This window comes from Saccoglossus kowalevskii, chromosome 7, assembly GCF_978046115.1.
Source record: "Saccoglossus kowalevskii chromosome 7, keSacKowa6.1, whole genome shotgun sequence".
NCBI classification, from domain to species: domain Eukaryota; kingdom Metazoa; phylum Hemichordata; class Enteropneusta; family Harrimaniidae; genus Saccoglossus; species Saccoglossus kowalevskii.
The window spans coordinates 15,700,538-15,844,716 of NC_140647.1; the positions used below are offsets into that span (position 1 = coordinate 15,700,538).

General features: G+C 34.9%; 7 protein-coding genes and 1 long non-coding RNA gene across 9 annotated transcripts; 2 read left to right on the forward strand and 6 right to left on the reverse strand.

The window, feature by feature from the left end:
- Window positions 1-13,555: 13,555 nt before the first annotated feature.
- LOC146740486 (uncharacterized) lies at window positions 13,556-16,432 on the forward strand. The gene is made up of 3 exons (XM_085501810.1): window positions 13,556-13,633; window positions 13,818-14,658; window positions 14,839-16,432. The coding sequence occupies exons 1-3, from the start codon at window positions 13,556-13,558 to the stop codon at window positions 15,888-15,890; spliced, it is 1,971 nt and encodes a 656-aa protein (XP_085357936.1). The 3' UTR covers window positions 15,891-16,432.
- A 5,248-nt stretch (window positions 16,433-21,680) lies between these two features.
- Window positions 21,681-27,100, reverse strand: LOC144350842 (uncharacterized). Its single transcript, XM_085501670.1, has 3 exons — window positions 27,013-27,100; window positions 23,643-23,753; window positions 21,681-22,478 (listed from the first exon to the last, which is right to left on the reverse strand). The coding sequence occupies exons 2-3, from the start codon at window positions 23,738-23,740 to the stop codon at window positions 21,785-21,787; spliced, it is 792 nt and encodes a 263-aa protein (XP_085357796.1). The 5' UTR covers window positions 23,741-23,753; window positions 27,013-27,100; the 3' UTR covers window positions 21,681-21,784.
- A 4,484-nt stretch (window positions 27,101-31,584) lies between these two features.
- Window positions 31,585-36,020, reverse strand: LOC146740487 (uncharacterized). Its single transcript, XM_085501671.1, has 5 exons — window positions 35,346-36,020; window positions 34,958-35,128; window positions 34,389-34,534; window positions 32,354-32,506; window positions 31,585-31,681 (listed from the first exon to the last, which is right to left on the reverse strand). Exons 1-4 carry the CDS (start codon window positions 35,449-35,451, stop codon window positions 32,492-32,494), a joined length of 438 nt encoding a protein of 145 aa, XP_085357797.1. The 5' UTR covers window positions 35,452-36,020; the 3' UTR covers window positions 31,585-31,681; window positions 32,354-32,491.
- A 33-nt stretch (window positions 36,021-36,053) lies between these two features.
- LOC144350845 (uncharacterized) lies at window positions 36,054-36,674 on the reverse strand. Its single transcript, XR_013420360.2, has 2 exons — window positions 36,197-36,674; window positions 36,054-36,105 (listed from the first exon to the last, which is right to left on the reverse strand). It is a non-coding gene; the product is annotated as an uncharacterized LOC144350845 (long non-coding RNA).
- A 7,677-nt stretch (window positions 36,675-44,351) lies between these two features.
- LOC100375913 (ciliogenesis-associated TTC17-interacting protein-like) lies at window positions 44,352-81,709 on the forward strand. 2 transcript variants are annotated; one of them, XM_085501163.1, is made up of 10 exons: window positions 44,352-44,588; window positions 49,814-49,890; window positions 54,781-54,963; window positions 63,176-63,231; window positions 64,973-65,059; window positions 67,539-67,599; window positions 70,588-70,691; window positions 76,479-76,603; window positions 80,191-80,356; window positions 81,094-81,709. In XM_085501163.1, exons 1-10 carry the CDS (start codon window positions 44,488-44,490, stop codon window positions 81,334-81,336), a joined length of 1,203 nt encoding a protein of 400 aa, XP_085357289.1. In that variant the 5' UTR covers window positions 44,352-44,487; the 3' UTR covers window positions 81,337-81,709. The 2 variants fall into 2 exon arrangements, with proteins under 2 accessions (XP_085357289.1, XP_002734427.1); XM_002734381.4 differs by having other exon boundaries at window positions 44,366-44,588; window positions 54,778-54,963.
- A 6,977-nt stretch (window positions 81,710-88,686) lies between these two features.
- Window positions 88,687-91,955, reverse strand: LOC102802778 (uncharacterized). Its single transcript, XM_078008910.2, has 4 exons — window positions 91,855-91,955; window positions 89,699-90,031; window positions 89,075-89,105; window positions 88,687-88,949 (listed from the first exon to the last, which is right to left on the reverse strand). The coding sequence occupies exons 1-4, from the start codon at window positions 91,873-91,875 to the stop codon at window positions 88,687-88,689; spliced, it is 648 nt and encodes a 215-aa protein (XP_077865036.1). The 5' UTR covers window positions 91,876-91,955.
- Window positions 91,956-96,859: 4,904 nt separating this feature from the next.
- Window positions 96,860-101,014, reverse strand: LOC100377269 (uncharacterized). The gene is made up of 4 exons (XM_002734390.4): window positions 100,827-101,014; window positions 98,326-98,514; window positions 97,639-97,687; window positions 96,860-97,508 (listed from the first exon to the last, which is right to left on the reverse strand). The coding sequence occupies exons 1-4, from the start codon at window positions 100,893-100,895 to the stop codon at window positions 97,027-97,029; spliced, it is 789 nt and encodes a 262-aa protein (XP_002734436.1). The 5' UTR covers window positions 100,896-101,014; the 3' UTR covers window positions 96,860-97,026.
- Window positions 101,015-135,745: 34,731 nt separating this feature from the next.
- On the reverse strand, window positions 135,746-136,780 carry LOC100377120 (adenosine receptor A2b-like). Its single transcript, XM_002734389.1, has one exon. It carries the CDS (start codon window positions 136,778-136,780, stop codon window positions 135,746-135,748), a length of 1,035 nt encoding a protein of 344 aa, XP_002734435.1.
- Window positions 136,781-144,179: the final 7,399 nt, after the last annotated feature.

Here is a 144,179-nt window from a genome sequence, read left to right on the forward strand (position 1 = left end):
TTTATAATTTTATAAATTGGCTTGGCAATTCCCATCCCAATTAGATATAATGTGTACTTATATTAATAAATAAAATTAAAGATACACTAACAAAAATGAAATATTAATTATTGGCGATCCGCTCCGCTAGGATTGCCCTTGTAATCACTTTTGTCATTCTGTGTGTGTGTGTGTGTTTTCACGTATTATTTCTTCTGTGTTTTTTTTGGCTTGGCCGATTTCGCTCAAACTTGGCAGGCAGGTCACAACTTCACCCTAGTTATTCTGAAAAATATAAAAAAAATTGGCTCACCGTTGCCATAGCAACAGCCAACAATTTTTTTTGGGATAGCTTCGCGCCAAATGTATCTCCTCCTACAAATTTGGGATAAAACACCTCAGACATAGCTCATTCTACTCAGCTTGAGTGTGTGCACACAGTTACTAATTGAATTCTTGATATCTTTTTTCATTACCGAGAAATTTGACCCCAAAGTTGGGGTAACTTTTCACCAGCAACGGCTTTTAACTCCTCTGTGATTTTTTTGGCTCGGCTGATTTTGTTCATACTTCAGAGGTAGGTCGTACCGTCACTAATTGGAAAAAATCCTTGCCCACCACTGCCATTGCAACAGTCAAAAACGGATTTTTGAATACTTTCGCCCCAAATGTATTACCTCCTACCAGTTTTGTAATAGCAGTGTTCAGATGATCATGCTTTTTATTTTGGCTACGTTGCGCATTGATAAGAGATCACGGACGCTGACGTTGATACACTGTATCAACGTAATCCCAACGCAACTTTGAAGTTTGAATGAACTGTAAATGCTGCTTTCATTACTATGAAAATACTATCGCAAAATGGTTGGAAATAATAAATGTAACAGCAGAATACGTCCTAGTAATAAACTTCTAAACTTCTAAAGACTGGATGGTTTTTGCGAACTTTGTATACGGGGCCCATTTAGTTATAAACCGATGTTAGCTTCACATTTATGTCACACCATGGAAACAGCCAAAAACATTTTGCTTGTTTTTGAGCGGAGCGGATCGCCAACCAGCCTACCGGCTTGTATTGACTATGTCCCGGACTATTTACTAGTAATTACTTACTTTTCAGTGTCTGACTGTTATATACAGCCTAGAACACGCCAGAATAATAAAGAAAAAAGTCAGGAAATTTCAGTTGTCCGTGCCTTGAGAGCCGTTGAACCAAAACAATCTGTCACCCTTCGCCGCCCACAGCATCGATATGATTTTATATTGCATAAAAAAGAAAACTAAATGCAGCTATCCCGGTCAGCAATCGAATCATCAATCTTCATGATATATGCAACTTGTATTTCCATCTATTTGCTTAATGGTCTGAACTTAAAATTGTCAAGTTCGAGAGTGTGTTTTTACGTACAGTGATGCGAACATTCAACAACGTGTTGAACAGGAAGTCCATCTTGGGCTCCTGGCATTGTCAAATTTTAGAGAGTACAGAAAATATTTCAGTAAAGAATTGTTATGCATATCAAAATCGTTTATTGGAACAGAACATGTTATATATTCACCAAAAACAACGTTGCCATGTTTCTAGGCGTACAACGATTCGGAATTGGAAACAAAAGAAATAGTCCGATCCAAACGACCTGCGTCCTTGAGAATCTAGTCTTATCGCCTTTGACTTTTGAGCGAAAAAGGTCGAAACTACTTACCGCGGCGATAGATACTTCAATTTTATTTTGATTTTAGTAATCGAGGGTAAAAACCGTGTTTTTTTTTTTTTTTTTTTTTTTTTTAATAAATACAATGCACAGATTTTAATTAATCGTATATTAAAGTGTGATGTAATAAATACAATGCACAGATTTTAATTAATCGTATATTAAAGTGTGATGTAATAAATACATTGCACAGATTTTAATTAATCGTATATTGAAGTGTGATTAATAAATACAATGCACAGATTTTAATTAATCTTATATTAAAGTGTGATGTAATAAATACATTGCACAGATTTTAATTAATCGTATATTGAAGTGTGATGTAATAAATACAATGCACAGATTTTAATTAATTGTATATTAAAGTGTGATGTAATAAATACAATGCACAGATTTTAATTAATCGTATATTAAAGTGTGATGTAATAAATACATTGCACAGATTTTAATTAATCGTATATTGAAGTGTGATTAATAAATACAATGCACAGATTTTAATTAATCGTATATTAAAGTGTGATGTAATAAATACAATGCACAGATTTTAATTAATCGTATATTAAAGTGTGATGTAATAAATACATTGCACAGATTTTAATTAATCGTATATTGAAGTGTGATTAATAAATACAATGCACAGATTTTAATTAATCTTATATTAAAGTGTGATGTAATAAATACATTGCACAGATTTTAATTAATCGTATATTGAAGTGTGATGTAATAAATACAATGCACAGATTTTAATTAATTGTATATTAAAGTGTGATGTAATAAATACAATGCACAGATTTTAATTAATCGTATATTAAAGTGTGATGTAATAAATACATTGCACAGATTTTAATTAATCGTATATTGAAGTGTGATTAATAAATACAATGCACAGATTTTAATTAATCGTATATTAAAGTGTGATGTAATAAATACAATGCACAGATTTTAATTAATCGTATATTAAAGTGTGATGTAATAAATACATTGCACAGATTTTAATTAATCGTATATTGAAGTGTGATTAATAAATACAATGCACAGATTTTAATTAATCTTATATTAAAGTGTGATGTAATAAATACATTGCACAGATTTTAATTAATCGTATATTGAAGTGTGATGTAATAAATACAATGCACAGATTTTAATTAATTGTATATTAAAGTGTGATGTAATAAATACAATGCACAGATTTTAATTAATCGTATATTAAAGTGTGATGTACAGAATACTGATTAACTGTTTTTAAATACAAATACAAAAAAAAGGAACAAATAAAGTTGAACAAAATACAAATACAAAAACACAAAAAAACAAGGTCAAAGTCGCTCATGTTATATATATATATTTTTACAGTATTTTTATTTTTCTAGGTATTTCATTATATTTTCCCATTTGTTAACAAATATTTCGTATTTGTTATATTGTTCTGCAATTGCTTTTTCTAGGTTAAAGGTTTGTTTTACTCTTTCAATGAATAAGTTTAAGTTTGGTTTAGAATTATTGAACCTCGCAATATATAATTCGTATTTCCCAAGTAAAATTAAGTGCTTCCACAGGGCTTGAAAGTTACTTTTACCACCAGAATTAAAGATTACCTCTTTTTTACAAATATTGATATTTTCGGCACATATATTTATCCAAAATATTTTAAATTTTTTCCAGAATTTCTGGCTTTCTTCACATTCCCACAGCAAGTGTTCTAAATCTTCTTTTAGGTCACAGTTTTTGCATTTGTCATCGTCAATTTTCTTATTTTTGTATAGAAAAACATTTGTCGCAAGAATTCGATGCAATATTTTATACTGAAATCCGCGCATTTTTTCGTTGATTGTTATCTGTTTAATTTGTTTCCAGGCTTCCTGCCAGTCTACATCATCTGTATATTGTTTACTAGCAAAGGTGCTTAATGCAGTGGCCTTCTCAAATTTTGAATTTCTTAAAACATTGTAGTAGTCATTACATTTGAATTTGCTATATCGCCTATAGTTTTCGCAAATAGGTCTCGTCTCCTTTGGCGACGTACGCTGTTTTAATGCTGATTTCCATTCTGTGGGGATTGCGGACGTTAAACCATAATATTTAATAAAATCTGACTTTATATTAAATTTAGCCTGGAACTGATTGAGTGACAAAACCTCCCCATTCTCATCAGTCAAATCACTTACGTACTTCACACCGTGATCAAACCAATTGCGGTAAAATATCGATTTTCCATCAATAAGTACGCACTTATTGTTCCATATTATATGCATCCCTGGCTTAGGTTCGGCAATATTTTGTGATTTTTGGAACTCTGCCCAGTGACTAAGAATTTCACGATAAAAAATAGGTATCTTGACTGAGAGCGAGTCAATCGAATAATTACAATTCATAAGCAATGCCAGCCCTCCCAATTTATTAAAATAATGGTTTGGAAAATTGGACCAGGATGACTGTGATTCTAATATTCTGTTTATCCACGTTAATTTTAATGCTTTATTCATTAGTTCAAGATCTAAACAGTTAACGCCACCTTGAGAAAAGTGGCCAATCATGGTATTGTTCTTAATATGATGTTTTTTTCCTTTCCACAGAAAATTAAATAGATATGCGCCTGCTTCTTTAATACCATTAACTGGTACGGGTATACTATTCATGATGTAAATTAACTGTGAGGCTCCGAAGCATTTGCCCAATAATGCTTTGCCTTGAAGGGTTAAATCTCTCGATTTCCAAATCTGAAGTTTATCTTTCATTTTTTTAATTTTTGTCCAAAAATTAAGTTTTTCATTTTCGTATTTATCGTGACCTACATACACCCCAAGTACCCTAACGGGACCCAAAGATGGCGATAAGCCCTGTGGAAGCACCCATCCCCCATTCTGGTCGCCTACTAGAATTAGTTCTGTCTTCTCTAAGTTTAAAGTCAAACCGGACTGATTACTAAAATCAGATAAGATGTTTAGGGAAATCTGAATGGATGAGCTGTCTTTAAGTATGAATGTCGTATCGTCTGCATAAGCAGATATTTTTCGCTGGTATCCAGAGGGTAATGTAATACCCCTAATACGTTCATTATTTCTAATATGAATTAAAAGTAGTTCTATCGAAACAACAAATAGAGCAGTGGACAAAGGACATCCTTGTCTGACCCCTCTGTGAACCTCAAACCACCCAGTACTGGCACCTTTGTTCAAAACGCAACTTTGAATGTTTGTATAGAATGTTTGTACCCATTTTATTAATGAAGGTCCGAAATTAAATGCGTCTAAGGCTTTATACATAAATGACCATTCTAATGAATCGAATGCTTTAGTATAGTCTAGAAATAATAGTGCACCTTGATTACCAGTTTCTTCGCACCATTCAATAATGTCACAAATTAGACGAATATTATCTGTAATACGTCTGCCTTTTATAAAGGCGGACTGATCTTCATGGATAATAATAGGTAATATTTTCTTTAGTCTTGCTGCTATACAGCGACTTGCAAGCCTATAATCTGTATTTAGTAGTGAGATTGGTCTCCAGTTATGTATATGAAGTGGGTCTTTTTCGGGCTTTGGCAATAACGTAATCACAGCTTGTCTTTGTGTTGCGGAGAGAGAGACATTGTTGTATGCATAATTTATGCACGCCAGAAGACAATCACTGATATTTTTCCAAAATCGCAAATAGAATTCGGGCGGAATTCCATCACAGCCAGGGGTTTTATTCTTAGGACTACTCTTAAGAGCTTCAAATAACTCGGCTTTAGTAATTTCTCCTTCGCAGATATTTGATTGCTCATGATTGAGACTTGGAATATGAGCAGTTTCAAGGAAGCTATAACTATTCTCATTAATTTCCAACTTTCGTTTTGAATATAAATTCTCGTAAAAATCTTGCAAGGTGTTCAATACTTCTTTGGAGTCTGTAATATAAGTGTCCCCATCCTTAAGTTTGTCAATGGACTTCTTTTTATAATTATTTTTTTCCAGGTTTAGGAAATATTTATTGCTCTTTTCTCCACATTGATACCAATTTACCCGTGACCGAATAATAGACCCCTGTATTTGTTGCGCAATCAACTTTTCCAGTTCATTTTTCACTTGCTCATATTGCAGCAAAATGTCTTGATCAAGGGTTTCATCAATACGCTCTTCCAATTGTTGTAATTTTCTATTTAAGTTGTTCTCTTTGTTACGCAAATTCCTTTGCTTGTTTTTACTATAAATAATGGTTTTCTCTCTGATTTTGAATTTTAAATATTCGAATGTTTGTTGAGCATTGTAACACAAACAGTTACACTCTCTCTGTACTTCAATGATCAAAGCATCAATTTGCGCGACATAAATTTCATCGTTTAAAAGGCTGTTATTAAACTTCCAAAATCCGGGACCTCTTCCACAATCAGGAATTTCAAAGGTCATAAGGATCATGCTATGGTCAGTACGAATGCTTGGCATAATATTACAACTTTTGACCGAGTTTTGTAACCGTTCGGGAACCAAAAAGTAATCCAATCGTGAACCAGAATTTCCACGCCTCCAAGTAAACCGATAATTTGATGGGTTAAATTTTCTATACAAATCAAGTAATTTCAAATCATTCATCAAGCTGTAAATTGTTCTTCTAGCAGGCCCTTTATTATCGATTCCGCTACCGTATTTATCTATAATCGGGTCGAGGGGGACAATAAAATCTCCTGCAATAATGCAGTTAGAGTGAGGAAAGTTAACTTTAATTTCGTGACTAAGCTTAGTAAAAAACTGTTTCTGGTCTGTAGTTGCATTTGGAGCATAAATATTTGCAATAACGAACGTGTAATCCCCCTTGGACAACTCTAAAAGGATGTATCTACCTTGTAAATCTTTGACATTTCTGCCAATATTCAGATCACTAGATTTGTTTATAAGAACGGCGGTGCCAGCCCTGTGGTTTGAACCATGACATAAAAACAACTCGCCTCCCCAATCAGATTTCCAAACCTTTTCGACACCTTGACTTGAATAAGTTTCCTGTAGTAAAACAATATGTGCTTTTTGTTTACGTAAAAATTGAAATATTTCTTTCCGTTTATACTTTTCCCTAATACCTCTAACATTTAAAGACACTATTTTGACCTTTATGCTATGAGAAAGTGCAGATCTTGAACGTACTGTTGTGCAAATACATTTTTGCCTATCACGGCGAACGCAATTTAATGCGAGTGAATTTCCTTAGTTGTATGCGGTGTCCAATATGGCGACCACGGGCAAAAACATTGTTATGCAAATTAGCTTTAGTTGAAAATTTGAGTTTTCTCGGCGATATCTACGTGATTTTGAACCAAAATGTTATCGGCAAGACTCAGAATACGACTGTGACAGCCACTGAAACGCAATTGAAGGCAAGTGAACACGTCAAGCAAAAAAAACTTATTTGAGTCGTAGCGTAAAATGGAGGCACATATCATTTTGACTCTTGAGGGGAATGGAAATCAGTTGATTTGAGGGTGTCACAATAAGCAAGGGAGTAAATCGTTTAAAATACGAAAAAATGCAGACCTTGAGCGTAATTTTTGAACTTTAGTACAACGTCATTTTTGTTTGATTACCTGACGTTTTTAGATTCATTTGCTGCAAGTTACAGAGCGCATACCTAAGCGGCCGTCCCTCGGCAAATAATGAAGCAAAGGCATTTTCGATGTCGAAATCGCGAAACTGGGAAGTTCGAATTACTAAACGAAGTACATGACGACGAAGATAAAATATCCAAGAATCAACACATACCAACAATTATATCTGAAAAGTGAATATTAGTAATTTGTGTAGTATTCAACAACTGTAATATAATTAAAAAAAACCTTTGACATAATATCGAACCATGATATGACACAGTAGGACGGCGATCCAGCACTCCAGTATCCTTCATATTATAGATATATTATAACAAATATGCTGGTACATTATTTGACATGTCTACTGGTCGGCATCACACAGTACTATAATAGCATCTGCGTACAAGTATCATGAGATATTTCCATTTTATTAATAACGCGGGAATTGTTTTTTCAACTCTATCTATCATAAAACCTCATTGCAATTTTTAAGACATGGCCTTTCGTAAATAATAAATGGATAAATAATAATCATTTTCTAAAAGCGCCGCGTGCGCCAACAAGCGTCAGAGTGAGTGTATATAGCGTCTATGTGAAATATTAAGTGTTTTTATCTTCAAATCACATTCTATTTATAAACTACTATAATAATATATAATTGTAACTATATATTATATATATATATATATATATATATATATATATATATATATATATATATATATATATATATATATATATATATATATATATATATATATATATATATATATATATATATATATATATATATATATATATATATATATATATATATATATATATATATATATATATATATATATATATAACTAATTATATTGTCAGATATTAATAGTATTTATCAAACCGCTATTGTGTTTTATTGATTGATTTATTGATTGGTAACAGTCCATGACCTGTATGTGATCCAATTCATGCTCGTATCGTGACAACAAATAATTCAACATCAACATCGGACACCAGCTGAGAATAAAAAAAATTACAAAAGAACTAGTAGTATTTGCAATATTGCTATCGAGATACGGACCTTTGGAGTAAAGCTATGGTAATGTATAAATTGAATGTTGATCATGTAAATTTTCAAAACAAAAAAATATTTGACATAACCGCATGTGTCAGTTGAGCTTTACAGACATAGGTTTACTATTTTACTATTTTAAATTTCGTTATGCCAAGAATATAAAGTCTCTAAACAATTCTGCACAGTATGTCTGGTTGTACGATGTCACTCAAGATTCACTCTTTTTGTAGATAAGGCCCAAATATTAAAAACTCACTATTTTAAGCAGTAAAAAGTGTTTCCTCTAAAATTTAACGATCCTGGACCGTTGTTTGATCCCCAGGATCCCGGGGGGGTAAGTGGCGACTTTGAACCTCGGGTTGATCTGTGTCTCTCTGACATGTTCCGAATACTATGAAGTCTGAAGAGCAAACACGTCTTTAGCATTTCAGGCCATTTTGACATTTGCGATTCGACGGATAGTTGGTGCACAATATTGAAAATATCGCCGCACCAAGTATTTCCTTAATTAAATAAAAACAATACTTTTAATACTTTTGTTGTACCGGATTCTGCCGTAAATTCGCCCTGAGATCTGAGATCGTACTACAACATCGGCAAATCTCTTCAGCGTTGCGTTCAATAACATTAACATATTTAAATGATCTATGGTAATTTGAACACGTTGGCATCATCCAGCATCTTAAGCAATAAACGGCAAGGTAAATTCTACGTCAAATATAGTAAACACGTACTGCGTGCGTGACTCGAACCGGCGCTCGCGTACGGCACCAAATCGCATAGCTTCACGCCACTACACGTCTTCCCATCGGCCACCGGGCGTCCCCTAAAAAGGATGCTTAATAAACGAGCTTATTACATGCAGAGAACATGAAACCCGTCCACGCGATCCGCCAGTGGCTAATCCAGGGGGGCCAAGGCCGCCTCCAAACGCATGACGATTCATATCATCTGGATTACGCATAGCTTCTCTGCGATTTACGCTCCGTGATTTTAAGCGTAGCTTGGCCCCCTCCAATACATTTTGCTGGATCCGCCACTGCGGCAAAGGCCTTCAGATCTGGCTGTACTAGGATGGTGAAAGTAGGGGTACAGCATTATAAAAGTGAATAAGTACTGAGAAATAATTTTAAACTCATAGTTGCTGTTGACATCGGAAGTAAAGTAAGCAAATAACACCTTTCCAGCAACTATGAGTTTAAAATTATATCCAGCATTTTGATTGGTTAATTAGCGATTGACCAAAAGATGGCGAATACCCTACAGCATCGAGCATTTATATGCGAATGGAATCATTTGCTTACGGTGAAATTAAGTTGCATTTCATAAAAATTCAACGAATTTATTTTTTGTGCGTTATTATAATCACTACTGAGTAATAATCAACAATTGTGAAACGCAGCATGACCGGATTGCGCAAATGTGATCGTTTGCTACTACGCAATGCAGTTGTGTTCGTTTTTATTTGAAATTTCGTTTAGAATATACTCGTTACCAATAAAATTAGAAAAAAATTATTTGAAAAATGACACTGGGTGACATTGGAATGATATTTCAGTCAGTCTACTTTTTAATTCAGCAATAGAAAAAATGTATCAACTTTTAGATTAGTTTCTGCAATACTTTCTTTTGTTATGGGTGGCCCAACTGACGGCGTTGAAAGTCTGCGTAGTTGGATTTTTCAATGAAAATAGAAGTCCCCAAAACATGATTGTCGAAATTTTGAACCCCAAATAAGCGCCCACCGGCGATTTTTCGGATGGGCAAATTTATGGCAGAGTTCGGTAGTAAATATAATTTTAACACATGAAATGTACAAAAACAAAAAATCCGACCGACCGACCCAATTTTTCAATTTTCCGACTTGTTTGTTTGGCCTATGTGATACAAAGCAGTTGTCAAAGTCAACTCTACCCATATACGTATTACAATACATTTCCAGGAGGTCTGCCACTTGAGACATATTGTCAATTCCCAATTCACAAACACGTGTCAACAGTGCACATACACCGTGACACGCTTAATTCCGATTCAATAAATACACACAATATTGAAACTATGCATTGGTTTACTGGTGACGTTGTAATTGTAGGAAACGCCTACCTGAATCTGGATCAACAGGGGATGTGTCTATTTGAATGGAACTAACCCAGCTATTATACAGTGATTAACGCTATAACGTGCCTTATTATTGTCCCACCACAGGAACGTTAAACAAAATTCAGATCATGTAGACCACTCTAATCCTTATCCTTGGTCATCTTTGTGTGTATTATGGAGGCCATAAGTGGAAATAATCTAGTATGTTCTGGTGACTCCTTATTGCAAAAAAAAAAAAAACTTTTTTTAGATCTCACCTAATTTGTGATGTTCGTAGAGTTCATCCGAGGATAAGCACACTTAAAATATTTTCACCTACCCTGAAACGGTCGACTGTTTCCGGATTTCCGACTCTCACCGAAGGTGCGCCACCAAATGACAAAAATGTGAGAGGAAGTCATACCCCCGAGCCGTAAGAACACTGGTCATTCAGTATAGTTTTAAACGATATACATTTTTCGGTCGGCGTTTTTTCTTCTTTTTTTTGTCTATTTTTTTTTTTTTTTTGAGAGAGAGAGTTTTTAGTTGTTGTGTTGTGTTGTGGGCAGTTGCGGTGAAATGTATAGTCATAGTGTATGTATTCACACGTTTCTAATCGATCCGAAGGTGCGACATCAGTGGACGAAAGCCACTTAACGTAAACCTGGCGCAACACTTTTGAAAGAAATAGATTCCGGACCCGTAGTACGGAAGCTTATTAGGGACATACATGGAAATAAAAAAATAATTTAAAACTCGTGGCCACGACTTACTATCTCGTGGCCACGACTTACTATCTCGTGGCCACGACTTACTATCTCGTGGCCACGACTTACTATCTCGTGGCCACGACTTACTATCTCGTGGCCACGACTTACTATCTCGTGGCCACGACTTACTATCTCGTGGCCACGACTTTGTATCTCGTGGCCACGACTTACTATCTCGTGGCCACGACTTACTATCTCGTGGCCACGACTTACTATCTCGTGGCCACGACTTACTATCTCGTGGCCACGACTTACTATCTCGTGGCCACGACTTACTATCTCGTGGCCACGACTTTGTATCTCGTGGCCACGACTTACTATCTCGTGGCCACGACTTACTATCTCGTGGCCACGACTTACTATTTCTATTAAATCACGATGACATTTGACTGTAGAGCGACCTCTAGCGATGACATTAGTAGACTTCCTGACTGACTCAACGAACCGTCATTGAAGTTTCCAGCTCCTAAAAAGCCGATTTGGTAAGTTATTGAAATAATGTATACAGTGCATTTGAATACCACAGGGAGGGGACGATTGATTCGTTTCATATGTAGTAAATCTGCAGTTTCGAACAGTAACTGAATTCGGCAGTAAGTATTTCAAATCGACAATTGATACCAATCAGCTGAATTGGAAAGTGCCGCCATTTCTGTCACTTCCCGGTTGATAGTATTAAGATGTCAGTGTTACCTTCTACATTATTCATGTTTTTAGATAATTATGTTGTATGATATTTGTACCTCTCCCTGTGAGATCCCAGGGTACTCCAATTGCTGAAGTATTCGGGTATGTGGCGCTGTGTTTACCCCATTTGTTCACGGTCGAGCCCCCTAGTTTTGTATATTAATTAACCACATTTAAGCATTTTAACTTGTTTCTCGTGTACTATTAAACAAATTTCAATAAAATTTGATATATAGATGCTCTGGGATAATGTGCAGACCTGTTTAGTTTTTGGTTGAATCTGTGCATAATAATGACCTAATTTGCATAATAATTAGCCAATATTAGGCATTTTCACTTGCTTCTCATGCACCATTAAACAGATTTCAATGAAACTTTGTAGAATGTACAGTACTGATTAGTTTTGATTGAAATTGTTTGCCTATTAGTTACCTTATTTGCATATAAATAAGCCAATTTTAACCATTAAACAGATTACAATAAAACTTAATAAATACACATGTAGGTGCTTAGGGATAAACCATATACATATTCAGTTTAGGGTTACATTTTACTGCTTACTAATTACCTAATTTGCATAAATTAACCAATTCATTGGTACTCCACATATATGAAACTAGGAACATAGGTGCTTTTAAATAATCCACAGATCTGATATTAATTTTATTACTCACCTCCTATAAGGTTCATATGTATTTCTTAATTTACTAAGTACTGCATATAGTGACATGCAATCGGTGCTATAATTGTGCTGTCTGACAAGATATATAACCAAAATATCAAGCCATTATTTATGATCATTTTTCATTAAATATTTGTAATTGTTAAACCATAGCTAATTGGGACCAATTATATTTTTAAATACTGTATTTGCTTTATTAGAAGCACATGTGCTTACTGTAAAAATATCAAGTCTATGGTCAAAGACGCATTTCAATGATTTTGCATGCAATAAGCACAGTTTTTGCTCTATGTGTATTGAAGCTGTGCTTGTAATACAGCAATTGTACTTCATGCCTCAAAATCCTTCAGCAATTGGGAGTTCTTTCTATTGTCTGTCAAGGACAATGATGTATTTTAACAAGTCCATCTATAACATACAACTGTATTGAAAGAAGAACTCAAATGATAAAATGTATTTTATGATCTGACTGAGTGACATTTTGAATCAAATCACAAACAATAATTACATTTTATACTGCTTTATAACTTCCGCTGCTACTGCTTTATAAAGCAATTTTCAAACACACTTTGCATTGTTTATGATCACAGTTAAACATGATTGGGGATTGTGTGAAGCTAAGTCTGTGTCATGTCATATACATATTCAGTTTACAACAGTTAAAAATGATTGGGGATTGTGTGAAGCTAAGTCTGTGTCATATCATATACATATTCAGTTTAGGGTTACATTTTACTGCTTACTAATTACCTAATTGCAATGACCACACTTAGCCAAGCATGATTTTGGCAGCTGTTATCATGAAACACTATTGGGCACTCTATTGAATCACTGGCATTCAATTCTAGCTTATCTGCAGTTACTCCTTAATGCCTTGAACATAGCTGGTATATTGTGAATAAATCTCAATTTAATTATTGAATAATAATTATTTAAAATTAGTATTGAGCAATGTCATCACAAAAATATAATATCACATTGACCACATAATATGTTTTACATTCCTACAGTACTAAAGTACCCATGGCAGACCAATTATATGACTTTTTGAGACGTCGTGGTGTATCAAGAGAAGTGATAGATAAGCTGAGAGATGATAAGGTACTTTTTTCTACAAATTGGCACCTGATGTGTATGCGTACTTGTGTGTGAGAGTGTGTGTAGTCTTCTGCCTGTCATATCATTAGTACAGCTATATATAATACTACATATATTGCATCAATGTTAATATATCAAAGTAAACATATATTTGAAGTAATTTTCATTTGTTTCAATTCATGTTTAGATTGATCCAGCTGTGGTTATTTTGATGGAGGAAGACATGTTGTCAAAATACATTCCTTCTTATGGTGATCGTTTAGCAGCTGTTAACTTTTGTAGGAAAATGGATCGTGTCGGTGCAAGTCATCATACTAGAGGGAAATCTGCTCTGTTAAATAGGCTGCGAAGCAAATTGGGTTTGGAGAGCAGAACGAAGAGCAAACAACAGTTACAATCATCTGATGAAGATGATGGTGATGAAGATTCATTTAAAAAACGTAACCCAGATCGTCAGAGATGTTTTGGTAATAAGAATGCCATGAAAAGAGACAGACGTATTGATTATGGTTGGCTGGACTATTGTTACTCAACCAACTCATTCAAACAAGTTCGCAGTAAAGAAGGTGGGGGTACAAGAAATATGTCTGTCAGAAAGAACAGTAAAAAAGCTGAACTTTTACAGTTAGGGTTAGGGACCTTCTTTCCAAATGGACTTTCAAAAAGAGGGAGGCTTGACGAATTTGAAGTTGACCTAAAGGATTTTGAGGTTAATACTATAGATGATGACAGCACAGTTCAAGATATTTATGACACATCTGGTTTCAAGCTCCTACGCTTTTATCTAGCAACAAAGAAGAAGTCCATGTCAGTTGAGACTGTTGATGAAGCGCAGTCTGTGAATCTGAAAAAGTCTCCTGATGAAACTGGTGTGGAAATGGCTGAGCCACTGTGTGAGGATTTTGAAACGTTGCAATCAGACACAGCCGTTGCATGTACTAGCACAGGTGTTACAAAGGAAGACCATCGAACACCTGTATTGGATAACCTAGAACACTACCAAGTAGACAGCGAACTACCTGGTCCAAGTACAGGTCCTACTAAAGTTGAAGAAGCTTTGTATGATGATGATGATGATGATGATGATGATGATGATGATGATGGTGATGATGATGATAGCATCAATTCAGGCATAGTCCGGTTTTGCTGTGATGATGTGCTATTACAAGGTAGTCTCAGCAATTTTAATGATACCATCTCAAATTTAGATAATACTGAAACCATGCATGAACTGGAAATTCCACATCCTGGGGGGATACGTATGATTGTGATACATAGAAGCAAAATTCTGGAAGACATGTTGAAAGAATTTTCTGACCCTGGTATTCTGGCAGAAGATATTGATATAAGATTGGTATTGCCAGACAGTTCAGCCATAGAACAGGCAGTTGGTAGTGGAGTCATTAGAGAGTGTTTCACCGCCTTTTGGATGGAGTTTTATGAACGTTGCACTATTGGAAACATATACAGAGTTCCATTCCTACGACATGACTTCACACGTAGTTCATGGGAAGCAGTGGGCAGAATTATTGTCAAAGGTTTCTATTTAGCCAAATACTTCCCAACTGCCTTAGCACAGCCATTTATCATGGAAGTTTTTCTAAAGGAAGTAAATATCCAGCGTGATTCCCAGCAGTTACTTGAAGCTTACTTTCTGTTTGTACCCGAAAGCGAGCGTGAGGTATTTAATCAGGCAATTTCTGATTTTAATGCAGTAGACGAGGAAGATCTTACTGATGCTCTAGATAACCATCAATGCCGGAAGTTGCCAAGTGCTGATAATATGCGTGAAATTATTTTGGAGATTGCTCACAAAGAGATTATACAGGAACCTATGTTTGTTGCAGACTGTTGGAGAAAAATACTTCTACCACTTTCCAGTACCATTTGTAGCGACAATATCAACAAGTTCTATGAGGACAAAAAGCCCAACCCAAAAAAAGTTATAAAGCAGTTACAGTTTCCAGACCAAATGAATACAGAAGAAAAGATAGTGGGGAACCATTTACAGAGGTATATACGTGAAATTGATGGATCATTGTTGAAGAGCTTTCTACGTTTCATTACTGGATCTGATCTGATGCCTGAGGATCCTCTAAACATATCATTTGTCAAGCTGTCTGGTATATGCCGTCGTCCAGTAGCACATACCTGCTCAAATTTACTGGAACTGCCTTCATCATATGACAACTATCCAGACTTTAGAGCCGAATTCAACACCATTTTGAATGCTGGTGTTTGGGTGATGGACATTATTTAGAAAGGGAAAATGTTCAGTTGCATTGCACAGAAAGTTTATTTTCACTTTCTGTTCTTGTGATGAAATTGCTTGTATTTGGCAGATTTCTTTGCCTGTTGTTTGTTTTACCCACATATATCTGATTGTTCAGTTCAAGAGGCAGTCATTAATGCCCTATTTTTGTCGTTTATCAGTAATCTCGGAGGCATGAGAATCATGCTATCAACACTAGAGCAGTTATAACAGTTACATTTCAAAATACTGTTGCGTTGTGTTACATAAATCGTTTATAAATCACCTACTTTGCTATCAGTGACCATTAGTATTAAAGGAAAGAAGCATGCCTTACCGTGTTTTCTATTATGAATCCTGTTTTATCTACTAATATTATGTTGTTTGTTTCTCTTCTTGTTATGGTATTGAATTTCAGTGACTATTACATATATTCACATGTCGTGGATCAGACGTTCAGTTTTAGCTGCATTGACCACATGTAGGGCGTTGGTATTTTTACTTGTTACTGTATACTCTGCTAAATGAATTAATAAATGTTGTTGTTTGAATATTCAAGTGTTATTTTATTTATTAATACAAATGAAATAATCATAATTCATGGTTTCCAATTGAGTTAGTCAGTGATGCAATCTCATATCTAAATTTGCTAAAATTCACCCGAAGGCTACTTTCAAATTAATTAAACTCTCAATCGACAATTGTCTGCAATTATTATCAAATTTTTACCCACGGTGTGGATGAATATTTGTTCAAATCACACAGTATACCATGATGATATCACGGGGGGATTCTTTTCCTCTGAGGTTCTCCACACGTGTCAGGGGGGAATATCGTCTCGTCTCTCTATCGCGCCCCCTTGAGGTACGGGATCGGGAAAGTCACTTAAGCCTTATAGTCAAATAGACGCACACAACAAAATACGTTTCATCTCTTGTCTTAGTCGGTCAATCGAGCACTCTATAAGACAGCGCCCTGGGAAAAAGTTCCCAAGACTATCGTAAGGCTGAACCAAGACTATGTCCCTAGACTGCCTCAAGACTTTCCAAGACTGCGTCTCTCCTCGTGTACTCGCCAAGACCAACTAAAACAACTTTATTCACTTTCAAAACCTTAACCAATTACAAAGAAGTATAAAAGCTCCAGGGCGTAACCTTCAATCATAAAGCCAATCACACTAAGTACTGAACACGTCATATCTTTTGATTAATCGTTCACAATATTAGTAACTGCGAATACCAACTGTCAGAAATAGTAGTCCGGATAGCGACGGTTATATCGTAATTAGTTTCAAATCACTGAGTCGAGTTGCGTCCAAGACCTCGCATGGGCCTAAACAATGACAGATATAACACAGCCATTCGATAGTAATCAGCTAAATAAGTCAGTCAACAGATACGAAAAAACAAATTCATCACAATGAATATAACAATTTATTCAAAGCAAATCAAACGTAAATATTTACTAACATCTTTGATTAATGGAGTTTTTTATGCAATTACATTAAATTAGGCTACGGATATTTGAAAACAACGTACATAAATGACCACAACAACTACTCCGTCATCTACTTTTGAACAAACGCCATGTTACCAAATTAATATATTCAGGGTCCCCATTTTTTTCCAAACGCAACATGATTACAGTATCGTCAAGCCAGCGCCTGTATGATAGCAGTGCGCAGGTCAATGTATAGTTCGGCAGCTTGATATGCATCTGTTGGGACATCTCTGTTGATTTCCATCATAATTATACAACACAATTCGAAAATATCTTTGTCACAAGGATATGCGCCTTTAAACGTACACTCCTCTTTACATGCCTCAATTTCGGTTTCCGACACAGACAAGGAGAAATCTTCTGCTCCAAATAGTTGTGGACAACTAAAAAGCATAATCGGCCGACCATTTGGAACAATTTGGTTGCGTGTTGGACGCATCCTATGTGCGTTCCATACTGAAACTACCTCGTCCAATTCTTCCTGGAAAATAGTTAAAGACGGTATAGTATAAGTAAAATCGTAACATTACAACTTCTGTTCACACTAGTAAATTGATTTGATATAAATTGATATATTCACGATTAGGGCAAATTGTCATGATTTTGTTATGGTGATTTACCACTGAAAATGCAGTAAAACACTAAATGTTTAAAGAACTTCAATTAATTTATTATTAGCTAACTCATAAAAATGAATTAACAAAGCACATTGGTTAAGAAAATCGACATAAAATGTGGAAGTTGGTGGTGAGTTTCAAAATCACATTACAATATATCCATGGCTACTGTAGTTATATTTTAATACCCTCAATGTTCATCCTTAATATTTAATTTTCGTACCTGAATCATTGCAGTAAAACAGAAACGTATCAATTTTTTATCCAATGCAGTACCATCAAAATAACCATCATCTTTAATTTTCTGAAAAATATTCATCCAGAATTGACTGTTTTCTCTTCTCAATATTCCCCACCAGGATTCAATTCTCTGATTAGTTGGACTTGTTCCATATAAAAAGGCGGGCACTGGAAGTGAATTATCATCTCTTCGTAGAAACTTCTGAAATTGTTCTACGTGGCCGTTCTCGGTCCCGAAATCTCCTCTCACGATCTTAGGGCATGCTTGATTATTTTCGACTGCTGTAATGTAGTAACTTGCTATGACTTTGGGGTCACTATTAGTTCGAAATGCTTCTAACCACATTATTTTACGAGAGTATCCATCGATTGCACCGTTTATGCAAATTCCGTATGGTTTTAGCTTGTCGTAGCCATCTATATGCCATACGAAATTTGGCCCAAATGAACGATATGCTCGTCTACGTAGTCGATGTCTTGAACGCAGTGCTACGCCTTCGGGGTCCAAGTCTTTAATGATGCGTCTTACAGTCTCTCGAGTTGTACTAATCCCATTTTGAATGCAGACTAGATGCATCCAACGGTATCCATGAAGTTGACCTGATCCATTTAACTGTTGTTCAATAAACAACCGTACAACATCATCGTCAGTTCTATTCTTGCGACGAAAAAGTCCTAACTTAGCTAAAATACGTTTTAAATGCCTCACACTAATACCATAGTTGTGATATGATGCTAGAATGACACATATCTCCATATAGTTTAAACCAAGGTTGAAATAACGGGCTATCAGCTGTTCCCTTTCCATGTCCATGTCAATAATGGCAGTCAATAGTGGCCACGAGATAGTAAGTCATGGCCACGAGATACAAAGTCGTGACCACGAAATAGTAAGTCGTGGCCACACGATAGTAAGTCGTGGCCACGAGATACAAAGTCGTGGCCACAAGATACAAAGTCGTGGCCACGAGATAGTAAGTCGTGGCCACGAGATAGTAAGTCGTGGCCACGAGATAGTAAGTCGTGGCCACGAGATAGTAAGTCGTGGCCACGATATAGTAAGTTGTGGCCACGAGATAGTAAGTCGTGGCCACGAGATACAAAGTCGTGGCCACGAGATAGTAAGTCGTGGCCACGAGATACAAAGTCGTGGCGACGAGATAGTAAGTCGTGGCCACGAGATACAAAGTCGTGGCCACGAGATAGTAAGTCGTGGCCACGAGTTACAAAGTCGTGGCCACGAGATAGTAAGTCGTGGCCACGAGATAGTAAGTCGTGGCCACGAGATACAAAGTCGTGGCCACGAGATAGTAAGTCGTGGCCACGAGATACAAAGTCGTGGCCACGAGATAGTAAGTCGTGGCCACGAGATACAAAGTCGTGGCCACGAGATAGTAAGTCGTGGCCACGAGTTACAAAGTCGTGGCCACGAGATAGTAAGTCGTGGCCACGAGATAGTAAGTCGTGGCCACGAGATAGTAAGTCGTGGCCACGAAATACAAAGTCGTGACCACGAGATAGTTAAGTCGTGGCCACGAGTTTTAAATTATTTTTTTATTTTCATGCATGTCCCTAATAAGCTTCCGTACGGACCAGCCCATGATCACCGAGGCGGATTTTAGAAGAGAGAAAGAGACGTCCGGCAAGTGTTTCAAATGAGTTAACTTTTTTGCGATCGTGATTATCGTTTAGTCCCTGTTAGGTAAAAGGTAGCAATAATTTTGACAGTGACACGAAAACGAAGCGTCGGACAAACAGGAAATTACACAGCCCTTACACACTTCTAATTGTTTTCATTTTCGAAGGCTAAAAGTTTCTGAATTGTTTGGTGATTGGTGTTGAATGTCGAATTCACACCTCTGTTCTTTTTTCACCTCTTTGCTTGCAGCTTGATCTGTGTAATAATTTATGAAATAAGAATTATTATAATTATGACAATCACGCCATGGATCACGCTAACTCGAATCCACTCTGAATTTATCTGTATGTGTGCCGATCTCGATTATTTTTGTTATCCAATTAAACGCCGCTTTTAACGCACTTGCCCTCGTCCTGACCCGGCGCGTTCACCTATTTCACAGTCCCTCTAGAGGGACTGTGCCTATTTCAACAAAAGACAATTTATTTCCACGCGGCTGTCATTTATTTAGTAACTGTGATTTGTCGTTTTTTTAATTATTTTATAGTAATCACTATAGTCTAATGTTTAGAATGTCAGAATATGTTCTCTTTTATTTTAATTTTGAAAGTTTTACTCAGACGATCGATGAAATAAAACAGTGTAGTGACGTGCATAGTAACCTGCTAAATAACGAGATAATTCCGACGTCAAATTCTATTTCGTTCAGCGACTGTGTACAAACGTGCGCCGGTGTCGGTGACGATCACGGTTACCAGCTACACCAGAACGGACATATTTCGCATCTAACTCGACCCCCATGCAACAAAAATAGATACTATGTGCTCATTATGGTCCATTCTTCCTGGACGAACAAGTACATAAGTGACAATTTAGTCAAAGACGAGAAAACTGCACAAGAAATTTGCCTTATTTACACGTATCGGCAATGCAAGCTGGCATGCGACTTCCCCTTCTGACGTCACAAGGGGAATTTCTGTATGCAAATGAGAAGCTAATGAGGAGCCTCGTTTTAAAATACACAAAAATAAAGTTGCCGTAGACTGAGTTTAAAACACATTTTTTCACTTAAAAAAAATAATTCATGCTTAGAAACATAAAAATTATTAATATTTATGTATCAAATGATAATTTTAGGCGTGCAAATAGCAGCCATTTCACAGGCACTTTAAATTCACAACAACAAAAAATCCGACCGACCGACCCAATTTTTCAATTTTCCTACTTGTTTGTTTGGCCTATGTGATACAAAGCAGTTGTCAAAGTCAACTCTACCCATATACGTATTACAATATATTTCCAGGAGGTCTGCCACTTGAGACATATTGTCAATTCCCAATTCACAAACACGTGTCAACAGTGCACAGACACCGTAACACGCTTAAGTCCGATTCAATAAATACACACAATATTGAAACTATGCATTGGTTTACTGGCGACGTTGTAATTGTAGGAAACGCCTACCTGAATCTGGATCAACAGGGGATCTGTCTATTTGAATGGAACTAACCCAGCTATTATACAGTGATTAACGCTATAACGTGCCTTATTATTGTCCCACCACAGGAACGTTAGAAATTTTTTCAGATCATGTGGACCACTCTAATCCTTATCCTTGGTCATCTTTGTGTGTATTATGGAGGCCATAAGTGGAAATAAACTAGTATGTTCTGGTGACTCCTTATTGCAAAAAACAAAAACAAAAAAAAAACTTGTTTAGATCTCACCTAATTTGTGATGTTCGTAGAGTTCATCCGAGGATAAGCACACTTAAAATATTTTCATGAAGAAATTGACTCAGAATGATTAGCAAATACTAAATGATTTCCATGGACATTTGAAACCAGTGACAGAATAAAAAGCTATAAGGCAATTCCTAAAGTACAAACCTTAGCCACAGCTGTGAACTAATAATTGTTAAATCTGTGAAATATGGTGATATTAACTCCCTCAACTTGGTATGCATTAGTCCAATTGCGGAACGGTTTGGTACCATCTTTCATTTTAAAGTCTTTGTAAAGTATGGTATCAACAGTCTCAAAGTCGCTTTGGTTACTCAGTCTATGTCCCTTAGAGCTGGTAGGGTAACCATAAGCAATGCCAATTTTTTTGGACAGACCTGCCTTTAAACAAACAATTCCTGTACCCTTGGGAACCCCAGTACCACGATATTCATCTAACACACATGACAAGTATATTTCCAAAACTGTTTTTCCACTCGCTAAAGCCGCTTTCGTCTCATTCAGTTTGAACACCCTTTTACGAACCTCGGCTACAATTGCAATATTTGGTTGCATGACTTGTAATTCAGGGAAATCATCAACATTATCAACCAGATCACTATCGCTAGTAATGACAAACCCTAAAGTAACCCCAACCACTGTGTTGGAGTTAGTGTCAACAGCGATTCCCGTCACTCCATGTTCAACCGCTCTACTGACGAGAATTTGGTAGAATTGATGAAGTATACTTGGTGAGACATTGAGATATTGTTTTAATGGAGTGTCAATCATAGTGGTAGTCATCAACTCAGCAGTTCTTTCGGCATACATCTCATCTAATAATTTATATTCCACTCTATGAACACTATTGTTAGTTGCCCTGAAAATAACACAATAACACATAAGATACTATTCTGGACCAGTTTTTTTTACTTTACATTGTTTTTGGCCCAGTCGTGCAATTTTATTGTTTTATATGATAATTCCTTTAGAATCTACCGCATTGATGCGAAATTACCATTACTTGTCTGTTCTTCCTCACCCTCTATATTTTTTGTGGTGATAAATATGCTAATGAGTAGCATGACTTGTAAGCTGCCAACCAATAAGAAATGACAGTTTTTGTTTTTTCTGTTCGACACAAATATAAGACACGTGTGGCCTGACGCATAGAATTTTTTGTGAATGTAGGCCTACTTCCTTTTTTGGGAGTGTTTCACTCCGGGTTCCATAACATCACTGCATAACATGAATAATTAATGTATACACCTCAGAAAAGACAGGTCATGGTAATTTCACATCGAACCACGATTTAAGACAAAAAAAATATAAAAATTGCCACTGCTGGGCCAGTCTAGTTTTCTCCTACCAAATTTAGAGGGATTTTTATGACATCATAATTAATCATAACTAAGGAGCGTTGCGTCAAAATCAAGATTATATATGTCATACTTTAATTATTAGGTTACCGAAAATAAGAAAAAAATGGGGTCACCATAAAATTTCTTAAAATAACAAATGTCATGAAAAATGGTCAAAATTGGCATTTTTGTACACTGTTTTTTTTTGGTGAGATTATTTATTCATATCTTCACAACTTTGCTTGGTGACATGCGATGAAAAAATCATATTATAGTATTATCAATATGAAACTTAATAATTGAGAAAACATTTCAAATAATATATAAAACATAATATGATAAATTTAGTAAGTTTCCAGGGTGATAATAGTTTTCCATTATATGCAATTGGAGGTCCTCTCCCATAATGCATTGCTTATATGTGCAGTGACACGCTCAGTAGATTTAAATTAGAATTTCCATCCCATAATGCATTGCTTATATGTGCAGTGACATGCTCAGTAGTGAAATTAAAATGAATCTAGTTGATATCACATGTGGTCATCATTCAGTTGACCATAATGTTTATTGTCTATACGTCCTAGTACAGTATGCTATGCTATGCTATGCTATGCTATGCTATGCTATGCTATGCTATGCTATGATATAATATATGATATGATATGATATAACTGCATACTCACTTGCTTTTAATGTTCAAATTGATAAAACCTGGGTTGGCATGGACTGTGTGCAATATTTGTCTTAAACGACGAGCTGGGTTGGAACTTCTTGCAAGCATTGTGTATGTACACCTGAGAAAACCGGAAGATGATATAAAATGTTAACAAACATAACTGTAAAAAGTAAAGGAAAACAAAGACAACAAATAAATATATTGTTAAGCTATACACTGTCTTTATTGTCTAGGTCAATGGGACTTGATGTACAATGTACAATAATTGAATGAAATATACTCAATAAACTATACCAATATGTACAGATCAATAATGGCACAAAAATAAGTTACCCATTGGCTGGTTGTGGCACTTGGCAGGGAGAAGTTCTAGCTCCAACAGTTCCAACTGTCTACAATTGTTATTTATGATCTTGCTGAGCATGACTAGGGTGGTGGACGTTACGCCATGCATGCACAAAATACGGTAACCATAGGAACAAAGATGGTGACTTGGAGTGTTGTGCAGATCAATAGGTAACAACAATATGGCAATATACATTGAATGAATTGAAAACGTTGACAAATTTTCCAAGAAGTCAAAGTCAATATTCTCTGATATATTTTGTGAGAAGGATGCCATACTTTAGTGATGATTGTGTACAACAATCCAAATTTGCCACGAGAAACTATTAACTTTCGGGTCAAGTACAGTTCATGGGGCATCGCGCATCCCTTCGTTTGCATACATGTGCGGCCCGGGAGAAATTTCTATTATATACATATAATGCGTTTGCGGTCCTGGATCACTGTTTTCATTATATAGAAATAAAGCCTTTTTCCGGCGATAGGGAGGCTGTGAATGTTGGAAGTAACTTTGGATTTGTTACACGGTAAAATGTGTGTATCTCGGAACCATTTTATTTGCAAATAAAACCCAACAACTCGGCATGTCATTTAGCAATTATATACATATAATATGTGTGGCCGTGGAGTGCAGTTTTCATTATATAACTAATGCACATTGTTGTATTGTTATATATATATATATATATATATATGATGATGAAAAAACGCCGATTGTACCATTATTGTGCAATTTGGATGGTGTATATACCATAGGAGATGCTATAGTTTACAGAGGAAATTATTTATAATGTTAAGTTATTTACATATAATTTCGATTACACTTACGGTGCAAACTTATTTATATATAGTGAGGAATTATTTCATATAATGATAAGTTTGTAATATTTATATAATATGGTTATATGTATATAATATTTACATATAATGTAACCCATAATAAGTTATACTTATTTATATATAATGAGATTATATTTTTTCACAAACAATATAAATATGACTTAAACATTAATAAATGTGCTTATTTATTATTTGTATATAATTTTAAATATTTCACTTATGAACATATATTGTATTAGTCATGCTTATTTATAAATAAATAAAGTCTATGAGTAATTGTGCTGTATAAATGATAATGTTTATCTGTAATTTCAAAATTATTTATAAATAATTTGATCGGAAATGCATTATATACAAATAATTGTTACTGAAACCGATTATTTACAAATAACCTTATTCCAAGTAAATTTTAACATATAATATGATTAAATCTTATAGAATATGACATATAAATAAATTTACAAACGGCACCCCATATACAAGCACAGTTTATTCATATTTATTTACTTATTTACACATAAAACATTAGTGGCCAAAACCTCCATGACTGAAAATTCAGGGTGGCAAATGGTCTGCTAAACTGTTGGTATCGAAACTTTGGATCCGTTCACTGTTCCACAATATAAGTACACATTCTTGGTGAAAAAAGTAATTCATGATTTTCAAATTGTAGTTTCAGTGAGTTGTTTGTATATTTACTCAGGTTGCTGAAATGTTCAAACCACATTTTCCTATCAACATCGTCTGAGTCATTGTGTTTTTAGTTCCCTTAATAGATTCCAATACTCACTGAGGTTTCACTTACTAAAAATGTCAAGTTCATTTAATATATCATTTTTTGAAGTGGATTTTATGCTCTCTCATTTTTCTCTCAGTTTGAAGTTATACAGATTCACTACAGACGATTAATATTTCCCTCGATTGTTGTGCATTATCAAAATGTTTACTGTTAAAACTGTTTAAAATTTTGAATCTAGAAAATTTAACTCAATACTCCTACCCTAATTTATCACTGTGTGAATGTGTGTTATTTTTATTTTGTTATTTTTTTTTTGTTTTGTTTGAAGATGAAAAGAAATTTGGCAATGTTCGGAGAGTAATATATAAAATGGATGGACATAGAATAGATTAATTTATTACGAACAAAAAGGGGGGCAAGGGGGGATAGCTGGTATACAGGTTAGAGGAAATAAACACCGGCATTTTACGTTTTTACAGGAAAATGCTTTAGACTCTTACAAAAAATAATATCTTTGTACAAATTACGGACGAATAAAATAGCTGATTACATTTTACACCTTGCCCATTTCTACGAATTTACGTTTTTTTATTTATTTAAATTACATTATTACGAAAATAAAAACAATTGATTACAGCTTACGAAAATACCTATTGTCGACATCCTATTAACAATAATGTAATCACATTCCCCCTATAAGGACCGTGGTGTAATCAACCACACAACTGCCTTTAGTTTGACCTCAGACTAGTAATACTAGTATTACTAGTCTGAGGTTTGACATCGTCCGAATCACAAGGTCCCGTGTCTTCGACCTATAGGTCTCTACACGATACCGTGCGGGATCGCATAGGCTAATTGCGTATTTTAAACAGTGAGATCTGATTAGGCGCGCCCTGAAACAAGGCGCCCAATCAGCTTGGACGTACACAATTATAAAACAAAATTCCACTTCTTGTTTTTGTCGCTATGAAGACATCCTTCCCACACAAAACTGCGTCGATTGCCTGTATCTGATGAGGCTTGAGGGCACCAACACCGAAAACTTTCGCAGTTTTATCATCACAAATATCACGATTCATGGGCGCCGCCATTTTGTTTAAAATGAAACGCCAAAGAGGGATGTGTAACACGCAAACTGATTAGACAATGATTAGTCGCAACTGACTACTGGGGGCGCTGTTAGAATACGCATATTTGATGGTCGTTCTGTCAAGGTTTGTTTACAGGCTTGGCCGAATAAACTTAGACCTTGGCTAGCGAAGATGTTAGTTGATGACAAGTGAACTTTCCAGTCTTATCTCCAATTTATCTGCCATTGAGAGTAATTACGTCAGTAGATAGACATAATTCTATATTAAAGTGTCCGTCCCCGAGAATACTATCTGAAATCATTTACATTGGATGGGGGTGTCAATGCTGACACTCCCAAATATGTCACTACAGTACTTACGAACGTCACCGGCCAAACACACTACGTGATGTAACAGCGATAAATATATGAAAATCCAGATCAGTGAAACGTCAAAATATTGTACAAATCACAGGGTCTTGTAACGTTTCTAGGTCAGTATTACCAGTGTGACAACGTGTCGTGTCGATACACAGGCGGCATGGGGTTAAATGTCATCATTACAATGGGTCAAAGTAGAGGTCATGGTCATCCAAAAAACCCAGAACCGGAACGTGAAATTAAAAATATTTCGGCGTGCCTTTCTGGCCAGGGTTCGAAAGGCATTTTGTATTCCTTGCCCAAATGATGAGTATTTTTGACTACGTGTAAGTAGTTTTCAAAGTCAAAGTCTGTTTTCAGTTCTCTGTAAGTGCGCAATTTATTTTTGTGATTTTTCCCTTTGTTATCATTGTCTAAAATCTATTTACATTTTTTTTTTGCAAATTTTGATTTTAGTTTTTCTGATATTATTTTATCTATAATTACGTTGTTCGCATTTTTTTTGTATGTCCGATAATTAACATCCATGGAAATAAAAACCAGTTTAGATTTCTACTGTTGATCAGTGCGAGGAGCGCTAATTCAAACATAACTTTTTACCGACAACTCTTGTATTTAACATGCCACTTTCTATATTGTTGCTAAACGAGTGGGCTGACACAATACGAATATCTTTCCCTACTATGAAGTTATATGCAACAATACAAGATAGACTAAATTCTATGATCTGGGCTTCATTTAAATTTATATTGTTGACATTTTCGGCACTGGCGGGGGGGGGGTAAACAGTGGGAATATTTTTTAGTAATAGGTTTAGTACACTAAAATTGGCAGACTCCACCTAGAGATTGGAAAAAAACGTGGAAAGGCATATACAAGTCGAGAAAACACCTTTTTTATTGACGCACAAAACCATATTTGTCGCAAACACACAAACGCAAATCCGAAACCTCGTCTGAAGTTATTATTATGTCATCCCGAAGAGGCAGCAATTATATAGCTTGTTATGAAACGAATATGTACATTGTAAGTATTACAGCATTATGGAATTAATACGTACCTCGTAGCGATTACACTATGAAATAAATACGTATCTAGTTAGGATTACACCATTATAATGCATACGAACGTTGTAATGATTGCACTATCATGTAATGAATACGTATATTTTATTATGAAATTATTACGTACCTTGTAACGATTACACTATTATGAAATAAATAGTACTTTGAAACGATTGCACTGTGAAATAAGTACGCACTAATTATTACATACGAAATGGATATGCACATTGTAACGATTACATTATTATGAAATGAATGCTATTTTTACTTGCTTCACTACAAAATGAATACATATTGATTACATTATTAAATAAATAAATAAATAAATAAATAAATAAATAAATAAATAAATAAATAAATAAATAAATAAATAAATAAATAAATAAATAAATAAATAAATAAATAAATAAATAAATAAATAAATAAATAAATAAATAAATAATCACTTCGCATATGAATGAAGGGGGTCCAGTTTATTTTAGCTTTATTTTAGTCTTATTTTTATCTTATTTCTGTTCTTACTTGTATTATAATAGTCAGTCAACTTTCTTTTATTATATTTATTTGAGCCCATTACTGTATTGCATTGTTTTATTGTTTTGTATTAGATTTGTCTTTTGTTTACTATACACTTTATTACACTTATTTAAGCTTTATTCTAGTTTTATCTATCTTATTTGTATTTATTATAGTCTTTTAGCTATTTTATTATCTTTATTTTAGCTTATTACTGTAATGCATTGTTTTATTTGCCATACTGAAGCCAAGGATGGTTCGGTAGTGTAATAAAGTTATTAATATTATTATTATGAGAACAAATACTGTGAAATCCACAAACGTAGATCTTTGTTTTTAAATAAGTTTCTGTCCAATGGAAAAATAATAAAACGTACCGTATGCAGTGGTAAGGTGTTATATAATGTAACATAATATGAGAATTTTTTAAATGTGTTAATGATCGTTCTAAAACCGCTGAATTTAAACATAATGTTACACTTAAGTCCTGTGACGTTCTTGTTGCTTCCAAATATTTTTAATTTCACGTTCCGGTTCTAGTTCCGGTTTTTTTTTTGACAACCCACGGTCATCGCTGGTATCATGTAGTATAGTATATTTTATTTGACTCAAATTAATGAATTGGAAATACATTAACCATGGTCAATAATCATACACAAAAAAACACAATAAAACAAAATACAAATATAAAAAATAAAATGTTAGAACGTATAACACTAAGAGATGTCGAATTGTTCGAGTTACGGAAATCGAGTTACAAAAACATCTAGTTACAGAAATGTTCACGTCCATATTTTTTAAACCACGCCCTCTTTTGTGAAGCCACGCCCAAATTGTAACTCGATGTTCAATTAACATTTAACTTCGAGTTACGGCAACATACATTTTGTTTTTTGTTGAACGTCCACATTCAGTAACTCGAACTTTAAATATAAACAGTTAACCAAAGTTCGAGTTAGAAACTAGAAATTTAATCAACAGCTAACATAACTTCGAGTTACGACAACGTAGATTTTTGTTATTGTTCAAACATCCATATACCATCTTTCATTTTTGACCACGCAATAAACTTGCTTGTTTCAACTTTTGGGCTTACTCAACTGTACATCTTCACAACTTCTTGTCGACGTCTTGCTGGCGCCTGGAAACCACCACAGACCGCATACGGATGCCGAAGTTGTGATACTTCCTGACCGTTTTAGGGTGTAACGTAAACTTGCACGTGTGATAGTGTGCTTCTGGGTGTACCAATCGAAGTCACAAAAATAAAATTCACCTCTGTCGACTAGCAGCAAACTAACATCTTTTTTTTCAGCCATGACAAAGCAGGAGTATGTTTGCACACCATGACAGTCTCGCTACTTCGGGGAACGTCGTCTATTGTAGAACGTATTATTGCACAGCATAGGTATTGTATATTGCCAATGAACTAACAGATTGCCACAGCACTACATAATGTTAGTATGTTTTGTTATCGTCTCTAAACAAACAAACAAACAAACTTATGTTTTTCTACACTAAGTATCAAATTTTGCGGTGAATATTTTATTATAGCACAAAGTTACTTGAAAATATTATTGTCTCAAAACACCTGTAATGTATGTGTGTACGGGGCAAGGTGTAGTACCTGTCAGCCTTGGGTACCAACTTCCCACATAATAAGTTTGGTTGACGTCAGTAAGGGCATACGGTCGTAAAAGCCTTGCACCAACTCAACCTAAAATGTGAGGTATTACCTGATAAAGACAACGTGTATGGTTTAATTATGTATATATTTATCCTGGGCAAGATTTTAAACTACATCCGGTTGTGGAGTCTATGGACTTGGGAGAATGGGGTTACCCTTTGCCACAACTACCCCCAGGTCACCTTTGGGCAAGGTGTAGTACCTGTCAGCCTTGGGTGCCAACTTCCCACATAAAATGTTTGGTTGACGTCAGTAAGGGCATACGGTCATAAAAACCTTGCACCAACAGATCCGCATAAGTGGACAATATTTTATGTTAATATGTATATATACGTTTCAGTTTTCCTTAGCATTTGGCAGGGGGGATCGTAACCTCTTGTAGTGAGAACCAGTGTGACTGGCCTGCCAACGGGATGCTAAGGTTTTTATAGTAAAAGTTATCAGTCACTTTCGTTAATGTAATTTCGTTTTATTTATCCGTATATCAAAAATCACAATATAACGTAATATTTACACATGTCGCATAATATAGTTGATCATGATTCAATGAGTTTCAATAACGTCCAACGACTGACATATATATAATATGTTTTCGGAATATACACATTCAATATTAAAAAAGTGGTCAAACTTTATACATAAATTACACAACGACTGCTCCCTGAACCGTAAATATGTTCAAAGCCTTATGTACTCTGAGCGAATATTGTCAATGATAACAACTTTTACTTACAACTGTCAGAATTCGAGTGAATTACTTATGCACTATATTTTATTACATGCAATGTAATATAATAAAAGAATATTTACAAAATGTATTGCCGTTTTTTGTTCAAATGACAACGCACATCGTTGTCCTTACAACTGTCATAGTTGGAATGAATGATAACATATGTACAATATTTCATTACCTGTAATGTAACGCGATGCAGAAGCATATTCACAATAAATGTTACATGAGTAATCGAAATGTATGACCGAATAAATTCACTTTTTTACACAGGAAACATGTCGCAAAGCTCCTACCATGTCAAATGCTATTGAACCAATTTGAATCAATATTACCGGTAATACAAATCGATAAACCACAATTATAAATAATTAAGACCCCTGTAATTACAACAGCCAGATCTCGGTGAGTTGTAGAGTGGTTTAATGTTGTAACCACGGTAACCGAGGTACTTTGTACATGCCGTCGAGCAGAAGAATTTCATCCCACCATCACAATCGTTGACGTCATCATCTCTGTCTTCGTCACCAACCTCAGTAAATAGTGATGATTTCTTGTAACATTTCTCACATGGTATGGCAAGCATCGTATTTCTCATCACTGGTAGTATCACGTGTGAGGCACAACTACTGCTGTATACGTGTAGTACGGATCTATTTATACATCGCTTACCTAAATATTGAAAAAACGATCGTACAAGCATGAGAGACATTTCAACGACTCAATCTCAGATCAGTGTGCTAATACGTAATGGGTAATCGTGTGATACGTGATGATTACGATAGATGAACTGTGGAGTGAGTCATTTGGCAAATTTAGGATAAAAGTAAACAAATAGAGGGCGATATACAATGCCGTTATGATTATAAACGACGTACCATTGTATAAAATGCGAATGGATAATACGTGTATATCTGACCACTTTAGTGAGACGAGATACAATGGGAAATATTATAATGTTTTTTTGTGAATAACCTTTATTCATTCTGAGAAACATTTCACATCAAAACTATTGTCGCAAAACTATTGTCGCAATATGTGTGTTCTCCGAAGTAAAATAGCACAGTGTCACGGCATGAGTGTTCAATTCTATTGTGTTTGCTGTTAGTGAGTGAGCTCCAGTGCGGACCCCTGCTCTGGGGAGAAATCTTATTATACGCGCTCCGCTATTATAAAAAGTAATAAATATGCAAAATGCATTCTGATACATAAGTGACAAGTCATCATTTTATCAAATTATCAATATTTTTTGGATATTACACATGAATACTGTACTGGTCCGATGACGTCATACATATTTAAACCATAGACCCTCCAGTACTGGAGGGCTATGTTTAAACTCACCTAAATTCTCAATAACAACCGATGTCGAGCACATGGCGTCATATTCATACGTCATCAACGCACCATCGTGTAGATATTCTTGTAATGGTGTCTCCATTGATTTCGTGTTCATGCCATCTATGCATGTGGAAGTAAACGTCACGTGACTGCCGTCTATGGAAGGCCAAGTGTTGCAATATTCATTAAAAATATTTATGTGCGAGAATTTAAATTTATATTTATGAATTACATATTTGTATTCGTAAAACCTTTATTTATATTCTTGAAATCTCTATTTGTATTCTTGAAATCTCAATTTGTATTCGTGAAATTACATTATCTATTTCTACTGGAAATTTTTATTTGTGTTCATAAAACCTTCATTTGTATTCGTAAAATCTCTGTTTGTGTAAGTGAAATCTCTATTTGTATTCGTGAAATCTCTATTTATATTCATGAAATCTCCATTTGTATTCGTGAAATTACATTATCTATTTCTACTGGAAATTTTTATTTGTGTTCATAAAACCTACATTTGTATTCGTAAAATCTGTTTGTGTAAGTGAAAACTCTATTTGTATTCGTGAAACTACTTTTTTTTTCATTTCTAACAAAATCTCCATTTGTGTTTGTAAAATGCCCATTTCTATTCGTTAAACTTTCATTTGTACTTGTAAAATCGCCATTCACTTATACTCGTGTCTTGTAAGCGTGGGGGCGCTACTACTGCTTGTAATAAAGATGGCAGAAGATCACGAGACACTGACCGCAGATGCATGGATCGCTTTCTTTAATCATATTGCCGATTTACTGAATTTATGCGACCATCATTTTGAGAATGAGGACGTTGTGTTTGTGCGGTATGTTATTGAACGTCTAAATCGATGTTTGAGAACAGTTTTGTTTATATATGACAGTGGTATCAATAACACTGATTTGCATTCACGCATTGACACTCTCGTCTACTGTTTACGATACTTAAAAAGACATCTGGAATGAACGTCTTCTGCATTTATCAACCCAACGATGTACAATACCAGCACTGATTGGGGAACGGCAGTTAATTAAATCAAACTCGCCTGGACCTCCCAGGGTTTATATAGATTTGGAACAGGTAGAGTTTCTTTTATCAGCTGGTTTTACATATACAATTATTTCAGCGATGTTACTTGTAAACATAACAACACTGTGGCGGAATATCTGCCGAGCAGGTGTAGAGTGTACACGGTATACTACTAAGTCTTTGAGTGATGGTCGTCTTGATGAAATTGTCGCTGAAATTTATCCCAATCATCCACATACTGGTGTTGTTATGATGCTGGGACATTTAAAATCAAGGAGCTTAGCAGTGCAGCGTCATAGAGTAAGATCAGCTTTGCACAGAATTGATCCTGCCAATTCTGCTCTTCGATGGGGTTTAGTGGCACAACGTAGGATTTATTCTGTACCTGGTCCAAATTGTTTATGGCACATTGATGGCCATCATGCTTTAATCCCGGGCTTTAATACGATGGAGAATAGTGACTAATGGGGCCATTGATGGATATATAATTGCCGCCATGCTGTTGTTACAATCTATCTGTTGAATCGAAGTCAATGACAAAGAGTGCCCTCTGCGTTCACTCGGCGCATATAAACATGATGCAACTAACGCAAATAGAAGTTGACTAATATAAATGGAAGTTTCACCAATACAAATATACATTTGTATTGTATACATAGCGCCCTCTATGCTCACTTATCACTTTTTTTTACAAATACAAATAGATGAATCACGAATACAAATGGAGGTTTTATGAATACAAATGGAAGTTTTACAAATACAAATGACGGTTTTAAGAATATAAATAAAGGTTTTACAAATATAAATATGTAATTCAAAAAATACGAATACTAAGTTTTGCACATAAATATTTTTAATGAATATTGCAACACTTGGCCTTCCATAGCCGTCGGTTGATTTCTGTTGAAAAGTGAAGAGTTTATAGTATAAACAGTACTCAGTCGTGGTGTTTATATATATGAAATTCACGAGGAGAACGAATCTGATGAATACCTTCCCACTGATGCGGTTTTTAGAAGAATACAATTCCATGCCGCTGAGGTGACCATGACAACACTGCATCCAGGTAAATCGAAGTGATAAATCAATATCTTTGAAGGATCCGTCTAGTGGGACCACCAGGTACAATTGAAACTTTTCTGTAACAAACATGAATGTACAATATTATATCACCTCCATCTAGTTTAGAAATATTAATTTGAGAAACAGTGATAACAATTCTAGTTTTTGTCCGAACCGATCTACTTATGAAACGTTTTACTTTGTAAGTAAAGACATTTTCTCGTAGCCGTTGTCACTAAAAACTGCATGGCGTCTGCCATGTGTCCATTCGATTGTACCGACGTTGCTGATCGTTATTGCCGATTAGTGCATTTTTTAAAATGTGCCTAGCGACATTCTTCAAGTGGTCTGTAACTTTTAGTAGCCATGTTATAATTATAGTTATAATTATAACAAAACAGTTGATCGTCCTACGATCTAAGCCCGTGTACACAATATGAATACAGGACATAACTGCAGTTTTGCTTTCCTAAATAGTGAGAGAATATTAAGTCACTTACCCGCCCATCCACCACTCTTAACATGCAATAAATATACATCAGGTGACCCATCACGTGTAAACCAACAGTCGTCAAGGTGGGACAACGTGTCTCTGCTCGGTACACTGCGAAGACATTTTCTACAACTCATGTTGGGATCTATGTCTAACCAATTACGATGCACTTCTGAACCTGTTGAGATAATTGTACAACCACGTGATCTTTTATTCCGCGTGAGAAACTATGATAAACCACTTCCGTGTAATATAATACTGTAGTATATTTATTAACGTTTTGGAACATTTCTCTAGTTATTTTAATGTATTCTAGCACAGTTGATTGTGGATGCTGCATGAAGTTCTGCTGCAAACTGGTCCACTCACAAATAAATATACGAACAATATCTCACCGTTCTTGCGTTGTAGTCTCGTTACTAAAGATTTTTTGGAGCCTGTATCACACAGACCTTCTTTCCATATTCTCAACTTCAACTCTGTCAAACTGAGATCAGACATCGCTAATCGTGCCTCCGATTTCTAGACATCTCGACCCAAAAATGTCTCGACCCAAGACACTTCGACCCAAATTGGACATCTCGACCCAGACACCCTGGGCATCTCGACCCACCGCATCGACCCGACCCTATCTAAGTGTGGCGACGCGAACGTCTATCTAGTTCAACGTTGATAATGTTGCTCTTTGATAACTTAAAATTCTCGCGATATTGCGTATCGTGCTGTGTATGAATGCTGTGTTTGAATGAACGACATTTATTGATTCGAAACATTGAAAACAGGGAACATGATCGAACCGAACCTTAAACGCAAATCGACCGCCATCTTTGGTTCTACCATTTAACGCGGTGGGTAGGTGTATATAACGTAACATCGATGTGACACACATCGACACGGCAAGAATACATTTCCTCAGTACGGCATTTTTTATTTTGTACAGCAATAATATATATAAGGCGGCGGGTCGTCCGAAATAGGTGGGTCGAGATGTCTAGGGGTCCTGGGTCGAGTTGTCCAATGAAAAATGGGTCGAGATGTCCAGCACCCGTGCCTCCAAATCATGTCTTCTTCCAGTGGTAGAAAGATGACGTTCTCGGAGCAAATTTTTCAGTTGTAAAATGTAAAGTCCACTATATTTTGTCAATGACGTCATACCTACAAATGAGAGAATAGTCGGACACGGATAACGTTGGGGCATTGTGCTAGAACATGTCAAAACTGCAAAATATTTAAAACTGATACTCACTAGTAAGGTATCAGGTCGTTTGGACCCCTCGCCCTTTCGACCCCTGGACGATTAGACCCCTCGACGTTTCGACCCTAGGACGATTAGACCCCTCGATGGTACACCGCTTGGCGCCACAATCCTCACCATTTGAACCCAGCATTATTTGTCAAAAGTTGCAACATTTTACTGGATAAAACTAGAAGATACCTGACTTTGGCAACAGAATCGCGAATTACGGCGATCCCTCGACGGTTGAACCCCTCGTCGTCACAACCCCAAACGTTTGAAACCACTCTTATTACGAATATGAATACTGCCCGATCAAAAGCAACAACCACTTCACTGTATAAAATTAGTTGATAATAATAATAAAAAACAGAGTCGCAAATTACAGCGGCTATCTTTTCTGATCGATGCCTGGGCGTTGGAGAGAGTTCAGTCCGCCATGTTGTTTACTATCGCAAGGCTATTGTTTAGCAATAGGACTATACCATTCGATTCTTAGGGACAGCAATATAGTCAATTAACACATTTCTTTTTTGTTTTGTTTTCAAGAAAAAGTCAATGTTCTTTTCCATGTAAAGCTTGATTACCCCAATCAAAATACTAGTAGTTAGGTGAAAATACGAGAAACATATTTACAGCCGGTACATGGCTGTCGCTATTTTATCAAACAGGAAAATGCGAATGTTCATTTGAATTATATTCTGTCGGGTTCATTTCCGGGGCCAAGACAATTTGTAGAAATTCACTCGCGTATTTTTTTTATTTAAAATACTCGCGTATTTTTACGTACTTGGTTCACTCGCGTATTTTTTTAATTTAAATTAATAGCGTATTTTTCGTAATTGATTCACTCTCGTTTTTTTTTATTTAATTAAAATACTCGCGTATTTTTTCGTACTTGGTTCACTCGCGTATTTTTTTATTTATATTACAAGTGTATTTTTCGTGATTGGTTCACTCATGTATTTTTGTTATTTAAAATACTTGCGTATTTTTTTGTACTTGGTTCACTCGCGTATTTTTTTTATTTAAATTACTATCGTATTTTTTCGTACTTGGTTCACTCTCGTATTTTCTTGTACTTGGTTCACTCGCGTATTTTTTTATTTAAATTACTTTTTTCGTATTTGATTCATTTCGTATATAGTAAATAAGCTGTTAATAACTAAGCAGTAGAGGTGTGATTCACTATCCTTTGTCAGCACGGCATCGTCGGCACCACCGTTTGAAATAGTGTGACTTATAATCAATACAGTCTTAAACAATAGAGAAAAAATGACCTTTTCCTGAAAAGAAAAGAAAAATGTGTCAATCGATCCATGCAGATGTTGTCTGCTGGGTCAAACACGTGAACCGATGTGCTTTGTTTCAGTGGTCTAAAGTGTCACGTTCGTCTACTCGATTGGCATCATGAAAAATACAAAATAAGCTTAGCATATGCAACTTTGCTGGGTGCAAATGTTGAGAAGTGTGACATCAAGCGGTTATACCGTCGAGGGGTCGAAACGTCGAGGGGTCTAATCGTCCTAGGGTTTAGTCGTCCTGGGGTCCAAACGGCGAGGGGTCCAAACGACTTATAATCACTAGTAATATCCTACGACGTTGATTTTCTTGGCTATGCTTGTAACTTTTGACTATCACGTGACTGCATGTAACGTAACTGCAAATATATTATTGAATTCCCCTTTATATACACTACCCCTTGCATGTATATCGCGTGGTGGCGCTTTACTCTATTGTTTTCGTGTTAACAAAGGGCACAATAAGGACAATGGGTCTCTCCCGTTTCTGGTCAACATCCTGTGTGAATGATGAACATCTGTCTATCTCCAATTATATTGAACCACGTTGGACAGCATCCCGTGTGAATTGACAAACATGTTTTCTTTCCAGTCCATCTTAGCATTCAGACGAGTACTCTCGTCGGAACGTGACAACAACCTCGTCTGGACAATCTGGCACGAGCCGAAATTAGAACCATCAGTATCCGCTTCTTCAATCCTGTCCATTCCCAACATATACTGAAAATGCCGATCTGAACGTTCGACTTGGTTGTTGATGAAGAAATTCACAAAAAAAACAAAACACGAACATAATGCGTTTGATCCTTACAGTATTTACAAGGTTCGATCAACAACCATCGTGAAACAAATACCGTGTATTTGGTGTCATTTCCAAGTTTTACTGGTGACCTCTTGAACTACCTCATTCAAAAGCCAGCAGCACGTCGCTGACGGAATGATTTTAATTGCGGTGTTCAGAAAGACCGTGTTGAATACGTATTTTAGTAGAAAAATAAATGACATAAAACAGAACTGTTGATAAATTCGGCTGCAAGAAAGCGGCCTTGTGTTGTGTATTTATATTTTATTAACGCATCTTATTACAAGTTGAAAAAAGCTTTGTTATCTGTAAAATGTAGATGAATACGATATGTTATATTGAATTTGAAGTCAAATTAGATTCAGGGCCGCCAGTGTTCTCCACGAGGGGTTTAGCAGGGCGCAGCGCCCTGCATAGGAAGTCGTGCGCCCTGCATAGGTAGTCGTGCGCCCTGCATCGGTCAACAAGCGCCCTGCATTCACATTTCCCGTCCCGATCAAATACATTGTATTATTAGTTGAGTATTCAGTGTTCTCCACGAGGAGTTTAAGAGGGGCGAAGCGCCCCTCTTTAATTTATTTGCGCCCCTCTTCAATTTGTAGCGCCCATCTATTTATCTTCAGCACCCTCCTTTGTTTTCGGTGACAGGCTGTTTCACAGTCCCGGAAGATGTCCGGACGACGTTATTGAGAGACCTCTTATTAATTGTCAGGCGATAAAACAAAGAACTAAGAGACAGATAGTGGCATAGGTGACAACGAGGACAATGGATTTGATGTCTGGGGAAAAACTGGCTGAATAAATAAACAAAAAACAATGAATGGATGCGTGCAGTGATTGTCACAAGCAATGCGTTAATCACGCAATGGGATAGTCAAAACAAGTTTTCTCATCATTCCTGAATTAGCTAAGATACTTAAGAACAGGAGAACCAGCAACAACTTATTGGTCCAATTGCTTGTTACTTGCCTTTTATTGGCGAAAGGTAAAAAGAATCATCAAATAAATCACCAAAACAAAACGTACGGTAAACACTGAAACAACATGGATGTCACGGTATCTGATTTGACCTTCGTCATCAGTACCCACAATGCAATCAACATGATTTATTTACAGTCATTGGATTCGATTTTTTCTTTTTTTCTTTTAAATGGTAATTTTGTTATGTGAAAATACTTTTCTTCTTATTACTTGGGGTTTTCAACTATTACAATATCTCAGTGCATTTATAAAACCTATGAAAATGGAAATATTTGAAAGAAATTTAAAAGAAATAAATGAAAGGCTAGAATTTCACAACTTGTTCCATTACACTTTTACAAAGAATAAAATTGATATTCTTCATTTGTCAAAGTTTATATTTTTTTACACATCAAGTGGTTTAACTTATTCATCAAAATAATTCAAGAACATTAATATAGTACTTGTACACAGTATTTGATTGATGTAAATATAAAAGTGCTAAGAATTTCCTTTGAAATGTTTGATTAGTATGCTAATTATATGCAAATTAAATATGCTAATTATATGTGGATGTTAACGCCATTACAGAGACTATAATTGGTCAGTAAGTGAGAGATGTATCCTTGTTAAAGACATTTGTTTATTTGTCTCTCCCGTTTCTGATCAACATCCTCTGTGAATAATGAACATCTGTCTATCTCCTAATACATTGAACCGCTCTGGTCAGCATCCGGTGTGAATGACAGAGATTTGTGTTCTCCAGTCCATCTTAGCATTCAGACAACTCTCGGTACGTGTTAGTGGGAATGTGACAACCACACCGTCTGAACGTTCTGGTACGAGCCGAAAATAGACCCATCAGTATCCGCTTCTTGAACCCTGCCCATATCGGCATATGCCGAAAAATGCCGATCTGAACGTTTGACTTGGTTGTTGGAAGAAGGAATTCACACCAAAAAACACGAACAGATTTCGTTTGATCTTGGCAAAATCCTTGCAGCATTTACGAAGTTCGATCAACAACCATCGTGAAACAAATACTGTGTATTCGGTGTCATTTCCAAGTTTTACTGGTGACCTCTTGACCTACCTTATTCAAAAGCCAGCAGCACGTCGCTGACGGAATAGTTTTTAATTGCGGTGTTCTGAATATGCATTTCAGTCAAAAAATAAATTACATAAAACCAGAACTGATCGTGTTGATAACATTAAGCTGCAAGAAAGTGCCTTGACAGTTGACAATAGCGTTTTAATCTGTAAAATGTTGATCAATACGTTATGAATTTGAGGTCAAAATTAGATTCAGGGCCGTGACGTCGGTTATTGCTGTGACGTAATAAAGTGCATACTTGCAGCTCAACACAAAAATAATTGACATACAATGAAAAGATGTTTTCTGAATACCAGTGAGTTACGAATTATTGGGTTATTCCAATCACTAGGTTAGGCACGGCAATATTAGAGTTGCAATAAAAAAGAAATGAGTTGAGTACTCTGTCGTTAATGGCGCTGTCCACACGTTATCGAGAAGAACGTGACGTAGAGGCGAAGGTTGCTAATACTATTTTAACACTACATGACAAAATAAAAACAATGTTTTTATTTCATTTTAAAATTCAGTGTTATTGTAATGTACATGATTTTACAATAGCCCCAAACACGTCTGGACATAGGAAACTCAATAAAGTATAACCAGAGGAACATTACTTGGGGTTTGCGACTACGGTGACATGATACCAAGATCCCGTTACAATCTCGCTCTCGCATAAGCGTTCCAACTCAGAAAAATGCGAATACGCATGCTCGAGGTAACTCGGATACTGGGGTGTCCAGGTGAATGAAAATAGCTGCTCACGATATGACGGATTACGATAACTATATTTTCTGTACATTTTCGATGTATTACATTTTTTCACTATGAATGTGGTAATACATGTTTTATTGTTTTATTACAAACTGCCTATGTTATGTCAGAAGGGAGTAGCATCAGTCTCGCTATCTACGAGGTGAGAATTGAATGAAATCTTGGCATGATGTCACCATACAGTACTATGTGCGTTGCAAACCCCAAGTAATGTACCTCTGGTATAACATAATAGTGGATTCGGGTAGTCCTTCACGGGATGTATTGGGTACTGAACTGATCACCACGGGTTGTTTTCCGCGATAGGCTTTTTAATGACATGATCTCCCTGAACAGTCGTATCTCCAGTACCGACTCTAGTCACACTCAGACTAGTAATATTACTAGTCTGAGAGTCACACAAGTAAGGGGGGGTCACGTTTCATATTGTCGCAAATGTATTGTGACTTCAGGTTCCGCTCACGTCGATACTGGGTTGTCGTAACCAATATCACGAAGTCACGTGTTTTCCGATACGAACGTTGCGAGATTTGTCACCAAATACAACACCGCGCATTCCAAAATTCTATTTTTATGACGCGCCGTGCAGTGTTCCAAACTCAGACAATCGCGTTGTTAGCAACGAGTTCAATGTTCAGCGATATATTCATTCTTTTACAGCGTTACGAGCGTTTTTACTTCACGTTACGATAATATTACAATGAATCCATCCGAACAAAACGAATGGCAATCTTTTTCAAAGTTTGTGAACAAGTTCAAGGACAGTGACAGGTAAGTATCTTGATATATTCGGTGAAACGTTTAGAGGCGTAGACATAAACAATGATTCCGCGCACATTTGCAAAACACGATGCCTGATGTGGCAAAGGTACCATCCTTAGTTAAATTAAAATTTGTTCGTAGTCATTTCTTGAGAACGTTTGGTGATAATGGCCAAGTAGGATGTTTTATTATTCTAATTCATTATTGTAGATGTTGCCAAAATAACCAAAGAATGTTACATGATTTTTTTATTTAATATTTTCTCAGAAAACTGGTTCAAGCTGAGGTGAATGTCCCCAAGCAAGCAATAAGAGAAGTCTGTCCAGATTATGAGCAGCGCCACCGTGCAACGTCAAACTCAGAAACTCCCATGGTTATGTGCGATAGTTGTGACGTCAACGCCAGGACAACTTCGGTTGAAAACTCCAGAAACTTTAGCACAAATGCATCCTATGTTAAGAAGTTGTCAAGGAATAACAAGCAAAGTAGACGAAAGAATCTACCTTTCAGTGCCGAAGAGGGCCATATACAGATCTCTTCGAGTTGTGAATATGCAAATCGCCGCTGCGAAGTGGAAAAGAAAAGACCGCAGATCGCGAGAAAGGTCAAGTCTGAAAACAAAACTCACAGAAAACGATTTTCCGATCTTGGCAAAAACAAAATAGAACCATATTGTCATCACCATGGCTACGAACGTGCCAAAACGAGGACGCGTTTTACGGATGAAGTCAACACAGTCGGTGACAATAAAAAGTTAATTTTATATCGTTTTCTGCAAGATACTATTGCCTTTAAAAACTCTTTACCAAATCCATATGAATTGATCATAGATCTTTCTGAAGTTATCACTCCGGATGATCGTATGAGTAGAGAAATGAATCTTAGTAATTTAAACGACCATAATATGGAACGAGACCATGACATTGACTCAGATATATCATGTCTGTTTCTGCATGACGACTTCTATCAAGACAGTCTGAGAGACTTCGATGACAGATCGGAATTATCATGTGTATTATCTGATGTGTCCGATAATACATCTCAGGTCAGACGTAGCTTTACATATTCTCGCCCACTTCCGGTGTGCCCCCAAAATAACCGTCGTCAACGTGCACATGCTGTTCAAGTTATTGATAAAACCAAGTTTACTCGTATACGCCAATCGGATTCGCCGACTACTCAATCTATGTATAAAGATGTACGTGACAAATCTACAACAGTGCGACCTTTGCCGAGTACACCAGATAAGAAACGTCCATTGCCAGATCCACCCTCTGAAAAGCGTCGGCGACAATCTGCCTGTCCAAGCCCATCTTTCTGTCAGCGGCGACTGCCACATCCTCCAATTACGCCGCCAACGCCTAAAGTACAGGTAGACGATAGCTCGTTCGTCAGACCACGCTATCATGTTCGCCCAGCTATCCAAGCCTTCGTTGACAACGCTTTTGAGAGAATAGGACGTTTGAAAATGTGTTTTACAGGAATAAGAATGAGACTGTTTAATCATTAAGGCAAAACTAAATATTATGAAATAATGACTGATTTATTGTCTGTAGAAATATCTACGCGCACATTAACACATAACAACTGTCTAAGACAGACCGGAAACGGAAACGAGACAAAAACAAAAGATTTTTCAAGTTAGCATGGGGGAAATAACGTTGCTAAGTATTATCGTCAGGGAAAGCTATTGTTTAAGCTAGTCTGTGATTGGTTGTTGGCAATGTTTGGGGGATTTTCACCAGTTTGTGACGTAGGCTTGTCTTAGAGAATCGTGTTATTTTGTATATTCTACATTTATAAGTGAATTTCCATTAAATATATTAACCATAACTGTACATGATTGTGAGACGATGTTCCTGCTCTTTCAAATATCAGATTTCCATTTACTGTCATGACTGACGATTATATTTTATTAATTTACGTATAGCTGTACTTTAGAGCCTGAGTTATATCAATTATCATAAGTTCCGTAAGTCGAATCAGGACCTTGCAATACAATACATATTTAAGGAGCAAATACAATTCTATATACATTGAATCACATCCGGAACGGCTCGGCAGTTAGTTGATCAATGTATAAATTTACGAGTTCACGTAAGAATTTACGATACTCATACTTGAAACCGAGAGTGTGGCGCAAGGTTTGAATTTGTTTCCCAAGCGCCCTCACTCTATCAATATGTCCACAGCCATATGCCCAACATCTGATCGATGTATGTGATCTGTTGATCACAGCGCCCCCATAGTTCAACTTGGATTATACTTACCTGCTAGATGGTTGTCAACCGAAACAAATAATCTGATTATATCGATAATGGTTGTTATAGTGCCAATAAAATACAAAAAACAAACAAATTCGTCACAGAATGGTTTTAATTCAATATCCTTAAACTTTATTTTGAGATGGTAAGTTCAAGCTCACACCTCAGTCCTGAATTTGACCTCTATTTGAATAATTCCATAGTGACGTAAGGCGGCCATTTTGTTTCTTTATTGCATGGTTTCGGATATCAGCTCAAATCGTTGCTGTTGAGATTTGTTAGGACCAGACTGACCGTCCCTCGCAAACATAGGATTGATTGACCAGAACAAGAACAGCAACACAAAAATGGAAGAAGAAGTGAACGAAACGACAGAAGAAATCGCGAGAGAGAGCCCTGACGACGTCGAGATACCCCTCGCCGGTGGAAACGAATCGCGCCCAGCTGGGTGAGTCTTTAGTCAACAAACCAAAACAAAATACCGCACTCTTATGAAATAGTGTTAGTTACATTGTGGACCTTAACAAATTTTCCGTTCGTTTGTAACAGAAAAAAAATACAGAGGTAAATTGTTTAAAATAATTCATTGGCAGTGTAAAATATACGTACATTCATAGTGTGCACGCCAAATCAACAAGGGAAACATGCCATTCCTTGATGTTCAGTTTTGTTCTCGACAGAGAAAACGTACACATTCCTACATATTGTTGTTAATTAATATTCCGTTTAGCTGTCAAATTAGCAGTTTATGGTAAATGCTTTGCCGTCTTTGAAATTATGGGAGATTCTGCACTTTCATACGATAAACACAAATACACAGTTCCTCTATGATAGAGGGACTGTGACAAATCACAGTACTGTGTTTTGTGAAGTGTCATGTTTCATTGAACGTATCAAAGAAATGCACCACATACCGTACTACTAGGATTTTGTAGACGGTCGCTGGGTATCCACAGCACTCAATAAATAAACAAACTTTATTTTCAAGTCAGGGGTGTATACAGTAAGATTCCGGAGGGGGGGGGGGATTATATAATACTGTAAAATGACTAATTTTCGCTGGGTTTCAATTTCGCTGATTTACCATTTCAGGCATATTCAATGGGTTATAAATTCACAGTTTTATCATTTAGGTGATGTGTTCTATTCTAAATTTTACATATTCACTGCGTTTTAATTTAGCGTATTTTGCAGTCAGCAAAATAAGAAAAATTAAAACCCAGTGAATAATTAATCCTTTCACAGTATATCATATGCTGTTCATACTGCATGCAGCTGCATCACAGTAACAGGGTCATAGTGAGCACACCTTGAACACATTGCTCTTAAGTAAACCACTCAATTTTTCTTATAGCAAAACATTTTATTGAACTGACTTTTAATTTGTAATCTAAAGATAGGCTTTTGAGCTGGTTTCCGTTCTTCAAGTATGTAGTATGTCGGTGTAGTGATTTGACAGTGCAGAACACTTTGGGGGTTACTTATTGAAAACTGGGTGTTGAGGAGGGGGGGGGGTCAACACACATTTTATTCACATCAGCATAATGAAATTTTATTTTGTTTTTCATCCATTGGAAATATTTTTTTTCACAAAATCATGCAACCCCTCCCACGTTTTGAAATTTTCCTAATGAATAATCATCTTGGTTAGAGTTCCTGAGGGCCTTCTTTTATAGACTGGATACAGCTTTTGTGGACTGAGGTCACATGGCGGAAATTTGCAAAGATACATTAGCCGCACAACTTAATACCACAAAAGCCAGATCCACTTCATAAAGGGTTTATTATAAATCTTATAAAAGGTTGCACCTGTTTGCATTTTGTGGGCAGTGACTGGTAAAGTTGGAAATGGTTGTTTGCATCCATAGATAATACATGTATAATAGTGTTGTTCACTGTTGTTGTTAACAAATGTAATTCATGTTGTGTCCCTGGTAATAAAATAACTTATGACCAACAGTAGATTGGAAGCTGATAATTTTTTTTTTTAGACATTCACATGCTGGTTGGTGAAAATGTAAACAAATGAAATCACATTGCGACAGCTTATAGATTATTTTAAAATAAATACATTTTTGTAAATGCAATTGTTTTGAGCTACTGATGTTTCATTTATTTCAGTTATTATTCTAATTTCTGCTGCTAACTTCTCTCGCAACATGTCGTTCCTTGAAATCGGTTTGATTTCTGTTCTAAATATCCTTCTCTATCTAACTGCTAGGCGTAGGTAATGTTATACATATTTTACAAAGGCGAATAACATGACTTCAAAATTGTGTACAGTCAAATTCAAAACAATTCACTGAGAATGTCGGCGGCAACAATGCAATGTACTAGTGTATAGTGGAACTCATTTCGGCATATATGCTGTAAATTTATAAAAAATTAATTATTTTGTCAGAATATGGCCAAACAGGGTTGGGTGTGATTTTGCGAATCATACGCAGCTCACTCTTCAGGTTTGTCATATTGCTATAAGTTGGAAATGCAAGGGATTTAATAAAAGGGAAATTTTGTTTATGTGACCTCACAAAGCAGCAAAATTAGATTTTTCGAATTATGTGCAATCTAGTTGCTATTTATGATCTGACCTCAAAAAGTGATCCATCTTTCAAACATCACCTTGAAATAACTTTGCTCCACACATTGCTTGCTGAGTGCTGTGATTAATCTGCATAGTAATTAGCATACTATTTGCATAATAATTAGCATAAATAATTTTATTTGAACTTGGAAAAAATTAGAATCAAATGTTACAAAAAAAAAGTCCATGAACTGTACTTGTTTATGTTTTCGGTTATGCTCCACTTCATTTATTTAATTATTTTAATAATAACCATCAGGATTGTATCACCAATTGGGAGCATCTCACTGGTATATAATCAATACATGTTATTTATTCTTTACTCGTACTGTGGTTTGTTGTAACAGCTAACTTTTTTAAAACGGTTTCATGAAATAGAGAAAATGCGGTGTGCTATAACATTTCACGTAAAAAGTAAAAGACTACTTAAATTTGAAAGTTTAATTCAATACCTGTTCAGTTTCAAAGCTGAAAAAAAGACGATGTCACTATCAAATGCTTAATTGTGCAATAAACAGCTCCTTGGTTACCTCAGTGTTATTACAGTCTAGCTCCCAGCCAATTATAATGTTGAAATGAACCCATAGCATACTTTTAACTCAGTTTTACAAAATCATTTCATGTATATAGTCATGTAACTTGGTGTTTTTAAAACCATAGTTCTCATGGTTGAATAAGCTTCCACAAACAACTGTATATTACGAGGAGTCTGACAATGAAATGTGTGCTATGCTATGTTAATTCAGACACTCTCCGATAAACTAACATCAAACTGACATGTCATTTCATTAAATTTCCAAAAATTTACCTTGCCTCAAACGTGTTATAAAATGCAAAATAAGTTGAATGTAAATAATCCTGTGATTAAAAAAAGTAATGATCTATTTACCAACTCGTACATTCACGGTCACAGGCAACATTATATTGAAATCACTGATGAACTGCTACTTGACGTGAACCCCCCCCCTCCTCCTGCTGAAATCAAGAAATCCACACTTGTGACCTGATTGATTCAGCTTAAGATGCTAAGAATACATACAGCTGACTTCATATACCAGATTTCATAAAGGCTAAAAAGTACCGCATCATTTGATTTTTATCTAGGGTTCATAAAGTCACATACTGAAATAAAAATTAAAATTGTATCAGTATTCATTAGATTGATGGAGAGCCTTGAATGACCTAGGCCCATATCAATTGTAGTGCTCAGTATAATCACTGTCATAATCATACAAGCATGCAATATGATCTATGGAATTATGTTCTCACATAGAAAGGTCATCTGTCAATTTAGGATAAAAGCAGTACCTAATAAATGTGAGATCACGTCTTTGGATAATTGCATGCACTTCCCTTAATGCAGATGAATTCCACCAAAGACTTCTTTGATGTAGTTTTAGCATTCATTCATAGGTGCGTGAGAAAAAAATATATATCTGTCAGACAGCATGTCAAAATATCGAACATATGACCATGTATTACCATGTCTTGTTGATAACTATAACTTTTTCTTTTAATAATAAATGTTGAATTTGACAATATTTTTGAATTCATTAGGCCAACTGATTACTAGATTTGTTTCCAAAGCCTTATGCATTCCACCAATATATATGTTTTGATCATTATTACCCTAGTATTGCCATGTATGAAAGCAAAGCACAACTATATAGTAGTTATTATTACAAATTGTAGGCTCTTTTTACAAAATTTATTTAACAAAATGGACTAGTCATTGTATCGTTCCTTTTCCCATTTCCTTATTTGAAGTTTATTAATGGCCTACGATGTTGGATCAGACCTTCACTATTGTTACGATTAAAAGGACATTCATCTGCCCCTTGTCCAGGTACATTGTACCTGGTATGGTTTAATTACTGAAAAATGTTTTATCAGGATTTATACAACTCTGATTTCCACTTGAGTTTGTATTGACAATGCATTTCAGTATTTGAGGTATCACTGTTGGTAAGAACAAGTTTGCTGTTTGTAATCCTGCTCTGTATATAAAAACACATTACTATGTATGAATAGTATGAATATGATACATATTATTTATCACATCATGTCGTGCTGTTAATCATTTTAAATGTTTATATATAATAATTTTTGCACAAGGTCCAAACTTCTATAATAGTCAGTAAAAAAACTTGACTGGAATTAAAGAACGTTTTGTCCTCACAAATGCCATTTAATTAATAAATTGTAGAAATTGTCAGCAGCAGTTTTACTCTCATATTTCTTGCAGACATTTGGTAGACATTTTTAATACTTTAATGCATCAATTATTCACTGTTTTTTTTCGCTGATAAGTAAAATAATTGTCTAAATTAAATCAACATGAATATACATGTACATGAACAATAGAACTCATTGTTTCCATGGTGAATTTGTAAACTTAAAATATGATCAAAATGGTTTTACAGTGTAATGTACATAAATAATAACTTCATTCTTGAGTCACAGTAAGGATATATTCAGTGTTTTCCTTAAAGCATTTTTACGATGATTGAGTGTTGAAAATTCTTTTTTTCAGAGGGACAGTATGATATGCAACAAGTATATTATTTATTTTCACAAGAATTTTGTTATAAAAACTTTACAATTATGCAAAGTAGAGACATGATTATTTAATACTTTCAGGACACCAAAGGCATTTCCTTCATCTTTATAAATATAAATTTCAATGGCAGTAAAATCCAACCAGCTAATCAACGAGCACAGTGTGCAATGATGTCTTTTGAAAACATTTCAACATTATTCAATTCGTCAATAGAAACCTCTCGTCTCAGTTTGATTTGTGAAATTTATAAATACAATTTTTTATTATTAATATTTATAAACATGAAGGGAATGCCTCTAAGTAAGGAACTTTTTTATCAGTTTTGTATTTGACATTTTACTGACATTAGTGTTTTCTACTTGCATATGCAAGAGAAATAAATTGACATAACACATACAACACAGTTGACCAATTTTATAAATACTACCCTTAGGAATTTCGCTTTTTAACCAATAATAAATGACCTTGACAGATATATAGATATATAACTATTTATATATAATGTCTATTAATATTTTTTGGGTTACAGAGAAGGAGGTATTGCATCTGCATTGGAGCCATTACCTCAAGCTACATCTGAAGCCATTGAATACCTGCAGTCAATTAGTAAGTTCTATATAGTAAAAAACCCAGAGGGATCACTGTTAGTCTAGCATGCTTGTATCTAGTATATTGCTTGTTATTTCCTTAACAACTCCATGTTCATTAGTTTGTGTGGTTCTTTATATCGTTGATTGACAGCATTGTCATTCCCAGATACATGTATGAAACCCCATGTGTTTGTGTTTAAGTATATTAATTGGTTCTGTGGATGCATTTTGTGTGTTAAAACTTGTATGGTTTCTTTTGTTTTCTTTTTGGAATCCCTCAACATGCAGTATAAAGCAATTTATTTTAGATAACAGTTGCAACAACATAAATACATAAGATATACGAGTCAGAGGTTAATAGCCAGGCATTGCAGCGCATTTGTGTAGATTCATTTGTGATTGAATTTTCATGGACTAACGACTCAGGACATCAGTGCTGCAGATTGTGTGTAGGATTTGTTTTGGGTCAATGATTAACAGATATTGATGTTACTAACAAATCAAGCATTTCATATTGTTGAAATTGCTTCGCAAATCACACCAATTTCGATCTTGTCCTGCTCAATATCATTTCTGGATTATTGATACATCATTGATTTGTGTTACAGACATCAAGCAATACATATTTCCTGTTTCAGTTTTGTTTGGCGAATGCTTGCTGGGATTTATAATTGTTCAGTTTTAGCTGCTAAGCGGTCTGACTGCTGAATTTGATTGATGGCCAAAGTTACTTCATAAAAGTAATCTATTTTCAAAGACAGTAAAACCTCAATATGGTACAATAGAGGAATGCTGCAAATTATAATTTTGTTGCCTGTTGTATTTTCACTGGTAATCAGGTCCAAATTCAAAATTGAAATGAATACACATCGCTGATTTTTCTGAATTTGTCTGATGATGAGACTTGTTAGGTTCTATTGATGTTAGTTGATTCTCTTTAGTCTGTAGCTTCTTCACTTACTGAGAGAATATGCATTCATTTTGTGCTGGCGAAAATAATAGAAATAATGAATGTAGTTTGTAAAAGCATACCACAATAATAGAGGAGACAGATTTATTGCTTAAAAAACTCAGTAGGCCTGAATGGCATTTTCAAAAAACTATGACAGATGTGAAGGAGTATCTAATAATGTAGCATTAATTTCAGAAGGAAAGAAAGTGTGAATGTGGAATTTGGCATGTATTGGAGTGAAAATTTTTTTTTTTTTTTCTGTACTTACACTGTATAGGAGACATGATTGCATTCAACACCATGCATGTTTATAGATTTTCATCCTAAGTATGCAGGTATACGCTTTAAATCCAATGTGCATGGTGTGCACGTACAAATTAATTACCTGAAATCAATTACATGCATATGTTTGGTTGTGGAAAACAAGATTAAAAAAAAAAACCATGAGGGAAACTGTAAAGATTACGCCATACTGTCAAAAACCCAGAAGGCAGTATGTATAAGCCGAATAACAATAAGTCACGTAGAGAATGTAAGAATTCATCAGATTTTAATTCATGCTACAAGCTTTGATTACCTTCCATTCCTGTGTTTGCAGCGATATATAAAAATACTTGTATATATCTCCAAATGCATTATAAAACTTTCAAAGTTCTTAATGATCTATGTTTGCAGAAAACATGATTATTGGTACCTGAAATATTAAAACTTAAAACGTTTCATATGTGCTGTGAAGAAAATGTTTTTTTTTTTTTGTTTTTTTTAATTAATGTTCACATTTTCTTAATTGACTATTTAATCACATATGGTACAACTTGGTCAGATTTATTTAAATTTATATAATTTTGAATGAATTAAAATATCTTATTTCATGCCTTCATTTCGGAAACACAGCAGTTCTGAGTGCTTTGGGTTGTTCTGATTAAGAAAGAATTCTGATGAATATTATTATTTATGAAATAATGCTTCAACATAGATTTCAAAAATGTCCACTTTTGTATGTTTTCTGACATTTTTTTATAACTTTCCTATGTGACTCCCCTGTATTCATTAGATTAACTGCCCATGAAATGACCTTTATCATAGTTTTAGAAAATTTGTGATTACTTTCTTAAAAGAATTGCATTTTTATGCAAGGCTGTACAAAGTTTGCAGGAAAAGTTTGAGTGTGTGTATTATTTGAACTTAATTGCAGATTTAATGTGCCAAATTATAATAGAATAAAACTAAAATGTCCATTTCTAATATGAAAATAATCTTTTTTTTCTTTAATTGAATAATAGATATTTCAGAAAAATATATTTTAAAACATGTTTTTTATGAAATTATTCAGCGCATACCGGTATTCTTGATGTATAGGTAATATCTTGATGACTGATTTTTTCATTTATGATGTCACCTCATCACATACAATATGCCATTACTTGTAAAATCAATTTTTGATACTGCTGTTTAGTATTCATAAACCATCAGCACATTTATACCTTTAGGCATTCTTGCATTGCTGTGATGTAAACTTTGTAGGCTATTAGTTGTCTTTAAATACCAATAAGGTAGGTCCTGCTATTTGAGTTTAAGGTCTGATTGATATTTTTCTTCAATTTTAATTTTCATTCAAAAAGTGGACCATATTTTTTCTATTAGATCCATAAAAAGAGTTTTCGGTCAATTTGTTTTCCAAAATTGCTGCATGTACATGGCTTTTCAACTTTATTCCTAATAATCATAAAGAAATAAATAAAGAAGCAGTGATCACATATTTTCAACTGCCACATACAGTGACCAGAATCCTGTATATTTTTCTTCTGAGCCTAAGCAGTGCGCATAAACTAAAAATTGCATTGATTCTGCACTGGGTCATTAAAATATGATTTATTTTGACAATAACTCAGGTAATTTATGCGAGTGCATGCACTACTAATGTAGCAAATACGGCTTATATTCTGAAAGCTCTATGTAATGAGGTGATTAAAAACTTTCATACTTTTGATGCGATAACTATGGTACATTGCAGCATAAAGATCTGTTTTCAATATATTGCTTAGGTTACTCTATGAATTTATTTGAAGTATTCCATGCATTTTATCTGGATGGATATCAGTGGTGCATGTCCTTGCATCTTAGAGGAGTGTTTATAGTTAAAATAAGTCGAATTTTAATGATTTAATATAAAATAAACACAAATAAGAGATACACGTTTAATAGAGAAAATACAATATCATATCGAATATTAAAAGAAAGTTTTTCAGGTTGCTATTTCAGCTGCCATACAAACTTTGGAGGTTGTTTTGCAGTATTGTGATTCAAATAAAAATAAAAAAACGTATGATCATCGATTATGATAAAACATTGTGACCAGAAACATTTTCAATGTTTTCTTGGCTATATTCGTGTATGGTACACTAAATTTAAAAGATAGTCTCATCAGACCCCCCTCTCAATTTAAAGATTATAAATAATTAATTTGACTTCTTCTATCTTTTTAAGTATTAAAGTACGGTAGATGATCTATAATAGTTGCAGCCAGCAGCAATAACCAGTTGCCTAGTTTCTCAATAATAAATATCAAATATTTTAAAATAAAGTATCCCAACTTGTAATTTGAGATAGTCTGTCAGCTTGTATGTATCCCTTAATTACATTTCTATCTTTCAACTATAATGTGGGAGAAAAAGAATAGAATTCTGTATACTATAACTTCTTTATCATAGTAACTTGATGTAATCAGTTTATACTTTATTTGGAACCTTTTTTTCCCAATTAACACGTCTGAATAGCGTTTATGCTATGAATAGCCAAATAAATGCCTGCAGTTGTAGTCTCCTACTGTTGCATATAAAAAAGTATAGCTTTAATTACCATATGCATGTTGCATTTTAATAGTCTCATCCATGGCAGTTACACCTACATACATGATGTACTCGGAAACATACAGGTACATACATACATACAAGTAGTTTTCACAGTAGATCAAATAATAATAAAATACATTTAATAGGAATTATTGTCAGGTGTTTTGATGGATATATCAGCTGTGACATGTGGATTTTTGTTTTGTTTTTCTCAGAGAAAGATACATTGTCTGGGGGTGTTATTGTACGGTGCAAATGTGTATTAATACCCCAGTATATATACCGGTACTTATAATAACAGTATCATATGTGTTTTATGTTGTTTTTTCAACTATGTCTCATCTGAATAGGCATCATCCTACAGTAGTATAGTTTATATTTGAATTATCTGGTGAATATTCTTGGTTCCCTGTACTAAATGGCACTAAATATTGAAATTTTGTCTTGCATTTTTTTATTTGTTTTGGAAGAGGAAGAAGCAACACTAAAAGTGGCATCATTGAGATGACATTTTGTTTACACTCAATTTCTATGTTTATACGACAGCATTCTATCAGGCCAAACTACTGCTTCTCCCGCTAAGTAACTCAAGATGCGGTGTATTCTGCTGTACTCACATCGCTCATGAAAGTATGGCCACTGGATACACTGCATCACTCGTGAAAATAACATCCATACGCAACGAAAGCCACAGGGAGGGTGTGGAGTTCTGTTGTACTATTGCTCAGAACAGTACTGATATGCTTTTCACAATATCCATGCGTTTTTTTTTTCATGTATTGTCTGCAGATAACCTCTAATTAGTTTTAGATTTACTGGCAGCCTTATTATTTAGTGGTCTAAATGTTACTTGTCAAAAATCTTATTATTTGTATATTTCTGTTGAATGCTGATAATCCCAAAATGTGAATGAAATCAAATACATTAATGTTAAACAGTCATTTAAGCACTTCAATATTACTTTTTATCGGGGTAATATTAAGTATTCTCTTATAATGTAATTAATTGCATGGTACATTAACAAAACAATCTGCTTTATGATATGTTCCTTTTTTAATCAGGACATTTTTTTCCTTTTTTATTTTTTTGTTGCCACCAGAAGAAACGGACATCAATAGAATCTTATTCACCGACTCACTGGTGACGACATCAGATACAGGCAAAGAACTAGGAGAGTTCACAGTGACTGTGGAGCCGGCAAGAAAAAGTGGCACAGAGTGTTTTTTAATTCACGCTAACAGCCATGGGGCAATTGATAATGTACCTTGCGGGACATCTATCACAGGTAGGAGTCGTGTTTTAAAGTATCATTTATTTTTTTTTGTACCTTAGCTTTATAGGTCTACATATTGTATATGACGTAAATGTCATACGTGCAGCTAAGTATTGAAATGTGCCCCTCCCTACTTATGTAGAATTTTTTTGTTTGCTAATTTCGGCATCAGTTATAGCCTTCACATAAGACACCCCATATTAAGTAAGAGATGAGCCACGGCTTTGTCATCAATCACATTGCATCAACGTACTTTCGAAATAGGGTTACTGAACAAGAATATTGACAATTATCACACAAAGTCTATTACCGATACATGCAAGGCAGGTGATTACAGTCGATGATTTAATGCCAAGTGATAAGATTATTTATGATGTTTTATGAAAAACCATTAAAAGCCTTGTAAATCATCCTGAGCCAGTTCAATTTCAGAAAAGGTCGACATAAAATATTACCTCTTTACTTTATGCTATCTTCTTTTTTTCACAATCTAATTATCTAATTCCAAATTAAATCACTTTGCTACCAAGTGTATTATTTGTACTTACCTTTTTCCAGATAAAAGCATTACAAAAGCTGTACGCTAAGAGCATGCGTTGCGCTTTATTGGTTTCTGGGGACTATTACATGGAAAATCACGCTGGTGATTCTTTTGTCTTTCCATTTGATTGTGTGTTCAAATTTCTTTGCTAATAGTGTTCTAATGTGACTGGATCCACTAAGATTCGCTTCTGTTCCTAATTTGTGCAGTAATTCAAAAAAACAGAAGAATCCTGATACATTGTTTCTGCAATGTACGCAAATTCACACCATAAAATATTTCATATAATAGTCTCAAGACCTCAATAAAGATTCATGAATGCTCCCAGAATGCAACTTTAACAATTGTATCATTATAAATCCCTTCTCTGGAAACATGTACAGTAATACTGATATCTATTGGTTGAAAATTTTATGAATGCCAGCATCAATATTTATCATCTGTTACAAAATGAACGTTGATCATTTTTGGTGGATACAGTATTAGGTAGTTTTAGGATTTTGTTTTTCAGACAACTGCTCAAAAACAGTTATTTTCAGTGACAATGTAGGTTTTAAATTTCATAATTTAGTATTTCACACTAGAATACATAATAATATCAGATTTTTCTGTTTATTCTTGTTTTTGATTCCTGGAATCTGTATTTAATGAAATTGGGGGATGGGGCTAAATTCGAGTTACATGAGCCTGGTCATATTAGGACAGCTACATTTTGTATGGTAATACCATCAAGACTTGTATAAAGCAATTCCCCTGTTGTCAATATGTCTTTGAATATATCTATTATAATACAAATGATGTATTCCTGCCATATGTTCTTTGGAACTATCAATAATATAGATAATGAGAACTTTTATTGTACGAGTTCTTCGTGTATCAGTCTTTTATTACTTATGCTCTACTAAAATAGGATAGAATTAGAGTTAGAAAATATTATGTTGAAATCATGGATTTTTTTTGTACTTCAATGCAGTATGCCCTACAAAACGTGATGTGATGTACAAGGCAGCCTAATGATATTGTATTTTGTCAGTTCTATACATTTCTAGCTACATGTACAATTATCAGTCTTAAATTGGGCTTTGGCATTAAGTAATTGCCATAGTTCTTTGTAGTATAAGGTACAATTGCTACTGTCATCAGAGTTTTTTTGCGCTGAATACTATTACTGTAGCTCTTGAAAATCATTCACAGTTTTATTTTTCTCTTACCCGGTAATTCCTAGATGGCTTTACTTCATGAAATGGGCAATCAGCACGAAAATTATGAGAATACACGTACAAAATATGTTTTCACTAGTTGTCATCTTTAAATTATAGTGTCTCATTCAATGCTGAGGACACGTGCATGTTATCGAACAACATCTTTGTATATACCCCACTCCAAGCATGATGTGGATACCCACAATGCAACATTCTTGATGTTACAATATGATTAAAGGCAACATTATATGCAATTTGTGAATAGGTTATGAGAGTGCAACCACTGCATAATCGTACATGAAGGACATATGGTATTCTTCGATGTTTGTTTTTATTGGCTGACACTATAGCATAATGCGTGATAATACTGTTAAATTTATACCATTAGTGATCAAACTGGTAACTACTCGTATATATTATTTGGTAATCGTTGTCCTATTCAAAATACTAGTAGCTAACATTTATCAGACTGCATTGATAAGAACAAATGTCGGTCGTGTTTATAACCTAGTTAAGTTCACAAGTGAATTAAACTTGTAATCAGCCATTTCCTTTATGGGAAGACATTCTAGTCTGAGATTTAACAGCTCTGTAGTCTTTGCTGGTGTACTTGAGCTGTGTAATTAAAATCATAAACTGCATGTTATTTTCATTGTTTCTTATAATGTTGATAGCTTGCACTCAGTGTCATTCAAGTATATGTGGATCAATATATCTTGCCAAGCTCAAATGATGCTACAGATTTTCTATGTTGTGAATAACAATTAGGAAGGTGAATATTTAACGAAATGTCGGTATATTTGTTCAGGTTTAGCACAATATAGATGATTGTATATTTACTTTAATGTTTTCAAAAAAAAAAGCATTAATCTTCACTGGTTATATCACCTTCCCTCATGAAGGATGGTGGTTATATGTACACATTGTTTCACCCCCTCCCCCATCCCTCACTGTGGTAATATGATGACTATCTGATATTCATAATCCCATACTGTTTTAAGTCCCCGTTCAGACGAAGTCCGAAAACGGGGACTTATAATTTGGTCTCCGTCTGTGCGTCTGTGCGTCCGTCCGGAGTCATATCTCAGAATCCCTTGGACCGATTCCCTTCATTCTTTGCATGTGCCTAGTACTTTATGTAGGACATGCACATGCAGTGGTTTAGCGATTCGATTCAAAATGGCCGACTTGTTTTTTGAAAATGTTTTATTTTGGACATGCTTTGTCTGTTTTCATTCAAACTTGGTACATAGATTATACATGTTAGAATACATGTCCATGATGATTTGTTTCACAATTGGATCAAAGATGGCCGACTGGCAGCCATCTTGTTTTTTGAAAATGTTGTATTTTGGACATGCTTTGTCAGTTTTCACCCAAATTTAGTACATAGATCATACATGTTAGGATATATGTCCCCGACCGTCCGTGAGTTCCTGAGTCTATTCGTCCGTGTGTCCGTCCATCTGTGCGTCAGTCTGTCCAGAGTCATATTTCCGAATCATGTGGACCGATTCTGTTCATTCTTTGCATGTGCCTAGTACCGTATGTAGGACATATGCACATGCAGTGGTTTAGCGATTCGATTTAAAATGGCCGACTGGCAGCCATCTTGTTTTTTGAAAATGTTGTATTTTGGACATGCTTTGTCAGTTGTCATTCAAACTTGGTACATAGATTATACATGTTAGGATACATGTCCATGACGATTTATTTCGCAATTGGATCAAAGATGGTTGGCTGGCAGGCATCTTGTTGTTTTTTTTTATGTGGTATCTTGGACGTGCTCTGTCAGTTTTCATTCAAATTTGGCACATACATGTACTTTATACATGTTAGGATGCATGTCCATGACAATTTGTTTCAAAATCTGGTCAAGGATGGCCGATTGACAGCCATCTGACTTTTTGGCCTTACTACTATATTTCCACAATTTATGTACCATTTTCATTTGTATTTGGCAAATACATCATACATATCAGTGTGTTTCATAATCAGATCAAAGATGGCCGAATAACAGCTGTTTTTATTTTTGGCCATATTACTACTACACGGAACACGTGTTTTGATGTAAATAAACAATCTGTTGTATACGTCACTTGGAACTCAAGTTTCAAGGACACGCTCGCGCCAACCCCTCTGCTTTAATAGGACGAGCACAAAGAGAACTTAATTTAACAGGGACTGTGTCATTTTCAATGACTTGTTACTTATAAGCATACAATTGCGATAATGGATACATCTATACGCAAATTTTAAGTGACCAAAAAAACATGCACATTTAAAATGTATGTAAACAAGTGCTACAGTTACATATCATTGTTCAACCACATAGTATACACCACACTTCAAGTCACCTGATACATTGTCCACACAATGTGTTTTCCAGTTTTCACTGCACATCACTAGGTAGAGTTCATGTGTGTTAGTTTACTTAGTTCTCATAAGATATTAACCACCTGGTTCAGCTATAGAATTGCTATTCGTATAAACAAGAAATTCCAATTTTAGAGCCAAAACATTATTTTATTTCAAAGTAAAACGAAGAAAAGGTTCCAGTGTGGGTTCATCGCATCACACTTGCGTATTAGTACATGTATATCAATCTTTTTTTTCGTTATTTTGTTTATTATATTTATGTATTTATTTCGTTATTTTGACTTTCACAACAACAGTGAGTATGAGTGAACACACAGCAATAAATATTATGATGATACTAACATTAATCAAAATTCTCACTAAAAGTATTGTTACAGTAATTATTTCATCTTTAGGAATTTCAACAATGGCGATTTCTCATGTCTATACTGGTATACCACTATACCAAATCCCAATCTGACCAATTCATATTGTAATATTTTATTATGAAAGTTCTCTTCACTTAAAATATGCAACATGCTGCTGCAGACTGCATTTATAGTTCACCAATTTAATTTATCCTACAATCCCGATAAGTATTTTTTTGATTACTGTATCTAAGGTCGCCTGCAGTTTTATTGCGTACATGTTTCTGCATGTACATATTTTTTTTTAATTTTCTATTTTACTCCCTGCGAGGAGAAACAGGGAATCTGAAACTATAATTTGTATTATTAATATTTTTTGAATGCCACTCAGTACTGTGATGATATGCAATAGTGAATTAATATCTTATAATATGGAATTTTGTATAACTGCAAAGTTTGAAAAAAAGGGCACATCAAATGTAAAAGCAAGTATGTTACAAATGTCCTCCAGTATGATATATTGTTATTCCATTCCATTTGTACATATACCCAAAAACTTTATTTCATCTAAATATATTCTCAAAGATGGACTGGAATAGTAAGTCATTAGAAGAAAAAAGATTTTTTCGTTAGCATGGGGGAAAGTTAGTTAGCGAAGGGGAAAAACAGAGGTGTTAATCCATAAATTCATTGTCTATTCTTATTTGTGATTGATCCTGACAACCTTTGGGGGATTGTGACGTAGCTCTGTTTTTGAGAATACTTGTACATAAACCCAAGAACTCCTTAAGTGTATGTATACATATACGCATCAGTTAATTTGATGATCATACTAAAATATTTTTGTGACAATCTTGCATCGTTTTCCAGCTTATGGTAATAATGTAGACACAGCTTTTGTTGGAATGCTATATTTTATTGTGTTTGGTTCTCGCATGCATAAAAATTATGATTAATGCGTGTTGAAAAAAGAAATTAGTTTCTGGTACATATATAAATCTTGATTTCTTGCGGCTGTGATATATAATTTCATTGTTATAGAACTTTTATTAACAACAGGCTTTCAAAGTTGTCAACACAAAATTATAGAAGTTTTAGCTCATTTGTTAAACTTTAATCCAATTTGTTTAAAAATATAATAGAGAACTACTAGTTATCCACAATCCACAAAAATTGGCTTTCTTAGATGATTAAAATAAATAGCCACAATTTTTGTGTAATTATTTTCAATCAACAGCAGCATGCAGTGTAGTCTATAGAAACCGGCTGTGTAAGAGGAAATTAGATTTATCAGTACCCTCGTCTTGCTGGTTATACAACCTGTCGGTGTTCTAATATCTGGTACACCATGCAGGTTTTATTCCCAGTAACATTACCATTTGCTGCCGCTTGTATCCATGAAACTTGTGTAAAATTTTCGCTACTTGATCGCTGCACAATTCATTCTCCTGCTACATGTACCGGTAATTTCTACAAACAAATGTAACGTTTTCCTTGAATAGGTAACAACTTGTGATTGTGTTAAACGCTTTCATTAATTATTAACAAAATGTTACACTTAAGCTTCTCCTTAATATTAGAATTATACTAAGCATTAAGGTTTGACTAGTATACTGGATACTATGCACTATGTACTTTGTCATTATCTAAAAATATATGTGCTGATGATAAGTAGTTGATTGCCAACTCTTTTGTGCATAATAATTATCTAATTTGCATAATAGCAACTTTAGGTATATTCCCGCATTCTCAAGCAGGGAATTGCTTAGTTTTCAGTATCCAGTACCAGTACTCAGAACATTTAGCTGTGATAATTAACAAATGCTGGCATTCAGATGTTCAAACATGTGAACTAGCTATAGCAATGCCTGACCTAGGTTAGAAGTCACTGTTTATCTTAACCGTTCCATCACTGGTGATAATGTTTACACTGAGTATACATACCTTCATAATTCATGATGTATTGCAGCTGTGAAGTGTATACATGCCAAATGTAATACAATTCTAATGACTAGCTGCTAAATCAAGGGTTATTTTTAATACATTCATTGGAAGTTGAAAACTATTTCAAACTTCCATCTACTGCACTAATCAAGCACATATGTGTATCATGCATGGGGAAATTAAATTCTCATTAAATATTTACAACATAATTGAACTATAAATTAAAAGCAGATTTGTTTGAAAATCAGTATTAGTATTCCTAATAGTATTTCAGTTAATTTTCCTGACGAATTCATTTTTATTTTCTCAAAAAAAAAAAAAAATGTCAAACACCCAACCACTAATCTTATATATAGAATATGGAACCATATTATTATAAAATTAATTTTCAGTTGTGTTTTGTGTTGGAACCTCCTTAAAGCAGGATTATACCTCGTCTCATATTGCGGATTATAAAAATGGGATTATTTCTGCATGAAGACTTTATCATACATCTCACTTCAACTCCACTATATGTGGTGACAATGTTAACTATTAAATGTATTGCCCTATGTAGGACTTGCTCCTGAGTAGCCAGCAAATTACTCTCTATCTCTCTCTTGCAATTTCGCTTGCTTGGTATTTAAAAAATACTCTCATATCAGTTGTCTTAAACTTTCTCTAGTAATCCTATTTCTGTGAGGATTAGTGGCATGTGCATTTGGTATTTACATGATTTTATTCTACAGCTACCTGTCTGTTCTATTTATGCACATAACTTGTACAGAACTGCTGTAATGTCGATAGTATCTTTGATTGTCTAGTTGTGAATTATGTATCTGATGTGCATGTAGCATGTCTTCAAAAGCTGATTACACATAGGCTATACTAGGAAAACTGTGATATGGATGGTTTGGCATGCTTATGTAATACAAATATCGTCATATGGAACATCATTAATTTTTTTTTCCAATTTTTCTGCTGCTAAAAATCCTTAGTTTTAGTTAAAATGCTAAATTAAACAAACAAAAATTGTAATGAAAGTGTTCTAATGAGAAAACTACATTGCCAATAAATGAAGGTTTAATCTTTTCACCACCAGTTCCCTATTTTCATCACAAATTCACAAAGTAGTCTTGTTTATAGTCCGTACTTTCCTTCAGAAGATTGAGACAAAAATAGCCAAATTTGGGCAAGAAAGTCTGTTGTCACCCATATATTCTTGATTGCAGTGATTGATTATTACCTGAAGCACAACTTTATGTATTCACAATTAGATTGTTGTTCTCAACAGAAAAATATTGATCATGTTAACATTATATATGTTAACTGTGCGTCAATTATACAATGAACATATACTAATAACATTTTATTTATTAATAAATTGTGCAGTATTTGATTTTGTGCAAACTGAAAAGAGAAAATGTAGATTTTTCTATCGAAAAAATATCACTAGGGAGTTGGGAGTGGTGATATATGTTAGAAGAGCCTGATAATCCATCACAAGTATGTATCTTAAATACATCATGCAGCAAGGATCTAGCATGCAAATATCAGTAAACAATCAAAAGCTATCATGAGACCTGCCTGGGAATCGTTCATCACCATATCATGCAGCAGGGATCTAGCATGCAAATATCAGTAAACCATCTCATCCATCATGAGACCTGTGTGGGAATCCTCAAAAAGATAGTTAGTTATATGGATCTTGCTGATACTGTGTTCCCCTGTGTTTCACTGCCTCAAGAATGTTAAAGTTATTAAAGTGCTCCCAAGAAGTGCCTTGGTTTCCCCATTTTAAATTAATTGCACATTTTTCCCTTTTTTTGCAGCATATGTTTCCAAGTCTCTAGAAACTCTGGAACAACAACACCACGAGTATGTCAAAGTGAGTATGAGCAACTGTGCTTCAATAAGTGTTTTGAAGGTCAAATCCATCATTGGAGATTTTTTCAATTTCACTCACATTTTAGGGAATTGATTTTTTGATTTGTTTCTACTCTGCAAACTAATATATATTTTTCAATCAGCCAAAGCCAACCTGTTATTGATCTGTAATAACTTGTATGTGTGTTGCTTTCAAACATGTTGAATCAGGGAAAAGGTGAACAAATATAAGGACAGCCCCCCCCCCCCCCACACACACACACACTATGTGTATACAATGTACCTGGCACACAAAATAATAGATCAATTAATTTCATTCTGACTTCAGTGCAATAATTCAGTATTCTCCATTCCTGCTGCAGTTGAGAAACAAATTATACAAATATTTTTATAGCATAGGAGACGAGTTTCAAGGCATGATATTTAGTTAGCATTTTTTCGAGCTGTATCAAATATCTTTGAACGTGTCTATGACAGCTCTTGTAACCGTCATATTGTGGTTGGTTTGTGAGGTGTATGTTTTCAAACAGCAGGGCTCAAACATAGCCTAAGGATTTATCGTCTTCCTTCACCTGATTTGTTTTTCAACTGAATAATAGCTTTTCTCTGGTCAAAGTTATAATATATTATTAAAGTTTAATATAGGAAAGCTAGAAATAGTTTTGTAAATATTTGGTTTCTATATATTGTGTATTCAATGTATCTGTACTATGCATGTGGTTAGCATTTATAATTAAATTATAATTATTATCAGTAGCATGTAATATTTATTCATAATCTCACAGTCAGTAGACACAAGCGATTATCATCAGAGCTCTGTATCAATCCAAGCCGTAGGCTGGATGTCAAACTGAGAAAAGATATTGTGCAGTGCTGAATGTCAAAGTATATAGCTGATATAACACTAAATACATAATATATCATTGTAGTGTTTTCTTAGCACACGAATGTACTGCATTCTATATGCGGCAATTCTGCTCAATCATGATATTGCTTAAATTTGAAATGAAATTTCATAATTTAAATAGTTTCTTTTGAATGATTGATCAATAATTCTGAAAACAAATGCATGAGCTTTCCAATAAACAATGTTCTTCTTATTCTATAGTTATTAGGTAGTTACCAGGTAGCATGTACAATGAAAACTATGCTTTTTTAATCTGTTCTGTATTACAGTACATCACACTATGGAAATATGTACACATAATTCATTCATGAATTAAAATTAAAATAAACAAACATTAAAAATCTAGATATATTCACAGCAGGAATAATATTATAAGTGGATTTTATTTAATTATGATGATAACTATTTTCTGTAGTAAATAAATATTGTTTTTTATGAATCGAGAGGGAATATATAGAAGTGACAGTTAGTGTTGAGAAAATCATGTACATGTATTATTGACTTGCATGTACAAAGAATAATAATAGTGAACATTATGTATATAGACATGCGTATCATAAATTCTGTTTTTAAGTTATTTAAAGATTTTTTTATCATATCCATTTAACTCATTTGCAATCGTTAATGGTGTTTATTGTGCCAGTAGATTAAATTAACTTTATTTTTTCCACCTGAATTGATTCTTTTAAAAAAAAACGTCGAAGCAGTTCCTTTCCTTCAACATTTGAAGTAAAAGAGAGAGAAAAAAACATTCGTTGCAATTGATTTATGTCTTCCTTCTTGTCACCTTTATCCACCTGTAGTTCATAACCTCTCATTTTGTTCATCCTTTCAGCTAAAGGACCATCCATTAGACAGAAAGACATTCATTGTACAGCAGGATGAACAGTGCATCATCAATAAAGTCATCACACAGGGTGAAGTGAGTAGAATGCTGTGCCTTTTATTGAGTTTATTGATTCTATAACCTATAGTTCTACTATGTATCAGCCGGCTTATATTACATTCCAGTATGATTGCTTCACCTGTCTGTCTTCGGTGATGTTCTTTGATGTGTGATGGACTACATGCATGTCACTGAGAACACGCACCAGGATTGCATGCGAATACTTTCATAAAAAAACTCCAAGCCTCCCCGTTGAGTGTTGAGTGAGTGTTGAGTGAGTGTCTGCGTGATTTCATTCTATTTGGTATATGTTGCAGCAGCCAATTTTGTTTTCTGGGTCTATTAGGTGATGTTCACTACATAGCATGTTGTATTATAATTTCAGAAATATAAGATTTATCATTAGTACGTGGGATGCAAATCAACTACCCCTGATATTCATAATTTTCATGACCATTGACAAATACTGTAACAACAAAGTACAAATCGGTCAAATTGATGCTTAAGTAACTTCAATATCTCACTGTGTTGTAAAATCATAGCATGTATCAGGGATGGGTGGGGTTTTTTCTATGGTATTGACAGTACAAGTAAAATTCCATTAGAAAACAAATGAAACCTAATTTGCTGTTCACAGAAACTGCCTTTGGAGTAACGGTATATTAATGTACACATACAACTTACACTTCAACTGTACTGTTCATGTACTGATAATAAATGGTTTGCAAAATATTAGCTTCAGTGTCTTAGTATAATATTCACAGAGCCTGTGAACAAATTATATTTTCACTTCAAGCAATTCTCTGATATTATTTATCAAATCAGCTGAATATGGAAACAAGCATTAATATATTTGACATGACAAAATATCTACATCACAACTGGGCTATCAGAGACTGCCAATATGTCAATATGTATTCAAAATAATAATTCAATATATATATATACATATATATAATTATATATATTTATATGTGTGTGTAGAAATAGTTTAATTGTTATCGGTGTCCCATAACTACTGTGTCAATTCTGGTAATTGTAGTACCTCATACTGTACCTGTACATCTGTAAGGTCATACCTGAGCCAATACATGACCTAAATGATTGACACCTTACAGGAAACCATTAGAATATATCCTGGTTAATTGTCACAAAATCCTACAAGTCAGATGATATTTTGTGGGACCTTTAAGGGGGAAAATTTATCATTCTGTTGAATTGTAATCTGATTTTAAAAATCGATACATAAATTCTCAGTGTTGTATTATTGTGATTAGTGTACTCACAGCAGGTTTCCTGCTGTCTTGAATTACTGACATATTACCGTTTCCTCTAAGTATGCTTTTTTTCTTTACGAATCAGGTTACCCTATCATAAACTGACAGAAAAATCAAATAATTTGTTTCTTTTACTTTGCATGATTTCTATATGTTGTCTCTGCTAGACAATTAGACAAGTCATTACCATAAATTTTTCCCATTAAGCAAATTGCATTTTAGAACTTGAATACTGTCATTTAGAAATGACAGTCTATTAACTCCAAATTTAATTTTTAAGATGTGCACAGACATCAATCTGGTGAATCGCCTATACATTGTAAGGTACTGTTTTGCAGCATATTGAGTTAACAGTAATATGCATCATTTAATAAAAGAGACACACGAGTCTTATCAAGACCCATTTCCTCCTCTCATTATTATCGCAAATAAGATGTTTGTAATACCAGTTAGTACAAACTACTGTGCTTATACTTTTAATAAAATAAATCTTGTTTCCGATAAACTATATCGCTGGGGAGAAATCGAATAGTTTATTTTATGCAAATGAGTTTAAACTAATCTGTTTTGGTGCATATTTATTATCTTTCAACATTGTAATTATAATTACATTTACTTTCCCTGTGTAGTGAATGACAAGCACCTAATTTCATGTATAAAAGAAATCTATCGAGAAAATTAACTTTGTTGTTTTTTTGTTTAAACAATGATTATTTGTAGCAATAAACCAAAGAGTGTATCTCAATGGGAAAAGTAAAATAAAATAAAATAAAAATGTAAACTTACCTATCCAGTATTTTTTAAGCCTGTTACCGGAAATAGCAAATCTGTTTTATTAGACCTTTAACTTTAACTCCTTAAAGTTAATCATTAAAGCTAAACCACAGTGACCAAACACTATCAGTGTATACATTGCAACCGGTCTACAGATTTGTTTTATAGTGGAACGCTCATTAACATGCCAACCAGTTACAAAATTGATGGTGATTGACTGCAGCGAAAAAGGCAAAAATTGGTTGACTCCAAGTGTATAGCCCTTCGGCACATGTTGCAATTAACCCACACAACTGACAGTTTTGATTTAATTGCTTTTAAAATTTAAAGGTCGCTAATATAGTCTGACTTTTATGCTTTGAACACATACAGAAGTAGTGCATTACAGCATAGCTGTGAAATAATCTTTACTAATGAGCTATTGATGCATTTTTGTTTACATGTGCAATTGTCTTTTTTTTTAGGATGTTCAGAGAACAGCACAAACATATAGTATGGACAGTATGCAGGGATTCATATCAGAAGGTGGGATCATAGCCTGTGATTATTTGTGTGGCTGAAATGATTGATTATGTGCAGATTATTACTTTGGCATCTATTAAGTCATACAGTACAAACACTAGGGATTCATTGCACAATTTTATTGTGTCAGATTTGAGGCACTAAAATATCCTCAAATTCCCACAAGTACCGTAGGTCTGGTACAAACTGAATATTGAGTGTTCCCTTGATATGTTTGCAAATCTTCACGGCGGCGAACAAGTGTTTTAACATATTTGCTATAGTGTTAAAGTCAGTGTATTAGTATGCATTTCTGTATGCCTGGTGTTGATGGTATGATCTTTTATGGCATGATCATGGTCCACATCATGCACTGTAGTGACATTTTCGTGTGATAGCTGATATTTCACACTGAAGATGTGTATATAAATGTCATCATATCATTATGTATGTGCTCTACTAGACCGTCAACGTCCTTGGGCCCTAATGTAATTGTGTATCCTAGACTTTCAAACGCCAAAGGTGTTTGATGAAAAATGTGAAACATTTCACGTGAGGCACTGTCCTCGTCTGCAGGTCTCTAGTTGATATGGATAATTCATTGTTGATGGTGGTGTCACGAAATAAATTAATATTAACATAATGTATGCAAATTTGTTCTAAATGGCTGACCTCCTGAATGTGTTGGTTGTTCGCAGTATGAACACAAGGAATACAGTCACTCCAACCAAGGAAATACCATGCAATATTTGTGGCAGTCAAATAGAAAATATAGAAAACCGGAGGAGAGTTTCGTGGGATCAACAGAACTACGACATGTAAAGAAATCAAATTTGTTGTGGCATAGATGATCGACCTACATCTTGCCAGCTCATACGCGTGCAAAAAATGTGGACTGCAAGCATTGACTCTGCATAAAAACTTTGATAAGTTCAGGAAGAAATTTCAACGACCTTCGTGTAAGTCGTGGGCGATCTCAGTATTCAGGGACCCCTGACCTCTTTCACGATTGACCACGATAAAATGATAGACATCTCCACGACTATTTCATTTGCATATAAAAGTACCCAGATCTGGTAAGAAATCTTACCAGTGAATTGCAGCCCCAGACAGTTGGTTGTGCCGAATGGCACTCCATACTTCCTGTCCCAGCGATCACAATTTATTCACGCCTATTACGTTTATACACAATATTTATTAATAATAACAGATTAATATTACATTGTAGGTTCGACCAACTGTCAACAGTCTAGTGCGATATGAGATTTCAGTCTGGATATTATTAAAAGTTAATTACTGACCTGGTACGATATATAATGACAATAAATTTATGACTCAAAGTTTATTTTGAAAAATATAGTGCTGAGAATATTACATTGTACTACTGATTTTGAAAACCATCGGCAGCTGTAATTGCAAATGCATGCATCAACACTCTTAGATGGTATGGCTAATTACTAGTAGTATATATGTTTTGCAATGACAATTTCTGTTTCCTTTTCACATTTGGAATTGGTTGTTAATAGTGTTGGTTTGGATTGGGTACTCTTTACATCATTGGCTGTACCTACTCATCTGTGGTTTGTACTCAATACTAGCCTATGACGTCACTCGTATTAACCAGCTGTACAAACAAGTGATATGGGGCGATAACCTCATGGTTATTCGTCTTGATGTGAAAATATAGCAGACTGTGTATAGAAGGAGTCATAGAAATTTGAACAAGTAGTTTTGCTGACATTGCGTGAACTATTCTAACTCTTTGCCTTTGAGAGCTGAATATGTTTGATGTGTTGATTTTGTTTGCACTACTATCATATAATTAATCACTCTTAGCTTTGTTGTATTTTGACAATGTCAAACAAGTACTCTTCTGGGCATTCATTACAATTAAACCATACATTGGATTACCACTGTACGATAGTGAATATGTCAGCTAATAATTCATCAAACTCCTGAAAATCATCTTTTTTCAAGTATTATCAGTTAAACAATTGTCACTATTAAAGTATAATTCTGTTGCATAAAAATCCCTAACCTATACGTCATTCCTGCATTTGCAAAACCTTATGATGAATTCCTTTCAGTATTCAGCAACCTAATGTCTTTTTGCTCTGTAATTATACTGTCTTGGTTGTACAATCACATTTATCATGGTGATGAGTAGAACTGCATGAGGTAAATGTCTGAAAAATCTGGTGCAAGTACAAACCTGTTTTCATCATATAGGAGTCCTCTCTTGCTCAGGTTCAGTAATTAGTTAGTTTGAAGCAGTTCTAAAACAGGGACTTGTGGATTGACCTTTGTGTATGCATGTGTCCTGGGTCTATCACATTAAAACTTCACACTCACACATATATCTTAGGGTACATATGCATGCCCACTCTTTTCATGTTCTGATTCAAGATGGCTGAATGGCGGCCATTTTTATGGAGAAATTCATCAAAATTGAGCATTTCTGTCATTCCAGACCGTGATGCACGTCATTTTGTTTTTCAGATTCAGATTCAATATGGCTGACTAATATCCATTTTGTTTTAATGAATGGGGTTCCAGAGCTATATCTCTGACATTCCTTAATTGACTGGTCACGTTCAAACTTTATACCGGTACTTTCATTCAGTTACACATATGCACATTAATTTGTTTGACAATTTGATTCTAGATGGCCGGATGGTGGCCATTTAAATGTTGAAAATACATCAAAATCAAGCATTTCTGCCAATCCAGATCTGGGATCTTGTACATTTCCCATCTTGGTATATACATTGAACATATATATCAGAACCATAATCGTTTGTTTTTTTAGATCTTATTCAAAATGGACGAATGTAAATGCTGTTCTTAGAGCCATGTCTCATACACGTTGACTGATTGTAATCAAACTTTACAACTTTTACATTTGAAAGAATCATGTCCTGATTCAAAATGACTGTTTCAATTCAGTTTTATTCACTATTGAACCAACAGGGACTCGGTCATGTCATGATATGTTTTCTCTGTTTTTTACAGCATCCAATCTACTACTGCAAAGGATAATGGTTAGCAAAGGGATTCCTGATAACATGGTTTTTATCTCATTTGACTCGGAGACTAATCTTAGTAAAGCCAGCTATGTAAGTAGTTTTTGTTTTGCCGTGCTCTCCCTCCCTGCATCAATTCCAGAACTTCTAAGGATTCAAACCTCTAGAGAAATGTAATCAGTTTTTTTCTGAAGGTTAAGTTATGAACATTAAAAATCATGATGGAGGTGTGACTGACCTGATTTTCACCTGGTTGTTTTTTTATCCTTTATTAATTAAATCACTCAAATGTAGCAGGTATTACTTTAAGATTGTATACTGGTGACATCTGTTTTCTACAAAAAAGCCACATTATCTTTTGCACACTTAAGACATCATGCAACATTCAATTTTTGTGTAAATTTATTCAATGTTGTATTTTACTTGTATCAAAAGATGAGTATATATTCTGGCCATTTTCTAACTCAAAATGGCCACCACTTGCTATGGAGAAAGTAATTGTTTCTATGGAAACAAGGTTATCATTTATTTGATAGAACCAGTTTCAACTGTAAAATATCAAGAATGTTGATTTTTACTGTTTTGAAATCCAATAATGTAGGTGCCATCGTTGATTTCAGACAACAAAATGTTACAAGAATGTTGATTTTTACTGTTTTGAAATCCAATAATGTAGGTGTCATCGTTGATTTCAGACAACAAAATGTTACAAGAATGTTGATTTTTACTGTTTTGAAATCCAATAATGTAGGTGTCATCGTTGATTTCAGACAACAAAATGTTACAAGTATGTGATATTGTTGTCGTTAAAATTAAAAGAAATATAGTTTAACTCTTCTGATGAACTCTTTGTGCAAACACATCACGTTTATGACTCGTAAATAACCCTTTAAAGTCACTACTTTGTGAATTCCAACAACCACATGGCATTTTGTTGCTATGAACTGTGAGACATGATTGCATAGCTAGCCTTTCTCTTACTTCAAATACTTATCCATAAATAATATCTACTGCAGTGTTGACTTAATTTATCAACAAACAAAGTATCCATATCAATGTTTGTTTGTTTGTAAAATGCGTTTCTGAAATTAAATTAAACTGATTCCATGGACATTGTGTATGCACAATTACAATTTTTTTATAATTTTCAAAGCAGCCCAAAACTTCAAGAGTCATAGTGATACATGTCTTCATACAATATGGCATATCATTTGTGTGGTTTCTGTACTGTTTTTTTTTGTTTTGTTCTTGAATAAAACTATTAAATAGATATCCCATCTATCATGCAAATATTCTATAGAGATTATGGTAAGCTTTGTTATTAAAATATTATCAAATGTATGTGCTACGTACATAACTGCATATCCACAGTATGCTATGCCTGGTGATATTACTATCATATGCACTTTTTTTTTATGACCTGTACCCGTCTTTTTTTCACCAATAATGATTATGTTTCAGGCAAGTATATCTACTTAAAGTATTTAAGCTTTCATTTATTCATAATTTGGTTATAAATCACATGACAATTTATTATGTACAATTATGGGGTTATATTTTCATGGTTGCATGAAACCTCATTCTGTTGTGTACAGACTACCATGTGTATTTTGAGATAACTGGCCAAAAATTATTTGAAAATTGCTATTTTTACTTCAGTTCTGTTAAAGCAAAGTGTTTTTTTTATTTTTATTAATTTTTAAAAACCAATATTATGAAATAGTTCATTACAAATAGTACATCACTCTATATAGAGTTGTTTTCATTGATGTCACCAGCCAACTATTTGAGATAAAATAACACCAGGAACCAATGGTAAAAGCGCTTTTACAACTTACCAAATGGTCAGCATTCACTAATTAAAAATAGAACAATAATTATCATGAAAAATAGACTGGCGACTCTAAACTTTTTATGAGGTAAAAGCCTACTCATAAATGAAAATACTGAGAATTTATTTTGTAATAAAATGGACATTATAAGGATATTGACTTTAAAAAATGTGTTAGGTCTCCAGTCTATCTTTTGAGAAAAAAGTCGCTGTATTTTAAATTAGTGAATTGCAGTGTACATTGTGTCAGTATTAGAATATTTTACCATTATGCCATTTCTCAAATTGTAGGCTGTAGACATAAGGTGAATATATATATATATATATATATATATATATATATATATACATACAGGGATACCTTTCTGAATCATTTCAAAAATCTGTGTTTTTGACTCCAGTGTGCGAAGCATACAATTGGGAGTCTTTGCAGTTAACGTAGTATGTGTATGTGTGTGTCGGTCCGTCTGTTCCACTGATATCTCAAGAACCATACATCGGTTTTTGATGAAACTTAGTGCATAGATGCTCTGGGCCAATGTGCAGATTTGATTAGGTTTTGGGTAAAAATCTGTGTATATTAATAACCTAATTTGCATAATAATTAGCTAATTTTTAGCTGTTCCATGACTGTTCCACTAATATCTAAACATTCACTCGTTGGTTTTTTTATGAAACTTGGTTCATAGGTGTGCCTATTAATTACCTAATTTGCATAATGATTAGTAATTTTTCAGCTTTTCCACTGATATCTCAAGTACTAATCATCACATTTCAATGAAACTTGGTACATAGCAATCTGATTAAAATCTGATGTAGTGTACAGGCTTTAATTATTTTGGCTATAAACTTAATTTTTTTTAATTCTGCCCTATGTAGGGCGGAATTAAAAAAAAATCTCAAAATCAAAGTAAAATAATAAAAGTAATAAAAAATAAAATTAAAATAAGTTTATAGCCAAAATAATTAAAGCCCGTACACTACATCAGATTTTAATCAGATTGGGTACATAGATAATCGGTTGCGCAGACCTTATTAGTTTTACATTCAAATTTGTAACTAATTAACTATAATTAGTTTTCATCTTTTTGCATCAATATCAATAGTAATAAAAATTGTCATGTGTTTTATGATTAAATTTCTAAAAAAATTATGATTAGGCTTTTACTGTAAGTCAACGGGAAATACAAATTATAGCAAAACGGAAAATTCTGAATATTTATATTTTAGTCATCTAGAAGTTTTCACCATACAAAATGCTTTGAAAGTCTTATCCTACATTGCTTCACTGCTACAACATTTTGTGATTTTTCTTGTTTTGCTGTATACACACACAGTATACCGATTTGTTATATAACAAGGCCCACTAAAATATCACCCATGGTCGATATTTCGGCAGTTGGGTGACCTTTTGGTCGCTGTCCCTTTATTTATAAGTCACAGAAAGTATCTAGTGCAAATTAAAGTTTCAGAAATGTGTCAAAATTAAGTATTCTCATTTGAAAGTAATTATTCAAGGTGCTTAAATTATAGTTTTTCTTAGTTGTTGACACCTATTCAAGAATACGATGTAAAATTGTGACTAGCAAAACTTATAAATCACTTCTGTGTTGTGTTGGAAATGATATGAGGCTTGAGGAAATGATATGTATATGAGATTGGTCTTTTTTGTGGTCCCAGATTATTTTGTTGAATTTATTATGACATAACACCAATTCTAAAAGGCTCATGTTTGTATTTTTTATGCAAAACTAATTATTTTTACTGAATATAAAAGCCAAAAAGTTGAAAAATTGTGTCTCAATCAACAATAATGTAACTCTTTTGAAATAAAAATGTTCCCATTCAATAGGTGGAATGTCCTCAAACAATCTTAGGTATCTGAGTTGTATATACCGGTATTCACAGTAGACTTGGGTTTTAAGGGTGTGCTATCTTTAATTTAGGTTTTACTGTATCATAGTATTCTGCAAAAGCAGAAATACCAATGTATGATATTGAGTGCAGTATGATGATTTCAAATAAAATTTACTGATGGCTTGCCTTATTTCAAATTGTTCAAGTTGCACTTTTCAAATCAATTCCAACCATTCATCTTGAACTCAATCCTAAATTGTGGTGATGTAGTTTAAGCACTTTTATTTTAAGTCCTATAAAAGCTGTTAACCGAACCATTTTTATACCTCACAGCTGTATGTCTTTTTCCAGACTCATTAAAGATCATACACTTGTCAGCTGTACTGGCATTTTACAGATCTAATGAGACGCAGACAACTGTCTGATTATTTTCCAATTAAGTGCTAAAATTAAATACGTCATTGCTATTAAATGATGTACAATCACAGCCAGTAATCTCACTTGTAGATAAATATCTCCTTGGCTATTAAGCACTAATGCAATGACTATAGATGCTTGTCAGTGTAATTTACTGGTTAATCCATTCCACATCCTTTGATGTGGTGGAATCTTGAGTACGTGTATATCTGTGTTCAGAAAAACTTATAAATTTATTTACAAATGAGTTTGACAATCAATAATACTGTTAGTAATTCTCTTCATTGTGATTGTAACCTCTTTGGATCTTGATAAGGTTGTACAATAAAGTAGACAAGCACAATGAAAGACACACACATACATTTGTACCTAGTCACAGTTGTTTTGAATCGCAGTCGTGACTGGTCTCTCTACTCTTACATTAATAGTCTGACATAACTCATTCGCAACTTGAAAGAGGAACAGGCGCTATTTAAATTTATATCATACTTGCACTGGATTCTCTTGTCAATAAATGTACTTGTTACAAAAAATACAGTTTCAAAATTCTTTGGCAACCCCTGAATATCACTCACTGACATTGATGTTGATGTTCATTGATTCATCGATCCTTATGTGTGGGTGGTAGTAGGTGTGCATCTCATTTCTCCACTGCAAAATATTGAAATATATTGACATTCTGTCATTCCTGTTACTGTGTGGCAAAAATTGAAAACATTATCTTTGTCTACATATTCTTCCTAAATTCACTTCAATTAATGCAAAATGGATGCTTTTATATCCATCCATATGAATTTCAGTCAATTTTGTATTAATACTGGTAAGGTCTTCTGTATAGCAGTTAATGTTAAAGACATACAACAACTGTACAAATCATAACTGTCATATTTTTTATTATCTACATGCTGTATCCAAAAATTATGTATATTGTGATCATTAAAACAAATTACTTGTGGTAAGGTGAAAGCGTATTGGTAATAAATTATATGTCAGTCAGTGATCAAAAGATTTATAGAATTTGAAGCCCTAGCAGGAATGATAATATGTAATCATATCACAAGATTCCTGAACTATTCAAGAAAAAGCATAGCCTTTGATCTTACGTTTTGCAGTTGTTATTAAATCCCACAATGTGATGTATTTTGTTTCCATTCATGTACACGTGTATGGGTTGTGTACAGGTTTATGTGCAGTTTGTTTCTACATTTGTGTGAATAGCTGCTTCATCTCCATGGCATGCAAAGCTCAGAATTTATATGTACTGCCATATAAACTGCATAATTACAAAGTTAAGATATTTTGAAAAAAAAAAAAACAATTCTCCCAAATATCCATTCTCTGAGTGTCCAATCTTCCAACCTGGCTGCTAGAATTAAAGTGTTTGATATTCTCCTTAGTTCTAGTTCATGATAATAATTAGTAACATTAGGATGTAGCACATGATCTGTATCTGATTTTGTTTTTGACAAAGTATTAAAAGTACATGCACAAATACATAAAGAACATGTTAAAAAAGTTAGCATAAATGAATTTGTGTTGGTTTATTAGATTTTACTTAAAAACTCTATTAAAGTTGTACTTTTAATAAAGCAATTAAACATATAAGTAGCTATATTGAACTCTACGTGAACTCTACGTGAACTCTTACCAGTACTACATGAACAGTACATAGATCTATTCACGTAGCGTTTTACACTTTTCTCTAGCGTGTGTAGTATAATTGAAGTGAATTATAGTTTTTATTACTGACTTATTTCCTTTTGACTGCTTTACAGAGAGCTTTGGAGGAGCGTAAACAAACTGTTGGCGACCATGAAATCCATGTTGCGGGCATTGAACGAACTATTCATTCCACGCATGATTTGCCAACGTCCTGGCAGTCGTACTTTCTAACAGACGGGTAAGTTGAACAGCTGTTTTCTCCCATGTCTAGTAAATTTCTGTATTTACGTACGATATTTATTTAGCTAGCTTGAATTTTTTCAGGGTATTTTGAATGATTGGTTGCCATGTGGTGAAAATGCCCAGATGCTCGCCCCCGAGAATTAAAAATTATCTCAAGTTCGCAAATTACAAACTTACATAAATAATCAAGTGAGGGAAATAATTATTACAAGCATGGATCATTATCAGAAATCCTGCAATCTGGATTACCATATAATTATTTGCCTTGAGGCCTGTATTTTATGCTGTGATCATTTTAATGTTATTTCACAAGATAATTCTGATGAGATTGAAGTTACATACCTGTGTGGAAAGCAATGAACATTATTTTTCATTCAGTGTGGTGTCATTTATCTCAATTGCACGGTATAAACCAGTAAACTGTCAAGTCTTATCGCTGTCAACATTACAGTCAATTTACCTGTGACACTTAATTTGGACTCGCTAATGAACAATCCTTAGGGGGGTCAGGGGTATCACAGTGCTGATTGAAAGCATTTTTTTTTTTTAAATTCAGATTATTTATTATCTGTGCATCTAGTTGTCTGTTATCATACTTTAATGGGTGTTATTAGAACAGACACCTGTATGTGGATCACTGTAAGGTCATTTCCTGTCTGCTAACACTGGCTTGCCATAAAAAGCTTTACATTTATAGGCAAATATTTAATTGCTTTCCCCTTTCTGTTTTAACAACTTTGATGTAAAGAAACCCTGACATGTGTTCTGTGGACATACAAGGATAGCTACAGGCGGGTTTTATAGTTGCTTCAGCTGGCCTGGGCTCTTCACACAAGTTTTACCTCATTTAAAGCTTATTTTAAATCATTATCAGGTAAAGAACATGTAATTGCATGGAGTAACAGGATTCTTTCCTTAGAGGCAAATATGTGAAAGTGTACAAGCACTGTCTGTGTACACTTTCTAATGACGCTTGAATTGGATAAATGAGAATGGATAGATGTCATTAATGTAGCTTGTTCATTATTTACTTTTCAAATACTTTTTTTATCAGTCCCTCAGTGTTTCAATTATACAAGATGCCTCAGAGTGTATTTCACTAGCTCTGTGGTTTGGGTTTTTTAATCCAAAATAAATAATTAATTCTTTAGGCATTGAAGGGTTTATTGATGAATGATGATATGTTAAATGCCTGAAGTTTTGAGTTATTGTAGGAAAAGTCTGGGGAGTACAGTAACTAGCTTTTAGTTATAACATTCAGCAGGTTTAAAGCTATCATAGTTTGTTTTCAAAACCACCATCGAAATTGGGTCAGATATATACCTTTTAATACGTCTTGTTTAGTGACAGTCTAGTACAATTTATTCTCAATTCTTTCTTACTGCAGTCAAAGGGGATACATTGGCAACTTTCACAATACAAGATCTCAGAATGTGTTGAATATTTTCAATCCTTCATGTTTGCAAAGTGGTTGCAGCAGATGTGTTCATGTTAATCAAGACCGCATCAGGGACCTATTCAGGACCTACTGGGCTCTTGCCAAAAACATGCTGACATTTGTCAATCTGTTGACCCAAACATGTCATAGATGTGTTTTGCACATGTTTTGTGATGCTATTTGCTGTCATGGTAGTTAGTATTAGTCACCATGCAAATGAACAGCATAGAAGAAAATTTTGAAAAATAGCTATTTTTTCACCGCAAAACCAATTTTAGTATAAATATGCCTCTCCAACAACATTCTGCATTCATTTTGATCATGGCGGGACCTGGTATTCAAAGTCGCCACAGTGATTCATTATGTGTAGAAATATAAACAATGTACTTAATAGTGGATACCTTAGTTTTACCAACATAGGAAAACATAGCTATCATAGAAACCTTCAGGAATTGTATATTCTCTGAAACTCACGGTCGATATCATGTTTTCGGCTCATGTGAAGTTTTCAGACAGCCGATTTCAGTATGAGTGTCAGTCCAGGGTTGATTTTTTTTTGTGGCACATGACCCTGACCGCTCATGCACACATTATGGCTATGGGACAAAAATGTGTTTCTACCATAATTAGATTTTGAAAGGGATTATGGGTTGAAAATTCAACCATAGAGTATACTTTTTTTGTGAGAGGGGGTTTTATCTTTACCATACAGCCCTGTGCTAACATCAACTGTGAGCCTCTCCTGTTTCGTGTTAAATTGTGTGGTTATATTGCCGAAAAAAAGACCAAGTTGGTCCCAATGCTCAGCATGTGACAAAATCTCTAAGTGTCACTCTAAAGTACTATAATATTTACATTAACTGTTTGCTCTTTCAATCTTGTTTGTTCATTGCAGTTTAAATGTGTTATTAAGTAAGTTTGCAACTAAGTTTAGACTTGTAAACTGATGGTGTTTGGCTTGGATGTGTGCCATGAATATGTGCAACTTCAGATTTTATTCATATATTATGGGAAAAAGACAGACAGCTCCAACTAGTCTTCAGACATAATAAAAGTTGTTCTTATTTACTGAAAAAAAAAACAACTCTACTTGTATTATGCACGATTATTATTTTCCCAAGCCCCAGCAAAACAAGATGCATTGTAGAACACTAATTGTGATAACTCTAGAAATTTAAAAGTCGCATGATTTCCATTGAATTGAATAAACACTACAGATTCAAGATACTGCTAAGTCAACTGCTTCAATATCCTGCACAGTTTTGTGTAGTGGAAATGTTAAATCATGGTTCTGGAAGAATGAAAAACTAACAAACAAACAAATAACTACATTTTCAGGGAAAAGTTGCATTTCTGATTTATTGAGTGCTAACAGCAAAAAGCACTGAAACTCAAATTTTCTAATTGAAAGTATTTAATATTTGTCTCTTTCTGGATTCCTGGTTAAGGGTCTTAACTTTTTCATCACCAGAATTTCTTGCTCAAAATTGTTTTCTACTTTTTTCCTTATATTCTTCAATATTTTTTGAATGAATCCTAATTTTGGAGTCAACAGACAAAGTTTGAGCCAATTTTCAGTTTTTATTCAAAAGAATTGGTTATTTTTGTCTCAATCTTCTGAAGACTATAAGCGGGACTATTTTGTGAATTCGTTTTGAAAAGAGGGAACTGGTGGTGAGAAGGTTAAGCTGTGTTACTATGGCTGCAGTCAATTCAAAGAGTGGAGAATCTCATTAGTTTATGTATGCCTCTATTCAACTGTTCGGCTATTGGTAATGGCATTCATAGGAACAATCAAATGGACCACCACCTCATAGACACACCGAGTATTATTGAAATTTGAACATTTAATAAATAATTATTTCATTAAATGCAAAGTCAGCCCATTAAATATAGGGCTAACTGCCAAGATCTACTGAAGCTTTCAGAGTGCAACTTTGAGAGCTGGTGCCCCGATTTATCTATACATCTCAATTTGGCTTTAAATTATCGGAGGCAACACTTTTTTCTTTCCTTTGGAAGTCAATATCATGCAGCTTGACTATTCTAATCACATTAATTGCTTACAGACAATTACTATCACTATATATTTGAAACATGTCATGTTTAGCATACTAATATCCTTTTCTACGTTCCCTTCTTAGACACCTGACTAGTAGAGTTCAAGTCGGATCACCTGTCACTATGAGGTTACTAAGGGTGCCTAGCAGGCTAGAAACTGAGGAAGACCGTGATAAACCAGTTTTCAAAAAACAGCCACTCAACTGGGAAGAGGATATGCAACTTTATTCTAAGTTCCTTGATAGAAAGGTATGTGACACAGGGGTTTTGAAAACATACAAGCCACGTCGGGTCGTTTGAACATTTGATATTTTCCAGATGGTGTGCCATTAATTGTCCTAAATTGCTATTCAGTGATGAAGATAAAAGTCTAGAATCAGTTGCAAGGACAACAGTATTAAATGAATTGTATATCATTTTATTTGTGGGGTTGTAAAAGACGTGTGTAAATACAAGCAAGTGTTTGATATTTGACTGTTGATTTCATACCGTTATTGATTTTTTTTTGTCTTTAAAGCCATTATTAAAATTACGTTGCTACTCTGTGTTATATTCAATTCCCACTATTAATTAAGTTTGTCAAGCAGAGCTTATGAAATAAGTGAGTATCAGTCGTCATCATTGGCATCTGTGTCAACTTTTTACTTTTTCGACTTCTTCTTGAAAACTACAAGTCCGATTGCTTTGATATTTGATGATGATATCTTTAATTCTCTAATTTTGGTGAATATTTTTGGTAAAAAGTAATATTTTCGACTTGTTGAAAACCACAAATTTGATTGCTTTGATATAATACACATGGGTACCTCAGGTGGATTTCTCACAGGTGATATGTTCAATTCTCTAATTGAAATGTGCATTGCTAACAGTGGAGCTATCTCAGCCAAAAGGCTACTTTTCTAAGTTCTCTGATGCATTATTCCCATTTGCCCCACGAGTTTAAAATTCACTTATCTATTTATGTCTTTGTTCTTGTTCGCTTGCAGGAGGAACTCAAAGGTGACCATGCTGTGTATATGAGGCACCATCCAGAACTGAAAGCATTACTTGCAGACTTCTTACAGTTCCTACTACTCAGGAAACCTGATGATGTTGTGTCTTTTGCAGCGGATTATTTTGCTGCTTTCTCTTCAAAAGCCCCAACAGGAAACGTGTACGCCACATCGGCAGATGGCAGATATCGCAGAAGTGCGTCACCCAGAACTCCCATCAAGACACCATCGATATAAACTTGAAACTTTCACCTTTGTGAAAATTACCATTATTTTTCTTTACTTAAAGATTTCCCTGGCTGGCCTTTCCAAGAATTTGAACAAGAATATTTTTAGTGGCCACACATGTGTGATAAATCTTATTTGTAGTGTATGCAAGGCATGTCAAACCAGCCAGGAAAATGTATTAATCCAATCTGTTCATTGTATATATAATATTAAATTGCCAACACTGAGTACTGAACACATAAGACATGATTTGATAAAAATTTTATGAAAAAAACAACAACTATATATCAGATGGTTTCAATGTAAATACTAATTATTAAGGTTTTGTGTGTTTTTAATAGTTTTTTTTTGTAGTAAAAAAACATACATAATTTCCAATTCATTTGCTCTCCAACATGTCACTGCTTTTAATATAATTTCATCCTGAGTAGAATGGTCTATATGATGTAATCCACTGATGATTTGGTATAAATTCTGATTATGCCTGGAGTTTTATTGCCCATTAATACATGCATGCATGTTAGCAACCCTCTTGAACGTCCTTGTTCCAATAATATTTCCACAAACACTTTATTGCTTTGGTTTGGCATTCAAGCCTAAAGATGTTTGTGTCTGATTTTAGCAATAACTGTCTGATGTTATTGTGATAATCATTTTAACGATCTCTGCTTTTCGCATCCCAAAGATCTCCTAATGCCTAAGAATGTTTTGACATGATATATGTGCTCTGATATGGCACATTGATACAAAGATGCATTTTCTCTTGTCTTTGTTTGATATTTTGATCTCACAATATTATCACTTATCACACTGACTTTGAACTGGGCTATGTCACTCGAAATGTAAATATATTATGTATAGGAGTGATGTACTGACAGAGCAAGGTTATTTTGGTCCTGGTCTGTGTTGCTATGGCAACTGTCTCACATGGAAATGGGTGTATGCCATTCAAAACTTCAGTAAGATTTATGGGGTAGTTGTCTGCTGCATGATGCATTGTATTTATGAGTCCTTGTATCTGAGGTGATTGAACTACAAATGTGTGCAAATAAAAGAATGTTACTGGGACAAAGTGTGATCATATTTAATTTGTGGTGCTGATACTGCAGCCATCATCTGATATGCTTGTACTAGAGACTTCGTTCTACAAATCTTGACTGATTTTTGCCAATGTGGCTTGTTTGAAGGTAGAGAACCGCTCATTGCCACAGGCCCATTTTACACCTTAATCTGAGGGATTATGCATTTTTAAATGCTTGATATTAGTCATAGTTTTGTTTTTTATTTGTTTATATATTATATATATAAACATTTCCTCAAGCCAAAATTCAGCAAACTCGATAAATAGCCATGGGAACGCTGCAAGTAGGCATGTTCTTGAACACGATGGCATGAAGTTTCTGTACGAGTGCTTTGGCATGTAGAACGTCTGGCATGAGAAATCCATGAATTATGATTAGCTATGTCGAACAATCCAAGTAAATCGCAGAAAAACAAACGTTTTCTGGTTAAGTGAGATCACAATGATCTGTTCATATTTCTACTGTTTTTGAGTATCACTAGATGCATACACCATTTAGAATACAAGAATATTCAAACTGGTCTGTGGCAGAGACTGATACTTGGAGAATGTAGAGACTCTTACAGTCTGTTTTACACACTGCGATCGTGTCTCTCTGGAACAGATCTATTCAGCACACCGGGTGGTGTTTTCACAGCTAATCATCATACACCAATGGGGATTGTTTATTTTCTTCAAGATTTGACACTGATAAAAAAAATCTTCAATAAATATCAATACTGTTACTTTGAATCTATTTCTGTGGATATCTTATTTGCTCACTGTACTGTTAATTTTGTTTGTATACAATGTTAAAGGGTGGTGGTCGTCGCGCTGCGCATGTGTGACATTTGTGTTGATAAACAATGATTCTCCCACAATCCAATGAGATCTTCCAATGAAAAGAGTATGAGGTTTAACCTGGGCGCGACTTGCACTAATTACTGCTAGTGACACCTCTGATACCTTCCAATCACCAAAACATACCTGATTAAAGCTTGGTAACGTCTAAGTTTGTACTCGTTGATCTGCGCAACAGTCAAAGTCGCCATCTTTGTTCATAATGAGACCCATATATCTCGCGCTTGCGTGGCGCGACGACTACCGCCCTTTAAGCATGTTCAAGATGTCAAACTATTGTTTGTCTTCGTAATTATCTGAGTGAATAACCACCAACCACTTGCAACGCCAAATGGAGTTCTAAAACCACCCAGACGGATTTCTAGAAATCCTTCTTTCAAACCAAGGTTGTTCTTTTAACTTGATTGTTTGAGATTCTTTGATCCTCCTCAATTTTAAAAGAATTGTTTTCAAGTAGGCAAGCTGTGAGGAGTGTAAGTGATTACACGTGCATAATTTTCTCCTGCGCATCAAACCATTGGACATCTTTACAAAAAAGTTACATAGCGTACGCAGCAATGTTCTCACAGTATGTAAATTGAAACGGCCGCAAGTATAGAAATGAGTCTAGGATTCTCAAAATCCATTTCTGTAAAATAGGTATGATTTTAAAAATAAGCAAAAATAAATCTTAAATATATTAAAATGTGTAGTTTACAATGTATTACAACGTTCTATGCTGTATCACATTAGTTTATTTACAGAAAATTTAACTGATATTACAGGTAATATCTGGTTTAAGATGAAAACTACCCTCAAAGTGTGTAAAGTTAGAATCGCCCGAGTCTGCCGCTGTCGTGCCGATTATAAGCCAGAAACAGTGGCAGACGTCCATGCTGGTTCTCCTCATCTGAATTGAACCTCCAATGCGCTTCAAATCATATACCATAGTTTATGTGTTGCCCAACGTATATTATTTTACGGTGAACTTTGTAAATGGATTGTGATTCAAAGGATATAATGATGCTGTTTTATTAAAATCTGTACGTGTTGCAATATTTAACAAAAAATATGTACATGTATTTAATAAATTAAATCCACAATTTACATACTATTGAAAATGATGACGTCATGAAAAAAAATGTTATAACTTCTTGGCCAAGATGTCGGGGAATATGAACAAGTGTATGTGACATCTCCCTTACACGATCGCTACTGGAGGACGTTCGGGTATTCTTCAATCTTCCTGCGTTAGTCACAGACTTGAGGTTTTATAGTTTTCAAGATGCAAGTACTTTTTTTCTTTACATTTATTGGTTAGGTATCCAAATTATTTTAGCTAGATCAGTATAGAATTTTCCTTCAAAACTTCGCATTCTGTTGTAAAACTACAATCGTGGCTGTATTGCACCTTGAGCTTACCGAATTTGTGTTCACTATGGCACTATGTCTCTCGTACTTCTATGAGTACGTATTAATGAATAAATCAAGAAAACTACACAAATTGACTCCATTTATGAATAATTAACGGTTTGCCCGAAAGCATGGCACAGTTGGAGGCGTGGCCTATTCAGAATGTGTCAACAACCAATCATAAGACTGGTTACGAACCACACACACCGAGTTTAGGACTAGGTTAGCCTCACTCAACAGGTAAAAAATAATAACATAAATGGAGACAATTTGTGTAGTTCTCTTGATTTATTCTGCAGATATCGGTAAAATATTGAAGGCTTTGGCGAAATTTGAACGAGCAACTAATATTCTTCAACCTGGTATTTTTTATAGATTTTATTTTTCATTCTGTTCGTCTGTTTTTTCCAGTTTAAAAAAAATATGAGCTCGCTGGAGCCTTCATCCCTTGTCTAATTCTTATACAAAATACCAGCCAATACCCCCCCCCCCCTGCGTACAGTAGATTATAGTTCCCCGTGGTAAACCTACAGTTTCTTGAGAGGGGAGTGGTAATACATAGAATGCAATACAATATTATTTTAGGAGTGTATATGAAACAAAACAAAATCCATATTTCCATTCGTGTATATACTAGTACCCCCTCCTAAAAAACTATTACTCTCTCTTAAAAATATTCAAACCCACAGAAACATCCATTATTTTTGTTTCTTCTCAAATACCAGAAAAAACAAAATTACTCAAACCATATTAAACCAATATACATCCGCATATAAATATTACACAATTGCACGATATCTCTCCAACGTAACACTGCGTTAGCCCAAGGGCAGACGATGTTTACTTCATTGCGTGTGTATGCGCCTAGAATAATACTGTCATGTTTGCCCCTGGCAAAATCGAATCACCTTAGATTCAATTTCTCGTCACAGTTTTATGGAATTCGTTTATCCACATACCCCTGGAGACAAATCCCACGTTTTATCACTGGTTTGTTAGTTGTTGTATTTCTATCGTAAATTCTGTAGGTATGCCCTAGCTTAGTGTTCCCCGTCTCTTGTGCGTGCAAATGTACATTTGCGTTTCGTTTAATTAGACACAGTACCGTCCCCGGGTCCACAGAGAACGGCAATAAGGTCACGAGATCTACATAACAGAGTATAAAGAAAAAGTAACTTACGGAAAGGGAATTAAAACGAGAAAAACAAACATTTGTTAAATTCCTTATACATACAATACGCCGTGTCGCGGTCTACAGAGGGATTGAGGTAGTGCCAAATCTATATCAAAGAACATTCGCCAGAGCTCCGTACGGTACTCTTTTTAAATTGCACATGCAAGACACAATTAGATAAATACATGTGGTGTAGTTGATGATTGCTAAAGAAAGGGCACTTCGACGTAAATCGTGAAATCGGGTGATAAAGAATTGCCTGATTTAATCGCTCTGTGCATATGGGCCAATTTTGATATAACACAGGCCTAGCACTAAAAATAAGGTATTACGCACCAAGCGCAAGAGACGTAATATAACCAATCTCGCGTGTAATTCAATCGTGATCGACAAATGTATCCAGTCACAGCTGGATCGAGTTATATCTGTCCGACGCGAATGCTTCATAATAAATATTCCAGCAGCCCTTATTCTGGGTTCAGCGTTATTAAATAGGTCAGTGGGACTGTGATGCCATGGACAGTAGAAAGAGGTATACAGATAATATTTAATATTTTTCCAGTGTACTTCTTATATTTTAGTTTTCTTATTTTTTTTTTTTTTTTTTTTTTTTGTTGCTACTTTTAGATGTCTTTTGTTGTTGTTATATTTTGTTATCTTAGTTCATGTAACTTAATTTCTTTTTGTCAATCAAAAGTTTTTTTTTATCCATAAGTCTTTGAGTGAAATGTATTTTTTTTTTTTTTTTTTTTTTGGTGCAGCTCCTAGTTTACATAGTGAGCCCCTGTTACAAAAGGGAAGCAATAAATAAATAATAATAAATAATAATAATATAAAACAACTGTTTACGGTACGTTGCATACCAGTTTTTTTAGATTAGTTCTCGTGTCTGTATGCATGTAATTGTTGTATTCTAACAGAACGAGTGATAGACATATGGAGCTCGTGATTAGTATTACCGTTGTCTTTGTCGGGGTTTGCATCGCCGCGAGAGAATTAACACGGCCCGCTAGATGGCCGTCTAGTCTCATGAATTGAAACATAGATGGCGAGCCAAATCGCCAACGCCCAATCCAACTCTTCTCGACAGATACGTCTATCGATTAAACCTCGATGATCTATCAGCTTACAATTTGACGTCATAGCATGACGACGTCCACGATGGGTCACGAATATCGTCATGAGGAGTCATTCGGGTCATGGATCGGCCAACTTCGGCGCCAGGATCAGATGTCAGGTGTCTCGAGGCCGTGGCGTGCGTTCGCTTTTCGACATACTTGTACTCTCAGATAACGAGAACGTAATTATTTAGTCATAGCCACGCATCATACCAGCTGGTTAAGCTGCTCTGAATTATAGCAAGGTGTGTTCCATTATACCTGCTGGAGTAGATTATAATTTTAAATGAAATTAGTATCAGAAAATTAATCAACGAGATGACTTTCCGGTGAAAAAGATGATAAAATATAACTATGCACAGGACTCCGGATACACGTGAAACAAACAATAACAAGAAATATGACGCGAACAAATAATTAACAGACATTGTACACAATGATATATTTTCAATGAATGAAATATACTACAACGTAACAGATGTCAATTTGCTACAATACAAACCTCATTGAAGCATGTATTTATTGTATCTCTTTCGATTGAACTGTTTACTATGAGATAGGAGAACGTACCACGTTTATCATACGTGACATATCGGCCCCGCTAGTTTGCAGTTTCCTTTGGAGTGGCATGAACAATGTTAAAGATGTTTATTTTCACCGATCTTGACATGTATATTTAGGGCGTACTATAGCGTAACATGTACACCAATTCACTACTGTGGCAATACAAGCTGACATCAAATCTTAGAAGACTGAGTTTGCTTTGGAGGCTACAATGATACTTAAAGCGGAGGGGTCGTCACCTGTCCCAAGCGACGATAAGAACGAACGCTAAAACGCAAAGGTTTATGGGTAGACGCCTGTTTGTAAACAGCGACATGTTATGGCCGCATGCGCAGGTATCGACTCCCTCACTTTAACTGTCTGCCATGAAATGATGTAAGCAGACGAGTAATCCCAACACAATGGAAAGTTTAAATCGGGCTAATATACATTTCCACAAGTGTACTTTTATATTTATTTACTGTTTGTTATTCCCCCGAAAGATATATTGATATTCAAATACATTTAATGTCTCGATCATATTACATGGCAATATTAATTTTGAAGTTTATTGTTATTAAAACTTGTACAACATGGATCGAGGCTGCTAAACAGAAAATGGCAAATTACTTGCACAAATATCTGTTAAGTTAAAAACGAGCATCTTAAAGTATTAATACGGGCGTCATATGAATAGATAAAATACATACACTGTTACGTAATTATAATTTCAACGATAGTATCATGTAATGATGTGAAATAGCATAAATAATATTGATATCTAAAATGCTTCTGCATTTAATAATAATAATGACAACAAAACAGACTAGGTGTTGTAACTGATTTTATCGAGAAGCCGTCTCTTGATGAAGTTGAATAATTCGCGCCCCCATTCGGCAGATTCACATAAATTCACTTTAATTGGTAAAGGGCGTAATACATATATCGATTGCGCACATTTCGAGTTAAACAAATTTACCACTTTAAATATGCCGTAATTTGCTACTCTAATGGAAACTACTATATGAAAAGTGTCCAAAATATGAAAATTAAATCAGCGTCGGAATATACCTTTTTGTCCTATATTTTACATTCAACTTGTCAAAAATCAGTGAAAATGAATTCCACACAAAACACCCAACATGGTTTTTCAACGAACAGCTAAAATAGTATTTTACAGTATTTACGATCGTGCATTCCTCCTGTTGCAGTTATATGGGATAAGGCGGGGTTTGAGTTTGTTGGTTTGGCGTAACATTGTGTGATGGCTGTGCTCCGCCTGGATGTGGATTACGCAGCAAATCCCCGGCCTGCTGTGGTGTTGCGTATCCGTATGGTTGAGGCACCGGCATACCCACGGGATGTTGTGCCGGGTACGGCAAGGACGATGAGGATGCAGCTGCAGGTGCAGATGGTTGGTTCGATGTGGCGCCGTCACCGAAATTAATCAGATCTACGTCTTTTTCTGTTTTTCCTTCAAATTAAAACACATTGACATTAATTATTTACATTTACAGTTTAAATATGTCACGAACTTCGCACTTGTACACTTTTACCGAACGGTGGGATGGCATATTGTGAAGCTTTAAAACGCGTAACCTAACAGTAACCTACCTTTCGAGTCTTTCTCCTGTGGAGTAAAATAGCAATAGTAAGTAGTGATCACATGATCTGGGCAATAAATCCAATCCCGATCAATCAGGTTACGAAATTAACTCGCCAGTACAATTATACTATATGTTAAAGTCTTAAGATCTACTAAAAAAAATATGAATATCCAGAATTCACCAGCGAGGACTTATACGTCAACAGGTGCATTTGTTTTTATACTATTTATGTTCATTGCGTGATCATATACTAATATTACTTTTCATAACAAAAAGTTTCTGTGGAATCTCGAAATAAGATGGTATCTCGATGACAAACATCATAACGATGTTTATTATTATATAACTCCCCTTTATGCGATGAACTAGTTAGACATTCATTCAAATTTTACAAATTCAGGATTGCCGATCTTAATATGTCAGTCATATCGATGTATGTATCGTACCGAGAACAAGTAGTAATAATAATATAGTTAAGCATACAACGATCCTTCAAGTAGCGCCCTCAAGCGACGAAAGACTACAATGCGGTTCAAACGAACAAATATCTTTTCCCTCGGTTCGAACCAAATATTGATGTTGGTCTCTAGAGGGCGCTTGAACATACTGTTGATACCTGTATAGTAACATTGTAAACGTTGGTTGTCGCTGATTGAGGTAGTGGTGGTGGTTGCTGTGCTTGCGGCGGCTGATATGGTGGTGGCTGCGCATGTGGCTGATACTGTTGAGGGACCGGTGTGGGATAATGCTGCTGATTTGGCGGCGGCTGTTGGACATAGTAATAAGTTGGTTGCGGTTGACTATGTTGGACGACGGTGGTTTTGCTTGAAGACGATTTTCCAGACCGAGAAACTGCACCTGCGGCAGCTCCGACCACTACTGCCGTTGCCAATGGACGGCGACGCATTGGACCACGCATTGGACCACGCATGGGACCTCGCATTGGACCCTGTTAAAAAAGTCAGATATCTAATCAGTCTATATGGTAAGAAAATATCGCAAATAATACAACACCACACAAAACCATTGCGATAAAGTTTTTCCGTTTTCGACATTGTGAAATTCTTCCCTTTTTATGCAGAAAAATACAGTAATTTTACCAAGTATATCATGTTCATTAAAGTTATTGTTCATAAGTTGTTGAACAGTCATAATTCAAGACAAATGAAAGGCAAAAATATAGAGAATATAGCAAATTTTGTTTCTGTAATATTCTTGTATGGAATACATACGTTATGAATTATTCTTATTATTAATTTCTGAATTATCTTGTCAAAATCAGGGTTTTTTTTTCTCCCAAATAACGAAAGAACTTCACAATGTCGAAAACGGAAAGTATTTATCGTAGTGTTGAAAACACCACAACACAACGCAACATTACGCACCGCAACGCAGCACCACACAACGCAACGGCACACAACAACTATACACTACAAAATGCAAAGCAACGCAACGCAACACAATACAACTCAACGCAACGCAACACTCCACTACATTACACTACACAACACAACGCAACACAACTCAACGCAACATTCCACTACATTATACAGCACAACGCAACACAACTCAACGCAACGCAACGTGATACAACATTACGCAACACAATACAGCATACAACGAAACGAAACACACTACAATACTCAACCCAACGCCACTATAAAAGACGTGACAAGACAGCACTTGGCAACACAACACAGCAAAATACAATGACATTTAACACAAAACAACACAATGCAATACAGCGCAGCTCGACAAAGTGAAATACAACACAAAATGCCGCAACGCAACACTACTTCACAATACGCAACAGGATACAATAAAACACAACACACACAAGCGAGATCTGGTGAATTTGAATATAATTATGAACAAAATATAGCACGAAAGATGCAACGGAGTGTGGTTAGGATTGCAGTCCTTCCACACTGCTAAAAGAAATGTTTGTATATGCATATTTCTGTATGTATTCTCATGTTTTTATTTCGATTGTTATCAAATAGGTCAGCCACGATAACTTGATTGACTAGTCAGAATGCCGGTTCTATTACTTGGTGTGACATAAGATTTTAAAATTGAACCAACCAAACCACTGAATTATATGTGCTGTTTCCATTTGTTTTACAATATCAGGAAGTTAAGGTGTTTGAAGTCAACAAAGGCACCACGGTCGCTATATTCGTAACAAAATAACAAGAGATTATTGACTACAGAGGGCGTGCTGATTTCCTCTACTGGGTGGACAAGCCGGTGCTTTTTACGACACGCGGTTATTCCGTGTATGGCATGCAAACATGACGACATCAAACAGAGTATACTGAAGCAGTGGAAGTTAATGATTCTTTTAAACAAAATGTCAATATTAAACTGAACCAATTCACATTGTCTAGACTCCGTACGAGGACCTGAAAGGTACAAGTGTGACGTCATTTATTTGTTATCAAATATACCCTGTGGACGGCGAATCGCTATAATGATAGATAATTACATGCTGATTATGGTAAATTATTGACAGTAAATTATTATGACCTATTTATATATATATATGTATGTATATGCGTGTGTCGGGTGATTCGTTTATTCCCAAAACAGACTAAATAGGACGTGTTTTGTTGCGTAATCAAGTTTAAATTCCGTGTCATCTCGATTCAGAGATGAGCATGTCAGTAGTGACGGCGGTACGGTTAATAAGAGATCAGCTAATTTAAAAAAAAATATGTCATCAACATACTTCACGAACTCTGAAACATTGTGGAAATAATGTATACTCACCCTTCTTGGGCCACGGAACATGATGCTGTCTTAAAACCACCAAACTTAGCGATATGAGTGTACAGTAAATGTCTGCCTGCTGCGTCCTATAAACACTCGTCACCGTCCTTCAAATGTAACAGTTAATGCATAACATCGACAAATTACTGGCCTGATACTCCGTTCAATGTACACACAGAAATAGATTTGATTGTGGTTAATGTATAACTTTGATTGTCACATGATCCAGAGACAACACAAACGTCACGGGGCAACGCACTCAGTGAAGTGTATGTCAAGATCAATAAGGCCCTGTGTGAAAGAAACAAAACCTGTTCTCCGTTCTAAAAAACCAAGTTGATCATACAAACTGTATATCAGCAGGGAAGAGGCAACTCTTGTTTGTCCGTCTTCATACAAAATCGCAATGAGAACATGCCACCTCTAAAAATGATTTCATCATTTGGATACCGAGTTATGCTTGGTATAATATTGTTTATTAATTTTATTTTTAAGTAAATCTAGTTTCTTACGCCTAAGCGAAGCGACCACTCAGCGTAGTCACTAATGACGGTTACGGTGAGTGTAAAGTAATAATAATATTTCTCCCCGATAAGCACTGCGCCTTATTCACAATAGTGCACAATGTTTGTATAACTAGTGTTTGTCAGCGGTTATAGGCGTCCATACTACCTGCAGCTAACATAGTAATTTCATACAGAACTTCAGTGAAACCAAACCTCAACTGCGCGTTAATCAGCTTGGGAGAGAACATCTTTCGGCAAGCCTTGTTTATTGTTCTATTCAATTACATACGGATATGCAGCTTTTGATGAAAACACCTCTACACCTCGATCCAAATTTTAAAGAAACAAAAACACCATGTTATATAACAAAGTGATTAGTATATTTAATTTGACACGTATTATATAGTAATAATTTACGGTCAACCAGTTTAATCATGGAAAAAAGTACCCCTCAGCCACCCAATATGAAACACCCGTTGTTCTTGCTAGTGACTCCTTCCAACGGGATTAGTAAAAACGGAGAACGTCAAGCCCATTTGTTACTTGATTGTTGGCTTCTCCCTCCACATGATATATTCCGCAAATTTAAGAATTGAACAACTTGCTTTACAACAACAAATTGAAATACATGGTAGTTTTGATAAAATACACGTAGAACTGCTTATGAATGTATTTTGATTATATAGTGCTAAACTAATACCCGCCAAGCTAATGGTTAAAGCGGGAAGGGCGGGGGGGGGGGGGGCGTCACCTGCGCACGCGCGGGAATTGAGTCCCAAGCGATGATAACAACACACGCTAAGAGCGCAAAGGCTTATGTGTAGACGCTTGTTTGAAAACAATGACACGCTATGGCCACCTGACGCATGCGTAGGTGGCGACACTCCCGCTTGAAATTGTAATGAACCTATATCCTACTCACAATCTCAATCACAGATGTGGAGATCTGTATATTTCACCAATAAGGTACAAGTTCCCTTTTCTAAACGATGGTTTCTTTTTATAGGCCCTTTTCATGATTTCTCGAACGACACTTTTTTCTTTTAATCTTCCGTGCAGACGGCCGGCCATTGTTACAAGCTTACACAAACTATCGTCTTTTAAAAACTGTCCAATGCGCTCGAAACAACGTAACATTATTGCTGGTCGCGGGAAAAAAAATCATTAGTGCCTGAGCTTTGATTCCCATCCCAGGTGGTGGGCGATTTCATCTTGAGCGGCATTTCGAATTTTCCCCGAATCAGACCATTTACGATTTTAACGCAATATTCTCCTTTAGATTCCCCTGAAACGTAAATTGTACTCAGACTCACGGCTATACAGTTGCAATTTAACGTTCTCTGTTTTTACTATGTGATTTCATCCGTCAACGCCTCAGCTCGTTCTTGCAGGTGTCGTACTAGTCCTTCTTCGAGACGTCTGTCTCTATTTCATGTTACCTACATTGACCTGACCAAGCCTTCCAATGTCGCATTTGTACTGTTCCAATAATTCTTACTATCGCTTGTTTCTGACTTCCTTAAACGTCACCCAACCATTTTTTTTTTCTTTCAAAACACGTGAGCTTCAATAATGTCTCTCGTGACCATGACATCATCACTGCTTGGCTACGTCATGGCACTTTCACTCGTAGAGTCGGCGCCATATATGTTTTCAAATATAGCACTGCCCGACCTTCACGTTCGCGTATATTTCTGCTTGGCATATTTACCCCAGAGTAGGCAGTATATGTTGCGTGCAAGCTAAGCACAAGTCTTCGGGTCCAAGTTTTCCAATTTTGAGTTAGTCTTATACTTAATTGCAAGATTCCACTTTACATCCCACACGAAACCTTTTCCTGAATCTGGCGTAAACATTAGGGGCCGAAAGATAAGACCCGAACGCCCCCATACAGTTGGGTTTGAAGATTTAGTTTCATATTATTCTAAAATATTATTAACTCAAACGTTTAATAAAAATCAGCGAATCACTGCTAGTACTAGCCGTGGGTTCATATCTCTTCTTGTGTCGGTCTTTGTGGTGATATTTTAGAAATTTCTGATACATTTCGTGTCATTAAATTTGTTATTTCCAGACTTTTATTTGCGTCATTTGCGTATTTGCGTTGTGTTAGGCAAGTCTATGGAAGGAGCCATGGTTCTTCTTTGTCCTAGAAATCCTAATGTCTGAAATTAGCAAATTTAATGGCACCAAATGTAACCGAAATGGTTAAATACCATCACAAAGACTAAAGACCGACACAAGAAGAGCTATGGACCAACTTACAGCTATGTTAGTGCAAATTAATAAACCGTCATTATAATGGTAGGTTCATACGAGACCTTCCTTATTTTACAGTTTTATTCTCAAGAAGTACAATTTATTTGAAACTTTATTTATATCATTATGTCTATGTATTCTTTTTTTCAAACAAGTGTATACTTAATGGCTGTGTGTAGTGGTATAACAATTGTATATATACATTGTAATGCATGCGAAATTCAAAGGTTCGTGACAACTTGGGTCATGAGAATTACTTTGAGAAATGATTTAATTAATGTTCATTTCAGCCAAGAACCAAGAACTGGTAGCTTGGAATCTGACAATTGCTTCCGGTGTTCTTACACAGCATTGGGACTATTTAAGCTTTAAGGTATCCATGCATATCAACGAGATAACCATACATTATTCAGGTCCAATAAACAAGAAAATCCAACTATATGTATAACTGCACCAATGCATGCCTAGGTATTGTTCGCCCAATGTGACAAGAAATACAGTACAAATAAAATTGGGAAAGTTGTAATCACTGTAAATCAGCCATGTAAAGGAATATTATCAATATTTAAATTATTGTACTTTCAGTTCAACTTTTATAACTTTTCTAATTAAAAATTGGGGATACCATAGAAAATATCCTTTTTTTAAATATCATTACTGGCAAAATTATATTAGATAACTTGTACTGTGGATTATCAAATTCATAAATAAACGTCAAAGCTGGTATTGGTGTTAAAGGCAGTGATGGTATAGTTTATACATCTACACAAAAACAAGGATATCCCCAGGGGCAACATCAGGTTCAGGATGTTCTGAAATAATATATAATACTTTTGACAAGCAAAGTTTGAGTTCTCAACTTTGACAACAAAATAGGTTTTATTTGAGCCTGTGCAGTGATGTCCACGTTCTCATTTGAAGGTATTGTCACACAAAGTATAGGAACTAACTTAGGATGCCTACATACAAACTATAAAAAGCAATTGGATTGATGACTTTCAAGAAGAACAAAACATTGTTTTACCAAAATATTCAAGCAACATGATAGCCTATATAGCTTCGTTTTCTTTAGAACTAAATCCACACAAGACAAAAATAGACATCGACAAGCAAAATGTACTTCATTGTCATTATGTTTATATCTCAATGACAAATATGATACAATACCCACCAAAACTATGCGTTTACAGTGTAGTTTATGAGAATTAACGTTGGAGAATATATGGGTGTAACTACACTGAACATATATACCGTTGGAATTGATCTGTAACTTCAACATCTCCCACTTGGGGTGTAATAGCATAATTGTTGCATGTTGGGGCGAAACACATGGGTGTTGGTCCGTCTTGTATGAAATGCACCAATCATTCGCCTTATAGTCAAATTCTTTTACATTCTCTACACATATATTTATATCACTGTTATACTACCAACCAGTAATCTTTTGAATTTCTTCGTTTTTTTTCTTATGAATTTCAAGATTGATATTTTCTTTAACATAATGGTGTTATCAGAAAATATAGGTGATTGAAAAATACCAGTGACATCAGTGGGACACGGTTTATACCAGAGCAACAGCATTGTTAGTGTACCAAATTAGATTTGTAAATATGTTAAATGATTCGCCAGACATCAATGACGACGTCTACGATTGGCTAACTATTATGCAAACTGGGTAATTAATATTTACGGACTATACAGCCCTATAGTAGCCAAGTTAGTGGTTAATTTCAAAGCGCAGTATGAGCTAATTTATTATATCAAATAGGTAATTAATATGCACGGACTTCAATCTTATATATACCAATGTAACATAATTACTAAACGACTACTACACCAACAATTACACATACAGCAGAAATTATAATTCACATATAATGATGTTTTTACGTCATATAAATATAAAATGCTTTTTCAAATTTGTCGTTCCGGGAATATCATCTATTTTCAGATCAGTGACGATAACGCTAATATTTTAAATCTCATCTTGCTGATATGTCTGGAGGTTAAAACGCCACGAGCGGCCTTTTTAATCTATTTAATATATAACCCAAATTATGTTTATGATATTAAATGGACACACGAAGTGATGGGTCATATAACATGGCATAAATGCAAGTAATATTGTTATGCGTAACAATAACATTTTAATGACGGTTATGTTGGCTCAGTATTTTATTAAAATATGGAAAAAATAATGCCTTTTAATTTAGTAGTGAGAATGATTGTGACAGAAATAATACATTAATCATAGTTTATTGCATTTTTTTCTGGTTGTACATATTAATTTCATTGAGGTCGCATAGAAACGCGTAGTATGAGTACATAGCGACAGTCCCATGAAAAATATTAATGATAATGATAGATCTGTTATTATAAACGTGATAACCTGAAATTCGATAATAATTTACGACCGTCTTTCTGATGAAATTGGGTATGCTGTTGCCACTGACGATGTGGTGTTCGTCTGTGGTGGCGGTGGTTGATACTGGTACCCTGGTGGAGCCGCTGGTGGTGGTGGGTATTGTCCCTGTGGATGCTGATAAGGGTACTGGGGATACGCTGGGTAACTGGGTTGAGGCTGCTGTTGATTTGCGGTTGTAACGCTTCCTGTTCCTGGCGGAGGCACCCCGGGTTGTGGTGGTGGGTATACACCAGGTTGTTGCTGAGGGGGTGCCCCTGGTTGTTGTGGAGGGGGAGGATAACCATACGGATAATATGGCTGACCATAACCTTGCTGGGGTGGTTGTTGGTATCCCGCGTATGGTTGATTTGGTGGTGGCGGATAATAGTATCCCGCCGGCGGTGCGCCAACAGGTTGTTGTTGCGGTGGTGGTGGGTTTGTTGCAGCAGCTGCTGTTGCCTTTGTTGTTTTATCCTTCTTGTGGTCTGTAATGTAAAACATTGAATATGCTGAGTTATGCAGTATAATCATGGGTTTGAGGGAATTCTAGAAACCCAATTTTCAAAGAAGCGAGTCGAAAAAACACCGAATATGTGCAGCGCGAAATGTTATTACCTTCATCATCACTGCTGCTACTACTGCTGCTTTCATCGCTCTTTTTTTCCTAAAATTATGATAAAAACACGTTTAAAGTATCCAGAGTAAACAAAGTTGGCGACATAATCATTCAGTTCCTATACGTCGGCTTAGATACGGGGGATGTATCGCAGAGACTTTAGTACATGTATATATATATGAATATATGAATATATGTTTGTATTTTTTTTTTTAAATTAATAAGTTTTGAAACGCATTCCATGATATTTACACTCATCACATGCTTTCAAGAAAATTTGAGAACCTTGTGGTCTTCCAATATTATTTAAAAATGCATCTTAATTAAAAATATCGTAAAATAAAATCCTTGATTTTTTCCCTAGTAATACTCGAAGCAATACTCAAAACTCTAATGCGCATGTGCTTAAAATGTACGCGTCCGGGCCAAGCGCTACTAAAACATAATTGTTTGACTATAAATCATACAAAGTTATTCTCAAAAACTGATACACTATATTCTAGCTCTTTCAATGTATAAAAAAAGCACCTTTAAGGATTCAGTCATTTTGCGTATACAACACCACTGTGGTGTTTTGTCATGAGAAATCGCTTTCTAAAATAGTGCAATCCTTCAACGGGGTTACAAAATGTCTTTGCATTAAAGTAAATTAGTATTTCTAGGTATTAGTACAAACTTGAACGCACCTTTATAATTATAACATTGGTGGTTGTTGTCGGCTGTGGTTGTGGTGGCGGTGGTTGTTCTGGGGCAGGGACTGTGGTTATTATGGTCGTTGTCTCGGGCTCAGACCTCTTCTTCGAACTCGATGCGACTGCCCCTGCAGCTGCTCCCACCACGAGCCCCGTTGCCACTGGGTGCCTAGGACCACGTCTCTATATGACACACATAAGAAGACAAGTGTCAGATATGCATATAAAATAAACTAATAGGTGATTTTCCAGTAAACTGCGAGATCTCGCGAGTTGCGTGAAAGAACGTCTGCCCAATAATCGAACGATTTGATTTTGAACTCGAATTTCATTAATTCGTAGCTCACATTCGAAGGCCAATCTTTGATAGGAGAATATTGCGTTTGAATACCATTACTTCATCGAAATTGACAATCATCAAATGTGTTCAGCACATTATTACGCGTAGAAATATACCTCAAAATACTTTCGCGTTTGTCGAATCCCACGCGATGTTTGTCGCCACTACGACGCTATGACCTTTGTTTGTCCCGTTTTTACGTTCGATTTCACGCATAACGCGGGATCTCGCAGTGCACAGAACTACATGTTTTCGAAACGCATACTAGTACTGTCAACCCAATCAGACAACGCATGGGCAGCCGATTGATCAGTTGTGGGTTGTGCGCACTCGTAACTATAAATGAAAATTAAAAAAAAAAAAAAAAACGTGAGAAAAAGTAAACTAATAAATAAATACTAATTCTAATTTGGTTACAATCCATCCCTCCAAGCGAATCATTATTCAACTCATAGTTGAAGAAGGCACCCCAGCTGCGGTGGATATCTAACTGATTCAATACATAAATAATAGTTTAATCAGATTGAAAGCCAAACGTTTCACCTTACTTTACGGTTGAGTAGTCGACTGCAGTGAAAACAAAGTTGGAGTTAGAGGCTGGTGAGAATAAATCGGCGTGACGATTACACATTTCCTAGTTTTCTGAACGTTTCGCTGGAGGCAATAGAGAATACATGTCCTTTTTTTTCTTTTTAAATTGAACCGTGCCTGTCACGGTCATATATTATTGATGCTTAACCGCTGTTGGTTCAATAGAACTCATCATTTTAAGAGTCGCCATGGAAACGGAAGACACATCACATCCGGCAATGACGTCACATGAACCACTGGCAAGATGAAGGCAGCAGACTGGTATATATAATTTTTGGGCCGCACTTTTTCGGTGTGAATTATTAAAAATGCTCACTGATGCATACCCGGGCGTACAGTCGCGCGCCAAGAGACGTCGACTTCGTGGAACATAGCAAGAAAAGGTGTTGTCACGGCATTTACAAACGCTTAGGAGGGTGGTAGTGTACAGTTACCGTGGAAAAACAACATGGTGAAACATATACGAACACTTGTTATATATCTGAGTATTATATCCTAAATAGCTAACCGGCGTACATAACTGTTCTTCCTGGAACATGTTCTTATCCGTACACTGCAGTGTCAGTTTAAATGCACTATATGATATAGCTATAACAGGCATACTGCAAACAAACGTGCTCTGTCCGTCTTAGACTACTTAGCCAAAAAATAATTAAAATTCGTCAATTTATATATAATAAATATATATCGACCTTTCTATAAAAAACATGCGGAAAATGAAATCAGTTAAAATGCGTGTAAAGCTGACAGCATGTAGAAGTATTAACATTGTTTTTGTTAATTAGAAGAAATCTTTATTTTGTAACATCATTTCTATTTTCAAATTACGCTGCAGTTATGTATACATTTGAGCCGGTGATCTATTGTATATAAACATAAATAGATGTGAAGTGTCGAATTGTGTATAATTCTATCTAGGAAAATTTTACGACCTCGCGAGATCTCGACCGAAGCGGAACATAGCCTATTTGGGATTACTTATCTATGTCATGATGTATCATGCACCGAGGCTAAGCAAACACGCCATGTAATTAATGTGCAACACGTGTTTGCTGCCACACCCTAGTTCGTTTGGCATGGTTGTTGCTGTCAATTATTGAGTAGTTCATTTCTGTCTCGTTGTTATCTGTGGTCGCATCAGGGGTGGCCTATACATACCCGACTCCGAGACGGAGTTACTTGACCCCATATTTAACTCGCTCCGGCAATCCATGGCAAACAAATCATCATTTCAATTGAAGCGGACATTTGAAACACGGATCATTGGCAAAGAGATGTGACGACTTACAAGTGCTCAACTGTCTGCACATTTATTAATTGTATACGTAATGCGTTTTAGAATTCTTATTTTGTATAATACTTATCGATTTCTTATCGTGCTCTCGTTGATATGACCAAGTTTGTTTGTTGTTGTTGTTGTGAATGTCGATCGTTTGTCAATCGTTTCAGGGTATTTTTAACTCGGGTATACAATTTACGTGCATGAATAGCACACGTTTTTTTTTTTTTTTTTTTACTTTTTTACATAATAGTCTTTCAATACAAAACATGGTCATATACTTACAGGTCCTGGTCCTGGTCTCGGTCCCGGCCCGGGCCCGGGTCCCGGTCCGAATCTTCGTCCTCGGCGCATCTTATTGTGGCGAAATACGACGAGATAATAATTACGTACGGTTGTAAGACTTTTGTGTGCGAGGGTGACAGGGAGACGTAAAATTGAATGATTCTAATTTTCCGTCCACACCCGGTATGAGTCAATGATTAGAATGAGTTAATCTTTGAAGCAGAGTTCAAACAAAAACGTAAGGTCATTTGTTATATGATTCGCGGAGGGCGCTTGATACATACATTTCCCTCACCTGTGATCGATAATATTCACATAATTATATAATGATTAATTATACGACATTTGACGTACATTATAAGTATGCTAATACGGCGTGAATGGAAAATGTTATCAAATAAATTCCATGTATAATCATAAAGGTATATCTGACTGTCCTGTTACATATTATTTTTTATTATTTTATATTATCTTCATAAATAATTCTAACATCGTTTTGTTATTCCATACTATTTCTTAGTTCTCAATGTGTTCAATGTAACAGTATTAGTTTTAGGAAATGTGTTGTGCCTCACATAGTATTCACAGTAAAAAGTCAAATGTATTTCGTTGGTAAAATTATGTTCTTGCCGATTAACAAGTTGATGACATCAGCCGTCCAATTTCTGGAATGGTACAAATAATCAGACCGCATTAGAATGATACGTAGAAGTAAGGATACACAGTAATAAGGTTCTTAGCAAAATAACTTAATTTATGATCACAATGATAACATATCAATTTACGGTACGCTTTTTAGCTCCGCTGTCGACTTTGTCGAGCGGAGCTTATCATATGAGTGATTGTCCGTCGTCGTCCGTCGTCGTCCGTCGTCCGTCGTCCGTGTCAATGTTTTACTTTTTCGACTTCTTCTTGAAAACTACAAGCCTGAATGCTTTGATACTTGGTGTATATGTACCTTGGGTAGACCTCTCTTAGGTTTATTTATTTCATGTTGATATCTTCAATTCTCTAATTTTGGTGAATATTTTTGTCATTTTTGGTAAAAAGTGATATTTTCGACTTCTTGTTAAAAAATGCAAGTGCAATTGCTTTGATATTACATATATAGGTATTACATGTGGACCTCTCTCAGATTTGTTCATTTTGTAATGATATCTTTAATTCTCTAATTTTGGTGAATATTTTTGTCATTTTGGTAAAAAGTGATATTTTCGACTTCTTGTAAAAAACCAATAGTCCGATTGCTTTGATATTACATATATAGGTGCTACATGTAGACCTCTCTCAGATTTTTTCATTTCGTGATGATATCTTCAATTCTCTAATTTTGGTGAATATTTTTGTAATTTTTGGTAAAAAGTGATATTTTCGACTTCTTGTTAAAAACCACAAGTCCGATTGCTTTGATATTACATATATAGGTACTACATGTGGATCTCTCTCAGATTTGTTCATTTCGTGATGATGTCTTCAATTCTCTAATTTTGGTGAATATTTTTGTAATTTTTGGTAAAAAGTGATATTTTCGACTTTTTGTTAAAAACCAATAGTTCAATTGCTTTGATATTACATATTTAGATACTACATGTAGACCTTTCTCAGATTTGTTCATTTCGTGATGATATCTTCGATTCTTTAATTTTGGTGAATATTTTTGTCATTTTTGGTAAAAAGTGATATTTTCGACTTCTTGTAAAAAACCAATAGTCCGATTGCTTTGATATTACATATATAGGTGCTACATGTAGACCTCTCTCAGATTTGTTCATTTTGTGATGATATCTTCAATTCTATAATTTTGGTGAATATTTTTGTAATTTTGGTAAAAAGTGATATTTTCGACTTCTTGTTAAAAACCAAAAGTTCAATTGCTTTCATATTACACATATAGATACTACATGTAAACCTTTCTCAGATTTGTTCATTTCGTGATGATATCTTCAATTCTCTAATTTTGGTGAATATTTTGGTCATTTTTGATAGAAAGTGATATTTTCGACTTCTTGTTAAAAACTGTAAGTTCGATTGCTTTGATACTATACATATTGTTCATTTTCTAATGATGTCTTCAGTTCTTTAATTAAAATGTGCATTGCTAACAGCGGAGCTATCTCAGCCGATAGGCTGCTTGTTTACAATATGATAGTGATAAAAAGAATACTAAACTGATGAAAATGACACCTTTATACACTTGCACGGAGAAAGCTTTCACAATAGTTCAAGGGTACGTTTGATAAAAGAATTGTATTTACCTCATGCCAACTTGAAAAATACACTATTCTGTTTCATCCATGTCAATTGACGTTTTCATTAATTAAAGCTTATTATGTGGTAAGCCGAAAGTTATTTACAAAACCAACAAACAAGTTAAAAACTGTGTTCATTTCACAATGAACACCAATATACCAATTAAAATAAATGCCAATCTTATATGCAGTGTATTGAGGCTTTCATATTCAACTTTAATGATAGATACACCTTTCAATCGGTTGCCACGAAATTGTTAGCGAAATCATTTGAAGTAATCACAATGATATTATTTTTTTAGAAAATTTGATGAAATTGATATTGTTTATGTTTCCGATTGTTATCATGGCAGAAAGGGGCAGATATGTCGAGAAAGACATCTAACTTTTTAAGATGACCTGGTGTTCTCGATGTAATTCCTTGAGAACTTCAAATTAAGCGTGCATATTGGATTGAACTATTTATCTCTGATCCGATGTATCATGCATCGAGGCTAAACAAACACGCCATGTAATTACTATGCACATGTATCTGATGCCACACCCTAGTTCGTATGGTATGGTTCTCGATGTCAATTATTGATTAGTTCATTTCAGTCTCGTTGTTATCTTTGGACATACCCGACTTCGAGACGGAGTAACTTGACCCCACATTTCACTCGTTCCGGAAATTCCAAACGAATGGCAAATTGAACGTGTAGGTATGATTAGGACTTCTCCTGCAGTTAATCCCATCATTGATGGAAATTTGCCTACTATTTCAAGACGGTTAATAAAATATTCACTCAGCTATTAATTTCGAAAAATTGTCTCCACCTAAAAGTGAGGGTATTTTTTTAAAAACTGTTTCCAAATGTATCATTTAATTGGGATAAATTATGTCGTTTGCCTTATAAACTTATGATTGATGCCAAGTTGAATCTTACGGCAAAATATTGAAGAAAATATAGTATAATTACTCATCATTTTCTAAAATGTATTCAATATATAAAAAATTGAGAAACCGTTAAATGGATGCATTTGTTTCTAAAACGACAACATTCTGTTGACTCTGGTGAACGGTATTCCTCATGTCGCGCAGAGCTTTGAATTTAGAAGATAAACCTGATAAACATAAATCACTCCTTAGGAACAGTTGTTTTTAGCAATATTGCAAATCATATTTTATTGCCAAACGTGCAATTAACAACATGTATAATTTCAAATTAGGTAATTGCGTTCGAAATCAAACACTGTCACTAATGCGACATAATATCATCTAAAGTAAATGGTTTTATTACATTAAGAATAACAAGTAGATATTGTTAGGTTTCATTTCACATTCATAAAACCATTGAGTATTGGCTCTATTTTTACTAGATCTCGTTTTATTACATTTAATATACACTCTTTTACTGTGAATAAAGACCATATAGTACTGGTATCAAAATTAAAAACGAAACGATTATGAAACGTCAATTTAAAATAAAATAATAAAAATACATATATATGTATGATCTGTAGATATTGATTTATTTTGATGGCTTGTTTGACAAGATCTGTGGGGTTAACTCAACAGGTTAATAAGTTCCCTATAAGGTCGCTCGTAAAACAGAGCAAAATAGTCAATTTGAAACACAACACACGTTCTTCAATAGGCGTTGACAAGAAACCAAATGTTATTTGCAGAGCAGTAAAGAACAAATATTCCGCATATTTGTTGAGAAAATATATTTTGACTGGCGTTTGTAACCAAGTATGCAAAACATGTCAAGTATATTTTCAGTCTCTTCACTGCCTTCACTATCTTCTTCCATTCTATCAGGGATATGATAGTTGTTTGGAGTCGACTTGTTTGAGTCGGTAGCCTACTGATCTGCACGTCTGCTTACATTGTAGCAATGCCCCTTGCCGTGGTCGTGAGTTCGACCGTGCTTATATACTTTTTGTAATTTGTCAGTAAATATATGTGATTTTTTAATGGGAATCCTTAATTGAATTGATTCCAGCCCCTCCCAGCCTATCAGTCGCGTCAATAACATCCCTATTCCAACCACTCCCTCTCGCACAGCGTACCTCCCAGCCTTCTTGCTGATTTTGAATAACATAAGAAATTGAGCAAAACTAAAAAGAAAAGGTGATACATTTTCCCGACTAATGTACAACAAAAAATTTTCAGACTGTGCATGAGTAATTGGGAAATTAACTGATGAATTTAAATTTAAAAAAATCACTTAAATTAAGTTAGATGTGTAAATAATAGACACTCGCTCAGTTAGTCAGTGTCTTTGGAGATCGGTTACATTATAAGTATGCTTGCCTTAAGGACTATAATCTACAGTATACCAACTCAGGATATCTACTTGATATTTAATATTTTTAACAAAAACAACATCATGTTCTCACATTTAATGTGTTTGGCTTGTTTTAGGGATGATATTTGTAAAGTGTGAAAGCATAACAAAACAAATAGTTACAAATATAACGTGTCTTTTTGTGATGTGTTAATAATTTGACAATTTAATGGCAAGGGGTTATTAATTCCAATTTAAAAGTTCTACACATTTAGATTGTGGTTGGAAAAAATGTTTAAATTGTTTCAGATCGGGAAGTACCTGGTTCGACAGTAGGTTTTAATTGAGTGCTTGAACACTGTTAGCAAATCGTTTACCCTCGGTTTTTCATAATAAAGTTTTGCAAAATACAGTATATAATTTTGTTGAAATTCTCAATACCAGTTTTATTTAGCAATAGAATATTATTATGCAATTGTTGCAATTTTAGTTCGTATGACTAAATATGTGGCAACCAATGCCCGAAGAGATTGCTGCTATGGCACATGGATATCTGTTGCTAGGACGACAGGTGTGCTTGTATCTGAACGTCTGATATAATCAGTCATCGTAGTTAGTGACGTCGGGTTCGAATACAAACTATATCATACAGATACACCGTGACCCTAACATCTTCCGAACCCACCTTAAATCGGAAATATTTGAACGTGCTATAAATAAATTTAAAAAATAGACGACATACTCGGCGATACTTCATATAGAGAAAATTTACATAAATGTCAGTCACTGCTCAATGACCAGTCAGTCTATATTTTCTGCTGTGCAAATAACATATGAGCTTTGGACCTAATATCAGCTGTTATGATAGTCTGAATTCCCTCTATCCCAAGATGACAACCGATGCGTCCTAAAATACAACGATTTCCCATAGTTGCCCGTTGCCATGGTTGTATTCCTGTGTGATATTATATCCAGGTAGTCCACGGCATTGTTACGTCATATGTCCTACGTGACGGGTGGCGTAGTTTATAAATATGTTTGTCATTTTATCACACACTGTTTATTCCATCAACGAGTATCCGATCTTTCATTGCAAGCGATCCCGAATCACGTTCTTCTTATGGCTTCGCTTCGGATAAAAAGACGGCAGGCAAGAAGCGCCATGGCGCCCAAAACCAGCAATCCCAAGACAATAATGACGTAAACGGACCTAGGCAAACCGGTTGCAAATTCAGTTCGGTGGCCCTCGTTAGACGATGCAGGGGAAATCAACAATTCGGTAACGGTCGGGTTTGGGTCACTTGTTTTGTTCATTTCTCCAGTGCTTTGAAACGCGTGCATCAGGAAACAAACAACCAACGCACCGTAGGTACAAGTACTATAGGCACGTACCATCTCGAATATTCAGTGTAGCATAGATCCACTTTCTTTCTGAATTGTCAGTATTTGACGCTTCGTATCAACTCTGCATCAGATGGATTCACATTATACGGATGAATGTTCAGTACCTGAAAAGAAAGAGATTGGCGGTTGAGTTCAACTTAGGATTCGGATATATACCCAGAGCCGGCTGTAGAGAACGAGTGACATGGGCTCTTTTCTACGATATGATCTCACTGATTCTCCAACCTGGCGATGGTTCTAATCAAGTAATACAATCAGTCCATGTATTGAGAAGACGTGACCGTGCAGCTAAGATGGGAGTCGGTATACTCGGTCTGATTAGTTTCAACGAATGGCTCATGTGACAGACTATGTCTGGAGGGGCGACACGGTAAGTGTTCGTTATTCCCAAACTCCGGGGAAAACTCACGTCACACTACGCTCACAGTTTTTAAATTGGAGTTTTGCGGCAAACGGTGCTTACATCGATTCAACTACCGAAGGAGCTATTTCTGGCGAAAAACTCATCTACACAATTCGACAAGGAAGAAGATAGTTGCCATGGTGATCAATTTCTCTCTGATTGTTGCGATCTCCTTAAATGATTATACAAGTAACCTCGTTGTTAATAATATATATAGCTTATTCCTGTAAATAAATATGTAATTTATAATTCACCGAATATGATTGTCACAATATTTACTCGCTTAGTACATATAGTACGGATGATACACGTTGTCAGTTTAGAATAACCACAAAAACAGTTTCCTATCCCGTTTCTGATATGTTTGATTCAAAATAAAATTGACAGAAAGGCGTGGATTCTTGGCTGACCTGATGGATATTCATGTTGACGATTGAATGCCCAATGACGCAATTTCATGCACATCCATGTTTTAATTGTGTTCTGTTTCCCTTTGGAAAACGTGATTTATTGAACGAAATTTGAAATTGCGACCACATAATTTTCATTGTGTGAAAAGTGAGATAAATGAAACACTGAATTAGAACTACAGTTTAAAGGGCGGTGGTCGTCGCGCTGCGCATGTGCGACATTTAGGTAGATAAACATTGGTTTTCCCACAATCCAATGCGCTCTTCTAATGAAAATCACAAGTATGAGGTTTACCCTGGGCGCGACTTGCACTAATACCTAATTAAAGCTTGGTAACTTCTCATTTCGTACTCGTTGATCTGCGCAACAGTCAAAGTCGCCATCTTTGTTTATATGAGACCCGTATATCTCGCGTATGCGCTGCGCGACGACTACCGTTCTTTTAAAACAGCATGGCAATGTTTACAGCAGTGCTCTGCACGTGAACGCCCTTCTGACAATTAACAAAGCCAAAGGTACCGTCATTATTTCCAGGACTTCCGTTATACACTGTGACGCTAACAACGTTAACATGGGATATAACGGAAGTATACACAATAATGTTATGCGTATACATCATGATTGCCAATCAGTTGCGATGAGTTCTGTTGATGACTGCTCTTGATGGAATTCAGCTTATCGGATTACCTGGACCGTTTTGTCAGTCGAGATTTGGTGAACCTTTTTATCATGATCTGGCATTGCCGACCTCATCGTAGAGCGCTTGGTGGCAAAATAATTATATATCGCTACGGAAATAGTGACTTGTTTATTGAATTATTCAATTTGTTATATATGCTAAAAATATGCTAAAATCTCACATAAAGTTCCGTGTATTAACTAACTGCGTAATTAAATATTGTATAACAATAAGAAATCTATCCATAAAGAATCCGAACTTTATGAATAGGTATGATGCAAATGATTAAAATACGATGCACGATAGGCTCCATTCTTTTTTTTTAATTTCAATATACTAGTATTCTCATTTTTAGTTTGTCGTATCGCGGTCGCCTAAATTAGTTAAGGCGATAACAAATTCAAATATTAAAAAAACAAATTAGATCCTATACACTGAATGTTAATCAGATTGGTCTACCTTTGAGATAAATCAACCTGAAAAACTAACTCATACAGCATCGCCGGCACCCACCGTCATGTCGCGATGCTTCAGTTGTTAATTAATGATGTTTAAAATAGTTTATGTTTAATTAAAAGATGTTTAAAATATACGAGACAACTCGTTAGGGGAAGCAGCAGGAGTGACCACGAGCGAGGCTTGGGTTTTGATGTCAGTTGACCAAACAGCGGCCATGTTTCAAATCATATAGTTTACGTAATCAGCTTGAAAGGAAACTCAGTATACATGTGCATGGAAGATCTGATTTTTCTAGAGAGTAGTTATAAATATATACCGAGTGAATTGAATGAATGAAATGTATAACTGCCGACGCGTACAGCTAATCAAAACTGTTTTTTTATAGGTCGGAAACAGAAATCCACAGAAAATGGCTCAGTTGGATTTAGGATTTAAAATTGTTCATCTTAGCGATAGTCTTAATTGGTGGGTGTTGCTTGTTACGTAACTTCAAATTTGTCTGCTTTGTCTAATGATACTGGTAAATTGCAGCAGGCATATTTTTTTTGGGGGTGGGTCAGGTCATTTACTGATTTGCAGGCTAAATCAATACATCTCAAAACTATTTCAATTACTCAAACATTTCGCACCAAGGCCAAGTTCTCCATATATTCGCCTGGCAAAAATAATCTATAAACTTACTAAGTTTGGCTTGTTATCAAAAATGACATCCAATATTTTTGCTTCCAAGACTCTGTTTATTCGCATTACCCATATGCATTACCCATATCTCAATAAGTCCGCTAGTATCAATACAGCAAACAAATTACTAGTTTTATTCACAATAATTAGTGAGATAATGTTGCTATGACAATAAGTATGATGCATTAAGGAGTGGACCATTCCCAAAATTTGCTATGAATTTTCTGTTGCAGCGGTGTGTTTCTTAGAAGGCGAGCAGAGATTTTAAAATTGAAAATAGCATGACGTGTATTATTATGTGTAGGAAACACCACAGGATAGAGGGTTGATGTGAGGGCATAGCCCAAAACTACTTCCGTGATATACCGTGATGTTAGCTACTTATATACTAGCTGCTTTAATTTAATTCGAAGTACTAAGGTCAACAACATTTCATCATCTCTTGTCACTGACCACTCAATTCCTGGACAACACCCGCTTTACGACTTGAGTGCTTAAAGTGATCCCACCCGCTCAACAACACACATAAACATTCAGACCAGTTGTCTTTAAGTATTCAGTGAGGACACCATGTTTTTGTTTTCATTCATTCAAAAAATCACCAGCTGCAACGCGGTCGCTGATTGGCTACATGCGCTGTCAATAATTAGGCAAAAGCAAGATGTTCATTTTATTTCAAATTCATGTACTGTACCATAAACAAAATATATGTATGAAACTCTTTTTTAATTTTTTTTAGCACTGAATAATTATGCAGCCAGGACACGGCAACTGAAGTAACCCCAGTGATCAGTGCTTGATTTGTTGAATACAGACGCATCAGTCGAGATCCAAGGTCACAGGCAGGCTTGTGACTGTATAGATCAATCTTGGATTGAAAAGAGATTGTTATGACGACAATTCACTAAATATAATGGATAGATGGTGTGGGGTATGTTTATTTCAAATGTATACGTCATACAATACAGCACACTCGGACAAGGTGTTGTTGTTGTAATATTATATTTTGAAAAACACATACTTTTTGCAGTATAAATCCAGTATGTACAGAACTCACATTATTACTAAATACTTTATTATTACCTGTTGATTTAGTACTATCATATTCCTAAATAATCCATGTCAACAAAGATATTAATGGGTCAACGTGACTCCGTCTCCGTATTTTGTGTTCAAAGCTAAACATAAGTTATATGATATATTTCCAATCGCTATGCATCGAAAAACTGAACAACATCCTTGGTTCATTGGTACCACCCATCGGTGAGAATGATTTGTAGACAATGAGACAAATCCCCGCAGTTAACCGTCGTTTAACCAAAACGGGGCCATGAAAAGGGAAGATTTATGTAAATGGCTACTACGTTCAATACAATATTCATGCTTTTCAATTAACTATTATTTTTGGGGGGCAAATTTCGAGAATATAAAAACGAATAAATGTGTTCTAACCTTAATGTTGCGGCAATTAAAAATCAAATAATTCATCATACAAAATGTAACGATCTTATAAATACGTTCGTTTAACTTTGAGATGACGCCCGACACGTCGGACTGGTTCCTATTACCCAATGAGCGGCGAGCAAGACTTATTCGCTGGACAGAGCTGTCTCAGTTCCGTTTTACCTTGTCTCAGTTTGGTTTTACCTTTTCTTCTGTATTTATAGTCATTTTTTCAGTGACCTTCAATTTAAAAACCAAAAGAATGTTGTTTTCGCTCTAAGAGCCTACAAATCTGTATCAATGGCGACAAAATTATACTTACCTCTTCTTTGTCGGAAACAATAACGGCTACGCAGTGTACTGCGCATGAGGCCGGTCACGCAGGACACTGCTCTCCATGACGACGACTATGCATCGTACTGATCTCTGCGGCGGTGATCGCGCATCATGCTGCTGTGCTATTCACGTCTACGGTGAATTTAGACACTGCCCTCTACGACGGGCACACGAATTAAAAATAAATCAAATAAATATAAAGTGTAATTTTGAAATTAAATTATATAGTCAGGTAATAGGGCGTCGCTGAGGGCGTACTGCTCTTACGTTTATTTTATCGAGAACGTAAAACGAATCTATTTGAAGAGGGTAAAGAGTGCAATACTATCCAATTACTGAATGCTCCTGATAAGCCCTCCATAGAATAGAATAGAATAGAATAGATTTATTCCACCAGAAAAAAGAGACAATTGTACAGGGAACTTTATTTGAAAGAATAATAATAATATATATATTATTCCTGGTGGGGACCAGAGAGGTAGTTCTAGCAGAACTAATCTAGTCCCTGGCCCCAAAACCATACTCAACTGTTAAAAATATACGTTGTTGTGAATAGTGATACACAAAAAAAATTATATTGTTAAGTTAAAAATAAATAAATAAATACATAATTAAGTAAGTAAAGAGACTACAAACTCTCATAATCAATAATAATGAAGAAAACAAAAATAGACAATACTAATACATATACTACAATAATGCAAATATTTATACATTAGGTGCACCTTCCAGTTAAGATTAATTTTACAACAAATTTACTTTCTGGATTAAAATAACAATGGATAACAAAAGATAGATTAACATTGTAAACAACATAAACAATAGTGTCCCATGATTCTTTGGTGCAATCCATGGGATTGAGCGGTTCCCCTTTAAAAGATATTTTTTTAATGCCGTTTTGAACGAGTTTCGTAAAGTTAATGTTTTTAACGAAGTTGGGAGCTCATTCCAATGTTTTACAAGAGAAAATGTCAGACTTTTCTTAGTTGAACTTAAATTAATTTGTGGTGTGGCAAGTTTCTCAGAGGTTACTGATCGTGTATGGTATGGATGTGATATTGATAAGGCGTAATGATCCAGAGAGTGTGCATGGCGGCCATTTTTCAAATCGTATGCAAATAAACATGTATTGTACTTACATAATTTATACACATCAAGAATGCCAAGTTGCAGGAAAAGTGGTGTGGTACTTGCTCGAAAATGAGAGAAAGAAATTAATCTGACAAACTTTTTTTGTAATTTAAAAATTGGATCAATATATGTGCTAAAAGTGTGTCCCCGTATTTCTATACAATAAGCAATGTGTGGGAGAATCAACGAGTTGTAAAGTAATATCATAATGGATTTTGGTAAATAATGCCTCAAGTATGAGATTATCCCAATTGTTTTACTGATTTTTTTAACAATGTTATCGATATGGGGTCTCCAACAAAGTGTTGAGTCAAGCGTGACACCTAAATAAACAGCTGACGACACCATTCTTAATGACAAATCATCAATTGACAATACGCCCTCAATAGTTGTTTTTCTTTGAGCTGTCTGAAAAATCATGAAATTTGTTTTGTCAATGTTTATAGTTAATTTATTTGATTTACACCAGGTAGCAACTTTATTTAATTCAATATTGAGTGTGTGAAGGTTTACAGAACGGTCTTTTACGGAATAAAATAGACTGGTGTCATCAGCAAATAGTCTGAATGAAAAAAGGGGGGATGATCGAGAAATGTCATTAATATAAACTAAAAAAAGAAGAGGGCCTAGGATTGACTCTTGTGGTACCCCTGTGGAAATAGTTTCACAGTCAGAATCATTGTTTTTAGTACTGACATATTGTTGCCGACCGTCCAAAAAAGTTTTAAACCAGTTCAAAGTTGACCCTCTAATCCCATATTGTTGTAGTTTAGCTAGCAAAATACTGTGATCAATGGTATCGAAAGCGTTTCTCAAAGCTTTTCTTTTCTCAAATCTATAAAAGCACCAAGTGTGACAAAACCTTCCATTTGTGGACGGCGACGTTTATGTATTTATAACAAAAGCCACCTATATATCCAATTTACTAGAAAAACTTAAACGAACACGTATTAGTGTGTGTGGTACTGAATGTCAAAACGAGGTAAATGCCATGTTATTATGATTGCTCTCAGTGTACAAGAGATCGTTGTCAAAGATTCTTAGTTTAGGATATCGTAATCTGTACTGCTTAATGGTTTCTTTAATTAAAGCGCAGTGTGAACACATTTCTCATCGTTTACGTTTCTGATATACTATAACGGTGACAGGCAATTTACGCTGAACTAGAGTTTAAAGCACTATGCTTTATTCACGTAATGTAATGTAATATTTGACAGCAAACATAAACCATGCGTCACAGTCTCGTACATTATTCAATATTTACATATAATTTTCCTTCGTATTTGAATCTACTACACATGAAGAAGATGTATAACGTGCATTTTTGCAAATGGTCTAAGTTTTTGCATCCAGACGAGCGCCATCAGTTGATGGGATGTGGAAAATTGCGTCGTAATTGAAACCACTCTGAAAATCTACTCTTTATAAAAAAATATTAGTAACGCGCAGATTTGTAGAGTCAAGTCGTCAGACAGTTAATATGAGTGCCAGAACTTGGCGCAGTGTGATTTTCCACGAATAAACATCTACTGACGTGACCGAGACTACGGCTTAGGCGCCTCCACTGTGCCCGCCGCATGTCAGCCCCAAGAATGCCCGACCCAAATAAAAATGCTTAAGTCATGCCAGTTTCCGAACTATTGTAGTACCCTGTACTTACCGAGTTCAATAAAAAAATGTGAGTATCAAATCATGAAACCTAAATCACTGTAAGCTAGATACATGAATATTGTACATCGCGTCCTGTTATACATGCAGACGCCGGCGCACGGTCGGGAGGACTCGGGAGATGTTGGTAAAATCAACTTGCACAATTTATGTGGCTTCATCAACGGATTGTCAAAACGGAAACAACGTTTTGTATTCCCTTTTTTGATTTTTACTATATATTAAATAATACTACACTCATGAAACTAATACACTGAAAAACTGAAATTCAAACGACCTTGAAATTATCGAGCAAGTAAATAGATATCGTAAATAAACAACAATGATGTGGGTCTGTAGTGTAATTTGTCACATTTTGTGTCTGACCATACTTTTGTTGTGTAAAATGTGTAATATAATAAATGCAATAAACTTATCACCGCAGATTGTATTATATAAGTATATTAAATGGTTCGCTGCTCGTAAGTGCTGCCACCCAAAACAATGTTTTGGGGAGTTACTTGCCCTTTTTAACAGCGGAACGTAATATTTTTTTTATTTACATTCGACAAATTACTTGTTATTGATTAATATTTCTTTGAAAATTAAAGTAAATCCGGACCTCCGGGTTCCAGGTTCCAGTGAAAACTGATGGGATTTCCCGCAATACAGCTAATAATTATTCATGCGCGTTGTCAGTCATTGATGCGAAAAACGTTAAAAGGTGTTGTCTATTACCAGTGGGATATTACCTCCTTACGACTACAATCAACTCGTCACTTGCGATATGACGATGTTCTTCCTGTAATGAACCCATTAACCAATATAGTAAGTTTAATAGTTAAATTATGCTCCCAGTACTGTGTTGAATTCATTCAGGTTGTCCTGAAAGTACTGAGTTTATATATTGAATTTATACATGAAGCGAGCCGTACGTGATAAATTATAATTTATTTCGACCAGTAATGTGAATTGTCCAGGTATTGTTAAATTCGAAGAGCACTATTCAGCGATAAAGATTTTGTAGGATGACCAATGCTGTTTAGACCATAATAATCATTGTCTAAATAAGAAATTAATAACCATCATTTTCAGTAAAAGAGAAAACCAGTTCTCATTTGAATGCCGCTACTAGGAGCTGTTATTCGAGCATGATTTAACACATCTCTGCGTGTTGAGTGGTCAGTTCAATAACCGTGTTGACATGTTTTAGTACAACACACTATATAGACACTAAATATGTGTCAGCAAAGTAGGTCGACTATTGTTGTTAAGTAGAGTGACTGTATTGATTCCACACCAGGCACGAATTGCCACTTTATTGTTCATTGACTTATTTGAAAATATACAACCCTTGGGGTGGGGTAAATTAGACCACATTCACAGAATTTTTAAATTATGTATTTACTGTGCCATCTAGACATATATTGATGGATGAGATGCGTGCGATGAAATGTTTTTTTTTTCTGCATTATATTCAATACATTTTGTCGGAGATTGTAATCAATGCATTAAATCCCGACGACCATCTGGTTGGTAATGTAATATTCTATGAATAGTATGTTTTGTAAACGAAAGCAGCACCGCGAGAGCTGAGTATTCAACATGATTCTAGTTTGGGTGACAGATCCGTTAATTCAATAGGAATACCCTATATTTATAATACATTAATGATAAGGTATTTGGCTACAGTTAAAACAGATAATCAGGTTTTATTGACTTTTAAAACATTGATTTATTTTTTGCTGTTGTTCAGACAATCCAAATAAAACTAGTTTTTACACCCAGCTACTTTTCGCACAAAAACATGTGTCAAAGTCAGTAACTTATATGGAAATGTCGAAACAAAACAAATTATAAGAAATTTGGGTCGAATGCCCGCAAACTACCATACAATCAATACACGGCTTTACAATGTATGTGACTAATTTATCTAAAAATTTGCAAACAATCGCAACCTTCTCATACAAATCGCAAATAGTTAAGACCAAACCTTGCGTAACACATTCTTTTGAGCGCATTGAACATCGGTAAAACAAATATCAATACGCACCCGTTTACTCCTTCGGTAAATGTCTCTCCTAATTAGGATATTACAAATAATCAGCTTTTGTCAGTTATACGAACATGATGTTCATCGTCTATAAATAATATATTTTAAGATGGGTCTATGGGTATTCATGATCATGTATAGGTTGTCAAATTATTATCAATACTATAGTATTACACATTTCATCGAATACAATCTTTACTTTTTTCGAAACTTTGTTCCTTTCCAGCAAATTTTTGTACTCGTGTCGACAATTTGTAACGTACTACAAATACATTTAATTCATCTGTATCTTCCCGACGTACTTGAACATCATTTTTTTCTTAACCTACCGTGGCATATTGCATGTACCGGGATATATTTGCGCTGTCCCCGAGCTGAGCAAACGCGTGTCTTACCAACGAGTCAGGGAAGTGTAAAATTGTGGGAGTAATTTGCGATGAAATGGCTGTTGCATTTTGCGACGAAGCTTAATTTTGAAGCAACAGAATATGGCGCGCTTGTTTTACAATTTAAAATAACATTTTTCGAAAAAGATGTCTTCCGCCTCCCACAAATAACTAGCTACATAGCAAGCATAATTTAGCTAATTCTAATTCAAAATTGTTTTTTTTTTGTTCTGTCGCGATGTTCCCTTTATTTCTTTATTTCCATTCATTGTCAAAACCCCAACGAGGATACATAGTTCAATACATTTCAATAAATATACGTCGATAAGAGTTCCATATCGAACAAGAATTTAGCGTTTTAATTTTTGGATAGCGACATTTTAATCCAAAAAATAAAATTGAAGATGTTTTCGTGACTATATGACACGAAATTTAGCGTGCCTTTTCATTTTGTTCATTTTGTTTAGTAACAAGAAACTTATTCAGGATTGCAACAGTATAGTTCATGTTGTTTTTATGGGCTACATGGTTGACCACATGAAATTCAAGATGGATGGTCTAGTCAACAGTTTTACGTTTTATAACTATAGGAACTCTCTTCTCAATATTCGGTACTTCAATACGACAACAAAAACAGGCCGCGTAGTTCTCTGTCAACTTGCCCTTATTTTGCGTACTCACCTTGGCCCACTTCGCTTTGAAGAGATTATATACGCTATATCAAACCCACATAGATTGATATTGTGGTGTTTCTACTCCTGGGGGAAGATAGTTTTCTTTGTTTATGGGTCTTCTGTTTACAACGCACGAGACTGTTAGTTTTATATTTGACGTCTTTGATTTCATTTTCATGCATGACTAAGGAAATATAAGCATTGGCACAGTCTCTATGGGGTATGTTGTGTGGGTATATAACTGTGACTACATACATGCTCCGTAAATGCCGATAAAAACTAGTTTAATGTTTTATCTGACATTACTTCTGACTAGTTTTTTATATTGAAATATTCAATTCATGGAAGATAGACAGTTTTGTTTTGTAGGAGGCCCTTTTCTGGGTAGATTGTCGATATGGCCTATTTATTTCCTCCTATGACATCTGGAAAAAAAATTCGTAATTTATTAAAACGTTTCAGGCTTTAAAATCAAAGTTTACCTGTAGGAGTGTTTTGCAAAATTAAGTATAACTTCTCTAATGACGATTGCATTTATTGTAATATGGATATGCTCAAATTATACCTATGACCTAATTTAATGTTTTAAGAGGTCCATTCCTCTCATTTAATCCGCCAAAAAATGCGATCTGTTGATACTCACTTGATGTTGTATGTTTTAGTTTAGTTGAGTATTTATTGCCTAAAACATTTGTTTTAGGCTTTGAAATTAAAGTTTTGCTCGATTGAGTATAACCTCTCTAATGAGGGCAGAAGTTTGCAATTATTTTGTGCATATGAAAATGCCTGCGTAACAATCTCCAGGCGTTGTTAACATCACAATACGATAATAGTTTACATTTGGATGTGCATGTCATAAAACTAAAACATCAGTACAAGCATACCAATATTTACACACATTGTATACATGTATTAATTCGCATCATGATTTTCTCATGTAATAATCTATTTTTCGTTTAAGCCGTAATGTAAACTAACATAATTAGTTTTGTAATAAAACAGTCTTGCCACTCAAAGCCACGGAATGCCCAACTTTTAGATCATAAGTCATTGCAATATTTGTTTCAACGAATTAAACCAATCTCAGAAGCTAATCCTGATGTATTATGCACGTCTCGTGATGGATTAAACGCAATATATTGCATTACCATAAAAATACTATGTTTTTTTTAATGTTTTTTAATTACACGAATAATTAAGAATATTTTTATTATATATGACAACAACATTATTCACTCTCTGTCAAATCAGTTTAGAATTAGGACCTGTTAATCATAGTCTAGTCTTATCCATCTCAAAGAAATGTATGCATAAAATTATATAGATAAGGGAATGCAACAAGCACAGTGTCTGCACTCCTCTGTGAGTGATTTAGACGTGTAACAATAATCATAGTTATGAGTGGATTGACTAAATGTCAGTGATAGTATCGCAGTTATTGACAAATGCAACTGTATTGCACACCCATCGACGGAAAATCGAACATATCAATGTTGTTTTTCAGGTATATATATAACTTTAAAGATGATCCCATAAAGAAGGCGATACGGCGCACCCGGGTGTACCAACCTGTGTTAGGAATTAGCGAGGGCGAGTTTTTTTATAATGATGGCCAAAGTGTTTTCTATTCTTGATAACATTCAATATTTTTTGCATGTACTCAGTGAATTGTGGGTTGTACGAAACATACCAAATGCGTATTTAGACTAAACGCGCCGTAAAAATGGTTTGGTACAACACTCTGATATATTATCGCCATAAATGAAAAAATAAACAGATGATCAATTGATTAAGATCAATTGCCCGACTTCATGAGGTTAGGACTTCTGTGTAGCAATTATCCATAAAAAGTGGCTGCGTAAAAATAACGCTTCAAAGAAGCGCAAGATATCCCGGATGTACCTATTCTGATCACATTTGCGTGAAAGTGGAGACACGATAACTGATCTATGATATGTTTAATAAATAGACTCAATATTATTCACATATACATTTTTTCTTATTTCAATACAATAATTCTGAATACAGATCACATTTATTATGCAGGCGACGCGTCGACGTAGATGGTGTAGACAAGTTAAAATGTTAAGGTCATCATTGTAAAATATAGAACTACAAGTAGATATTAATTAATAAAACTATATGGACTAGGAAGCAATAATGTCATTTTTGAGGTTTCCCCCTAGAGAAGTGAAGAACTTATACGACTACCATGTTCATTTCGTAGAAAACTCAGCGTACAATCAACAGGACAATGATTTGTTTATTCAAATTATTGCTTCGCACAAAGTAGCTTCATACCATATGTGGCAGCACGTTGTGCACGGTTATGATTTCCAAGTACAGACACAGGTATCCATGATAACAAAGAAATGCCAATGATGTTTTTCAACAGGAAAGGTCTTTAACGCCGATAGAGGATGTCTGTCCTTTCCTGCAAATCCTTCCAGTAACAAATACCAAACCATCGGTGAACAGGTTGCCTGTTCACAAGGACTACCAAGACCATCTAACACTCCAATTAACTTTTGAACTCAGAGCCCGGCCTAAAAGGAGGGTTTAAACAGGAATTGACTATGTTCCTACCTGAATGTAAAAATAATTTATCTGCTTTAGGTATAGCAGTAGTTGTTATGTCTGCATAACAAAATCAAACTGAGGTGTTCAGCATGAATGACCTTATTGATATTGACTAGTTTTCTTTATCTTATATTTTAATAGAGAGTTGAAGCCAGTAGGCACTACTTCCCACAAGTGTAAATGTGATATTAGGTATGCCAATTTGCATGGTATTAAGTGGAAGGGCTATTATTTTGTTTGTTTTTGCTGCATATCCAGCCCCAAGATGTTTGACATGCTTTTCATAGCAATTTGCTAGATTGTCCAGTTGAAATTCAACTTACATTTACCTGATAATGTTTTTTACTGTACATTCAGCGGTTGTGACTGCTCTGCTTTATAATCAATGGTTATTATGTCTATAATTTGTGTAAGGTTCCTCTGTATACACATAAAACTTGGGGCCCAGTACAAAAATTGAAATAGTATAGGCATAATATTTAATTCTTGGAATATGAGCATTGCTATCAGCTGTAAAGAAAACTGGTATTATTAATAATATTTTGGATGTTATTTCTCGAAAACGACAACTAAATGAGACATTCTATCTTTGTTAGGCCATCTAAATTTAGCAGCCAGATTGTCCTAGGAGATTGTTTATCCCCCTCATGTTGCCACTTTCAACAATTTTTTCCATATAACTCTGAATCATAACTGCCTTATATAGTTTTTTTTGAATCCTAGAATGAAGCGCATTTCTTCCTACATCTCATGAACATTTTTACAGATGCATATTTATTTCACAGTTCAACGGGAAAAAACAATAAAAGAAATGGAAAAATAAACAATACATAAAGAAAACACGTACAAATACAAAAATAAGCAGACAAACATCAAAAAGACAAAATAACAAATTACAGAATTAAAACTATATAAAGATGAGAAATATCAATAATACATTTAAATGAAATGTCATTAAATAATGTCATACACCTTAAAAGTGATGAATGCTTCCTGCAGTTGACTGATCCATAGTCAGGTTTTTTGCGTCTCAGACACCTGTTTGGAACATGAAAGTCAATATTGGCAAGAATAACAGGGCAGTCATACGAAGAATTAACAATTTTATATAAAAAGAGAAGATCAAGAATATTTCGCCTAAAAAAAGATAAAAGAGGAATGTTAAAAAGTTTGCAATAAATAGGATAACATGAAATACTACAATGCACACGTACCTTACTACATAAATATTTATCAAATTTAAATTGCAAATTTCAATTTTGTTAGAAAGCCCTTTCTTTCAGGGTTAGGATCATTCAAGCTACATAGAGGCAAAGGGGATGAGTTTTATATGGTTTTTAGAATTGCACTCAATGGCTGTTGTAGCATGGTTATGGGGTAGCATAGTGGTCATGGCAACGCATTTGTTTCTGCTGCGATAAGTGTTCACATTATAAGGAAAGGTAGAACCTCTAGACTGTGTCATAACTAGTTAATGCGGCATATACAATTTAAAGCAATGCAGCACCACTTTGTTGTGGTTAGCTCACAACGTTCTAGAATAATATTGCAGACTCACTTTCATATTTTCAACCTCAAAAGTTGCACCTGCTGGCGTCAATAGCACAGACGTACAAGACTGCATGTCTGTCATTTTACACATTCACCCATATCTACCTGGTAATGTTGATTAGTTGTGGAGCTCAGCAATTACTAGCAGCACCAGACACGTTTATATATAATCTAAATTTTTAGATTGATGTGGATGAACAATATTCCAGAATCTAGTTCCAATTTGCCACCAATTTCAGAGAATTTAGTTACACACTGTTCTCTATTTTTCTTAGATGTTTATAAATCAGTGTGTGTAGCAATCAATCTAAGCGTCGCAGGTTTCTAGTGGATTTCCACTGTTGTGTAAATCAGATCGTAATAAATCATCATGAAAGATATACAGCAATTAGATGATATAATGTGATTGAATATTGAAACCTTGAATGGCTTTGTATTCATAATTGGTTTGATATATTTATCACCAGAGGGATCGTCGTCATATTTCCACGAATCTGTAGTAAAGAATGAATACACAAATTATCCACAAATGTATACAGATTACCAATATTTAAGATGCGGCGATTTAAACGCAATATCTACAAACCTTGATGACCATTAACTAATTTGTTTGTACCATGTGATGATGCAATTAATACTGACGTGTACTTGCCGCCTAGAATATCGTGTTAATTAGAAACACCCCATTATGGACATCGTCGTCTATATATATAAAACGTCTGGTCTACGCATCAAGAATTGGTGCTTTTCACTCGGTAGTTCATATTTCACATCTTTGAAAGCCAGTGGTGTTGCAATGTTGTTGATTATTTACTTTGTAATTAAACAATCACGAAATCACTTGCAAATTAACATATAGGTGATAGAAAAGAATAGAGCACTAATTGCATTTATAAGAAACAGAACTAAGCGTCGCTGGTCGTCTTCAGGCAGTACAAGAGAGTATATCGTATATATATAACTACACGAAAATCAGAAAAACAAAAAGTTTGAGCATTCAGACAGCCTCATTCGAATACACTTGGCTCGCTTCTCAGAACTGTCTAAACAGGTTTATCATCACATATTCCAAGCCACAAATGGTTTGCTTATTTACAAAATTGATTTACTTTCTTGATGGGTCCTTGAGGAAGTTCCGTTTTATACTGAAGCTAAAAAGATGTTGATAATTTTAATTCCAGCGATATTGTTAACGATTGTACCCACATCGACTGTGTTCAACTAGAAACTCAAATTACAAATGCGGAAGTCGTGAAAACTATACGTGATTTGAAAAATGGAAAGGCTCCAGGATATTTCAGGAGATTTGTTGAAGAGTTGCCCACGCTAACTCCTTAAAATATTAGTGACATTTTATAATAAATTACTCGTCGCTTGTGTTGGGTATCCCTTCATAAGAAGGGAGCTTGATATGATATCAATTATTATAGGGAATTACATTATTGTAACTGCTAGTTAAAACATTATTATAATGTTTCTTTTATTTACAACAGATTAAACAAACGGGTCCTGAAAAAATATTTTTTAAATGAAAATCAAGCTGGGTTCCTTAAATCATACAGTACAATTGATTACATATTTTTATTAGATACGATTTTTGTAGATTTTGAAAAATCTTTCGATCGCATTAACATATTATATGTTAAATTTTAAGTCGTATCTTCATTTACGTACTTGTGTATCACAATCTCCTGTAGTGGCCGTTGGTTTATGGCTTATTTGCAGAACAAACACGCATTCTCTAAATATAGTTTTTGATCGTAAGATTTTACCATTACTAATGTATGGAAGTGATGTTTGGGGTTTTGATAACGGAGACAATTTCGAAATGACATATAGTGAATTTGTGTTTGTTTGTTAATACACGAAACCCTGTTATATATTGTGAATTGGGTGGACTTCCATTAATGTATTTATAGTATTACTAAGTTATAGTTGAAAGTTTTAAAACTGGACCCAAATCCTTATTTATACCAGTGTTATCAGTACCAATATAAAGATGCTGTTAGAAAACAAATGTTGGGATCTCAAATCAAAGAGCTGTTGTTTTTTATGCTTTGAGTTTGTTTGGTTAAATCACGTTGCCGATGTGAGGTAATTTTTGCCACTTTTCAAGCAGGTAATTTACAACATCAGGTATTCAAAATTACCCAAAACGTGGCAACAAAACAAACTTTAAAACTCAGCCTACGGGTTGACTCTGATCGGAAATTTTATATCCCGAAGAAAATAGTATCCCGAGAAGAGTATTTGTAAAATTTCTAATCTGGGCGTGGTCGAGCACTGACTTTTGTCTCTTACGTCCACGATATCACGATCCTAGAGAAAAAATACCTACCTGTATCTTTCCATGATGACCATTCATACTGGTCTCATGCATATTGATAAATCACAAAAATTGTTTTGTATACTTTTCAGCGCAGAATATTACTGATTTAACAGATGTAATTTTTGAGACATTCAAAATATTTTCCTTCAAGTATGAGCAAACTTTTTCTTTTTTGTTGTATCATAGGCCCGAGGCCATATTGCTGAATACATTTTTATGTTGATATAATACCATTGTAGATATGTGTCTTAATGAACCATGCAATAATAATTACAACGTTCCTTAGATAAAATAACACTGTCATTAAAATCCCACTCGTGTCCCTGCATGGTCTACGCATCACATCCTCAAACCGTTAACTAATGGGTGCGCGAATACAGATAACTTGATATGTTATGAAGGAATGAGAAAACGCGTGTTTACTATAATGTTTATTCGAGTTACATGTAATATGATAAAAGGAACTGGCGGATCCTTTTGGATATAGAATTACTTGCAATTCCTTGAGCTAGTTCACTGTTAATTGGTGTCAATGATGTTATAAAGTTCACATCCCTTACTTTCAGTTTTTTGAACATGTTACTGATGCCGACAAATGTCTTGTATTTTGCGAAGGGCCTCGCATCAATTGTAACTCTTGTACTTGAATGATGATGATGTCTAATAACACAGATCAGATCAACGCTTCATACAGTATATAAGCTGAAGGTTACCATTTTCATGTTTTTATTTAAAGGGAGTATACATTGCTGTTTTTCCAATATTCACACAATGTTTTTACTCCTAAAATCAACTTAAAATCAAACAATTTCATTGCCCCTAAAATACCAGAAATGAAATGTTTAGACAGATATATGATATTTTTTGAACCGTTGCTTACGAATCTATGTCAAAATTGGGTTATACAATTATATTGCATTGTTACAAATTAAGTTACTAGTAAAGCAATTATAAAATACAGGTATTACACCATAGCTTACACAGCAAATATCCTCATTTTCTTTGTATAGTATCAGTGTCTGCTATCTATATCTTCAAATTTTGTCCGGGAATCAGTCATTTATACCTGGACATTTAATTACCGTGTATTGTAGAAACAGCTCAATGTTTGCTTCCCGTGATGATATTATATCTACAGAATGAATACGAGCTAGAATTACATGCAATTAGATAAGTGAGTCATGACAAAAGAAAACCATAATAGACACATTAGTCTGACGTGAAAGTGCTTAACAATTGCGTGCCTCTGGGGAGAAGATAGCATTATTTCATGTATGTGCAGTGGTTAACACTGATTTTCCCCGGTATTATCATTTGCTACAATTGCTCTCACAACTCCATGATGATTTTTCAGCTCAATTTAAAAAAAAAACATTCACTTCTATTTTCATTTGAAGATTTCAGCCTCGACCGGGAAATGAACTATCGAAGAATGTCCTTATGATGCCCCCTCCAAAAGGAAGGAATGTTGATTTAATCACCAAGCGTATTTGTGTTTTCATTTATGTCAGTCTCGTCTTCGAACTGAAACTGAATCAAACGCAGACTATAATGCTCTTCATTCATCTGACAAAGTGTGTTTTAAGCAGTCATCAGTCCGCTCTTCATATGCATATGTGACATTGTACTATATTTTGGATTTGCCTCAGTTCTCTCAAGATATCAGCTATTTGTTGTTAAATTGAAAGATATTGAATATTCAAATAAAATTACACTTACTATTACACTTAAATTGTTTTACATATTACTTTTCTTATTCTTATTCTAAAATGTTAAATTGATTTTCAGCTGATAATTTAGATTTAAATTTGCATTTTGTTTTGCTTACTGAAGACGATATAACTTTAAGTTATTTACGTTCCAGTCTTGTCACTGATTCATATTGTCAAACCCAACTGTAAGTTGGAATATGGTTCGCCCTACTAATTGGCCATTCCGTGATTTACAGTGTCATTAGCAAGATTTGTATCCGTATCCGATGAACCCCGTCATTGCCCCGGGTATTTTCGTGATATTTCGACTGTTATTAAACACCATGTCTAGCATAGCTGTCATTTTCTCTCACATGCTGTCAGACACTGGCACTGTCTGAACTGAAAATTATTAAAAAATGTCAATTACAGTGAATGACATGAACCTTGCAATAGACGACATTTTTACTTTAGTAAAATATCATAACTTCATTCGTTGATTCAGGTTACATATTTACTTATTTACCGGTATTTACATTTCTACGAGCACCCAGCTAGATGAACGAAACACAGCGATATTGACCTCAAATTTCATAAAGAAACCATTTGATTATGACACAGAATATTTAAAGCAGGTACCACATGTGGAGCAGGATTTGATCACGTTTTCCAACACACTTGACATCACCTCTGTGTTAGATATTTATTCACCAGGTCAAAAGTAAATTGAACTACATTTCAAGTAATAATAATAATATTTATTATTTATTGGATTAAAAAGTGTAAAGGCTAGTGTTAAGAATACATAAGACGGTCTATTTTTGTTGTTGTAGAGAAGAGAATTCCAATACAGAACATAATATGTGGTAAGATTAAAAAATTGTATAACAAAAGGGAATTTAGGGACATAATGTCGAACATAAGAAACATTTCCAATTTTGGGACCAATGATTTTGCGAACTTTCTCAATGTGGGATTTCCAATTTAAGCGATTGTCAAAGGTCACGCAATAGCACACCTTCTATCACATCTATCAATGCTCAGATGCCCTGCCCTCCAACTAAACAACTTTACTTGGTGCAATTATTATCATGTAGTTAATTTTGTCAATATTAATTTTTATTTTTTGACACTGTTTTTGACACTGTTATGTTTGAGGAATTGTGTTATCTGCAAAAAATCTAAAATTGAAGATGTCAGTGATAATATATTATAATAGGGTAGGCCAACACCGGTGAAACGCCGAATGGTATTTCATTGCGGGAAGCCTATTCATGGTGACAAATATTCTGCTCCCGGTTTAATAAATATTGTCTAAACCAATTACATCTGACACCATAATGATCAATATCGTGATTAATTATGCCAAATGCTTTATGGAGGTCGATAAAGATACCAAAGGTAATAGGTCCATATATCTTTCTTTTACCGATTTTTATCAATTATTTTCTCAATTGTTGTCCGTCGTTTTACGTTCTTGGACTTGTAAATTCCCCTGTACGACTTTTGTTAATAGATCAATGCTATCTCCACTTTGATCAAAATAAACTATAACATCGACTGACACACACACATATTGATCGGAGGCAGATAAGATCAAATCAAATCAAATCAAACCACAGAAATCAACGATACGTTTGCATTGTCAATGTAAATATGCATTTAAAATTTGAAACATATTGCTTAATTGCTGGACAAAAGAACGATTACCCTGTATTGAAATGAGATGAACCTCGCAAGTATGAATGCAATGTACACCCGTATTTGTCATTACTTAAATATTATATCACAGGGTTCAAACAGGGGTACTGCGTTAGCTCGGATCTCGTCGTAAAGTTTGAAATAAAGCAATAGAAAAGTTTTATCATCCATTCTACTCAAAACTGACTCTAACCGTCGATCTGGGTGTCGTGGGTTCGAATCTAAAAAATTGTCAGTTCAGACCATTCAAGTACATTTCTATTTATACACAACATATACTATTTATAAATGTTTAATGTATACACATATGTTCCATCATATACACATACAGTCGTCATTTATAAACAATTATGCAGTAAAACATTGCTTACCACATAAATATTCCACGTCAATTATTTAATTAGATATGTGTAAGGTAAGGTGAATACAGATATTATTGAAGATATCACATCAATTTGTAAACATGGAAACACAATCTCAAGTTTTTGGTCACAATTCACTTCACATCTTTCTAGGTTATTGTCACTTTATTGGACTTTTATTATAAATCGATACTTTTTCAATGAGGGATAAGTTCATCCTCATGGGCAGAAATAAACCAATATGCAAATTAGGTAATTAGGGTATAATAATAATCCCCTGGTTATACTTCATGCAATGCATTATTTATAAACAACATAATTCATGTTTTTGGTAGTTAACAGATTATCACTATGAAAACATAAAGTGGGTTATTTATTTTCATTTATTTTATAGAATGATCAATTCTTTGATGAGGGAAAATATAACGTCGTGGAAATTGATAAATATGCAAATTAGGTAATTGTCATATCATGATCAAATATAAATGCGCAGATCCGTCTAGATTATTTTTATGTACCGGTAATACTTGTTTCTCTTGCGTCGAAACGCAGGACAATATGGCTGTTTCTACGATGTTCGTACATTTTGAAATAGTCACCATGGAAATAGGCCTGGGAAAGATCCCTAGCTCTATTTTCGCCATATGACTACTATATCAAGTAAGTACGACGACTAAATATTTTTTTCAAAATAAAGCTTATATATAAAGCCTAACAAAACAGAAATACGCTAGATGACTACCTAGTACTGTCTTATGCCAACTTATTATTTCTTCAATATATATATATATATATATATATAATTCAACCGTCACTGTGGCGTTAACAAAACACAAATACGCTAACGGACTACATTATTTTTGTCTGTTGCCAACTTATTCGTTCTGCAATCGTTTCGCGGAATTTCGTTTGAAAGGTTATTTTGAATTCAAACACTTAGACTTAGATTAGTGAACAGAATTCGTATCACCAAAAAAGTAATGTAAATGCACACATACTGCGTATACACTTTTTCCAATTTGTATAAAAGCACATTTTGCTCAAAGGGAATTCAGTTCAGAAGAAGACGTTCATTCAACCAAAGGAAAAATCAAATATATCGAACACAGAACAATGACTATCGGAATATGTCGAGCACGCATTTTGAGGTTTTTGCATCACACGTTTGTGTGACGGCAAACCCCGACTCATTTTCGATATATATTTTGTTCAATCGATTCCTAAGACCTCGATTAAAGCAATAATTACAAACGCACATGAATAAAAACGTGCAAAACGTGATTCATGAAATAACTTATTAAAGCGACGTAAACAATCAAACTTATGTTCCTAAATCTTGTACATATATATATGCCAGATGAAATAAATCAACGAACATAACTGTCAAGTCTGGTCTAATTGGGGGCAATCTTAACGTTTTATATGATAATTCCTGTTAAAAAATAGAAATTGCAAAATCACTACAATTTCGCGTAAATCCCCGAGTTTTTAAGAATTCATTCGTATTAGTAAAAAAATTATTATAAAACAATGAAATTCCCGGTGTTGAGCAAACTTACTGTGCAAATTGATGAAGAAATGCAGTACGGCCACTATATTGAAATGAAATGACTAGACACAAAGTAACATATACGATGAAAAATATATATATTACTATTTAAATTTATAGTACCAAAGTGAGTTAAGTGATAAAACTCATATAGCCTAAATTGCACATAATCAATTAGCAATTAGCATTGTGTGCTGTTCGTTACCAAGTTTGGGAGCAATTTGGGCATCATCTGCCTGTTGACAAGTACAATCTATCCAGGTGAATCGGAAATAGTCGCTACTGTGGCTGATAGGTGATTGTAGAAGGGCTGACGGCCAGACAGTCATTTACAGGCTTTGGTTGTGCAAAACAACAGTCTAATTATAATAGCCCACAGGTAATTGATCTAGTGATTTTACTGCGATTATATTGAATGAAAAACAGGACATTATAATGTATACAAATTGCAAGGTTAAATATGACATATACAGTATAAGCGTCACATTAATCACATTTTAATTAAATAAACTGTGTGACACCAGCATGGTTACGGAAAATACACCAGTTGTACGAGGTCCTTATTTACATGCTGGTATTAACTGGAAACTCCGCGTGTGAGTGAGTGGGCATTGCATTGTAATATGCCATTGCATAATTCCTGCACGACACCAATTGTTATCTATCCCAGTGAAACAATACTTGTTCAAAATAAAGGTTTCGTTTGCATGCGGAACACTGCAAAATTCAGTTAAATTCAAAAATTAATAGTTTGATCGCCATCTGACACCCCTGGTATCATGACAAATGGAATCCTCGAAGATGATTCGTCTGAGGTAAAAAAAAATATTCTCACCGCGGTTTAAATATATCCACCGAGGTGTATATATTCACATCGCAGAGAAAATATTCTCATCACGGTTCAAATATTTTCACCGAGGTGTAAATATTTACACTGCGGGGGCAATTCAAAGAAAATCGTAGAAATATGCCAGTGCAAATGTAGGAAGCAGCAAAAAATAGTGAAAATCATTCAATGGTCCAAACATGTCACTATAAAGCTAATAGAAACCACTCGTCTCAGTTTGAATTGTGAAATTTATAAATATTTGTAAAGATTAAGATAATGCCTTTGTTGCGCTGGGAGTATAGTAAAACGAGTGAAACGTTTATTCAACGATCTTTGTCACGCTTTGACTAAGGAAGGCGCATGCACTCAATGCTGCGCGAGTTCTTTGTTGTAGTTTTCCTCATCAAGAATCACCGTCTCCGGATCCCCTGTTGTGACGGCTGGTACAACTGAATGTGCATGCTTGGGGGAATAGCCTGTATGCTGTGGATATGGTAAACCTAGTAAGTTTTTTATACGTTTTATCATTTGCGTCAGCAGCAAGCAGAGATTATGTATTCATCGCATGAGTATATGAACATGTGCATAAATTAATTTAAAATATCTCCACTTTTCTACCTGGATTACAAAGTTGAACAAATGGGTGAAATGACAGTGATAGTATCCGCCAATGGAAACATGTACAGAAAGTAGAGGATCATACATGAATATGTGGGCTGATAGAAAAAAATTACAGTATTTTTTGAACACGTAAATATTAATGAAATTGTAAATAGACGGATGAAATGTTTAGATTTGCGAGGCTTTCCTTGAACTATACACCTAAATGGCCAGCGTATGAGATAATATATGAATTATATAGTCAATGGTTACTATATTGTTAATCATATGAAACATTTAAGAACAATATAAGTATAATAAGACATTTTAGTAGTGACGCTATTTACATAATTTAATTTCGATTTTTGTTGATGGTGACAACGAAACACTCGCTGTAAAAAACTGATTGATTGATCACTCAATGTTCATGTCGTCCTAACTTTTACAACACAAGCTCTTGCACTATTTATTTCATTGAATATGAAGACGATACTACTCGCCTACACCCGAAGCTTCATCTTGGTGTATTAAGCACGTCATTTGATGGATTATACACAATATACTAGATGTGTTATTTTAATAAGACGAATAAAGGGTCAAACATTTGAAAACATGGGGGCGGGTGGAAGAGCATGATCAGTACACCTCCTGATTTCAAATGGTCGATCCCTAACTAAGAATATGTCAATTAAATGTCATGGATTTAGTCAGTCTCCATCAAATCATTGTAGAATAAGTACTAGTTAATTACAGTCTAGTTTTATCAATCTCATATAAATCGGAATCCTTAGAATCCATAGAATGGTAAGGGCATATAAAAGTTACTATGGATGGACTCTACTGTGAGTAATTGAATAATATAATCTCACGATTCAAAACGTTTGCTAACAATTCGACTGAGCTTTCATATACAATGTGTGCAGATATTTCGCCAGGGAAATATAAAAGAAAACATGGCACAGGAAACATGTGACAAAACCGACATATCAGCGTACAAATACATCGACAATATGTCGGGAATGAAATAGCGTGCACAACTTCGCTAAACTACGAATAATCATCACACTTGCTCGCAATGCTCAACGCATAGACGGACTGAAAGTAATAGGCAATAAGATAGCAGTTACTGACAAACACAACTACATCACATACCATTATATAAATGAAATCTGTTTCGACACCATTTGCATTTTAAAGACGAGAATTTAGCTAAAGATGAGACGAGTGTGTGGCGGGTGCTGATTAACATACATGGAGTAGGGATTGAGAAAGTATGTAAATATTGATTACCAGTAAGTTGTATTCAGTGACTCCATGGAAAAGAGATCAGAAAGTGAGGCACTTTGTAGGTAATATACTGCATGTGATCTCTCATGCCAATTCATAAATGACCTTGAAATACATATAACTTACTTTCTGTTCTATTGAAAATGTTACTCGAGGCTACAAAATATGACCAATGTGCAAATGTCTTGAAAAGCATTTAAAGGGATTGCTGACAATATCAATCCACTCATACTGTGTATTATAGAAACAGTTCAATATCTTCTTTCTGGCAAAAAGCGTCGTCTAGCAAGTGAATGCAAGTTACATTAGATGGGCCAGTCGTGACTGAGTGGAACCATAATACACATTAGTGTAACATGAAAGTGATTGACAATTACGTGCCTCCGGAGAAACCGAGCATTATAACATTTTTTTTCTGCAACGCTTAATATTCAGCAATATGGTCACCGAACTTTTATCATTTATCTAGTGTATGTTCTTCATGACGCATCGATATAGCTTCTGGCAAGGTCATTTGATGCTATTAGTTCCACAAATCCATTGAATTACCTGCTCCATTTGGAAATTGTTCACTTTCCAAATTCACCATCTTGTGATCTGTGCTGAGATTTGGTTGGGGCTATCAGTTAATATGTTCATCATTTCAACGAATCGTGTAGTTACTACAGAGTTACAGAGATATATCCATGGGTTATAAAGTATAAATGTTTAAGATATCACAAATTTGTTGGTAAATTGAAGGATATTAAATACTACAAATGATATAATTTGAACTATATCTAATTATTTTATATCTTGCTTGACAGAACGTTCTTTGTACGTGGCTGCTATTCTGAAAATGATTCCAGAATGTTCCCCAGACCTGCCGTTCACAGTGTTTTGTACTGCAAACAGCAGGCATTCATATCCTCAACAAAGTAGAGAATGTATTTACCATATTTGGATTACTTTCAACGCTTCGGTGTTCACGAGTATTACTCACACACGTGTTTATACAACTACCTATTTATAGAGCGCTAGATTTCACCACAGTTCTTTTCACGACGATAATTTCAATTAGCTGTAAACAATCAGACAACGAGATATAATCCACAGAAAATGGTTCGAAATACTTGCTGATACATTGATGACCTTTGAAGACTAGTGCAATATAATAAAATCGATTATTTAATAATTAGAATGTTCTATTGCGGCAACAATTCCGCTATGTTTACTTCAGTATGTTGTTCATAGTGTGAAGTTATTTTACGTAATGAAGAATATGGAAATTGCATGAAGTCAATGACCACAAGTTCCGAAATCAACGCTCACCTGCGGCCTCGACACTTGGACTTTATAAAATAATTAAATAGTTAAATAATAATTCGACCATATAAATGTGCGTTTTTTGAACTCAAAACCTATTATAGCACACATTCTGAACGAAAAGTGTGAGATACAGTATCAATGCTTTTTAAAGCGGATAGGACATGTTTTATTTGTAAAATCACCACTGTCAATGCTCATGACGTCATAGCTTCACATTATCACAATATATAGGCATGGGACTGTTAATCAATCTTTCCATTTCAAGAAGAATTATCCAAACTTAATGTGCTTAATTCTGATTGTGGTGATTTATGACAACAATAATAAATCCCTCCCAGATTCAAAGAACGGTCTACATTCGACTTAGCCTCACACATTATTTTGCTTTAGACCATTCTTCTCATCCAATATAGCGTTATGGGAGGATACAAAGTTGTTTAAATAGCAGGATCTAAACGGAGATGTTCGTTCACATCCCCGTCCTTGTCATTTCCCTGTCGTAAGATTATTATTTACACTTGTACATTTTGTCCATGGACCAATGTCAGTACTATATACCCCTTTTTACTTGTATATCGTTTGTGTTAAAGAACGAAATCGTGCATTCAGAACAACAGGGTATGCGATTTATTTCTTTTTTTCAATATTTATAGAAATTGTCATTATCGACAAATGTCAATCACTTTTGAAAATGTGTTATTGAAGGTGTTCATTAATGTTGGGAAGAAAAAGTAAAAGGTCATGAGCGGCCTCCTTTGAACTGACGCGCGCGCTGTATCAAATCATTTTTTCGGCAACGACAAACTATTTGATTTGCATGTTAAATTAACCATCTATACAATACAATACATAACACTTTTTCTTGAAATTACCAAACAAAATTAAGTGCCACATCAACGATTCTATTATAACAGATTTCACAACAGTCACCATTTATGGGTTAGTTCGATGACCCTTCTCATGTTTCGTGAACGTACTTGATAGAAAATGGCAACATTTTAAGATAAGTGTTTTTAAAGAAATGATATGAAAATCGTTCACATTTATGTTATATATAACAGATAAAATATCTCAAATGTGTTTGTTTAATTGTGAAAATCAATTGTCATGTATATTTTGTCGCATTTGTTTTGCGCAAGTGCGCGTGCGCATTGACTGATTGGCAAGAACTGGTTGTTCACACCCCGTTCACACGATAATGGCGTAGCTCGTTACTTCCGTTATAAAACATCCATATATGTCCATAATAATGAAAAAAATGAGTTTATTTGCAACGTTGGCACCGCACATCGTGAGCTGGTGTATCGGTGAGCGACGTTCATTATCAGACATGACTTCACAGTGCGACAACCTATATTGTCTTGTGTTTTCGGAGTCTGTAATTGCGTTTAACATAGTATAATTCGAATGAGTTCATTTTGTTTATGCTTATGGCTATCATGTTTGATATATAAGTTATACATACGTCCTGCAACCGATTCAGAATATCAAACCCAATTGTACGTTGGAATGTGATATACCTTAGTAATTGGTATATGACGTGTTAAACAGAAACATTATCAATATTGCTATCATTGCCTTTAGGTATTATAGTGATCTTTGTTCTGTAAGTAAATGTCACGTCCATCATAGATGACGTCAGCCGACATCCTAGCGGACGTATGTGATCTGGGCATTCATTACCTTGAACTACAGCGATTAACTTCGCAAAAAAACACATCACTAGACTATTTTCCGTAAGCGACATTATTCAACATTGTATACAAGTGAATTTTGGGGTGCCCAGTTTTGTTAATTATAAACGAAACAGAAAAATAAACGATCGCGTCGACCCATATCTACAGCCTCCCAACATGTGGATATGATCACAAAGATCAGCGACATTACAATTGCCTAAACACGGACGAAAGCTTAACAGACATAATGACATTCATTTCAGTGCACACTTCTACGCAAGGTTTTCTGCAGGAAACTGAAAATAGTAATTAATGATCTTGTCTTATGATCCATGCTAGATATTTCTGCGCAACGTTCTTTGTATTTTTATTGTGAAAACGCATTCAGAATATGAAACGCATTTATATTAAATGTATTGCTTAGTCGCAGGAGTAGTGTAATATTTCTTCGAGGAAATGACGACGAGTATATGAAATGTAACTAGCTAGTACAAATTCAATGTATTCTTTGCTGATGTGTTTATGCAGGACGTGGTTCCGGGTCTGAAGACCGTGATGTTTGAAATACTACTATGTTTCACGGATAGAAGGTGCATGGAAAATGTCGTCATAACTTTCAGCGTTTTATTTTAGTATCGCAAAACAATGTTATATGTGATACACAATGAACTCTTCTAGGCTAAAGTTGTTAAATACAAAAATACACGATTCACCCATCCTAAAACAAATATTTGTCAAGATCCAACATATATGATATACATGGTTACTATAAGGTCACAATAACATAACTATTATAGTAAAATTCGTTATTTTAGTTTAAACAATTTTTCTAGTACTCTTGTTCTACTATCAGCTTCAACAATTTGAAAACATGTTGTTGTTTCATAGTACGATTTTGTATTGTTACTTCGTGATTACTGTGCCAAGTAACTATTCTTCCATATACAAAAAAACAACAAATATATATTTATAAAACAATCGTTGAGGCCATTCATAAACCCATTTTCAAAGATATTAAGACATAAATTAGCCAACAGAATTCTCAACACCAAAATAGCAAAGCCATACAAATGCATTCTTAATACTGATTATGCGTACTTGGCAATCTGGGCATATGGGTTTCAGTTCAACACAAAGTGTATTCCGATCAACTCATGGAAAATTCAGAACATACAATAAAAAGTACATTCAGCGGACACGCTTTAGTAAATAATTAGGTGCATGTCATTAAGTTTGCATTAAGTCTGCGCGGTGAAAACACCGACACATTTTTGATACAATCTCTTTCAATCGATTCCTCAGATCTCGGTTGAAATAACCGTAGATTATTGGATCCATTACGGAGTTGCCAAGCGCCAGTAAACTGGTGAAAGTCCGTACCTCTAGGTGAATTACGAGAGGGGAAACGAAAGCATCGATTAATAAAGTGACAAACAAGGGTATCCAGGACAACTCAAAATACATTAAGATATACATCACTGTACGAAATGCCTTCCTGTTAAAATTGCAATGTTCGCTGTGGGGATTGTGTTTATCATGGTTACTGCCATTTTCTTGAACTTCACATGGGCATATTTCTTGCCTGTTATGGTTATGTTCATTTGCCGTGATCACCTGGGAAACCCTACATTCAATCTGTTGTATTCGCATCGTCTGTCGATTTGCTTCCTTCAGTATTCGGCAGTAAAGCACTGTGGAAATTGCGACCGGGAATACGAGTCCGGTTATGAAGAGAAAGACAGCATAGCCCGGTGCGTAAACTTCACCTCGCTGACAGGTACTGGCCTTCTCTCGCCATCCCATGACTGGGAGGAAACCAATGGTGAAAGCATACACCCATACTAATGATATAGTCACAATTGCACGCCTGGATGTCATTATTGCGTGATATTTCAATGGCGAGGTGATAGCCAGGTAGCGATCAATCGTGACAGCGACAATGTTGGTTATAGAGCTTGTGCACACGACGACTGTGAAACAAGCCACCTGTAAACAAGTGGTGTAGCCTTTCAATAAAGCTGTCGGGAAAGCAAAGTTAATCGGAATTACAACCAGTCCGACAAGCATGTCGCTGATGGCCAAGCTAACTATGAAATAGTTCGTTGTAATTCGTAGTCTAGAGGTCGATAGAATGGCGTAGATCATCAAACCATTACCAGCAATTATCAAGACGAGTAATGTTGAAAGTATGGTGCAGTGAATAACGGTCGCGATGTGCGAGGCTTGTCCGACAGCAGCAGTGTTATTCATATTATCAGCCATCGTTGTTTTATATACAGCGAATTATTTTTGGAATTGCGAAGCAAGCATCGGTTAAAGGCGTCGCAGTATGCACGCAAGAACGTCTTGAAGCTTTATACATCGATTAATGATATTCGCGGAAGTTGCTAGTCGAGATGAACGCAACGCATCAAGTTATTGTGTCGAACGAACAACTGAAGATATATCATCGATGCCAGGCACTTATGAATAGCCTCTCTTCTATAGTCTCAGAATATCCAACAACATAATATATTTATACGTGGACGATCCCATTTCGACATCTTTTGTGATGTACGACAATCATCATGTGACTACATTTCAGTGTCACACTTGGAGCACGTAACGCGAATTATTCAGAAACTGGAGTTAATTAACAGCAATGTTGCGTTATATGGGACTGGTTTGTTTAATCTTTTTAATTGAGTTTCAAACATGTGACATCAGTATCATACAGAGAAGACATATGATAATGGCAAACTATTAATGTTGAATAGATTTAAATATGTAATATGTAAAATGAGATGATGTGATTGTTATACGAGCTTTTTTATAGCATTAACCGCATTTGAAATGAATGTCTCGTTAACTGAATTTATTATTATAAATTAATTACGGGCACACATAAGTTACGACTTGGAACATGAAATTCAAACTCACAATCTTGACAAGCGTCTTAAGTGCGAGATGCACATTTTACACGGCGCTTTGTAATGAACTGATAGATGATGAAGATAATATTCAAGACACGTCGTGAGTCAATGCAAAGTTGCTTACAAGATTGTGCCTGATTGGCTACCAGACCGATACACGTAACAGTCAGACCAATCAGAACACAGCTTGTTTGTTGACATTTTTTATTCGATGTATCGAGTTCTGTCGAGTAAATATGCTTCGTATTCGAAGGTTATCAACGATTACACGAATGGACTTGACTGTTGGCCAAAATCATAAAAATAAATATTGTGCTTACTGATGTCACTCAAACGGTGTGAGAGTAAGTCTGTATTCGCCGTTGTTTTGAAACAACAATCGATCAAAATATTCGCATAAACTACAGATTTGTGTGTTTTACGTTCATTCTTATTGTTCTGTAAAATTAAAACACAGACACTGTTTTGAGATACAAGGAGATATAGCATTCAGGAATTTAAAAAAATTGACAATGAGATATTGAAGTTTTTTTTTTTTTCAATTTAATTTCTAAGAAAAAATGGAATATTTGCTAATTTGCATAATCGTCGTCCTTGCGTTATAATTCCCATACACTATTTTTGAAAATCCCTTATAAATTCATTCATTATGAGTCTGTTTAGAGACAATTCTATGGGGTCAAAATTATATTTATTTGCATAAAATTTATTATTTATAGTGGTTTATTCTGTATATTAAAATTAGGTTGACATTTTTATATTGTTTTTGCATCAGATTGGCAATGCCATGACATATTTGTGTTGTCTTTGCATGAAAATGATACAAGGTTGACATAATCTTGAGTTTTCTCGAACGTTCTTTAAGTAATGATACCCTGTATGTTGGCAGCAAATTGATGAGTGGCTGCTATTTTGACAGATACATACATATATATATATATATATATATATATATATATATATATATATATTTCCACATCAGATAAGCTAATAAGGTTGTCAAAGTGACGCATCGACAGTGTTGAGAGGTTGTATATCGATGCCTTAGCGTCACACATATTTTGTTCAGAACAGACAACAACGATTTGTGAAGAAGTGCAGGGACATTTCGGGCGAAGGTATGCACGTACTCCTGGTACCCAAGGAGCAGTAAACTGTACAGATAATCAGAGTCGTCGTATCCTTTGTGCTACCCCAAGAGAGGATCTCGCCCCACATGGTACTATATTTGCTTTGCCATTCACGGAACAAACTTGGGTACCTGCAGCAAAATAGACTTTGTAGAAGGTTGGTCTCGATGTGAAGAAAGTTCAGTACTGAAGTTGATGCATTTTAAATGGAACGCACCTAAAAATACGAGTCGTCTGCTGGATACGAAATGTTTGCAACACACCAGCACCAGGAGGCATTTGTCTATGCTATAGTCATAACTACCTAAGCTTTACACTAGAACACTTATTCAAGATTAAACACGATTTATCAACAGACGAATATGTCACTACAAATAAGCACACAATGATCGTGCTCCATTTCGCATGTGTTTATTAATTGCAACTCTTGTTTAACTGTGCAATAATTCTCTCTGAGTTATGTAATTCATCTAAATATTTTTTCAGATAAGAAGTTTGAAACACTAAAACCATACTCGTCATTTTGAAATATAGAAAGCAGAAATATAGACAGATATATGTATGATTACGTTAAAGCCCCCGCAACACACACATACCTAATTGTATATACCCCTAGATAATAATATATGCCCACAAGAAGGCAATATACGATACAATTAAGTGATACTGGAGGTTTAGATGTGGGCCTTCTTAATTAATGATTCTCATTTCATAAATAACCCACAACCCGAAACGTGACACAAAACACGATCAAATGTACTCCGAATATTGATAAAACATGCTTTTTAAAAATTAAAACGGTACGTTGTTTCGTTGTCTGTTAATTTCGGTTCAGAAATATATAATATTCGCGGAAGTTGCCAGACGAGATAAAGTTACAACTGAAGATATATCATCAATAGTATTCACATTATGGTTATATGAATAAAATATGTTAATTCGTTAACGTCTAACAAATGGAAGAATGTTGTTTTGTTCAAACGACTAGTCAATGAAGGGACATACATTATATAAAATAATAAACTACATAACACATGGAGTGTAAAAAAAGCATTTTTGCACTTTTTGTGGTATTTTGAAAACTTTTTTTCTAACAATGTGAAGCAAAGGTTGACTCCTGTTTAGGGCTGCGAACGCGCACGAACCCGCATTTATACTTTGAGTAAAGGTTTCACTAAATCCACTAGCCAGCAAAAAAGTGAATTTTAGAGACATTTAGTGTGTGGCAAATCTGGCGTAAAGAAGATGATTATAATATAAACTTCATTTGAAAAGTTCACAATTTCAATGATGCTGATATAAATACGATCTATAAACAAAAGAACCTGCGTCATTTGGTCAAACGACACGTGTATTTTTTTGTTTGTTATGTCAACAAAATATACAAATAGGTAAAATATTCACAAACACTTCGGAGTTTGGGTATGAAACTAATTGCGTAAAATAAACATGGGTTGACAAAAACTGACACTGATCGAAATGAATTGAAATAAGTGTTGACTAACTACTAAACCCAGACTTTAATATTAATCTGATACAATATCGTACCGGATGCTGAAAATATGATTTTATATATGAAGAAAAAAACACCTGTACAGATGTGATGTTCAGAAGACATGAATCAGTTTATATGTTGTTTTCCTTCGCACATCATTATGCTAATGTTACCATTGATCAGACAAACGTCAATATACTGCATTTTGAATACACTAAGCGTCATTTTTTTAACCAGAAAGTTCCATGTGTAATGGTTCGTGTTGACCGTAAAAACCACATAAAAATCAAACGTCCACAAGAAACAAATGAAATCGTTAGCGTACACAGACATGGTTCAACCGAGGCATGTTAGGAGTCACCGTTTCTCCCCCAAGCACCGTAACATCTGAAGCGCCTCGCCATTATGCAATTGATGTGAGTTAGATTAGCATACTGATATTGGTTGCTATCTTAACCTAATTATCCCCTAGATCCCCTTTAACAGGCAATATATACATGATGAGCATATAAACTACACAAAACATCCGAATATCCTATAAATGTTTTCCTTATTTTTTTTTAATTTTAATGCAAAAAATATTTTAAATAACAGCGTATAACAACAAATAAAACATGTTCAGGGTATTTTATGTTAAAATACTTTTGACTAAAAGTGCTGATTAGGCAATATCTTTTTCAATATCTTTATCAACCATAATGAACCCTTAATTAAATACAGTATTACAGTTCTGATCAAATTGTAATTACATTCACGGTTTGATCATTTATTGCATGTATGCTTGTTATACACATGCACTGCGAGATAAGGACACACGAACACACAAACAAATTAAATCGTCATACCATTGCAGGAATACACTCTACTTATCACACCACTCACGGACAAGACTAACGAAATGTAGAAATATCTACGTATATATAAGGGACCATGTGCGTCATGGTTTAGGATGAACCTACGTAGTTACGAGTGCCCTCAAGGCGAATTCTGTCCCACAGCAAAGACATCCTAGATATAACTAATATAATTACAAACACACATAAATTACAATATGCAAAATAGGATTCATGGAGTAAAATAGTAAACTAATGTTCCTTTATCTGGGACATATAGGTGAAGGTTATACAATGACATGTTTATTAAACACAACTCTCAAACAAACATCTTGCTGTCGTGTTGTTTAATACGTGACCATTTCATGAAAGAAATGAAAAAAAAATTGTCTAACATTTACTCCAGGAACAAGTCATTCTATTTCACGCAGAAAATATTTTTTTTATCGATTTGTAATCGGTTTTTGCTGACAAACTGAAATATATTATTATTAGTCACTGCAACATGTTTTTTTAAAATTGCTACTGACTTAAATAAAGTAGAAAGTACATACCCGAATTATAAATTCTATTACACAAGCCGTATGTGGGACATTAACATGTCCAGGAACACAGAATAAAGTAATCAAATATTTTTTTCTATTCTTTCCAGGAATTACATACGGTAAAGGAACACTATGTTATTATAACATTTATTCGTTAGTTCAGATTGGTTAGTTGGTTCGATTTGTGTTCCTAACGTTCGTCCGGGGCTCAATCAATTTGTTGTTTACCATTGAAACTGGTCATCGCAATGATTGGTATATTTGCCTGTAAGTTATTTACTCCAATTACTATTTGTATCAAGGTGTAGGGTCACATGGGCACCCACAAATGTAATTTCCTTAATATTCAAGAACGTATTGAAAGACATGGCATACTTGTATTCCAAAGGATTTTATTTGATATGTTGCCACAATCACTAAGCTCAAGTGAGTAAAACTTTTGCGAAAACATTCCAGGAAGCCAGAAAGAGTTTAGTTGTACATTAGACATTAGTGATGCGAAGTTGTCAATGCATTAGTATATACAGTCAGTCCCCAGAGTATTTCAAATCAGGAAGATGAGTTATATTTTTAGCTACAAATTGTAAAATTATTAACATTCTCAGTAACCTCCTCATTTATAACATTTGTTATAATATTAAAAACGGCCTACACCACAAGGTGGCGCTATAATATAGAATTAACAATTTCTTAACGCTATTCTAAATTTGCACCACTATGCAGCACAATTTGAGTAATGCCCTACTGTTTAATGGCGATGTGCCTAACCGTTCCCCAGATTTACGAAATTGCTTCTAACTGGCTGAATGCGTTGGAAATTTTAATTAGTTTTAACTGGTGAACATTATAACAGATGTATGAGAAAAAAGTTAATGTCACAACCCGGTTGACTGCCCTCAACATAAAAATCATTATTATACATCTGTCATTGTAACACTAAGTTACAGCGTGCCGTACTTTTGCGGTATTTTACGGGGTATTTTGATCTTCCATATTAGGAAATGCTAATTCAAAATATAGAATGATTACGCACTTAAGCGTCCTCTAATAATAAAAACAAACATGGCTGCCACCAGGGTTTGACCGGACTCCACACAAAGAAGTTCGCCGATTCTGTCCTAAACTTTTTGGATTTTCGGCTTTTCCATGATGTATCATTGGGAGGAAAAGATGTATAATAATAATAAGAGTCATGCAAGGATATCGCAAAGTATGCACTCAGAAAGTACGCCGTCGCATCGACCTCCACTGCGCGTCGGGCGATACTACTGCTGTACTGTCTTCGTGCATACTTTTCGGTATCCTCATAATAACCTCATAATCTTCAACGAGGCTATTTACGATTTATGATACACTCATAGTATACCAAACACAGATAATGTGTAAATAACAACGCATATGGAAGAAATATTGCGTGGTACATATGTAACCAACATGTCGTAATGACGTAATGTAAAAGGCTGTGGCCATTTGGGTGCTTTCAAATAAAATATTTAGGAGTGATTTGGGATATTTTGGTCTGAATATTTTTGGTTCCCCCATCCCTATTTCAAAAAATACCATGACTAGTATCACACAGTTTCAGATACCCCCTCCAACATCAACATTTAAGAAGATATTAAATTCTTAATGCAGGAAAATGGAAACTATGTATTCTGTAAATATCCATCCGATATATTCAATGCATTTTATTTTGCGTGTGTTGCTCAATATTAATGTTTTACAAGAGTATAGCAAAGACATTATATATACTTACATTTTTAGGTTGGTCCATCAACTTGCCATTATTTATTTAATATTTTTTTCATTATTCTCACCCCTTTTCAGTCTCACAAAAAAATACAAAGCACATCTAATCAAGGGTTGATACAATATACGAGTGAATTTCGTTTTCGCTTATCATACTCTTGTATATTCAGAGCCTGTAAGCTTGTATTTCTAGTTCCTATTTCAGACAGGTCACTGCACTACACTGAGCAACATTGAATTTGTCATAGACATTTCACGATTGAATACTAATGCCCTGTACCAGGAAATAACTGAATAACAGCGATTATTTGTCTTACACAGTGTCACTGCACTTCATATTTAACTTTCTAAGGCCGTATGTAGAGTCGGTTGCTAATACAGAAAAAAAACTATTCAATATATTTTTACAAGTTTTGAATAAAACCTATGAGAGTGTAGCATCATGGAAAATGAGAAAAAAAATCCAAATTTGAATGAAACTGAAAGTACACCTGGAAAACTATTGATGATTAGTTGAAACGAATATGTATATGAAAATGTCTTGTTTTTGTACTTTTGAAAACATGCAAACAAAATAAACATGACCACAGTCACTACACAAACTGAAGTGCCCAATTCAAACAAAATCTGTAAAGAAGTATCCGAGAAACTGAAAAAAATGTTGCCAATTGGCCATTTTTAAAATTAATCACGAACCAAGCCAATGTATTAATAAATACCAAATTTATACACGAGAATTGAAGTCAAAAAGGATGGACGGGCAGACGGACGGATCGACAGAACCTATAATATGTTTTGTGATTGTACACTAGTTTTACTCTTTTGTATTATATTCTGTTTTACTCTACACTGGTACTAAAATTGTTGTAATGATAAATTACTCAGATACCACGCCACAATCCACACTCTCCCTAAACTTTTTTTTTGAAAGCACCCTTAATGCATGTCGATATGAATGTGTTTCGCTTTAGTGCATTCTGCATTCTGTTCTGATCTG

What these genes read in the sequence shown, in the direction of transcription:
- LOC100377269 (XM_002734390.4), bottom strand. Translation starts at nt 100,895, where the DNA reads ATGCGCCGAGGACGAAGATTCGGACCGGGACCCGGGCCCGGGCCGGGA. An exon ending in CCAATGTTATAATTATAAAG is followed by an intron (nt 97,688 to 98,325) that starts GTGCGTTCAAGT and finishes TCATAATTTTAG; the next exon opens with GAAAAAAAGAGCGATGAAAG. An exon ending in TAGCAGCAGTGATGATGAAG is followed by an intron (nt 97,509 to 97,638) that starts GTAATAACATTT and finishes TTTACATTACAG; the next exon opens with ACCACAAGAAGGATAAAACA.
- LOC144350842 (XM_085501670.1), bottom strand. Translation starts at nt 23,740, where the DNA reads ATGCTTGCAAGAAGTTCCAACCCAGCTCGTCGTTTAAGACAAATATTG. An exon ending in AATTTGAACATTAAAAGCAA is followed by an intron (nt 22,479 to 23,642) that starts GTGAGTATGCAG and finishes TGTTATTTTCAG; the next exon opens with GGCAACTAACAATAGTGTTC.
- LOC102802778 (XM_078008910.2), bottom strand. Translation starts at nt 91,875, where the DNA reads ATGTTCCGTGGCCCAAGAAGG. An exon ending in TGTTCCGTGGCCCAAGAAGG is followed by an intron (nt 90,032 to 91,854) that starts GTGAGTATACAT and finishes CTTTTTTAACAG; the next exon opens with GGTCCAATGCGAGGTCCCAT. An exon ending in TTTACAATGTTACTATACAG is followed by an intron (nt 89,106 to 89,698) that starts GTATCAACAGTA and finishes TTTACTCCACAG; the next exon opens with GAGAAAGACTCGAAAGGTAG.
- LOC146740487 (XM_085501671.1), bottom strand. Translation starts at nt 35,451, where the DNA reads ATGTCTGATCTCAGTTTGACAGAGTTGAAGTTGAGAATATGGAAAGAA. An exon ending in GAGACTACAACGCAAGAACG is followed by an intron (nt 35,129 to 35,345) that starts GTGAGATATTGT and finishes TTATCTCAACAG; the next exon opens with GTTCAGAAGTGCATCGTAAT. An exon ending in TAAGAGTGGTGGATGGGCGG is followed by an intron (nt 34,535 to 34,957) that starts GTAAGTGACTTA and finishes TGTTTGTTACAG; the next exon opens with AAAAGTTTCAATTGTACCTG.
- LOC100375913 (XM_002734381.4), top strand. Translation starts at nt 44,488, where the DNA reads ATGGAAGAAGAAGTGAACGAAACGACAGAAGAAATCGCGAGAGAGAGC. An exon ending in TTGCGGGACATCTATCACAG is followed by an intron (nt 54,964 to 63,175) that starts GTAGGAGTCGTG and finishes CTTTTTTTGCAG; the next exon opens with CATATGTTTCCAAGTCTCTA. An exon ending in TCGTACTTTCTAACAGACGG is followed by an intron (nt 76,604 to 80,190) that starts GTAAGTTGAACA and finishes TTCCCTTCTTAG; the next exon opens with ACACCTGACTAGTAGAGTTC.
- LOC146740486 (XM_085501810.1), top strand. Translation starts at nt 13,556, where the DNA reads ATGGCAGACCAATTATATGACTTTTTGAGACGTCGTGGTGTATCAAGA. An exon ending in ATAAGCTGAGAGATGATAAG is followed by an intron (nt 13,634 to 13,817) that starts GTACTTTTTTCT and finishes ATTCATGTTTAG; the next exon opens with ATTGATCCAGCTGTGGTTAT. An exon ending in CAGCGAACTACCTGGTCCAA is followed by an intron (nt 14,659 to 14,838) that starts GTACAGGTCCTA and finishes TCTCAAATTTAG; the next exon opens with ATAATACTGAAACCATGCAT.
- LOC100377120 (XM_002734389.1), bottom strand. Translation starts at nt 136,780, where the DNA reads ATGGCTGATAATATGAATAACACTGCTGCTGTCGGACAAGCCTCGCAC.